Raw genomic sequence first — 103,415 nt, 5'->3', positions numbered from 1 at the left:
CCCATGTGTACTTCATAAATTGCCAGAAGTAAAATGCTTTGAGTATTTAGAAGGAATATTACTTGATTGGTGAATTTATTTTTTTCCCCTCCGGCCTTTAGGTTTCATGAGGATAAAAATTGGTAAAACAATATATAATATTGGTCTGGCCTTATAAAGAAATTTCTTTCAGATATTGTAGTTTCAATGTATTAAATGCATCTTTTCCTACATAATGTTAATGGAGAAAAATTCCAAAAAGAAATGTTCTTTTGGAGTATTGAATGATAGTCTATATCTGCATACAATGTCAGTTAAGAAAATTTCTTTGAAAATCTGTAGTCTTATTGCACTGAATGCAAATGTGCACTTAATAACAAAATACTTTTAGTTTAAACAGTTTACTAAATTTTGCAAAATGATAGACATGAAGTTTGAATATGTACAGGGTAAGTTTCATAAGAAACTATTCTTGGCTATCGTTGCCGGTGCCTTTAAAGCAACTTTGCAGATTCTGATACCTTTCGGTATGCATTTACTGAGACAAATCATCAAAAATGACAATTCAAGTTGGAAAAAACACGATGAAAAAAAAGCCCCTCGAAATCGTAGTTCAAACGATTCACTCAATTTCCCCCAACGCTTGTGGGGAAAGTGGTTTCAACAGTCATAACGCATGCGCAGTGAGTAGGTTCGCTGAGCTTGAAACAGTATGCATGCCAGGTTGTGAACAGTAGTCTAATCCTGGTTGTGTACTCGTTGAGCAGCCTCTGCCAGAGAGAAAGCTCAATGTCTGGTTTATTGACACCTATATGTCTGTCTGCCTGTCTGCTAAAGACAATATGCAAAACACAATCTTGATCACATACAATATGAGGCTACAGCCTACACCTCATAAACAAAATAAATTGATTTATGACTCTTGCACCCGAGTCCCGTCTCTGCCACATTATGTAATTAGGCAGGTGTGATACTTGTACACATGACATGTGTTTATGTCTGTAGGTTGCAAACACACTACATCCATTTTTCTCGGATGACTGGATCTGACGGAAACTGGTGCTAACTCTTGTCAGTTTCAAGTCCTGCTTTGTACTTGGACGAATGACAGTTTTCAGCCACGCGGTAGTTCACCATCTCTACTGAGATGATTTTTGATTGGATCGAACGCAAATTCAGAGAACATGTATTTACAAAACCCAACATCTCCTTATACATTCTTTATGGATAACAACTTCTAGCATATATGATTTTGTTTGACAGCAGTATAAGAAGTTGTTATCCATAAAGAATTTGACTTTCTTGTTACTCGCCATACTTCTAAAATGCCCACCAAACAGATCACCTTTCTGTACACACAATGAGCCCTCAGCGTATCAGCATTTGAACCAGCCAATCGGAAGCCGTCGTTACACTTGAGTGCACACCCACCGCTATGACTGGGTTCGGTCTCCCGAGGACTTTGTTTCGAGGGAAGCAAGCTCCAGTACAAAATACTGCACTTTTGAATCGCGATTGTACGTTTATAACTTTGTTTATTTGTTTTGTCGTTGTCGCCGTCGTCATCTTCATGGCAATTCATCTGAGCTAAACAAGTCACATATCTACAGCACTTTGCGCCAGTATTTCACTGTACATTTTTCAATACAATGCACTTTAAAAATTCAAAAGGCAATCACTGCATGCTAAGTAATATTGATTAGCATTGTCTGAGATATAGATTTGGTCTTGATGTACTGCGTGCCAAAAGTTTAGACCCACTAGTATAAATGTAGCCACTTACTTTTGTCAACTGTTTTGAACTAGAATTTGTAGAGTATTCCATACTGTCCAAATGTACTGTTTGCACATGAACTGATGTATTGTTAAACACATGCATAATGTGGAAATTTTCAGAGACCTTTGAAGGTCCTGAGGTGGAATAGGCCTTCAGCAACCCATGCTTGCCATAAAAGGCGACTATGCTTGTCGCAAGAGGAGACTTACGTTATCAGGTGGTCAGGCAAGCTGACTTGGTTGACTCATGTCATCGATTCCCAATTACGCAGATCGATGCTCATGCTGTTGGTCACTGGATTGTCTGGTCCAGACTTGATTATTTACAGACCACCGCCATATAGCTGGGATATTGCTGAATGCAGCGTAAAACTAAAGCCACTAACTGTTGGACTCAAGAGTTCAGGCTATGCAACTCGGTGGAAATTGACGAATTCTTAACAAAACTTTACACCAAAACGCAAATATTCACATGCACGATATTTGCACATGCTTTCCTTCAAGTTGATGCACGATCCTAGTGTAATTCATCTGCATAAGGTTTGCAGATGGTCCCCAGAAGTTAGTGGAGAAATTCATGTTCGATGTAACCATATTCATATATAACAAAGTGAGTCCAAACTTTTGATGGGTAACTTACAGCTCCGAAATCGCACCCTGCACTAATGCCTGTGGGCTGAAATGAGGGCATGGTCATAATTCAGTGGTCAGGGTCAGAGATAATAGGCTTGGATCACGGGCCAGCATATGAAATAACATATGAAATAACACAGATTAATATGCAGGCGTCTTCTTTTCCGCTTAACAGTTAATGCCAAACTGAAAGCAAATCTCTATACGCCACAAGATTTGAGACTGCATGTAATATATTCATGGAAAAATAAGGAATCACATGAAACGATAAGTGTTCCCCTATTTTTCAGGTTTCTTCACAAGCTTTGGGTTGCACTACTTGTAACTAAACCTAGAAAAAAACATAAGAGGAACACTTGTCTTTTTATGTGATCCATTATTTTCCCTCAGTATACATGTAACTTACCAAAATGACTAAAACGGTTTTTGACATGCTCAGTATTGCATTATACATTTAAACTATTAGAAATTCATGTCTTCGGGGTACTTGAGGGTAGAGACCCTCAAAGCATATATATATATATATATGGAGAAGGATTTATCTATAAGGTAGCTTTCTTAATCTCTAGTCTGTTAAATTGTTCTCACGTGTCTTAGCCCAGCCTATTGGATTAATTTCAGATAAGGGACTGTAATGATCATGACTGTATTCAAATAGTTTGGGCTTCACTGAATATTGGCTAACTGGACAACTACTTTGCACATTAATACTGGATAAAAAAGTACATATCATTATATAACAATGTCCTTGTAATTTACACATACACAGTTCAAGGCTAAAGCAAATGTAGAGATTGGCAGGTTTCTTGAACTTGCTTAAATTACATTTGAAATGCATTTCATATTAGCAACTGGCGTAAATCGTTATATTTCTAGCCAACCGGTTTTAATAATCTTAAATCCGATATCATAAACGAAAGTGACCCTAAAGTCAGATTTTTTAGATAATGTCAGTCAGAATGTCTCATTTACATTTTTCCTTTGCAACAACTCTCACACGTAAATGTGAACCAGACATGCTACATGTATATAAGACAAGTGAAGGTCTACCCGGGGTAGAATAGGCCTTCAGCAACCCATGCTTGCCATAAAAGGCGACTAGGCTTGTCGTAAGAGGCGACTAACGGGATCAGGTGGTCAAGCTCGCTGACTTGGTTGTCAGCATATCATCAGGTCCTAATTACGCAGATCGATGCTGATGTTGTTGATCAATTGATTGTCTGGTCCAGACTTGATTATTTACAGACCTCCGCCTTAAAGCTGGAATATTACTGAGTGCGGCGTAAAACTAAACTCACTCACATGCAATATAAGGCTCAACAAAGAAATACCGTTTTGCTAATGGAGTGAGTGAATGAGTTTCTATATACGCTGCTTTTAGCAATGATCCAGCAATATCATAGCAGGAGACACCATAAACAGACTTCACACATTGCACCCATGTGGGGAATTGAACCTTGGCTTCGGTCTTCGGCTTGAAGAGCGAACACTTAAACCACAAGGAAAAGTTTTAGAAAAAGTTGAACGTTGCTCAACGTAATAAACATGAAGTTGTAAGCCATAAAATTGTATGTTTTACTTTTAACTTCACAACTTCTGGAATGCCCACTAAACAAGTATTTAGAAGTTGGTGAATAAATAAGACGAGTATATAAACTTCCTTTTTCTTGTATAACACGTTTCTGGGCTACCTTTTGCCCCACCCGAAGAAGGGGCAAGACGTAGCTCAGAAACAATGTTTTATACAATAAAGTATATATCCAAACGTTGTGTTAGACAGTTGCCATCCAAATACTCCTCATACATCTCTATATGTTGAATAAAGGGAAGCCGCCCTAAACTGTCCACTTACCAAAGGTCGTAAGGAGCTCATGGACGACTTGTGTTCCAGAACCACAAACTAGGTCAGAGGAACGTGTCACATGTATTTGATATCCAACTTAACACCTCCGATAGGGTCCAACATAAAGCAGAGTTGAATAATCAGATTTGTTTCTAGCAACAACAGTTTTGCATAACGTACTTCATAACCATTTACCAGGAAAGGTTAAAATGACACGACTGCTTTTCGGTCACTAAAACCATTTTCCAACCAACTAGTTCCATTATGTTTATAATGATTAGTCCCAATTGCTCTTTACTGATCGTTATAAATAGCCGAGACTTATGAGCCACGATCAGTCGGTGGTTCTGTGCGTTAGACACTTGTAAAAGTCAATCTGGCAACAGTCATCTCCTGTCCTATGTCTTGGTGACTTCAGCAAGTATATGTTTCCACATCGTCTACTGACTGACTGAAGTAGAGAGGTGAGGCTAGCCATGGTTCCTCGTCTTTGTGAGTTAAATGTGTTACAGGGTAGCCATGTGGTTGAAGCATTTGCTTGTCAGTCTGAAGACCCGGGGTTTATTCTCCACAAAAGAACAATGTGTGAAGTTCTTTTCTGCTGTCCCCAGGAGGACTTCAGTTGGACCTTTGTTCCTATGTGTTTTGTGGGGTATGGACTGTAGGATCCATGACTGACCATCGCAACAATAAGTCAACTGCTTCTCCTGCTCTAGGCAGCTGTGTGTCCACTGTTAGGTTCTAGTTATCTAGTAATGTCAAATAAGCCAAATGCCGGTGTCTCTCATAATGCCCAAGTGTCTGTCAATGTTCGGCTTCTGTTCTGTTAATGCCAACACAGTGGAAACTGTTTTTCAAATTTCCAAATTCTATAATCTACAAGGAAATGTTTGCAAGAGAGGGTCATTATTAATCACCATTTTTCAATTTCTTTGTTTGTTGGTAAACATTGCATTCAGCAATTTTCAACTATATGATGGTATGTAAATAATTAAGTCTGGACAAGGCAATCCAGTGATTAACATCATGAGGATTTATTTACCTACATATTGGGGATTCAGTGATATTGACCACTCTATGCTGTAATGCCTCTTACCAGAAGCATGGGTTCGCGAAGAGCAGTTCCGAGTCATGGCCCTTATTCTCGAAACGGTCGTGGCCCTAAGAGTTCTTAACTTTGATCGTACCCAGTGTATTAAGAATGAGTCCGTATGGCTACGAACGTTTTGAGAATAGCTAGCAGATCTTTACAGGTTTTGGAACATGTGAGGTTACTTGAACCCTTCTATGTGCATCTTCTCGACAGTTGCAATCTAGTTTGAGGACCGAATGCTTGACATGGTGTTTATCAGGGGCTAGTCTTGTGTCATTTTAGGGAAGGATGGGCCTGAGGCCGCGAGGAAAGGGTCACAATGAAACATGACAGGGTTTGAAAAAAATAAGACAAACATATCATCGCCTGAAAAATAGAACTTCAGAACAACAATATTCTCAAAACCACGAGGGGATGTCAAAATGGAGTAAACTAACTATAATCATCAATGTCCAGTGTTTGTAATGTTTCCATTTATTGTGAAGAGATCGGTAGAAAGGCCATATCCAAAGTTTCACATGTGGGTAATGTGCCTCACGAGATATGAGTCATTACAACACAGTGGGGTATAACATTTGTAAAATAATTGCAGAAAATGAAACTGACATGTCATTTGATACCTCTTTGATAATGGTATGTCCTCATAAAATATCATATGAAATATGTTCAGAATAGTCTTGGATGAATTCCCGTCATAACCAATGATTTGGATTGCTTGATTTAGATTTTGGCAGGGGCTCTTTATCTGAAGACACACCCATTTTGATCTTTCAAAAACATTTTGTCTAGATACTCAAGCTGGCACTGTTTCCAATATATTGGGAGCTGACACTCGTGTGACCAATCTGTATTTAGCTTAAACCCTTAGCATCATGTATGGATAGTGAAAACATCAGAATTAGTTATGTCCTTATGATGAAGTCATCTGGAAGGTGTGGGTAGTGTCTCCAAAACAAGCTCTGTCAGTAAACATGAATGGCTGAGTCACTTTAACAAGCAATTGTAGTTCCAAATTGTTTTTTAATTCAATATCTAAGACTCTCCAGCGGACTTCTCCCAATCTGAAACACGAAAAGTGTTTCTTGCATATTTTGTTCCTGTCTCCAGCGGACTTCTCCCAATCTGAAACACGAAAAGTGTTTCTTGCATATTTTGTTCCTGTCTCCAGCGGACTTCTCCCAATCTGAAACACGAAAAGTGTTTCTTGCATTTTTTGTTCCTGTCTCCAGAGGACGTCTCCCAGTCTGAAAAACGAAAAATGTTTCTTGCATATTTTGTTCCTGAAAGTTCCTGAATTTTGTGATGAATTTATTGCAGATTTTGCATTTTGGGGGAGTACCAAAATAAAAGTCAAACAACATGGGGATCATGAAACTGAAACATAGCAAAACCAGTTTGTTTGAGGTTCACAGATAATATGTAGAATAAACGTAAAACAGCCATAGTAATATCATTGTCCTCCGTATTTCATCCAGTTCTTTGGAAATATGCACATGTATGTGTTGTAGCAAAAAGGCTCGGAAAATAACCAAGGGTGTGTTAAAGCTCTGGAAGTAAATAAGAAATTGACGCAAATCACATGGAATACATTTACAGGAACAGGTGCATAATGGACAATATGACTGATAAAGAGTGTTATCTACTGGTTTATTTGCTTGTATGGTTTTTCTGAAATAGAAATTGACATGCACTTCATATTTCTCTTCACACTATTCACACATGTAAATCTACTTTAATGTGTTTCTGGTTTTGCGAGTTTCATGAAAAATGGCTGAGGCTGGTTGGTAAAACTGTTATGTATTTAATGTTTTTACCAAAATTTCTGCATAGACTAGAGATGACACCATTGCATGTAAATATGTTTGTGTGAATAATACATCATGCAGAACATGTGTTATCTTCTAAGTATGGATTAACTTGTCAATATGAATTATATTCTCAGGATGGGTTATCTTGTCAATTTAGGTTATCTTGTCAGGATGGGTTATCTTGCCAGTTTAAATTATCTTGTAAGGATGGGTTGTCTTGTTAAAATGGGTTATCTTGTCAGTATGGGTTATCTTGTAAGAATGAGTTATATTGTCATTCTAGACAATATCGGCTCGACATGGGTTATCTTGACAGCATGGGTTACCAACGTGTCTTGAAATGTCAGTGGAGGTTATCATACCAGTGTGGGTTACGTCAACATAGTTTATCCTGTGTGACAAAATGTTAATGAGGGTCATCATTGTCAGAATGGGTTATCTTGTCAGCATGGGTTATCTTGTCAGTATGAATTATAATTTCGGCATTGGTTATCTTGTCAGAATGGTTTTTATGGTCAGAATAGGTTGCATTGTCAGGATGGGTTATCTTGTCAGTTTAGGTTATCTTGTCAATATGGGTTGTCTTGTCAGGATGGGTATCTTGCCAGTTTAAGTTATCTTGTCAATATGGTTTGTCTTGTCACAATGGGTTGCCTTGTAAGGATGGGTTATCTTGTCAGTTTAGGCTGTCTTGTCAGTATGGGTTACCATGTCAGCATGGGTTATCTTGGCAGCATGGTTTACCTTGTCAATTTATCTTAAAATGTCAGATGGAGGTTATCATGCCAGTGCGTAACAATGTCGACATGGATTATCTTGTCAGTGTGTGATAAAACATCAATGTGTGACAAAACGTCATCACGAGGGACTATGTACCAGCGTGCGTTATCTTGTTAGTGAGGTTACTATGTTAACGTGTTCACGGACTACTTAGGAAATAAAGTTCGCTCTACCCCTATGTGTTTTGTAATAAAGTATAGTTTTGCCCTGAACTATTATAATATCAATGCAATAATAGATTAAGGCAAAACTATACTTTATCACAAAACACACTGGCGTAGAGCAAACATTACATCTTTTGATTCTTTATAAGGATAATTTCGATTAATCTAAGGTAGAAAACAAACGACGGTGTCGGTGACCTGAATTAAGAATCCTCGCACGGGGCCGCTGACGCGCTGCTCCTTTCACGTGTCAGCCCCCTACGGTAAGACGAACGTTACCAGACAAACCAGATGATAAACAGTTTGATGACGGTTTATGTTCGGGTTAAATACCTTCTCCAAAATATTTTAATTACCTCTCTGAATAATATAAACCATCTGGGTCAATATGAAAGTCGATTTTCTACTACCAACGTAAGTTTATATCAATACGTACAGATGAAGCTGACAAGTCAAGCGACATTCCACGATTGCATTGTGGGAATGTAAGCATGCTTAACGTTACCGTGTCGCTGGAAAATTGTGAGTCGAACTATAAGACGTTTTATCCGTCGGAAAACTCAACGTAATGTTTCCACCAGTGATGCTAGCTGAGTGACCTAAATGAAAAACCAAAAAACCGGGATGCTTAGTGCAGGAGGCTGTACGAGGCGATGGCAACTGACATGCACCGCGACGTCAATTTGATTGTGACGTAATGCAAAAGGCAGACTAGAATGGTGAAGTGACGCCAAGGCATTATGACGCGATGCGAAAAAGAGCATATTATCGTCTGATAAATAACTGTTGGCGCCTTTGATCTTTCACCCAAGCATATTAAAATAAGCAATATAGAGGATACTAAACGACCTCCCGTGTAATACCATTTTTAACGAGCAAGCGAAATAAAAATGGTATTTCACTAAAGCGAGTTTAGTTTTCTGTTTATTACTCTCGAACATAAATTGAGAGAAACCGCGGCGAAATTGCCTACAGTGTGAGGACTCTCAGCTTTCCGCGAGTCAAACAAGGTCTAGTAACACTGCGACAGCAGCATTAGTATTGTGACGTCACATCTTGGAACCGTTTTGACGTCATACATCTAGCGGTATTACACTAGTGTAATGTTGCGATATAAATATTACATAGAGGATATTTTGTTAAACATATCAGCTTCGTCAGACCACGAGATGAAATATACATCTTATTTGACAACATTAACAAAATATTCTATTTATTATATTTTCAGCATTGTTTGTAAATGATCGAGACATCGAGTAAGTCTGCAAAAGTGATATTCTACTCAGTGAAATAACATTTTATTCTACTTAGTGAAAATATCATTTTTATTTCTTCAGTATTTACAGTATTTCACTATTAAACATGTAATAAACTGCAGTATCTCCAACGGGCGAATAATAAGTAAACATTATGGGTTCTATACTCGACATAACCTAAACCTTTAGTGTTAGTGACTAGATCTAGTGGCGAGAGTTTAACAAGGTTCTTCGGTGGCAAGGTACATATTTCATCAGCAGTCAGGTGGCTCTGTTACTGCCACTTATTAATTAAGTATTCCCCACTTTTCTCTGGAGACGCTGATGGTAACAGAGATGGAAATGATCTAATGATGTCGCCATGGTGATTTGACCAGATCTTGTGGTTGCTGTGTAAAACCAGGGAGACTATATGTAGAGTTGTAGATTATCCCTGGTAAAACTGAGACCAGGAAAGACACATTTTTAAATTGATAGTTTATTTCAGAAACCCTGTTACAGAAAATAGACTCTCACTAAAGGCGGCATGTCTCTTATAAATGAGAGGATAAGTGTCAGATCTTTGTTTTTCACGTATAACTACACACACAGCCACACCCACATTCACACACAGCCATATAACTGCACACATGAAGATAATGGTTAGTCAGATAATTGATTATAACTTCCTCCGAACAGTTTATGGTGTAGTAATAAAAGGTTTCAACCCGTAAAAAGTTATTCAAATATTGGATGATACATCATCCATTTTCAATGCAAGAATTCCTCTTACAGCTCCTACTTTCAGTAGACCCATGAACGTCCCGGCTATAACTGGTCTTCAACCCAGCCCATGCTTGTCGTAAGAGGCGACTAACGGGATCGGGTGGTCAGACTCGATGACTAGGTTGACACATGTGATCAGTTCCCATTTGCGCAGATCGATGCTCATGCTGTCATTCACTGGATTGTCTGGTCCAGACTCGAATATTTACCGACCGCAGCCTCAAAGCTGGATATTGCGAGTTCGGCATAAAACTAAACTCACTCACTCACTCACTCAAGGAAAGACAATGTGACACAGATTACTGCTGTCAAAATTTATATTACTTTCAGTGCATGCAGTTTAGTTATTAGCTAACCTAGTCACAGAGGCTTAGTGGTTAAAGTGTTCACTCTTCATGTCAAAATCCTAGGTTTGATTCCACACATGGGTAAATGTTTGAATTCCATTTCTGGTGACATTTTGTTCATTTAAAGCCACTGATATGAAGCTAAATGTTTGGTTATAAAGGTTAATAGCGTGATTACAATGGCTGATGGTGTTCTTGCTGTCAACCACTTGTTTGCCTGAGACCGTTAGCTGACATCATTTATCAGGAAGCTATTCATACTGTGTCATAAAACCGCGTGTTAGTTGGCTGACTGGTTGGTTTGTTGTTTAACATCACACTCAGCAATACCCTAGAGCTCTATATAAATGAGTGTTGACCAAACAATCCACTGATCAACAGCATGAGCATTGACCTACACAAATGGGATACAAAGCTATGTTCAACCAAATGAAGAAGTATGATCTAGTGTGCATAATAGCCACTGGCCCGCTACCTCGTGACTAGTAAAAATCCAGTCGGGCCAGTAAGTCTCCATAGTAAATGGCTAGTTAAATTTCAGGGGGTCATTCTGTAAATATATCACTTTCTCTGACTTGTTAAGTAATACACTTTCAATTGAATTCATTTGAGCAGACATGTGGGTTTTTTTCGTATTTCTTTTTCTATGGTATTTTGCCATTGTGCTTAGTATCTACACTCAAATTTCGGGCTAGTGAATTGTACTGTAGGCTTGGAACTCTGGGCAAGTGAACAAGTGTATTTGTTAACCCAAAGCACTTACAATCCAGGTAGTGCCTGAGAAGGTGGTATAATTAAGGTAATCATTGTTCTCCTCAGAGACTGTGTTAGCATGAGGGGAGAAAATTGTCTGATTGTCATTCATTATTAACACAATCCTCACTGTTGGGCAAGAACATTTGTCTCTGGAGAGATTATACACCTGCAGCGTTGGCTTTCATCAATGCAGTTTACTGGTGAAACGACCTGATTGCTTTGCTTGATGAACTCTGCTGCACTTCGCCTGATGGAACTCGTAGATATGGAGAGGAGACTTTATGGATGTTAACTTCAGTTTTTAGAATAACACAATATTTTAATGTATATGCTTACTCCTTTTTAATATGCTCCAGAACATATTCTTCTTAATAAAATAAAGAACCTGACATCCTCAAATTCTCTCCATTACATGTACACTTATAAATGTTCATGAACGTCTACCTGGATATGTGATTTTCAAGTAATTGTTTCGATATCATTTTATATAATTATTATAATTTATTTAATTCTATTTTATTCAGTATTTTTATTTTATCTATAGTATGAAGATTTTAAAATCAGTTGTAACTAAACTTAAATATCAATGTTGTTGACTTAAGTGATAATGTTTGAGGAAATACTTTCCAGAATTCTGAAACACAATGAAAAATAGATTGGATGGATTGTTTTGTAAACACATTTTATCCGTCATCAATTCCTATCAGATTCAGCCAATCGGCTGAAACAAGCTGTGTACAGAATGAATATTTTTTTAATAAAATGAGATTAAACGGGGTGTTTTTATGGAATGCCCAGAGTGTATTTTCCGATAATATCTAACTGTTTGCATGCTAGGCTTCAGCTGACGTTAATCTTTTATCCCCGACCAAACTCGCATTGCATGCAGGTGGCAGCGTCAACTTGACTTCAAAGAGCATCCATCAACAGTAGGTGCAGTGGCTTTGGATCAAGAAAACAAGGAACATGTCACAAGTCATTACAGCGGTGAGTTTTCCACGATATTGTGTATACGATCACTGACTCCATCGCAAATTACAAGTGATGAGACACGAGTAAATACAGACATAATTATTCGTGTCTGAGTTCTTAAATCTGTATCCGTTTTTATAAATAATATTCTTGAAGTTTTGCAATAACCCAGTCTGGTGTTTGTCTGGTAATATGACCTCCTGAACTGCACACCTGGGAACTAATTGCAGGCAGCATAGAGTTGTCTGACTAAGCTGATATCACATGAAGTTCAGTTTCCATGTATGAAATAATGTATGACTAAGTGTGATATAAATATGGAAATTAAAGGACTATTCATAACTTATGGCTTTGAGGGTGGGTGATAATAATTTTAAGGGAGGGTAGGGGTAGGGGAGGATGCACTCATTTTGTTTTGGGGTCTGTTCTGGGGAGGTTGTGTGTGTGTGGGGGGGTGGGTGGGGGTGGTTGGAAGTGTCATTAATTTTGTGCACACTGACTAGTTTATGATTCATGAAAAGAAGTTTCTTATCCATACAGTTCGTCAATGTTTCACTGTCTAAGACTAAATATCATCTATGTCAACTTCTTTTTTGTATACACAACCTTTCTGGGTTTTCCCTGACTGGCTGCTTTGTCAGGTGCCCAGAGATGCTGTTTTGAGACACTTTCACATAACTATCAATGATACATTAAGGTTCTCATGAAGCATATAGAATTTGTCCCAGAAAAGCCCACAAACATTGTGTGTGTACTAAAGATAAAGTTGACATTCATGATATTTTGTTTTGCCCTTGAATACCAACTTGTATATGCCTCTCAAGAACCTCATTGTTTCACTGGTTGGTACGTGAATGTCTCCAAATTGTAAGGCACATGAGAAGACAGTAGATAAGTGTGATGAAGCCTGTCCTTGTGCTCTGAATTTTGACAGCCATTGATGCAGTTGCTAAGCACCAGGGACCTGTGTGGTGTAGGTGGCATCTGCACTAGGTGTACCTAGTGATGCCTAGTTTGACAAGAGTGAGAGGGGTTGTTGACTGCAGCAATGATAACTCACCATTATGCAATTTCTGTTTCATTGACATGTTGAAGGGCTTCCAAAGGAAGTCATTGACAGATTTATTCCAGTGCTATATACTAACACATGACATATTTGTGATTACACTTTCTTAGTAAAGTACAGATTTTAGTACTCCCATCCAGGATTTGAACCCACACTTTCAGAATCAGGCACCTAACTGTCAGCACACAAAGTCAGTTGTGTAACACACTCAGCCATTGTTAGGTCCACATTTGTGTTGAAATGCATACATGTAGAGTTGTCTCCCTTTAGCGTCAGGACAAGATTAATCGCCTGGTGTTCAGCAACAACAATCTTGAGGAGGTCCGTGGCGCCATCAACAGTGTGCTGGACATCTTCACCAAGATTCTGACTCAGCCCTTCCAACATGGCAACTACTTCGGCTACAAGGAGGTCTTGGACAAGTTGCTCAAAGTGGTCAGTAACACTATACTTACTACCAACAATGCTTGTAACTTTTCCTACCGCAGACATTCCTCCTGTGTTACAGTATACCAGGTATGAATGCTACGACAGTAAAAGTTATGACATTTTAGACTAAAATGAGTGTTGTGAACCAGTGCCCTGGATACCAGAAAGGGTTGACTTTTAACATGATGAGAAAGAACTTTTGTCTTTAACAGTAAATGATTTGGATTTAACATGAAATGGATTTTCATAATGGTCAAATTCTTGGTTGGTTGATTATAATGCCATACTCAGCAGTATTTGACTGAATACCGTACTTAATTTCAACCCAGGTCAAGAGAAATACTGTACATATTTAGGTCCACCAGGATGAGGTAAATTATGTACATTGAAATGCACCTTGCATGTAATTGGGGTACATTGAAAATAGTAGAAGAGCCCTGAGCTGATGAGAATATGTCATTTATCTGGTAGGTAGGAGAAACTGTACATATTTACTCCCAGGACAAGGTACTTGTTTTCCCTTAGGACAAGGTTATTACTGTACATATTAACCTCAAGGACAAAGTAAATACTGTACATGTACACCCCCATGACAAGGTATATTCTGTAGATATTTACACCCAGGACAAGGTAAAAACTGTGTATATTTAACCCTAGGACAAGGTCAACACTGTACATATTTACCTCCAGGACAAAGTAAATGCTGTACATGTTTACCCTAGTCAAGGTAAATATTGTACATGTTTACCCCTAGGACAAGGTAAATGCTGTACATATTTACCCCTGGGACATTGTAAATGTTCTACATGTAAACCCCACAGCAAGGTAAATACTTTACATATTCACCCCCAGGACAAAGTGAATACTGTACATGTTTACCCTCAGGATATAGGAATGCTGTATGGCTACCCCCAGGACAAGGTAAATAATGTATGTTTACCCCCAAGATACTGTAAATACTCTATGTTTAGGACAAGGTAAATACTGTACATGTTTACCCCCAGTACAAGGTAAATACTGTACATGTTTACCGCCAAAACATTGTAAATGCTGTATGTCTACCCCCAGAACAAGGTAAATACTCTATGTTTACCCCTCAAGACACTGTAAATACTTTAAGTTTAGGACAAGGTAAGTACTGTACATGTTTACCTCCAGTACAAGGTAAATAATGTATGTTTATCCCTAATACAAGGTAAATATTGTATGTCTATCCCCAGAACAAGGTAAATACTGTATGTTTACCCCTCAAGACACTGTAAATACTGTATGTTTACCCCCAAGACACTGTAAATACTGTATGTTTACCCCAGGACAAGAATGTGTGGCGGGACATCAGATCGAAGTACCTCTTGGATCAGTACCACGACTACAATGGCGGAGAGTTCACAGAGTCTGAGAATGCTGACCCTGCCAAGCTGCTCCTAGACGTCCTCAGCATCCTGTCCAAGGCTGAACAGTCCGTCAGTACCAAGTTACAGGTACATCACCCTATCGTCAGGATCTTAACTTGTATATTTAATTTGTATATTTAATGTGAATATATAACTCTTTCACAGAAGATTTGATGAAATTTTCAGCTTAATATCGCACACGAGAATACAGAGTGAGGGTGCACACTTCATTTTCACGATAGGTTTAGTATAGGAGGAAACACGCCTCCGAGGCTTTGGTAGACCCCGATGGTTTTGCATTGTCTACCAAACCCGAGGAGAAGTGTTTCCTCTAACATATATACCGTCAATGATGGGTAATTACAATGTAGATGATCATTTAATGAAGCTACATAACAACAACTGAAGTGAGCGTAAAATCAGTTTAATGACAGTAACTATAAGTAGATAATTTAACCCCTCCGTCTTTGCTGGAGCAGTGGCAGTGTGGTAGAGTGTCTGCCTACAGATGAGAGAAATGTGGTTCCAGTCCTGTATAGGAAAACATTTGTATTGTGAGATTGATTGTGAATGATATTTTTCATTTGATTTCAAACACTCATGTATCATTTGAATGTTGATGTTCATGTAAAGTTAGGAAATGTAAAACCTGGGAAGAGGTCTTTCGAGTGAAAAGTAAACCCTGGGAAGTGGTCTTTCGAGTGAAAAGTAAAACCTGGGAAGAGGTCTTTCAAGTGAAAAGTAAAACCTGTCCCTCCAACACAAAAACCTCAAATGCAGTTATTCTGTGAAAACAAGAGATGATCTAATATATAGTGAGAAGCACATGTTAGGTTTATATATGATAATAAAGTCTCAGGTCAAAAGCCCCCAGCCCCTGCTCCCGATCTGCCAATGCTCCCGTTCCTGAACCATCAGACAGACATTCAAGAAATCACTGTTCACAGTGTGTGTGGCAAAAACTGTTATCACTGTGTAGGTATTCAAACATAAATGTTATGCTTGTTTAACCAATCAAGTGCCGTTTTTAATGTGATTACTTTGCTTTTTTTCAGGATTATGAAGATACTTTCAGGAAAATGAAGGATGAAAAACGCACCCTTGAAAGTGAGCAGAGAGCTTTGTTAATATAACACTCTGTAATATTCAGCTGTGTAAAATGGTTTGTAGATATGAGAGTGTTAAAGAGTGAATATGGTTTTACACAGCTTTCAGCAATATTCCAGCAATATCTCTGCTTCACACGTAGTAACATTTTGAGAAATCGACCTTGGATCTTCAGATTCTCAGCTATCCCACACCCCTTAGAGTATTAAGAACTAAATGATTATTGTTGACATAATTGTAAATTATGTTGCGTAGATAGATACTCATGCTATTTATCATTTGATTTTCTGATCCTGACTTGATTATTTATAAGTTCCCAGTGGTCCATTTTTGGAATCAATTCACCTATTATTTTTCTCATATTTCTGTGAATCATATTGACTCTAGTAATGAACCACGTCTCTGGTGCAGGTCAGCTGTCTGTGTCGGAGGGGAAGTATATGGACGAGGTGCAGAGTCACAGCATTGAACATATTGAACTGAAGACGATACAGGGCAAGGTGGCATACATGGAGAATCTCATTTCAGAGAAGAATGACAAGATTTCAGAGTTGGTCAAACTTAACTTATCCACTTTATCTGATTTGTGTTAAAGACAAGTTTTTCACTAACATTTGCATAAATCACATCTTTTAAAAGCATTAAGTGACCCTTGACTTCTATCATGTTTAGGAGTATAATTTGCTTTTTTCTATATAAAAAAAGAAAGAAAGTGACTATGCTTGTCGTAAGAGGTGACTGACATGATTGCGTGGTCAGGCTCGCTGACTTCATAGACACATGTTATCAGGTTCTGCATGATCACTGGATTGTCTGGTTCACATCTGATTATTTACAGACCAATGCCATATAGCTGGAATATTGCCGAGTGCAGTGTAAAACTGAACTCACTCACTTACTCACCCTTAAACAAATCCTCAGCTAGTTTACTTGATTCCAAGTAATGGTCATACTCAGTGTTTGGATTGGATGTGTCATCATTTCAGATTGGATGTGTCATCATTTCAGATTGGATGTGTCATCATTTCAGATTGGATGTGTCATCATTTCAGATTGGATGTGTCATCATTTCAGATTGAATGTGCCACCTGTTCATATTGAATGCTTGGTCACATGTTCAGAATGAATGTTTCACCTGTGCAGATTGAATGTTTCACCTGTACAGATTAAATGTTCCACCTGTACCGACTGCTTGGTAAGACATATGTTACCTGTTCAGATCATACAAGAGGTATGTGTTCACTTCTCCATATCAAATCTCATACATGTTCACTAAGGTAATGTTCAGTTTGGATGTCCACCTGTTCAGGCTGTATGTTTGAGTATTTGTACCTGTCAAAACTGGATATTTACAGTTCAGACAGAATGTTTACTTGTTTCAGGTTGCAGCGCTACAATACTATTGAACTCTGGGAGAGAGAGAAAAAGAAAGTCCTTCAGGAAAGCAATGACAAGTGAGTATAACCTCAGAAGAATGAACACAAACATATCTCATGTAAATGATGCTTAAATGTCATTATATAAACACTAGTAGGGGCGGGGGTATAGCTTGGTGGGTAAAGTGTTCGCTCATAACGCTGAAGACTCATGTTTGATTCCTCAAAAGGGTACATTGTGTGAAGCTGATTTGTTGTGTCGTCTGCCATGAATATTGCTAGAATATTGTTAAAAGCAGTTTCAAACTAAAGACACACTCTCTCACCTTTGAGGACCAATGTCCTATAGCAGATGGCATATTGGTTTGTGCTGTGTTAAACAGCAAACAGATTTTCACGTGGCTCTCTGTATACAGGCAGAAAGAAGAATTAATTCAGAGATTTGTTAAGGCCTAATTATATTAACTATCTTTTATTCCATATTTTACAAATTTTGACTCAGCAGGCATAGTATGTTTTATATATTTCCTTTAATCTATTTTATTCTTACTTACACAGTCAACTATGTTTACATCAAATATGTTTAAAATTAACTGACTGATGTAACAAATTGTTTGCTGGGTCGTAGCCTTTTTTTACCTTTTTTTGTCCAAAAGCAATATTATAAGGAACTGATATGTGCAGTCTCTTTGAGTTCATTGTCACTGAAGGCTAGTATATATTTCTCTACTTCATCAAGACCAGTGAAGGTCCAGCCACAGGCAAACTGTGGCAGATAGGGTAGTGCAACAGAGAGAAAATGACCAGTCTTCTCTGGTATATATATATAGAGAGACTGGTAATTATTATGTCTGTCATGCTTCCCTATTTGAACTACACTATTTTCTCAGTATTGGTCTTCAGTAACCCATCATGTTGTAAAATGGATAAATGGGATCAGGTGGTCAAGTTCACTGACTTGGTTGACACATGTCATCTCACCCCACTGGCAAAGGTCATGATGTTAATCACGTGATTGTCTGGCACTGACTTGATTATTTAAAGACCACCGTCTTATAGGTGGAACATTACTGAGTGTGGTGTTAACAACTATTTTATCAAGAAACTGAAAAACATTTACTGTCATGCATGTCAAGATGTCATGTACTAAGATTATATGGTGGCATGGAAGCACAGAGAATTTTGAGATTCCGATGAAGCAAACCTCTAGTTTGTGTCTGTAAGTTTCGTTGATTTGTTGATTAACAGTCCACTCAGCAATATAGATCATTAACTGACGATCCACTCACCAATATTCCATCTATATGGTGGCTGTAAATAACCGAGTCTAGACCAGACAGTGATCAACATTATGAGCATCAATCTACGCAACTGGGACACAGTGACATGTATCAACCAAAGTCAGCAAGCTGTGTCTTTGAGAATGTGAGATTGTTTCAGCAGATAATCTCCTTCTGTCCCAGGCTCTTGCAGGCTTATGAAGAGTTAGAGGAACTGAAGAGAGTGAACACTTCACAGACTAAGAAGTTGCAGGTGATCACTCATCTTGGCACTTTATTGTGATGACTTTGTTTTTGTTCATTAATTTATGCTTGACCCAGTCAACTTAAGTGCTGCTATCCGCTGTGCAGAGTTGTGTCCCTTTGGCACTGCAGAATACTAAGATCAAGGTTTCGAATCCCTGCTCACCCAATCATGTTTCTGAAACAAGAAGCCGCAGATAGTGACTCAGCAGAAACAGGGCAGTCATCTAACGTCCTGCTATCTGCCGTGCAGTTGCCTCCTTTTGATACACCAGACTATTGGCTCATGGGTTTCTGAATCATGAAGCTATAGGTCTTGAAACAGCAGGAACTGGGCACTGTTTGTTCATGCTTTTGCTTTTCTTACTAATTCTTAGGGGCCTGGGTTATCATAGTTCTTGTTGGTATGTGCTATTTTATATAAGGGCGGTCGGGGGTAGCTTAGTGTGTGAAGCATCTGCCTGGTGACTGGAACATCTCGGCTTTGATCCCCAGCCGAGTCATACCAAAAGACAATAAAATATAGTACTTGTTCTTTCCTGCCTGGTGTTCAACATGAATGGATATGATAAGAGCCGGTCGGCACAGAGTCTGTATAATGTGTCTGTGTAGGGTATTCATGCTTAACTGTGTCATGGTATCTCAGTGAGCTGGCACTATAAAACCAGCTTAATTCTGGCCTAGTACAAGCAGCCACACATACACAAACATGCACATTGTCATATGAGGGAAATTTTCTTAAGTACAACGATCACATCTCTTAGCGGTTAAAGCGGTTGCTTGCCACGCCCAAGGCCATGAATCGATTCCCGAAATGGGTACAATGTGTGAAGCCCTTTCTGGAATCCCCGGCTGTGATATTGCTGGAATCTTGCTCGATGCAGCATAGAACCCAATACACTCACTACTTTTTTATGAAACAGTTTCACAAGTAAAAATATTTCAAGTGTTTGAGGGTGAGGAAGACTTTGGGGGAGACAGAATACAGGACATCAACTCCATTCAGCAGCCATTTTGGCTTGTTTTTAAGCCAACTTCAAACATTGGCGTGTCCATTTTTTTTGCATAGGAGTATTTTTTAGTATTGTGATTTTATGCTACTTTAAATGCTATTTTTCAGGCCCTTGAAGAACAAAATCGTGTGATGAAGTTGAAACAGGAACTAAAAACACCAACTGGTGTTGCTGCAAGTAGGTTTTTGTCTCAAATTGCGTTGTTGATTGTACTGGGGATTTTCTTTTCAATTTTAACCATGTCAGTATAATTTGATTTTCATAAAGTAGCCACAGTTTTGGGGGTAAACATCTTTTTTCTGCTGTCAAGCAAGACTGAATAGTTTGAGCAGAGTTAAGATGAGTTTAAGGTGAAGTATTAACAGTGACAGCTTGCAAGCATGATAACACATGATGGAGAACCCCTACACTTAATATTGTAGCGGACCTGTATAGCTGATTACTCCTGGTTTGTCTGCTCTTTGAAATAAACCTATATAGAAGACTCCAGGGGCCTGCCTAGAATTATTAGAAGCCAAGTTAGATAACTCCTCTACTTTGAAACCATGATGAACACAAAAGAAACTCACAATTACCTTGATGTAAATTTTGGGACTAGGTTTTGTCAGATCATCCATTGTCGCCCTCAAGCATGGCTGTAGTGACCTAAAAGCAGACAGATATAATCAACATATACATGAAATATCTAAGTGTTCATGTAATCATTACACCAAAGACATTATTCCTTACTTTTTTACATGCTGGAATTTTCAAAATTTAAGAAAAAAATGTGCATTTGCAATTGCTGCTTTTATGAAATGAAAATATGCTTTACCCATATTGAAGTACCATATTGTCATTGAGTTGTCAATCCCCCCGTCAATCAATCGTTGGATGTGCCTGCATATCTATGACGTCACAAATATGTATGTATTAATACGTGACATCACAAGCTCAGTGATCTGATCATTCATTCACTGCGTTACGTCATTTAGTTCCCAGAGAGCTTTTATGTGAAAGAGCGTATTGTTGTCAACGAATCTTAGCTTACATTTGAAAAATAACAAAATATTGACGAGTATGTTCATAAAATTTCAATTAACCCTTTGAACAACAAATACACTTTAATGTTCGCGTGACATTGTGCACCTAGATTCCAATTCCGTCCTGTCGCTAAAACTGACAGTATTGTCTGGAAACTGTTGTTCGTGTATTCTCAAGCCTATGTATTTCCATCTTTGCTTTGTAATCTACTCTATCTGTCATAACCAGGCATGAAATTTCTTGGAGCAAAGCTCATGACAGTAGTCACAGTACAGTAACCATGGCCGTCAATAGCTGGACACAATCACCGACCCTTGACTCCATGTTTGTTTGCACTCTGAAAGCAGTCCATGAATCAAGGCTATCCTCGAATTTAGGTTATGGTTCCGTATATAAACTGAACATGTAACAGTTAGGGATCATAAAAATATTGGGGGCATATTTGGTAAGGTACTTAACACAAATATCACTCCATATACCCATTGTGCCTAAATTAATTTGTTTGGTATTGTTGCCATCTCCATATCTTTTTAGAAATATCAAGAGAGACAACCCTATATTTCTGTGAGTTAGCAATGCAATGTCTTTAATGTAGCTGACAGGATGATCTGTATGCCTGATACCAACACTGCCTTTTAATCTCCTCTTGTCATTCAGCATAATAAATAGTAGTGGACTAGTTCTGGGTTTGTAATTATTTGTGTTTTAAACTAGTCGTGTGTTATCATCTTCTGTCTAAGGCCAGGCTCTGGAGGATGTAAAGAGGAAGAACTACATGCTGGAGAAAGTGAGTATATCTTCCCTGCATGATCAGACCAGCCACAGTGCTCACATCACAGTAGGACAATGTGTAACCCCCACTACAGAGACATTGAGTAACCCCACTGCTGAGACATTGTGTAACAACACTACTGAGACATTCTATAACCCCACTACTGAGACATTCTGTGACTCCAATATGGAGGCATTCTGTAACACCCCACTACTGAGTCATTCTGTAAACCCCACTACTGAAACAATATGTAACCCCCACTACTGAAACATTCTGTAACCCCCACTACTGAGACATTGTGTAACCCCCACTACTGAGACATTCTGTAACCCCTACTACTGAGACATTATTTAACCCCCACTACTGAGACATTCTGTAACCCCACTATTGAGACATTCTGTAACCTCCACTACTGAGACCTTCTGTAACCCCCACAACAGAGACATTGTGTAACCCCACCCCCCCACCCCCCCACTACTCAGACATTCTATAACCCCCACTACTCAGACATTCTGTAACCCCTACTACTGAGACATTATTTAACCCCCACTACTGAGACATTGTGTAACCCCTACTACTGAGACATTATTCAACCCCCACTACTGAGACATTGTGTAACCCCTACTACTGAGACATTATTTAACCCCCACTACTGAGACATTGTGTAACCCCACTATTGAGACATTCTGTAACCCCCACTACTCAGACATTCTGTAACCCCTACTACTGAGACATTATTCAACCCCCACTACTGAGACATTGTGTAACCCCTACTACTGAGACATTATTTAACCCCCACTACTGAGACATTGTGTAACCCCACTATTGAGACATTCTGTAACCCCCACTACTGAGACATTCTGTAACCCCCACTACTGAGACATTCTGTAACCCCTACTACTGAGACATTATTTAACCCCCACTACTGAGACATTCTATAACCCCACTACTGAGACATTCTGTAACCTCCACTACTAAGACCTTCTGTAACCTCCACAACAGAGACATTGTGTAACCCACCCCCCACCCCCCCACTACTCAGACATTCTATAACCCCACTACTGAGACCTTCTGTAACCCCCACTACTGAGACATTCTGTAACCCCACTATTGAGACATTCTGTAAGCCCCACTATTGAGACATTCTATACTCCCACTACTGAGACATCCTGTAACTCCCACTATTGGAACAATCCGTAACCCACTATTGGGATATTCGTTAACCCCACTATTAACACATTCTGTAACTCCCACTGTTGGGACATTCTCTAACCCCCTTTTTGAGACATTCTGTAACCCTACTATAGAGATATTCCATAACTGCACTATTAGGATGTTCTGTAACTCCCACTATAGGGACATTTTGTAAACCCTATATTTGAGACATTCTATAACCCCACTACTGGGACATTCTAAAACCTTAATATTGGGACATTCTGTAACCCCACTTATTTTATATTCTTCAATATCAGGATATTCTATAATCCTACTATTGGGACATTCTGTAACCCACTACGGGGACATTCTCTAATCCCCTTATTGACACATTCTGTAACCCCACAGTTGAGACATTCTGTAACCCCACTAGTAGGACATTCTGTAACCCCCACTATAGAGACATTCTGTAACCCCACTAGTAGGACATTCTGTAACCCCACTAGTAGGACATTCTGTAACCCCACTAGTAGGACATTCTGTAACCCCACTAGTAGGACATTCTGTAACCCCCACTATTGAGACATTCTGTAACCCCACTATTGGGACATTCTGTAACCCCACTAGTAGGACATTCTGTAACCCCACTAGTGGGACATTCTGTAACCCCACTATTGGGACATTCTGTAACCCCACTATTGGGACATTCTGTAACCCCAATAGTAGGACATTCTGTAACCCCAATAGTAGGACATTCTGTAACCGCCACTATTGAGACATTCTGTAACCCCACTATTGGAACATTCTGTAACCCCACTACTGGCACATTCTGTAACCCCCACTATAGAGACATTCTGTAAGCCCACAACTGGCACATTCTCTCACCCTACTATAGAGATATTCCGTAACCTTACTATTAAGACAGTCTGTAAGCCCACAATTGAGACATTCTACAACCCTACTATAGAGATATTCCCTGACCCCTCGATTGAGACATTCTGTAACCCGTATATTAGGGTATTCTGTATCCCCAACTATTGAAACATTGCTTAACACTACTATTAGGACATTATGGAACCCTGTTATTTGGCCATTCTGTAACCTTACTATTGGGACATTCTCTGGCCCTACTGTTTTGTGACAGTATGCAACCCCATAATTGGGACATTCTGTAACCCCATTGTTTTATGACAGTATGCAACCCCATAATTGGGACATTCTGTAACCCCACTGTTTTATGACAGTATGCAACCCCATAATTGGGACATTCTGTAACCCCACTGTTTTATGACAGTATCCAACCCCATAATGGGGACATTCTAGAAACCCCATAAGTGGGACATTCTGTAACCCCACCACTGGATCATTCTGTAACCCTACTGTTTTATGACAGTATGCAACCCCAATACCGGGACATTCTGTAACCCCACTACTGGGACATTCTGTAACCCCACTACTGGGACATTCTATAATCCTAATATTGGGACATTCTGTAACCCCACCACTGGGACATTCTATAATCCTAATATTGGGACATTCTGTAACCCCACTACTGGGACATTCTATAATCCTAATATTGGGACATTCTGTAACCCCACTACTGGGACATTCTATAATCCTAATATTGGGACATTCTATAACCCCACTACTGGGACATTCTATAATCCTAATATTGGGACATTCTGTAACCCCACTACTGGGACATTCTATAATCCTAATATTGGGACATTCTGTAACCCCTATATTGGGACATTCTGTAACCCACTACTCGGACATTCTATAATCCTAATATTGGGACATTCTATAACCCCACTACTGGGACATTCTATAATCCTAATATTGGGACATTCTGTAACCCCACTACTTGGACATTCTTTAATCCTAATATTGGGACATTCTGTAACCCCTATATTGGGACATTCTGTAACCCCTATATTGGGACATTCTGTAACCCCACTACCGGGACATTCTATAATCCTAATATTGGGACATTCTATAACCCCACTACTGGGACATTCTATAATCCTAATATTGGGACATTCTATAACCCCACTACTGGGACATTCTATAATCCTAATATTGGGACATTCTGTAACCCCTATATTGGGACATTCTGTAACCCCTATATTGGGACATTCTGTAACCCCACTACCGGGACATTCTATAATCCTAATATTGGGACATTCTATAACCCCACTACTGGGACATTCTATAATCCTAATATTGGGACATTCTATAACCCCACTACTGGGACATTCTATAATCCTAATATTGGGACATTCTATAACCCCACTACTGGGACATTCTATAATCCTAATACTGGGACATTCTGTAACCCCACTACTTGGACATTCTATAATCCTAATATTGGGACATTCTGTAACCCCTATATTGGGACATTCTGTAACCCACTACTGGGACATTCTATAATCCTAATATTGGGACATTCTGTAACCCCACTACTGGGACATTCTATAATCCTAATTTTGGGACATTCTATAACCCCACTACTGGGACATTCTATAATCCTAATATTGGTACATTCTGTAACCCCTATATTGGGACATTCTGTAACCCCACTTATTTTATATTCTGTAACCCCTATGTTAGGACATTCTGTAACAAAATAATTGGTACATTCTGTAACCCCACTGTTTTATGACTATATGCAACCCCATAAATGGGACATTCTGTAACCCTACTATTGGGATATTCTATGGGGTGTTATGTGTGATGTTCTGCCTACAGGTTGTGATGTTAAGAGTGATGTTCTGCCAATGGGTTGTGATGTTAAGAGTGATGTTCTGCCAATGGGTTGTGGTGATAAGTGTGATGTTTTGCCTACAGGCTGTGATGTTAAAAGTGATGTTCTGCCTACAGGTTGTGATGTTAAGAGTGATGTTCTGCCTACAGGTTGTGATGTTAAGAGTGATGTTCAGCCAGTGGGTTGTGATGTTAAGAGTGATGTTCTGCCTACAGGTTGTGATGTTAAGGGTGATGTTCTACCAATGGGTTGTGGTGATAAGTGTGATGTTTTGCTGACAAGTTGTGATGTTAAGAGTGATGTTCTACCAATGGCTTGTGGTGATAAGTGATGTTTTGCCTACAAGTTGTGATGTTAAGTGTGATGTTCTGCCTACAGGATGTGATGTTCTTGGAGGAACAGCTCAACAGCCTACAAAAGACCTACATAGGAGTACTTGGAGGAATCAGAACAGACCTGCAGTATGTACCAATCTCAATTCACCCTCAAACGTGTTTGTATGTTGCACTGAGTTCAGGGTATGAAACTCCCAAAAATTTCAGCCAGTCCACAATGCAGGTTAGATGTAAAACTTGCCAGCCCTGACCAAAACGTACCTGCCCACAAAAACTGCTAATTTACTTAGTATGATTAAATCAAGTTTGTGAAAGAGTAACAATTTCAATTTTAACCTGATCGTACACATTGAGCAGGTGAATTTGAGAATCTGGCAGTCTGTGGCAGGAAGGCAGGTATTCCAAATGCTGCTGTGTTGCAGAATATTAATTGCAACAATCGTTACAGGCCAGCACTCAAACATAAAAAAACTTTTTACTGAAGAAACAGAAGCTCCTGTCCACTGATAGTCTGTTCATTGTTTCAGCATCGTTGGGGAGAAATATCGAGACCCTGAGACTAATGAGCTAAGTGATGAGGATATCGACAGAATGGATGCTAGAATAACATTTATCTACAACAAAGTCAGGAATGCTGAACTGGAGCAGAGCAAGGACCAACTACTGCCTCACTATCTGTATGTGCCTCAGGTAGGAAGTCCGGGTGATGGAATTTGAACTATTAATTGCTTTAACCCTTTTATCTCCCCTTGGAAATTATGCATTTCATTTTTATCTAAAAAGGCCAGACCAATTTTGTTTCTTGTTTTGCAGATCTGCCTGTCATATTTATTCAATAATAAGAAAAAAAATATGAATTATCCCTTAAGACGTGACTGAAATTGATAATCGAAACTAAATTGAGGTGAACAGTTTCCACACTGTTTAGTCACTGGTATTGCTGATATAACTAAATTTGCAGCTATGACTGACAGTATACATCCTCATTTCGTCATGTTATGGGTCGGGAAAGCCACATTTCTGAAACAGAGACCCTCAACTGATGTGGCTCTTATGGCAATAGTTACGGTTGCATGAACATTGAATGTGGCTCACCCAGCTATGCTGTGAAAACATGGCTAGTGTCTCAAACCTGTTACCATATTTAATAAAACAAGACATATTTCCTCATAATTTTATTCAGATTACAAGAGGTTTTGTTTCTATAATTAACACAACATTATATACCAATAGGTATATTATATATAATAATAACACATGATGATAAGCACATAAGAAGTGTACAAAAGGTCAGTTATTCAAAATGTAATGCAATTTCCATTACAGAATGTATAAACGATATAACCTACTGATCAGAAAGGTTTGTCAGTATCCTAGCACTGACACACCGCTTCCACCCTAGGCCTACCCCATCCCTCACCCTCACCCTCACCCTCACCCTCACCCTCACCCTCACCCTCACCCTCACCCTCACCCTCACCCTCACCCTCACCCTCTCACACACCAGCAGACACACACTCTCTACCATACATATTGCTCTAACCAATACACCCAGTATTTGAACCTCTTAAACAGACATCATGTGTATGTCTAAAAAGGCACGGACGTTAATAGCAGTGCTCAAGCATGGGCATCACTTCACCATATGTTCCTAATTATTATTATTATTATTATTTTACAGATTAGAATGAAAATGCAGCAGAGAGGGTTCGGGTGATCCTGGCACAGTCAGGCTGGTCAAGCTCATCATCAGCTCAGGGCCCTCGCCCCCTCTACACGCAGCCCAGACAGCGAATGGGACTTCTCCCAGGAAACACTGCCTAGTCGAACCCACCAAGAACTTTCCGGAGAATATGGAGGCTCCCCAACACTGCAGCCTTCTGCATTATCCAGATTGTCAGAAGGGCTGTGGTCCCGGTGGAGAACCCGGGCACTCTCCTCATCTGCGCCAAGAGATCAGGAGGTACCAAACCAAGGGCACCGAGAACAATGGAGAGCCTGACGACAGTGTACTTGGGATGCAAGCGAGACATTTCAAAGGCGAGGTCCACATATTTATCATGCTTTTCCTGAATCTTGCCAATCACGTTGCTGTCAAAAGGGACAGAAAATTCAATGATATAAATAATTTCATTGGCTTTATCAAAAAGGACAAGATCAGGTTTGTTGGCTGGAATTCGTCTCAGGCTGTATATTGGCCTATTCCAGAGAAGTTTAAAAGCATCATTTTCCAGGACGCCCTGGACATGTTCAGGGTCATACCATGGATGGACCTCGGAGTCAAAGCCACAGGCATGGCGGAGACGATAATAAAAGCAGCGAGCCATGCCATCATGTCTTTTAAGATATGCTGTTTGTGCCAAGGAAGGGCATCCACTGACAAGGTGTTGGACAGTCTCTGTAAATTGATTATTATTTTTTACAAATTAGAATGAAAATGCAGCAGAGAGGGTTCGGGTGATCCTGGCACAGTCAGGCTGGTCAAGCTCATCATCAGCTCAGGGCCCTCGCCCCCTCTACACGCAGCCCAGACAGCGAATGGGACTTCTCCCAGGAAACACTGCCTAGTCGAACCCACCAAGAACTTTCTGGAGAATATGGAGGCTCCCCAACACTGCAGCCTCCTGCATTACCCAGATTGTCAGAAGGGCTGTGCTCCCAGTGGAGAACCCGGGCACTCTCCTCATCTGCGCCAAGAGATCAGGAGGTACCAAACCAAGGGCACCGAGAACAATGGGGAGCCTGACGACAGTGTACTTGGGATGCAAGCGAGACATTTCAAAGGCGAGGTCCGCATATTTATCATGCTTTTCCTGAATCTTGCCAATCACATTGCTGTCAAAAGGGACAGAAAATTCAATGATATAAATAATTTCATTGGCTTTATCAAAAAGGACAAGATCAGGTTTGTTGGCTGGAATTCGTCTCAGGCTGTATATTGGCCTATTCCAGAGAAGTTTAAAAGCATCATTTTCCAGGACGCCCTGGACATGTTCAGGGTCAAACCATGGATGGACCTCGGAGTCAAAGCCACAGGCATGGCGGAGACGATAATAAAAGCAGCAAGCCATGCCATCATGTCTTTTAAGATATGCAGTTTGTGCCAAGGAAGGGCATCCACTGACAAGGTGTTGGACAGTCTCTGTAAATTCATTGCAAAGACGACATTTCATATTGATATTTTCTTTAAGAATAACATTCTGGCGATTGTGTGTGGGAAGTGACTGGTCCTGAGCAGCAAAAAGGAAGCCCTCAGTTTCACATTTGAGACCAGCCGACTTCATCCAGGCGAAGGAGTCGGTTGGATTGCTGTTCTGTTCCACACACTGCATGTAAACACGATGCAATGGCTTCTCCGAAAGCTTCTCCACAAAGGACCGACTCTGGGCAGACTTGGTGAAAGACTTCACCTGGTTTACTCCCATCACTGTACCGTCCAGCAGTACATCGCCATCAACAAAATCAACGTCAAATTTCAAATTGTGTCCAACAACCTTGGCACGCTTAAAGTAGCTGTGGAATTCCTTGCTTTCATCATGAATCTTGACGTGCATCACCAGAGGATCATCTGACAAATAAATATGTGCAAAAGTACACAATAAAATTCTGTCATGAAGAGCTTCCACATTAATCAAACCCCGTCCTCCTGAATTGATTGGCATATATAAACGATTAAGAGAGGAACGAGGGTGGTGTGCTCTGTTATCAGACATGATCCTTCTGGTCAGGCGGTCAAGACTCTGGATGTCTTGTTTTGTCCAATCAACTACTCCAAAGGAATAGGAGAGGACTTATTATTATTATTATTATTTTTACAGATTGAGATAGAAATGCAGCAGAGAGGGTTTGGGTGATCCTGGCACAGTCAGGCTGGTCAAGCTCATCATCAGCTCAGGGCCCTCGCCCCCTCTACACGCAGCCCAGACAGCGAATGGGACTTCTCCCGGGAAACACTGCCTAGTCGAACCCACCAAGAACTTTCCAGAGAATATGGAGGCTCCCCAACACTGCAGCCTCCTGCATTACCCAGATTGTCAGAAGGGCTGTGCTCCCGGTGGAGAACCCGGGCACTCTCCTCATCTGCGCCAAGAGATCAGGAGGTACCAAACCAAGGGCACCGAGAACAATGGGGAGCCTGACGACAGTGTACTTGGGATGCAAGCGAGACATTTCAAAGGCGAGGTCCGCATATTTATCATGCTTTTCCTGAATCTTGCCAATCACATTGTTGTCAAAAGGGACAGCAAATTCAATGATATAAATAATTTCATTGGCTTTATCAAAAAGGACAAGATCAGGTTTGTTGGCTGGAATTCGTCTCAGGCTGTATATTGGCCTATTCCAGAGAAGTTTAAAAGCATCATTTTCCAGGACGCCCTGGACATGTTCAGGGTCGTAACCATGGATGGACCTCGGAGTCAAAGCCACAGGCATGGCGGAGACGATAATAAAAGCAGCGAGCCATGCCATCATGTCTTTTAAGATATGCTGTTTGTGCCAAGGAAGGGCATCCACTGACAAGGTGTTGGACAGTCTCTGTAAATTGATTATTATTTTTTACAGATTAGAATGAAAATGCAGCAGAGAGGGTTCGGATGATCCTGGCACAGTCAGGCTGGTCAAGCTCATCATCAGCTCAGGGCCCTCGCCCCCTCTACACGCAGCCCAGACAGCGAATGGGACTTCTCCCAGGAAACACTGCCTAGTCGAACCCACCAAGAACTTTCCGGAGAATATGGAGGCTCCCCAACACTGCAGCCTTCTGCATTACCCAGATTGTCAGAAGGGCTGTGGTCCCGGTGGAGAACCCGGGCACTCTCCTCATCTGCGCCAAGAGATCAGGAGGTACCAAACCAAGGGCACCGAGAACAATGTGGAGCCTGACGACAGTGTACTTGGGATGCAAGCGAGACATTTCAAAGGCGAGGTCCGCATATTTATCATGCTTTTCCTGAATCTTGCCAATCACATTGTTGTCAAAAGGGACAGAAAATTCAATGATATAAATAATTTCATTGGCTTTATCAAAAAGGACAAGATCAGGTTTGTTGGCTGGAATTCGTCTCAGGCTGTATATTGGCCTATTCCAGAGAAGTTTAAAAGCATCATTTTCCAGGACGCCCTGGACATGTTCAGGGTCATACCATGGATGGACCTCGGAGTCAAAGCCACAGGCATGGCGGAGACGATAATAAAAGCAGCGAGCCATGCCATCATGTCTTTTGAGATATGCAGTTTGTGCCAAGGAAGGGCATCCACTGACAAGGTGTTGGACAGTCTCTGTAAATTCATTGCAAAGACGACATTTCATATTGATATTTTCTTTAAGAATAACATTCTGGCGATTGCGTGTGGGAAGTGACTGGTCCTGAGCAGCAAAAAGGAAGCCCTCAGTTTCACATTTGAGACCAGCCGACTTCATCCAGGCGAAGGAGTCAGTTGGATTGCTGTTCTGTTCCACACACTGCATGTAAACACGATGCAATGGCTTCTCTGAAAGCTTCTCCACAAAGGACCGACTCTGGGCAGACTTGGTGAAAGACTACACCTGGTTTACTCCCATCACTGTACCGTCCAGCAGTACATCGCCATCAACAAAATCAACGTCAAATTTCAAATTGTGTCCAACAACCTTGGCACGCTTAAAGTAGCTGTGGAATTCCTTGCTTTCATCATGAATCTTGACGTGCATCACCAGAGGATCATCTGACAAATAAATATGTGCAAAAGTACACAATAAAATTCTGTCATGAAGAGCTTCCACATTAATCAAACCCCGTCCTCCTGAATTGATTGGCATATATAAACGATTAAGAGAGGAACGAGGGTGGTGTGCTCTGTTATCAGACATGATCCTTCTGGTCTGGCGGTCAAGACTCTGGATGTCTTGTTTTGTCCAATCAACTACTCCAAAGGAGCAGGAGAGGACTGGCACAGCAAAAGTATTGGTGGCTTTGACTTTGTTTCGAGCATTTAGCTCTGAACTCCAGATTTTCTTTAAACGAGATTTATACTCGGCCCGAAGTTTATCTTGAATCAGGGCATTCTGGAGCTTGTCTCGAACTTGCATTCCAAGATAGGTGTAGGCCTGATCTTCAACAAGATGCTCAATAACTCCTCCCCCTTGTAACTTGACCGATCCATCATTAGTTACCTTGCCACGTTTCAAATGAAGAGTATTCGAGTCCAAATGTCATGCCAATATCATTAGAGAAGGACTCGACAAGGAGAACCTGTTCTTTCAAATTGGTCTCTCCTTTGGCAAGGAGCTCGATATCATCCATATAGAGGAGATGAGTGAGAGGTGTTGGGGATCTGTGCTGAGGAGGTCCGGGATGGTACCCTTCCTCCCCGTTGAGCAGGAAACTCAAAGGATTTAGAGACAGACAAAAAAGCAATGGACTGAAGGAGTCCCCCTGAATTATTATTATTAATTATTATTATTAGGGAAAATAATATTAAATATTATTATTCCTAATTATCTCACTACAAGGAATCCAGTGTGACAGTTATATTACAGAACCATTAAAATACATGCTAAAGCAGTGTCAATGTTGTAATAATCTATTTACCCAATACCAACCATTTATGCATGCACTGAATATATGACACACCTAACCCTGGTCAATCACAACATTTACATATTTTACACATGCTGGGAGTCATGTGACAACAATGGCCAGATTTACACACCTGTGAAGTACATGGAAATGCAGAGTTGAGTGTCTGCTTATTTTAACACTCCATTAATTGTATGTAAATGTGACAGCCAGCTGATGCATAGATTTCAGATGTTGTCCATATTGAGGACACATATATTTTCTAACATTAGTAACTTTGGGAAATACAGTCATTTTGTGGGGTGCACGAAGTCTCTTGCATGTGTTATAGGCAAAAAATTGACTCAGTGTCAGTTAAAGTGGGGCAAACAAAAAATTGACTTAGTGTCAGTTAAAGTGGGGCAAACAAAAAATTGACTCAGTGTCAGTTAAAGTGGGGACACTATTTTACCAGTTACTGTAATCCATTAATTAATTAACCTATTGGAAATGTTGCTTTCCCAGCAATAGTCATTTTCAAATTGTAGCTTTCCCGGCAAAAGTCATTTTTAATATGTGGCTTTCTCAGCCTCTCACCATTGGTCAAACTGCGTACATCAAAACCTGTTGCACGTGATATTGTCAGTGTTAGCTGACCTGATTTTAATCACAAGCTGTGGGTGGGATATTCATAAAGAGCACTCCAAGGGACATAACTCTATGGAGTTTACTTGAAATATAGTTTGTTCAGTAGAGAGCATGTAAGTTGATTTTATGCAACATTGCATTGATTCATTCGAACATTTTTAATTCAATATTGTATTCTAAGTACTTAATGCTTTCTTTGGTAAATTACGTTCCCTAAGAAGTGATGGTATTATTGAGACAAATGCATTGTTTATATTTAGAGAAGAGTAGTGCGACATGGTGACTTTAAAAAGTAACCGTCCAAAGTTAAGTATCAAGTGTTTAATTTTGAAAAATGTGTGGTTATGTGGAAAATGATCCCACTGACTCATGTTTTGCGCCTATGTCTCCAGGAAATAAAGCTGAAGAAGATCAGGAGGATCTCTTTACACGCCACAACGTGAGTTTAAACACTTCAAGTGTTAGTTTCCATAGCATTGATGCTGATCCATGTACAAAGTAACTGCGTGCATACATATTACAATGGTACATGAAGGTATACATAACTTCCATGAATTTAGTTTGGTATTAAATTGTCCAGTGGTTAAAGCGTTCGCTTGTCATGCTGAAGACCCAGGTTCAATTCCCAATATGGGTACGATGTGTGGAGTCCATTTCTGGTGTCGCCTGCCATGATATTGCTTCAATATTACTATTTCGTTTCATTTACTACCTATACAAATGTTTTTATAATGTACACAATTCTCTTTTGCTTGAAGACAGAAGCATTCCAAAAATGGCATTTAATCATTGTCTCCCACTTACAAGGGTGAAGTACCATGTAAGTTCAGTTAAAGGTCACATGCAACGTAAAACACAACTTTGCAAATTCTGGTACCTTTCGGTGTGCACTTACCAGAACAAATCATAAAAAATGCCAATTCAACCTATAAAATTGAAAAAAAAACGCGATGAAAAAAAGCCCGCGAAATCGGAGTTCAAACATTTCACAAAATTCCCCCCAGCGCTGGGGGGAAAACTGGTTTCAATAGCTGTGCTGCGCTGCGTCCATAACACATGCGCAGTGAATAGGTTCGCGGAGCTTGAAACAGTATGCATGCCCAGCGTCTGAGGTCGTGAGCAGTAGTCTAATCTTGGTTGTGTACAAAAACAAGTAAATAATCTACTCGTTACGTAAAACAACTTGTTGATTGTGGTAAGCAGTCCCTGTCACAGAGAAAGCTCAGTGTCTGGTTTATTCACACCTATATGTCTGTCTGCCTGTCTGCTAAAGACAACATGCAATACACAGCTTCAATCATTGACCATGTGCAATTTGAACTTAACACCTATCAGGCTATATGACATAAAGAAAATAAGTTGATTTATGACTCGTGCAACCGAGTCCCGTGTATGCCACATTATGTAATTAGGCACGTGTGATACACATAACATGTTTTTATGTCTGTGAGTTGCAAACAAACTACATTCATTTTTTTCCGGATGACTGGATCAGTAGTATAGGGAATGACAGTCCGAAAACACTTTTCAAAAACCCCTCTAAAAAGCCTCATTTACTAAATGAGGCTTTGGTGGGACCATTAGCTCTTACTACTATTACCCCTACTACAAAGCTACGCCATCACGTTTACCGTGACTTGGCAGGCGGTAACACTGTGCCGTACGGTACGATCAATAATTCTTCTCTTACAAACCCCCTACCCGGCCCACCCCTCAAGTAGTACAAGTTAGGTTCGTCGGCTTTTATATCCACTTTATCTATGTTGTAAGTTTTGACTGACCATATAGGATCGGTGGCTCGCTTACGGCTATCACCCTCGTGTTCCCCCGGCTGGTACAGATACCTCACTAGGGCCCTATCCGGTATCTGTTTCTCCTTCCCACGCAATGGAGCGGCCGACTCTGCAACTATTGATTTTAGTTTGATAGCGTCTGCCGGTTTCTTACCGGTGAGACGGGTGACTTCATGGTTGATTGCCGACACCACCTCGGGTAACCTCGTGACCCATTCGGTCGATCGTTTTCCAGGGGTGGTCATCTCCCTAGCATACTGATGGCCGAACAAGCGCTCAGCCAAAGTCCTATTAAATCTCTCAACTATAGCTTGGCTGCGATGGGCTCCAGCCGTGCCACGCCTGACCTTCGTATCGTGTTTGGCTAGCAGTTGTGACACGGCACCCATGAACTCCCGTCCGGGGTCAACTTGCAGCTCTGTTGGCCACGTCAGCGGACTGCGTTTGTATATACGTTCGAATCCTCTGGCTACCTGGGCCGAATCTTTCGTGGTCAAGGGTTCGGCTTCCTTGTAACGACTGGCTACGTCCACTACGGTTAAGGCATACTTGTACCTCTTATCGTGCGGTAGGAACAGTAGGTCTGCCTGGTGAATGCTATTAGGTATGTTAATACCGAACCTCCTTCTAGGCACGTAGCGTGGTGCCGGTAAATAGATCTGCCACAGGGCTTGTTTTTCAAGCCACGCTTTGGCTTCCTCCGGGGGTACTCGCGTTAGTTTAGCTAGCTTATCTACTGCGCTAGCTCCTTTCCAGTACCCACGCGGGCTGTAGTAAATAGACTCAAATTTTTTCATGTCCATACGCGTATGTGTTTATCCCATCAATAGCTATCCAACGTTTCGTATCCATAGGCGATAGGGACGTCTTGTTTATAGTCAGTCCGTATATCTTGTGCCCATCACTTCTAAGTGTGTTCATTTTATGTCTAAAGGTACGGGTCTTGAACAGGGCTTCCTTGAATCTGGCGTGTTTGATGTGTTGTTTCACCACATACTTCTTAACCCCCTTTGCCTTCCGGATCTCGCTATTGTCGGCTTTCAGTATGGAGTACATCTTTGGCCTCAAACCTATGTACTCGGCTATGGGCGTGCCAGCACACTCGTCCTTCATCTTACCTAGGACCTTTTTATTTACCGTGCTGTGCATGGCATGGGTCTTAGGGTAGTCGCTGGTGTCGTATAAATCGATGTGTTTTTTCATGTCCTCGTACACGTCCTCGGTTCGAATCTCCATCAGCAGGGAATCCGTGTCAGTGTACAGCACTTCACACCTGTCGCCGTACTGTTTCTTGAGCTCGTTGTAGTAAAAGTCGTACATCAGGTGTTTGGATAAATCGAGGATGCTCATCCCCACGTAAACAGGTCGGTTGAATTTTATGTGGCTTTTCTTCATGTGTAGGGCAGCCAGGTCGTCTGTGAATATCTTGCTACGGTTGAATGCCGGACTGGCTATCAATTTCCTGAGCTTGTCTTCCTCACTAGATCTAACCAGCTTCACGGTCACGCGTTTCCTCAGGTTCTCCATAGTCTTACCAAACACCGAGTTGTTCATGAGCTTGTAGAGATTTTTCTCGAAATCACTGGTGGCTTTTTTTCGTAGGTCTGTGTTCATTCTGATGTAGGGCTCCATCCATGGGCTCTGGTCGAACATGAGCACCCTGTGTATTTTGGCCAGCCTCATACCCAACGACAGGTACAGCTGTAGGTTGCGATAGTGAACGATGTACTTGGTCTTATTCATTAAGTTAGGCACGAGTTTTTCAACGTCTGTCACACGACCACCTGACAAGTTATGTTGGTACTCAGACATCCAGTCTGGGTTAACCCTCATACGTTCGGGTGCAAGGGGATAGCTGTTGTGCGATGTGTGTAATGCCTTGGGATACTCTAAGTCAACCTCGAGGATATAACCTTTGTTCGAATCTGGTGCAATGCTCATAACATCAACGTGGGGTACCCATTCGAATCCCCCTGTAGGTAGATACTGGCTCATGGCCCAGCCGTACAGGTTATTTGCGTCGAGGTAGAGAATGTGATTGGTTGGTTTATTAGGATCGTAACCTTTCACGTATTGATTATTTGCTTTCGCGTATCGTTTGGATGCCATGGAAATCCCACCTCGCAAGCCTTTCTCAATGAATAGGTGCATGTCGTAATCTGTGAGCAATTCTAAATTAACTCCGGTCTTTTTAAGCAAGGCGTCCCACGACAGACCTGGGCTGGTGTAATACCATGCGGGGTCGAGTTTATACTGCTTGAAACATGTCCGCCGAAACGTCTCGAACACGTCGGCTAACAGCAGTACGTCTGTCCTCAAGTACAGGTCGTGATAATCGCCCAGGTTCTTACAACCCAGTTTATTCCATACGTTAATCGCGTGCGAGTAATCGTCTCGTGAGACGGACGCCTCATTCAGCTTGCTATAAAAGCAGCCGATAGGAGGTAGTCTGGTCTCGGTGAACTTGACCCAACTATCCATGTACTCATATGGGTACACACCCTTCCTCATAAGCAGGGGCCTAGTCTCGACGTCTGTGTATCGATCGGTGATAGGGAAGGTATTGTTAGCCTTGACCAGACTGTCGAGTGACGACAGGAGGAATTGAAACGAGTCAATGAACCTAAGTCCGTTTAAGCTGAAGGAGATGTATCTCTCCATGTTGTTGGGGATGCACGATATATTACCATCGATTTTCGCGATGGCCTGCATGATCAAGTGTGAGTCGTACCCTCTCAAGTTGTGAAAGACAACGGGGATGTTTATTGTCTTAGGGTTGATTTTAAGCTTGAGGTTGCACGCGTTGTGAGCGGCGCCTCTATACTTACCAGTTATGTGGCAGTGATCTCTCACCGAATCACCGTTAAGTGGTGAGTCGCACACGTGACAGTTAGTGCTACTAGCGTGAGCTAGCCTGTCGGCTCGGGTCATACGCATGGGAGCGATTCTATATAATGTATTCCTAATAATTTTTTCTTCCTCCTGCAAACACTTTAGAAACCTTTCAGCCGCGTCAGGGCCCCTATACACTACCGGAGCTTTCGTTTCCCCGTCACAACGGACGACAATGTATCCAAACGAACAGGCTTTATGCTCTTGTGTCTTGTGGGTGAAGCTACCCCCACTAGGGGGTGTGGGGGAATCCCCACCCACAACTAAGGCTTCGAAGTCGGCGTATATGATATAAGGCACAGACATTTGATTCTTGTGGTTACTGAATTTTAGGATATTGTCACCTTCCTTAGGCATGTCGACTCGTATCGCCGTCTGCCCCACACCTTGACAATCATCCCGGTGGGATTCTAATAAATCAGCTCGGGTGAAGCCATGTAGGCATCGTATACAAAAGTGTTTTTCCCCATCGTGTTTCGACTGGTCGTGCAACAACCGGCTGAGATTTTTTATCCATGTGTAGTGATACGTTTCACCTCGCTTGATCATGAATAAATTAATAACTTGGCGATCCTTCACCGGGCTGACCCTGTGTACTATTGTTGTGATACCTTCGTGTCCAAAGACATTTATAGCCAGATTATTCTGTTTTTCTACTTTAGTGATCTGGGATATTGGGGTGGGTTCATCTATACCATCCCAGTTGAGCCCATCGTCCTGTGGATAATTAGAAGGCCTGTTCGGATTAGTGGCAGCTGGAAATAAGGCTGACCTGATAGCTAACCTCAGGCAATCGTTTCCTCTATTCTTAACGTTTACTATGGCTTGTTTGTTCTTATAGTAGGGAGACAAGGCTAGGTATGACCCGCCTCTGAACGGCACGTAGTTAGCTATATCTAGATAGACGTTATCGATTTTATCTACAGCCCACCCGGACCCCATGTGCGTGTAGCGTTCTAGGTATTCTCGTATCTGCTGAAAACTATTATCGATTGATGCGTCAATGGTCTCTGTATGTGTGACGACCTCTTGTTTGCCTCGGAAGTAAGGTTGAACATACTCAGTGACCCCTGTGGTGCCCTCCTTATCGAGCGACATTTTCACCGTGATCTGAAACTTGATACTTCCTAGGTTATTTAGTTCCTGGTTGACCTTATCAGCTATCAGAGGCTTGATATCTGTAATGTCTATGTTTCTATCGACGAGCATGCGCCAACCTCTCAAATAGTTGCCTACAGCGCGCTCAGTGCGAACGAACTGTAGGTCAATAGCTCTATTCTGTCGTAATAATTCTAAAAGCTGTGGTTTTCTCATACGGGAATACCCGCCTAAACCCAAATCGTGTGCCTCGGCTTTCAGTTGTTTTACAGTGGGACGTGCTACGGGGGTATGTGATAACAATGCGGTTAACCCGGCTCTCCCCAGGTTTGAATAACCCGTGTGTCCAAGCTGTTTTGCTTGAGCTTTTAATTGTTTTACCGTAGGAGGGGCTTCTAAACCTAGTAATCTCAACAATGCTGGCTTCCGCATTCTAGAATACCCGATAACACCTCTCTGTTTTGCGACCCTCTTGAGCTCGCGCACAGTAGCCATAGTGTTTACACCTAAGAGAATCAATGTCTAATTGGTTCACAGTAAGGGGAGGTAACTCTTAAGTGGCTATCTTGAGCAGTCGCCTACGTTCTTTTATGTAGCCTTTTTTATTCTCGTAGATGAGTTGATGTCTGACTACGTTCGCTCCGTGAGCTTTACATAAACAGTAGTGTCCTTTAACCCCGATACCACACACAGAACACGTGTAGTTAGGACTTCCCATATGGAAACAACAGAACCCCTGATTCCTGCATTTCCTACCACAGGCCTCGGTCTTCCCCATAAGTATATATTCGCATCGGTATGGAGCGGGTCTCATGTTTACTTATATAGGTATTTTAGTTTAATTGCTTTGCAACCAACGCAGTAGCTGCTATACCCAACACTATGAAGCCCAGTTCACGATTCATTTGTCCCTTGGATGGTGTGTAGTACTGAGCGAGTGTGGGTTTATTGAGCGGTTCCAATTGTTTACCAGTTAGTAGATAGTATTCTTTCATTGCTTCATCAACATCGTTGAATGTTTGAACGGCATGGTTTTCACGCTGTAGTTGTTCGTTAATAAAATCGATCCTCTGGAGACGTTTTTTAGCGTACTCGGCCTGTGCTCTTTGTAATTTCTCAGTAGCGAGATCGTGCCGCTTCCTTTCTTCCTGTATTTCAGCCGCGTGATCATCTCGTAGTTTCGAGAAGAGGAAATTACTCCCGGAAAATGCCAGGGCATTCACTAACGCCCCACCAACCATCATAGCTATCGTGGCCATCCCTATATTTATTTCATTATATTATCAGGTATGATCCCTTGTTTTACTAGGATGTCTTTTGTGGCCATCGCCATACCAAGGTTCATTATGAGCATACCCATATCCTGCAGGTTGAAATCTAGCTTGATAGTTGGTTGTTTAATCACCATTTTAGTCAACCGAGCGTACCCTACGGCTAGACTAGCGACCACTGTGGCGTGGTATGCGTCGTTGACGAACGTTTTCCCCTCAGACATTATGTATATGATATAAAATATTAAAATTATAACATGATATGCGGGTCTACCATGGGGGATACCCCCATACCCCCACTGTTGTGGGTGGGGGGCTCACTGTTGGGTGGTGGCTCACTGTGGGAGGGTACCCCCACGTATAACCACGAGATAGCCAAGGCAGCAGTTACACCTACAGCCAACAACAGTCGGGTTGGGTTGGTCACTTTATGTTGGTTACACCACCGTTTTTTACCGGCAGCTACTCTCTTAGGATTCTTCTGTCTGGTTACTGTTGAAGTGGTCTCCACTGTTGGGGGTGGGGTCTCCTCCATCACTGTTGGGGGTACCTCCACTGGGGTCTCCTCCTGTGCAGCATCCATCTATACTATTATTATTATTCTTTCTCTCAAATTGACAATGCTTTGCTGTGATAATCGCCGCCGTCACTGGAGCCAACAACATACCATATTTGTGGTACAGCCCGCAGCTGATAGAGCTCACGGCGTGTTCGATAAAAGGGTCTTTCTCGAGGTCCTCCCACAGGTAAAGTCGGCGCTCTGGTGGAATGGGAAGGAAATGTGACACAATACCGGTGTATATCTGGGTCATAGCCGATCCTATTGTTTTTGTCATTTCTGCTCCGAGCCGGGACTCGTATCTAGCGTACAGCTTATCGATTTCTTCGGCTGACATTTTGTTAATTTTATCCGGGGTGTAGTCTCCAAAGTAATGTTTGGCTTTGCCGCCAACAGCCAACGCCACCAGTTTCTCTCGCTTGGGGGAATCCCCAGTTGGGGAACCCTCCACAGACAATTGTTCGAGCAATTCCTCACACTCCATCTTATAATATAACAAGTAAGATTTAGTTTTAACTATATAATACCCGATACAAACAAAACACAGAGAAATGAAGGTTAAGTTGCACACGACAAATACTTCAAATATCATAGCTATGCTTAGCTTTGCTTAGCTTTTGCTTAGCTTTGCTTAGCTTTTGCTTAGCTTTGCTTAGCATACTATATATGCTACTGGTTGGTCGGTCTTTAGAACGAGCTTAGCGTGTTTAGTTTCAGCGAGCTGTTTCTTCACCCGTTCCCGTTCTAATTTACTCATCACATCGTTCTCTCTCAAACACTCCTCAAACGAATCCCTGTCCTTGCAGTGAAATAAGGCCACCCATCGCGTCTGCTCCCTGAGGTCTTTCAACACCGAGTTGAACTTCTGCGTTAGCACCCAGACGCTGTGATTTGCATGCCGGCCGGAGAAGGCCAGGTACGATAGCATGTCTCTCTTTTTTGTTATCTCGCGATTAGCGCTGCAGTCGTCCAGTATGAACAGCGTCGGTTCCCCTTTAAATTTCTCGTGAAGAGCTTTCAACCAGTCCTGCAGGCGTGTTCCAGGGTCGATTTTGTGTACGTCCGGGTCCGTCATTACCCAAGGTCGCGCGTACGTTTTATTCATGCTCAGAGTAGGGCATATGATAACGATGTTATCGAACACATCCTTGTAGTAACCCTCCAACATATCCAAGACGAAAACGGTCTTCCCACAGCCAGTCTGCCCACATATGATAGCGCAGTGTGGGTCAGTGGGTAACCCCAGGGGGTCTCCCCCACTAGTAGATGGCTTGCACGAATCTCCCATTGTCTATATTAAGTTGCGCGTCCATAATAACGTACAGATATAATTTCAACTTACCAGCGGTTTGAGCCTTCTTAGTAATCTGGATGGTTATCCCTTCGCTGCCGTTATCTATACGGCGCCCGCTACCGTGCAGTTTATCATCATCCGTGGATCGCATGTCCAACCATAGGGCGTACTTGGTGGTCAGATATTCACCGATCTGCACGGAGCCGAGGTCCAGGTCCTTTGTTATGTAATCCCCCACTGGTAGCTTTTTTATCTCATCCCACTGCTGGTGTGGTCTCATACCATGACTGAACAGCTGGTTGGGCACGCCCTCGATGGTCACTTCCACCTTTTCAATCTCGGGGTTGAAAAACTTCTCGCTGTCCCTCCGGAATGGATCGTAATCCTCCACGGGGACGACCAGGATACCTTTCATCGATCGCGCCGGCACGTTCAGGTTGATATTCCACACAGTGTCGCTCTTATCTCGCACGACTGATCTATGCCTCAGTACGCGATCGTACAGTATAGCCATCTTCCCAGAGTACTGGCTTCGAACCTGCCTGGCCAGCTCCGGGCTAGTGACCATGTCGAACTCCAGAGAGATGTTGTCTATGGCATAACTGGCCTCATCACCGTTCGGCGTACGCACTACTTTGCTATAGTCGTTAAACGTGAGCTCGTATTCAAGCCTATCACCCAGCGCGGCCTGGTAAAACGGCGCGTGTCCCGTGAGCAACTCGAAGTCGAGCGGCACGCAGAATCGATTCCCGTATGCTAGAGCGATAGCCTTTTCACCGTCCGATAGCTTGTCTTGCTGGTCTGTCGTGAAGACGTATCCTATGCGCGCCCGGGTTGATTTGCTGATACCCTGGTACACATCATTGACTCGTTCTCTCTCGCTTTTCCAGAGATCCTTGTAGCAGTGAAACACGTCGCTGTCGTCGATGCTCAGCACCTCGTTACCGCTGATCTTGACGGTCGTTTTCTTGATGATAGCTCGACCCACGTTCCGCACTAGCTCGCGTTTGTCGTTGTCGGAGGTCAACGTGATATTGAACGCCAGTCGAACAGTGCCTGGTACAATGAGGTCATTCTCACCAAGGTTTGGAAATCTAACCAGCAGAGTTTGGTTCTGGTCTATCTTGCTGGGATTGTTGGTGATGGTCACCGACTGTCGCACGGCTCTGGCACCTAATGGCTCTCTCAATTTTCTGAAAGGATCTAATTTTCTACCGTACATTGTTATATAAATAAAATATTTTTTTAATATAAAACAATGGACGAAGACATACCTATGGATGAGATACCGGGCGCTAGTGCCCAGGCATCCGATGTGCAGGAGACCTCATTTACTAGTTCACCATTGAGCCAACAACTTTTAGAAACAACGGTAAATGATTATTACGAAGGATTAAAAAGTGATAAAAACTACGTTGAACCAAAGGGTCGAGACTACAATAATTTTTTTATTGATAAAAAGGGTGTTCTACGTCTTAAGTCTGCCCCAAAGGTTGACCTCTTTAACAAGATCAATAAAAAACCACTGGCCTTGTCAACTCTAGCCAGCCGCAATGGTGTTGAATTTATCTATGAACATCTAAACATGCCTGATTACGGTGGTGCAATACCTAAGGCCGTTAAAGAAGATCTGCAAGCTACCAGATCCCACCTCACCACTAGAGATGAAATGACACCACAGCGTGCTACAGAAGCCTCGGACAGCATAGAAAAACTGTTGAGCACCTACTGGGACAAACCGTTACCGGGGTTTGACTTTCCGGTAAGGGAACTGTACGGCTTAGACGAAGCCGTGAAACGCGTGCGTGGAGAACTCGTGAACAACATGGGGAAACTGAACGAAATCGACGAGCACATCGCTAGGGAAAAAACCAAACTCAACGAAACTGAAAACGATGATATGAAGCGTCGTATCAATGAACGAATACGTGATTTAGAAGACGAGAGACGTACACGATTGGAAGCCGCTTCCTCGAATCGTGAACAGCTTCGATCCCAGATCAGTCGTATTCGGGAAACAATCGATAGAATACTGAACGAGGATACAACTTTAGCCAACAGGATTCGGATATTGTTCCGGGAGCAAGGGATCACCATCGCCAGCATTCTGACTGCATTGGGTTTCATCATATCAACCCTGGTGGTGTCATTGGTGGGGGGTGCCCCCACACCCCCAAGTGCCGGCGGGGGAACTCCAAGTGGTGGTGGTGGTGTTAAAGACTGGATTAAAAAACTCGGGGAAGGCCTAGCTAAACTGGCTGGTAAAGCCGCCGAAGCCCTTCCCGGCATCCTGGGTAGCATCGTCTCGTGGTTGTTGAGCGCTCTGTCTAAAACTGCCATGTGGCTCAGTCAAAACCTGTGGGCAGCCATCGTCGCCGTGGCTGGTCTGGTGTACGTAGCGGCTAAGAAATCTTTAACCAAATAAGTCCCAAAGTTACCCCACCAACCACTAAGGCTGTTTTATTATCAATATGCTGCTGATAGGAGGCCTGCATATGAGGGGCCACCTCCTGTGGTGTTGGTTGAACTTTAGACTCCGGAGGTGGCGCCACTATACCCTTTTCACGTGGTGGGATGTGTGGGATATAGGGGGTGTTAATATCGGGGTTGATACCCAACTTTTGATCCTTCGTGGCTATGACTATTTCGTTGTTATAACCCACCACTTTTTTTATTCTCAGTTGCATATCACTCGGAGACATGTACAGCCCCACGCCGAACACGTAGTTGACTTTCGATCTGGCGTATTCTAACACGTTTTGGTAACGGTCGATAGCCCTCGGGAGATCAACTGGAGAATTGATAGCATCATCAACGTTGGAAACGAATTGTGTCTGAGCGTCGTAAGCAGTTCCCTTACCGAGGATGTTAGAACGCGTCATCGACTGCGCACCCAACAGCGCCCACATGTACGTTCGAATCGAGTCGTTCAAGCGTATTGTACCAGCACGAGTGAATCCTTTCGATGTTTTTGGGATCATTTTAGTCCAGGCTGTGGCTGCATCAGGACTAGTTTGCTTTATACAGCTGACATGGATCTTTTCATTCGTTGTGGGGCCTGTAAATGTATGCCGGTTTGGGTTGTATGAACCATCTTTAGAACCGGCATAATATTTTCCGGACCTGTAGAAGTACACGAGAACTATACCGAGACCATGGTTCACACCAGGAAGGCGAAAGTCTTTATTCGTTGGAATCTCAAACTCCCCACAAACACGTTCATAAGCGCGTCTATCATAGGGGTTATTCGTCATACTCCACGCTTTATCTTGGGGAAGAGGAGCACTTATTTCCTTCAATATTCGTCTCGTTTGATAATAAATATGAAACAAAACAACCGCCTTACTCAGTTCGTCTATACCGTAGTCTGGTGTCACACCCGACCCTGTCGTCGGACACCACACAGCAAAGTTGAGTTGGTTCTGCCAAAACTGCATTGGGTTTTGATTCCAGTTTACCACCGCCTGCGCGTTATTAACGGACACGACATACTTTTCAAAGATATCAATAAAGGTTGTTTTAAACCCAGTACCATCTGCATTCACCACGATTTTCAAGTGTGCTAAATCCATATTATAATTTATAATTCATATATTATAATATGTACATAACACTTCCAGGAATAACGAGCGGTGAGGCCGTTCAGCTGACGCACGCGATCGATAACACGTCAGGTCAACTTGAAGTCGCACTCTGCGATATCACCTACCTACCGCAATGGACTAACATTAATATCAGCAACAATAAGCTGTTCGTCAGTGGAACTCGCAGCCAGATAACTGACGGCTACTACAGCGTGTGCTCTCTAAACGACGAGGTCTTCAAACCCCTGGGAGCCGAACTCAAGATGAACGACTCAAACGGTACAGTGGTGTTAATCAACAATGGAATAAACCCTTTGAGGCTCGGCCGACCATTAGCGAGGATACTCGGTATGTCTCCTGACGAGATAAAACCAACAACAACCGTCACAGGCACGAAGTTACCCGACCTAGTACCGTACCGAGAGCTATACATTCATCTCAGTCAGGTGAGCACAACGTATAACATTCAAGGAGGTCACCCTTCCACTATATTGAGAGCAGTGCCGGTGAAAACTGAGAAATTCAATGACGGTAGAACCGAGTCATTTTCACCACGGCAGTATAAGAGATTAACCCAAGGCAACATACCTGAGCTGACAATATCGGTGTTAGATATAAATCATAATCCTGTAAATATAGGATACCTCAGCTTAACGCTTCACGTAACATGACCAGCGCACAAGGGCCCGGAGTGAAAAAATGCGTCAATATCGGGATCTCCGACCTCGGAGACACACGCGGTTTCGACGCTCCCGGAGTAGATGGTAAATCGTATGCCTTGCAACTGAAAAACAACATTTACAAACGCGTTGAAGTCTCCTCCGGTGGAGCCCTAAGTGATATGATAGATACCACAGGAGCAACAGCCAACACTAAGTACGCCCTCGTCAACACCGGTGATGACAACTGGAGAATATACCCATCATTCGGAGGTAAACTGTTCGACTTAGACGATGTTGAGAGCACTACCGTCGTCAAAAACAAACCATATATGCTCGTCTTCACCGAAGATGACAAGTGGGTGTTGTTACCCGATAACAAATGGTTTCTCAATATTAGACTCGTCTCCCCTTACGTGTTCACGGATAACAAAGACAACCACCTAAACAAAGTCGTGAACAATGGAACCCTGCTCGTGGCTTACGTCCCAACTCAGAGACGTAGTATAGTCGTCAGCCCAGTCAACACTATAGCAGCCCACATGCTATCGAGTAAACCGGCCATGCAAAACGTGAAATTGCAGTTGGTGTCTGAATTCGAAGGCGTGGTCAAGATACTAGAGAGTCTACCGGCAAACTCAACACTGTTCATCAAAGTCTACCTAGGGGAACCATCGGTGAATGATGTCGAGATCGTGAAGGGGATCAAACTCGGGTGGGTGAAACGACACCAGTATCAAGTTTGCAACGTTTACGTGCGGGTGGGTGTCGACTCCAAGACCAGTCTGCAGGGGGTCAACGTGATCGTAGAAAACAAGATATCACTAATCAATATCTTCCTGCCTGACAACATACACTTCATGGGTATTAAGTTAACCCCTGAATTATTATCAGAAAACCAGTTGGAAATTATATCATAATAGTATAATAATGACTAGTCATCATCCCAACACTACACTTAACGACCTGGGAGATACAGAGGGATTCGATCAGCCTGGTGAGGAAGGTGAATTATACATCCTGCACTTCAAAGACAACGTGTACAAACGGGTGCTGTTATCAGATTTTAAAGAACCCAAATGGCTGGTCAACTTAACACCAGCCTCACCTTATATCACAATAGGTGAAAATGGGGTGATCTCTAAGATTAAGAACAACGGTAGTTGGGTCGGGGATTTCATTCCGGAGAGGTCATTAATCATGATGGCTGCTGGTCCCGGGAAAAATAGGTTAAGGACTATAGTAACAAATAAATTACCATTTCGCAATAATATATATAACATACATCTTGATATATCCCCCCCTTTCACACTCATCATAGAAGTCTTCTTTTTCTATTTAGGTAATGAAAACACCTCAAAAGAACAACAAATTTTACCCGGGGTGTCAATACACTGGTTTGATGAACACACAGGTAAATATTGTCGTATTGTTATACAACAGGATACCCACGGGGCCCCTATAAACCGCTTAATAAGCCTCAGTGGGGTTTTTATTACAACAGGAAAGTCTATTAACCTCTCACCTATTACCCTGATTGATGGTCTAGATCTTGTAGGCTTCAAATACATTGAAAGATTTTTAACTGAACCCCAATTAAAATATCTTTCAAAATATATATTATAGGATGGGTCTATACCCAGTCGTAGAGGAAGTAGCGAAGACGCTGGAAACCGTAGATGGGTTCCGCTTGAGGCAGTTATGTGATGTAAAACGTCAACTAGAACAAGACCGTGACACGCGGAAAGCACTATGTAAAAAATATAATAGAGCTTTCAATATCGTGGATGGGGCTGACACTACCCTTATGGCAACCAGTATGGGACTAGGGGCGGCAGGCGTTGGATTGTTAACCACCATCGTGGCTGCACCTATAGTGCTAGGTATTGAAATAACGGCTGGGGTGACAGGGTTGGTAGGGTTGGCTCTTAAGTTAGTATCACGCAGACTTAATCGTAAGGCATTGAAACACGACGAGATCAGGGTTCTGGCCGAAGCAAAGCTGAACACAGTGTGTGAGCGAATTTCCACGGCACTCTCTGACAGTAAGATCTCAGAAGAGGAGTTTAGTTCAATCCTCTCTGAACTCAAAAAATATAACGGAATGAAACAAGATATTCGATCCAAGTCTCGTAAGTCTGCTATCAGCGAGGACGAGAAAAAAAAGTACATAGCACAGGGAATACAAAAAGCCCAGCAAGCCTTTATTATGAACACCAAAGAGATCGTAGGCGGTTCACGTTAAACTGTTTCATCGATATAAACATAACATAGCCGTAAGCGAGCCACCGATCCTATATGGTCAGTCAAAACTTACAACAAATTATTGATCGTACCGTACGGCACAGTGTTACCGCCTGCCAAGTCACGGTAAACGTGATGGCGTGGCTTTGTAGTAGGGGCAATAATATCAAGAGCTAAGGGTCCCACCAAAGCCTCATTTAGTAAATGAGGCTTTTTAGAGGGGGTTTTGAAAAGTGTTTTCGGACTGTCATTCCCTATACTACTGGATCTGACGGAAACTTGTGCAAACTCTTGTCAGTTTCAAGTCCTGCTTTGTACTTGGATGAGATTCCAGCCACGCAGTAGTTTACCATCTCTACTGACATGATTTTTATTGGAACGAGCGCAAATTCAGAGAACATGTATTTTCTAAACCCAACATCCCTATATACATTCTTCATGGATAACGACTTCTTTTCGTGTATATGATTTTGTTTGACAACAGTATATGAATCCATACTGAAACGATGCATCAAGTACACAGAAAGAAGTTGCTATCCATAAAGAATCTTACTTCCTTGTGACTGGCTTTACTTCTAAAATGCCCATCAACCAGATCATCTTTCTGTACACACAATGAACCCTCAGCATATCAGCAAATAAAACAGCCAATCGGAAGCCGTCGTTACACTTGAGTGCATATCCACCCGCTATGACTGGGTTCGGTCTCCCGAGGGCTTCGTTTCGGGGGAAGTAAGCCCAAGTACAAAATATTGCACTTTTGAATCGCGATTGTATAATTATAATTGTGTTTATTTGTTTTTTTAAAAGCAGCAATGTATATTATATGTCATGAATAAGTGATAAATGTGTTTTAATTATGTTTGATTTTTTGGTTGCATGTGACCTTTAAGTTTCCATACTTTCAGAAGAAACATTTACCCATCCGTGCAAGAGATAGTTAATATATAATTGTCCATGGTAAATTAATTTAATGATAAAAACAATAACAAATATTTATCAATTTAGACTTTTGAACCTACAGGTTCACTTGCTAAGAACTTCTGCAGTATGCCTCACCTTTGGTTTGTTTGTTTGTTACATTTATGGTGTTCCCCACCGCTGAGATATTGGTAAAAGCATTACACTCACTCACTCTTTCATTCTGCAGTAACATTTTGTCTTTGAAACTGATAAGACGCTACCCACATAACAACATGCACACACAGCAGTTTGAAATCTTGGAAACTTTCAATATATTTCAGATTATATTTTAATCACAAAAAGGACTGAAAAATGAAAAATCAACAAAAAAATTTAAAAAGCAGCTGCATTTGTACAGGGATGAAATGTATAATTTGTATGATGAAATGCAGGGTGGAAGAGTAGCTTAGTGGTTAAATTGTTCGCTCACAAAGTCTCACAACCCAGGTTCGATTCCCCACATAGGTACGATGTCTGAAGCCCATTTCTGATGTCCCCTGCCGTGATACTGCTAAAACTCACTCACTCACTCACTCACTCACTCACTCACTCACTCACTCACTCACTCACTGTATTGAAATGTAAACAATTTTACCTGTAAGCTGTACCGACCTGTAATTTACCACTATGGCTAGCGCCTAAGTTTCTATGAGATGATGATATTTCAGCCCTCGTGAGGTCGAACAACAGCCTGAGCCAACCCCAAACACAACCAGGGGCAGGAGACGAGGGTTCTTCTCCACTGCCAATTCCAAGATTGATGAAAATCCAACCCCCAAAGCAGCTCTTCCGCCCCTTAAGTGTAAACAGACAATGGGTAACACCTGTATATTGTATTTCCTCTAATAAGCGCTCTGGTGCTATTCTTTGAACATGGTTCCTGCTGGGGTCTTAGAGTTAGAGACACCTGGTGTTGTATAATTCCATCAGGGTGTTGCAGACGCTACCACAACTGACATACAACGCAATTATATTTTTGTAGTTCAGTATGCTTTTCACTGAGAAGAGTACCTTCATCAAAAATTTTGGCTAAAAATATATATATGTACAGATGGATATATTTCTACACACATTGTGTTGGGAATTGGTTGATATCTCACAACAGATGGTTGGTTCAATTCCAGGCAATCGTAAAAAAATTTGGTTAGACTAATTTTTTAGATTTTCCTCTGCCAGTTGTTATTGCAGATAAGTATGAAAAAACGTGTGGTTCTCTGTTGTTTTCTTTAGAAACTCTGCAAATTGTATTTCTAATCTAAAAATGATGTAACCTGCTACTTTAAAGTGATGCTTAATACATCATGAACATAAATTTCCCACCTTCTCCCAAAAATATCAGGTATTACTTTTTAATGAATAAAGGGAGTTTTCTTAGAATTACAAATGCTTTCAATGTCCTAGTTATCTTCCATTGTAAAGTATTTCACACTCTACTACAGAGGTTCCCAAATTGTGTGTGTTCATTTATGAGTAAATGTGATCGTTTGATCACTGCCACCAATCTTCGATTATTTCAATTATTGAGAACGCCACTAGCACGCTCCCTTTTCTCACACCATCCGTAGTCATAAAGCTGGAATATTGCTCACATGGACTACTTTCACATTTTCACAACTGATATACAGAAAATAAAGAAACAATTTTCATATTTGCAGATCTTTACATCTCCTGTGAATTTTATTTCTAAGCAGTGCTCTCAAAAATTCACATATCAATTGTTTCAGGGCCCTTATTCTCAAAATGTTCATAGCCAGACTATTCTTAGCTTTGATCGTGGCCATTGTGTTAAGAATGGGCTTAACAAGTTCAAGGCTACACACGTTTTGAGAATAGCTAACCTATCCGATATCTGTTTTGTTTGTTTATTAATCTTGCTAGTGAATCTTTTACTTTGCAGACAATCCAACTCTGCTTGATCCGACCGGCATGTTTGTGGACTGGGCTGCATGCAAGAAACACTTCCCTCACATGACCAGAGAATTTGTGAGTACATCACCTTTACAACAAGAGATGGGTCATTTAAGGGGACCAGAGATCAGGTCTCTAGGCTAGTCATTTGAGTGGACCAGAGATCAGATCTCTAGGCTAGTCATTTGAGTGGACCAGAGATCAGATCCCTAGGTTAGTCATTTGAGTCGACCAGAGATCTCTGGACCTGTCATTTGAGTCCAGAGACCTTAAACTGGTCATCTGAGGGGACCAAAGATCTCTAGGTTGGTCATTTGAGTGGACCAAACGTCTCTAGACTGATCACTTGAGTGGACCAGAGATCTCAAGACTGGCCAGATCAATGGACCAAGGATCTCTGGACTGATCATTTGAGTAGACCAGACATCTTTTGACTTGTCTTCAATGAGTGTAGTAACTTAATGACAGCTCAGAAATTGGATGTCTATTGACTAAGGCCTAGATTTTCAAAGCTCTATTAGTGCTAAGTTAGTCAGAAGTTATGTATGGCACTTATGACTATCTTAGTGCTCAGTAAGATTAGAAAATCTAGGCTCTGATCACTGAACTGACAATATTTTCCACATCATGATCTGAAGTGTGTTGTCAGATACTTGTCATTGTATGACAATGCTTTTCATACGACATGTTATATTTCTGATCCCATATGTCAGTAAGGTACAAATTTTGATATTTTTGGGGTTGAGTCTCATCTGCGATTCAAACCCACACTCATGTGGTCAGCCCTCTAACCCACTCAGCCACCACAAATATAGAAGTCTGATTACTGGCAGTCTTGCTCTAACACTTGTAAATTAATTAGGCAATTAATTATTCTAGGAGAGAGGTGATTCAAATTCCTGAGTGGATTCAGGTAAAAATTGTGCTTGAATATGCATATAACTAGAAAACTGTAATCCCATATATAACATGTATTACATTGTCCACTGAGACAATATGTATTTATATGTTGCGTATGCAATACTCATCATGTTGTTCGCTTTTCATGTCAAAGGCCTTGGTTCGATTCCCAAGATGGGGGCATTGTGTGAAGTCCATTTCTGGTGTCCTCCACCGTGATATTGCTGGACGTAAAATCGATCTCACTCACTCACTGACTGTTTCATCTGACTAATGTGAACTATGTCATGTGGTTGGCCACGTGGTTGAAGAATCAGCATGTTCTTGCCAAATACCAGGGTTTGATTCCCAATACTGGCACAATGTGTGAAGCTCATTCTTGGTTGCAGTACTGCTAAAAGCAGCATATTTTACTAACTCGTTCACATGTAAAGGACATTTGACGGTACTGTTTTGTTCCAGCTTGATGAGCAATGGGAGCGGTTCAAAGAGTATGACAATAATGGTGACAGATCACTCGACTTTTCCGAGGTAAGATGAGCAGAACAAAAACTAATATAAAATAACAAACTCAAAAGAACCAGTGATTTTAGTTTTGTACTTCCATAGTTGGTTATGCCCATTTCAATGTCTAGTGTACCCGTGAAGGTCCCGGGGTAAAATATGCCTTCAGCAACCCATGCTTGCCATAAAAGATGACTATGCTTGTCATAAGAGGGCAACTAACGGGATTGGGTGGTCAGGCTCGCTGACTTGGTTGACACGTGTCATTGGTTCCCAATTGCACAGATCCATGTTCATGTTGTTGATCACTGGATTGTCTGGTTCAGGTTCGATTATTTACAGACCACCGCCATATGGCTGGAATATGCTGGAGTGCGGTTTAAAACTAAACTCACTCACTCACTCATGTCTAGTGGTTAAAGCATCTGTTTTTGGTTCACTGAAAGCCCTTGGATGCAGTGGTCAAAGACCCGGGTTCAATTTCCCACATGGATACAGTTTGTGAGGCCCATTTCTTGTGCCTCTGTTACTGTAATGCTGCTTAAAGCAGTGTAAAACCATGCTCACTCTCACCCTCTTGTACCCATTTCAAAATGGATGGGTGTAGAATTGATCTTCAGTAATCAGTCCTTTTCTCCTACCTACGTAAATCTGGATTCTCCTAACCCATACTAAATCTTCACACAGATATTGTTTCTATCATGTTAATTCCAACCTTATTCTGAGTGTACTAAGTGCTTTATCAAATGGAGAGGATTGTACATGGAGAATAAATGACAAGAAACAGAGTCAACAATACTCACCTACCTGGAGGAAGACAATATGTGTGTTTTTTTCAGGTTGTTGGAGCCCTGAAGGCCCTTGGGATGCAGTTTACTGCTAGTCAAGCTCAGGTGAGATGTATGTTAGGGCTGCAGCATAGACGTTCAGAAATAATTTTACAAGCCACTTACCACAGATCAAGTGCCTTTAAGAAAGTAACATGTCCTGACTAATTTTACATTTGCCCTGATTTTTATGACATAATCATGATGATGTAATTATGAAAGAATAAATCAACATGGCATTTGATGTTAATGTTTAGTGAACTATTTATAGAGACGTGATAAACAGCAAAGAAAGATAACTCTACTTTATTATCATTGTGAAAATTAATAGCTACATTTTGAGGAGATATGAAATGAAATCCAAGTTTCTTTGCAGTTTAAAACCATAAGCCCAAATTATCTAGTAGCCCATGGACAAGTTTGAAACCATTGTTTGATTGCTAGAAATTTAAACTGACTTGTCAAAGGTGTCAGGCGTTGGGATTTCTGAACCCCTGCAATGATTCATCCAGACCTTGATTCGATTAAATTTTCAATATTGGACCCTCGATTTGATCATTTTCAGTTTGATTCTCACACAAGTAAACAAAACCCAGAGGTGGATACAGCTGTTTTACAAAGAAGGTGTGCAGGCTGTTGATAAAAGATGGGTGCACAATTCAATTTCCCAAGAGTTTCGATGATCATTTAACAAAATTTCATGACAAACAACCCCTGCACCACATATTTCCTGAAAAGGTGCGGATAGCTTTACATAAGTAATATTGCAGAGTTCAGTTATCAGTAATATTTGTATAAATTACACATTGTGATGAGTAGGATAAATTACTAAAAATCTCATGGAGATGCTTGATTGAAAATTTGTTGCGTTGCAACAGGAAGGTATGCAGACATATCTCTTGTCTAAGCTATAATTCATTGATATCAATGTTAGACAAGGATAAGATTATTTGTGTCAAGCAACTTGCACCAATATTTATCATATTAAATTGTCTCTGATATGTGATAGGAAAGTGACCATTTCTACATAAACCATAGAATTACATGCACACGATCTAATGGCTTCTCAGAAAGCCTCTCCACCAATCAGAAAGCCTCTCCTCAAAGGAGAAAGCCTGTCCACCAATCAGAAAGCCTCTCCACCAATCAGAAAGCCTCTCCACCATACTGCCATTATATATATTTTACATTTGTACTGTGCCAATATGCAACTACTCAAAGGCGCTTTGTTTTTTGTTCGATCATTGGATGTCCATCCCAATGGCACATTGTATTTTCAATTTCAACACCCTGGTGATCATACTGCCTACTAGGCGCACCGAGTTAACATGGCTTTCATATCCTTACAAGGTACCCATTCACTGCTGGGTGGACTGGGACACTGTATCCGCAACTAGGTGTTTGCTTGTATTCATGTGCCACTGTCTGGTCATGTACCACCGATGGCTGTGGTAGGTACTGCAATGATCACGATAAACAGTTTGAGTCTAAATACATTTATTTACTCGTTATCATGGTTACATGACTGTTTCAGGAGGCGATGAGGGAAGTTGATGTCAACAAGTCCGAGACTCTTGACTTCTATGAGTATCTACTGGTGGCCGACAAGATTGCCAGACAATCAGGTATGTAGGCTGAAGTTGCAGGTTGGCTTCTCCTCACAAACTCAGTTAACTGTATATTAATGGTCGATCAGGATCAGTCTCAATTGGATTAAATCTTATACTCAGATGGCCTCTGAATGATAAATTTACAAACCGTCCCCAAACCCTGAGTGAGCTTTGATTGCCTATTCTAAATGAAGACCTGAAAGGGTGTATACCCTGAGTAAACCTTTGACAGGCAAACCTGAATAAAGACCTGAAACATCCTTTGTATGTCCTGAGTAAACCTTGGACTGCCAAGTCTGAGTAAAGATTGAAATATCCTTTGTATTTATGAGTAAACCTTTCACTGCCAAGTTTGAGTAATGACCTGAAATATCCTTTGTATGTCACAACTAAACATTGGACTGCCAAGTTTGAGTAATGACCTGAAATATCCTTTGTATTTATGAGTAAACCTTTCACTGCCAAGTTTGAGTAATGACCTGAAATATCCTAGGTATGTCATTTAGTGAACCTTTTATTATTTCCATAAAGAACAGTTTGTTTTAGTTCATTTTTGAACCATGAAAATCTGTGTTTGAATTGCTCTTCTGTAACCCATGCTTGTTGTAAGAGGTGACTAATGGGAATGGGTGGTCAGGCTCACTGACTTGGTTAACACATATCATCGTATCCTTGTTGTGTAGAACAATACTCATGCTGTTGATCACATGATTGTCATCTCCATGCTGCTTAGTGTGGCAATCAATCAATCAAAGAATTCTCACAAGAGAAATTATATATATTGTTCCCACCTTTACTCCTGAAAGAGTAGTTATTCAGTTCATTTCAGTGTAAATAAAAGTCCAAAATCAGAATTTGGGAATTATGCTTTTCAATATCGGTTTCTGTAAGTGAGTTGATTTGAATCCATTGTTTTCACTGTAACAGCAAAATGTTGAATAACAAGTAGTGTTGCTATGATGTTCCTGTGCACATTTGGATATCAGCTTCCTGTTGCATCTGTGGATGCTGTGAATGATTGGTAATTAGTAACTCAAGAATAAGTTTTTTTACAATGATGATATTTTCTGAAAAATGAGAATCTTTTTAGGAATGTGAAGATATGTTTTTGTTACATTTTGCTGTGAAATAGGTGATGCTATGAACTGTCACTCACTCACCTGAAGATGGGGTGGTTTGGTAGCCCAGTAGTTAAAGTGTTCGCTCATCATGCTTAAGGCACAGGTTCGATTCCCCACTTGAAGCCCAATCCTGGTGTTCTTGCCTTCATATGGCTGGACTAGTGGCTGCTAAAAGCGGTGTAACACTAAACTCACTCACTCACCCTGGAGATACACAAGATTCTTCTCTTTCTCATCATTAGAGCATATACTACATAGAATATTACTGACATTTTAATAATATTTATGTCTATTTCTGTAAAATCCAACGCAAGTTAGCAGAATTTGTTTTATTTTGATGGCTTATTTATTATTTTATTTTCTGCAGGTAAATCATCTCTCTTCAAGTCATCAGTAGTGAAAACACACAACAACGTTGTGGCCAAAACTTGTGTTCTACAATAATCAGAATATCCTGTATTCAACATGTGATTGATATATTGAATGCAAAGGACAGTGAGAGGCATGTGTAATACTGTATGTTAACAAACAACAGTGTCATATTAGAGACGTTATGTGCTGAAATATAGCACACGACAATGTTACTTTGTAGGACAGGCAAAAGCCCCTTGGACAAAAGCTTTTTTGTCAGGCAATCGTTACTTTGTAGGACCGGCAAAAGTCCCTTGGACGAAAGTTTTTTTGTCAGGCAATCTTTACTTTATACAAGTGAATTAATGTGCTCAATGCTACATTGTCCCTTGAGTGATATGGTGTGCCGATTGTTTGCACAAGATTATGTTATATGCGGATATGTTATATGCAGAAGACTAAGCAATACATGTGATAGGTTTTGTGCTGAATGTTTGCATAAGACAATATGATACCAGTGATATGACATGTTGAATGTTAGTACAAGGCAATTCAATAGAAGTTATATATGCTGAATGTTTGCACAAGACAATCTGATACACGTGGTGTTCAGTCATATACAATATGGTGAATGTTTGTAAAAGACAAATCAATACAAGTGATATGATATGCTGAATGTTTGTACAAGACAATGTAGCACGTTTGCACAAGACTAAGCAATACAAGCGATATACAATGAATGTACAAGACAATGCAATATAAGTCATATGACATGGTGAATGTTTTACAAGAGAATGTGATATAATTCTCAAATGTACAAGTCTGTGTGATATGAACAACATGTTTTTCATGGAACCTTTATATTAATAAATCAAAAGTGAAAAATACTTGGTTTAGTTATCAAACATCACATTACCTAACCATCTGGTTTGTTTACAAGCTTTAGAGTCAGTGACCTTTAAAGGTCTGGGATACAATAGGCCCTCAGCAACCCATGCTTGCCATAAAATGTGACTATGCTGGAATATTGTTTTCGCTCCTTTGATATCAAATCATTTGCTCATTCAATAAAAATGGTATTACATAGAAGGTTTGATACGAGGGCTGGTCAAAAAGTTCTAAGCCTACATAACTTCTACACTGGTGACACCAACTAATCGTAAGAGAGTTATTGGGCTTCATCAGCATTTCCAGTCATTTTACTTTAATAGATCAACTGGTTCGAAAGCAAAAGGTCCTTGAAGTCTACTGGTGTATACATACCTGCTTCAACGTTAGAGATGGAACAACATGCTGTTGTAAAGTTTTTGACACTGGAAGGCATTCAGCCATCAGGAGTGCATGCACATATGTTGAAGGTGTATGGGTATGACTGTCATTCATACTCCACAGCTAAGAGATGGACTGCTATATTCAAGTCTGGCAGGACACGTCTTGATGATGACCCACGGTGTGGAAGGCATTTAATGAAGAAACAGTAGAAGCTGTGAAGAAATGGATTCTTGCAGACGTGTGACTATTGGTGAAGTTGCATGAGAAACGGGTCTAAGCCATGGATCCATTCATCCGTTTTTATTCCCATATGATCATGGAGCAAAGTATCTGCCTGCCGGGTCCTGAAGTTTCTCAGTGCTGATTTGAAGAAAAGGAGAAGTGATATTTCAAAGAAAAATTTTGAAATGATGGAGCATGATTTTGAAAATATTAAAAGTACATTAGTAACAGAGGGTGAAAAATGGAGTCAAAACATCAATCCATGGAGTGGCACCATCCCACTTCTCCACCACCCAAGAAGTTCAAGTCTTCATGGTCTTTTACGACACAAATTGTATTTATTACATTTCACTGCGTTATTACAACTGGCGTTGTAACACAAAAGACAAACAACTAGTCTAAAATTGTAATAACGCTATAAAATGTAATACACTGCTGCAAAGTGGAATAATATGCCACAGTCTATTACATATTACCATGTTTTTACAATTTGCATCATAACAGACCTCCTTCACATACGAGAATACCTGTAAGCAGCATTTAATAATAAACAACCAACACAACAATCCCTTTCAGAACATTTGCTGTTTATTAGACAAACCGATGCATAGTATCTGAAACAGGTCTGGAGAAACTGGAACCAACACTGAACCAAAACAATTCACTCTTTTGCTCACAACTTTATCTTTAAGATGACTTCAAGCCTTTCATGTATCTTTACTCCACAACGTGTTAAAATTACCCCATAGGAAAGAGTGCATATTTTGTCTGCCACATGGTCAAATAGCTGTCATGAGAATTACATTTTTATACACACTCTCCACAAGTAGAAAGACAATGAACACAACATGCAGACACTACTGAGTATTACAAACAACCCAGAGTGAGCAAATTCAGTTTAATGCCGTTTTGAAGAAATACTTCAGCAATATCACCTGGACACAGAAATGGGCTTCATACATACCAATGTGGGAATCAAACCTGGTCTTTAGCATGATCAGCAAACACTTTAACCACTTGGCTACCCATCAGTCCCAAACAACCCGAGATCAAATGACACATCTGAATTAATGGCATACCTGAGAATGCCTAAGGCTAAATAGAAAAAGTGGAATGTTTCTCTGACATAGGCGCTTCACTTTTATTTGTTCGCATAACATTTTATTATTGCCATTTAGAAAAAAAATAAATTTGACTTTGCCACGTCGTGATCATCCATTTGTCCACTACAAGAATGAGTGTCTGTAAGAACGAGTGTGACTGAATCTACACACTCATTAACACATGCTAAACTACCCAAACTGTATTTCTGTGAGAGAAAAAAATAAAAATGTGTTCCTCCCTCATCACTTTTTTCCTATCAAAAATTTAAAAGAAAGTCCTACGTCTGTGTCACTTTTGAAAAATAATGTGCCTGAGAAACATTTAATTATTTTATGCAGCCACACTGTTGTTTATAAATACACCAATATACAATGATATAGTATAAATACTGGGAATTATATAAATATATATATACTCTAGTCCTTATAATCACACCATTCCACAAGACAAAATGTTTATCTCATGTTATAAAGTAATATAAACTTTAGTTGAAGGTAACAGTGAAACCTTATTTAAAAATTATATTTTTCACCAAAATAAAATACATATGTACTTTAAAAATAAAATACATCTGTATTTTATTGAGGCACCATTATCATTCAGCAAGTATCAGATACGAGACATACACATATAGTAAATGTTTATGTTGTATAGTATGAAATAACAAAATATATGAGTCAAGAATGAATTGGCACATAAAAATTGCCTAAGTTCAAGACTGACATTCAGCATTGTTCCTGGCTAAAATAAACATTTTATTGTGCATTTTGTACTTTGAACAATTTCAAATTGAGTATCATCAAGAGAAGTAGAGATTTTTCGGCCATTTCGTTGAAACTTACATACCACCCAGTTCCACAAGGAACAAGACCTGTTTGCTTTGTTTGTTTAATGCCGCACTCAGCAACATTCCAGCTATATGATGGCGGTTCGTAAATAATCAAGCCTGGACCAGATGATCCAGTGAACAATAGCACGAGCATCGATCTGCGCATTTGGGAACCGATGACACATGTCAACCAAGTCAGTGAGTCTGACCATCCGATCCCTTTAGTCGCCTCTTACGACGAGTATAGTATACACAACTGGACAAGGGGTGAGTGAGTTTAGTTTTAAGCCACACTCAGCAATGGACCAGACAAACCAGTGATCAACAGCATGAGCATCAATGTACACAACTGGACAAGGACCAAGACATCAACACATGATTGTGATTGTAGAAGGTGAGAAAACTATCATCATACTATTACAATAAGACTATACCCCTACTCCATATTGATGACCCGTGAAGATCCAGGTTAGAAAAGGCCTTAAAAGTCGACGGTGCTTGTCGTCAGAGATGAATGGGATCGGGTGGTCAGACTCGCTGACTGGGCTGACACATGTCATCGGTTCCCAACTGCGCAGATCGATGCTCAGGCTGTTGATCACCGGACTGTCATGTCCAGACTCGATTATTTACAGAATGCCGCCATATAGCTGGGATATTGCTGAGTGCAATGTTAAAATACACACAATCAATCCCGCACTCAGAACACTACTAAGGGTTACCTTGGCCTACAATGCCAGTGGCCTAGAGGACACATTTAGGGATTTCAAGGGTCTTACATAAACATGAGCAGCCTGTAAAGTATTGACACTGTGTAGAGTTGTCCTGTTTTAGAGGATGTAATAATATTGAATGAGACTAAATCTTCATATGTCTTGTTGAGAATCTGGTACAATGAATATTGTAGTGTCCTTATGGACATGATAAATGGAGGATACTAAACGACCTTCCGTGTATTAACATTTTTATTAAACGTGTTAATGATTTGGCATCAAACAAGCGAAAGCAAGTGTGACAGTAAATCTTTCACAAGTTTAATAAAAATGGTATTTCACAGAAGCGAGTGTAGTATTCTGTTTATTACTCTCCAACTGCTGCTACACTGCCTACAGTGTGAGAACTGTCAACTTTCCATGAGTCAAGCAAGGTCTAACACCACTACAACAGAGTTATTCACATGGTGACGTCATACCTGTCATGATAACGTCATACGTTTAGCGGTATTACACTAGTGTAATATTGCTGTAAAAACATTACACTGCAGTATCTTCCACAGGAGAGTAAAAACTATTGTTTTTCTCTTCTATACATCAGTGTGTAATGTGTCGTGTAAATCCTGATTAATGCAGTAATACTATCCTTGCATGAGAAACTAACCTTCCGATAATGTCAATACTGAAATATTTTCAACATTAATACTGATGATGAACATATTAACAATCCTCAGTGTCAACAATCCATGAAACAGTGCTTCCAAATATACAAGAATACTTGTCCTATATAAGGACACTGTTGCAATACATACAGAATGGTGAGTGAGTGAGTGAGTTTTATGCCACTCCAGCGATATCAAGGTGGGGGGACACCAGAAATAAGCTTCACACATTGTACCCATGTGTGGAATCAAACCAGGGCTTTTGGTGTGATGAGCAAACACTTGAACCACCAGGTTTCCCCATTGCCCCTGAGTTCCATGAAGTTCATTCACGTTTTCAGTAAAATATTTGTCAAACACCACACACATTTTACAGCTGTTTCACGTATAATACAGTCAAATTAACATGATGTCATGCATGTTGAAACCATCCATGTTTAGTCTTGCAGCAGAATTTTGAGATAATTTAAGAGTATTATAATCAGTCGGAGTAGAATTGCCACAACAATGGCCATTAATAGGTGCAACAAAAAAGTTGCCATTTTGGTTATATTGATAATCACACTGAAAAAAATTCAAACAAATTGCGTGTCATCCTCTGATGGGAACAAAATTGTCAAGTTTAGTTCTTCAGTGGCTCAGTTGCTTCCTAGGAGATGATGTTAGCAGTGTGAGGAGTTGATATAATTTACATTGTGATCCCAGGGCAAAACCAAAAAACCAAAGTCACAATTCACAACACTACAAAGACTAAGAAATATATGAAATGCCTTGAACCTGACATCTTACAAAGATCTGGATTACAATCCACTTATTGTGTCCTCCAGATTCAACATTCACACAAAATGACAGCACCAACTAATATGTCGGCTTATGACAAGCACCTGTCCACATGCTGTGGCTCTTCAATCACAGCACGAAGAGAATGCATCTCATTTGTTCATTTGTGAAATAACAGTCTTGACACCTTCCCGAGCTGATCCGAGTCCATCTTTCCATTTCTGTGGGATTGTCTTCCCCTTGGTTGCAGCTGCAGCTCCAAGCAAGGCTCCCAGGGCAGCTCCTCGGTGACAGTTCTCACCTGAAACATCCAGTGAAGACACTGACTCCACATGCAGTGCTCATCTGAACCTGAACCATCAATCTCATCTAAAACATACACTTCTCACCTGAAACATGCACACTTTTAGCCTGAAGCATTCACACTTCTCACTTGAAACATGCACACTTTTAGCCTGAAGCATTCACACTTCTCACTTGAAACATGCACACTTTTAGCCTGAAGCATTCACACTTCTCACTTGAAACATGCACACTTTTAGCCTGAAGCATTCACACTTCTCACCTGACGCATGTACAGTGCTCACCAAAAGTATCAATAATTCTCACCTGAAACATTCACATTTCTCACCTCAAACATTCACACTGCTCACCTGAAACATTCACACATCTCACCTGAAACATGCACACTTCTAAACTGAAACACATACTTTACTAATCATATTCACATGTATACAGTTTCACAACCAACTACACCAATAGGGTCTCTACAAGGACCAAATGCGACCACTGATGCTATCCTACCCACTGCTAGTTTGCCTACCTACCTCCAACATTAGCGTTAGCAAGAACTCCACCCTCAAAGTCATCACTGAACTCCACAGCCAGGTAGAGGAGTGAGCTGATCGCGCCCTCTATGTAGCAGGCCAGTCCCAGGTTGGCGACGGCAGACTGGTACACACGGAGACGCTCATCGGACCCTTCAGGAGATCTGAAGAATGAAACATCTGCACATTAGCAAAGGGCACAGACGCTGGTTGAATTGTTTCAGCACTTCCTGCAATTTCACCTGCAATATTTGTAGTTAAACAACACTTGAGCAGTATTTGAGTTATACGACTGTGAACCTTCTAAAACAGACTTTTCAGAAGTCAGCAAGTCTGATCACCCGATCTTGTTGGTCACTTCATATGACAAACATGGCCAAATATTACCCAGATCACTTGAATCATCCTGCACCAATCTAGTACAGTTGAGATGGCATACACTAGGGGACCTCGTCAGTTCTGTGCTGTCATGTAGACCAAAATTTCAATGTCAGCTATCACTATTAAAATTTCCACTATTGAAAAATGAATGACAGGCCCCCCTAAGTAATTGAAGGAATTACAGCAAATTTGAAGGAATTGCATCTCAAATGTAAACAAACGCAGCCCACTCGCGAAACAATTGCAGCGATATCGGTAATTTAGCGGTAATAACTGAAATACATCGGCCCTATCGGAAGCAATGTCGGTAATACTGGAAACACGATCGGCCATCTTCGGAGAGTTTTCGGTCGCGAGCGGAAACTCACGCAGCAAAACATGGCGTCGTTGGAGGAAGCACCCGTCTCGGTGAGATTTGTTATTAGTTTCTACTATTACATTTTTATACTTATCCATCTTTGACCACCCGTGTTGAATGCGTTTAGGTATGAGGTGTTGTCGGGGCAATAGCTTATGTTTTTAGGAAAAGATAGTCACTCTAGGAGAGCGTCACAAGTCATGCCCCTGTAGTTTGTTTACATCTGAACATCGAAGTCGTGCCGATGATTACGAACGTGCGCCAGATATAACATCATTATTTTTTTTGTAAAATGTGTTTAAATTTGTCAATTGCACTTCGTAGTAAGAAAAATTATGAGCTCATAAACGTCTTCATGGCGCACGTTCATGATGTTCGTAATCATCGGCACGACTTCGATGTTCAGATGTAAACAATCTCCAGGGGCATGACTTGTGACACTCTTCTGCAGTGACAATCTTTTCCTAAAAACATAAGCTATTGCCCTGACAACACTTCATACCTAAACGCATTCAACACGGGTGGTCAATGATGGATAAGTATGAAAATGTAATAGTAGGAACTAAAAACAAATCTCACCGAGACAGGTGCTTTTTCCAACGACGCCATGTTTTGCTGCGTGAGTTTCCGCTCGCGACCGAAAAATCTCCGAAGATGGCCGATCGTGTTTCCAGTATTACCGACATTGCTTCCGATAGGGCCGATGTATTTCTGTTATTACCGCTAAATTACCGATATCGCTGCAATTGTTTCGCGAGTGGGCTGCGTTTGTTTACATTTGAGATGCAATTCCTTCAAATTTGCTGTAATTCCTTCAATTACTTAGGGGGGCCTGATTGAGGAAGTTGCATAATTCATGGCTGACCACTCGATCCAGTTAATTGCCTCTTATGAGCTGTCTTAAGTATGGCTTGCTGAAGACTAAATTCTAAGATGAAAATTTCACTGAACCAGACAAACGTAGTAGTGTCTTAGAACAGGAGGAAATGGTATAAACAAAGCCTATCCAAAACCTACCCATGAGCCCGTTCAAGCATCCTGAGAACCATGTCCCTCTTGGATGGGCCACCCAGCTCCGAGTGGCTAAGCAGCTTTACTGCCTCGGTCTTCAGATCATGTCCATTGAGGACTGCATGCAGCAGACGGGCATACATGTCTATGTATGGCACAAGGGCAGTCTCGGGGTGGGTCAGCTTGATGAAGTCTACCGCAGACTTTGCACACTCATTCTCTGTCCTGTGGGCGCTCCTCAGCACCCAAGGAATTGCTGGAACTAACGCACCAATCACCACCAGCTGATGATCTGATGATCCCTTCGTTTTCTGTTTGTATCTGAGATTCAAGAACAATGTGATGTACTAAACAAATCAGTCTTTAATACAGATAGGATGATAATTGCAGTTTACAACATTGTACATTCACATTGTACATGCTTCTCCCAAAAATCATCAGCCATTGATTATGAACAGTCCCTTATCATATCATAAACAGAATTGCTACCTCACTCTCACTCAGGATATACCAACACTCAAGCACTATTATAAAATTATTGTAATAGTTGAATGTTCATGTAACTTTGGGGATATAAACATTTTCTACCTTTGTTCTGCATATTCAATGAGATCCTCAGCTGTTTGAGGTGGACTTGACAAGGAGGACCAGTCCTTGAAGAAAGATCTATGGAAGGACTCAGCATATGTGTCGCCATGAGTCCCAGGTGTGGTCATGAACTTGACGTACGCCTCCAACACCTTGCTGCGCACATCTCGGTCATCTCTAACAAGATCATGATCAACCTTCTCAAACGTCCTCATCATCTCAAGTGCCATGACTGCGTTCAATGTGCTGTCTCCAGCTTTCATACCTACAAAGAGTTAAGATATGCAGTGCACTACTGTCATCATGATCTAACAGGGAACACTAATTTCAGTGTGCTTTAAACATGGGTCATGGAACACATTTACACAAATATAAACAGGAAGTGGACGGGACAGAAAAAAACAGTTTGCAATACTCATATCAGGCAGTTCATAATTACGTAGTTCAGTATATGTATGTTTTAGAGTGAGTGAGTGTGTTTAGTTTTATGCCACTCAGCAACGCTCTAACTGGCAGCGGTACGCAAATAATCAAATCTGCTACTGACAATCCACTGATCAACAACATCATGAGCATCAATCTACTTAACTGGGATACCACCCGGATCTGCATGTTTTAGTAGTTACACAATGATGGTTCTATTACATCCCTCTTCTAAGGTTTATTTATTGGAAGGAAGCCTCCCGGCACCCAGTAAGAACAGTGAGGGTCAAGCCGAGACATTCTTTAATGTGCCACCCAGTTCGCAAGCCCTAGACCCGTCGCTTTAAAGGTAGCTGTAATAATTGGCAACAACTTGACGGAGTGGGTCTGTCGTGAATTCTCTGAAGTGGATATAGGAGTACCGCAATGCATTCTCGGGTTTCGAAGCGATAATTGACTAACGTATCATGAGGCCCATAATACCTAACCTATTGCATAGGCTGGCGGATTTCCCTCACTGATGACACAACCCAGGGCTGATTAAATATCAAGTCCATGAGGATGTCCACCCTGACGTGTCTGAACAACCGCTTCTTGATCAATCTCCATATGTCGATAATGAGAGACAGTGAGTGGGTAATACCGTGTCCTGAGGGGCGATCATCAATTGTTCTCTACCTAGTCTGTCTTTCAAGTAATGCAAGTTGGGTTCGCCATCTTTGATATCCACTCAGTTGATGCTGTATGTTTTCATACACCATATACGGGTCTGTGGCACAACTTTTCCCTTCTTCAGGTTCACTGGTATGATACTGATACCTTACCACAACCTGGTCCAGTATTTTTTCTCTTTGCCATGACATGATGGTGCAGCCTATTCAGGGGTCATGGAATTCATGTGAACGGCTTCGGCAAATCTTTTATCAAGTAGTTGAGTGACCTTGCTGTTGATTCTGCTGACCCAATCGTTTTTCGGGGTTGACCATCTCTCTGGCATACTGAAACACTCGGTTCACGAATTCCCTGGAAATATGTTCGTACATTGGTGTCACAATTTGACAGCATGGTCGACATTATGGAAAATCTGCCAGTGAATTCAATGCTCATCATCGTCATGCAACATCGAAATCAAGCAAGGGATCAAACTCCAGTAGATCAAACAACAATACCACGTTTACGTGCAGGTGAACGGGAATGCCTACACCAGTGTGCAGGTATCACTCACTAAAATGTTCTTACCCAACAACATCCACCTCATGGGCTTGAAGTGCATGGCTGAGACATTACCCGAAAACCAATTGGAAACTATTTAGTAATCAACTACATATAATCTACTTATGAGTAGGACCATGGGTGATGTGTCAAACCCAAATCAAACCGCCACCATCACATTTTCTGATCTCAGCGACACGCGAGGATTTGATCAAGCTGGTACTGAAAACACCTTATACGTATTGCACTTACAAAACAAAACGTACACAGGACGAGAAGTCACCATCGAATGGAACTGTAATATTAATCTGGTCCTGACATATACTTTTCTCATCATGCTCAAAACCGTGGATGGTTTTTGTTTGTCAGTTGGAACGAGAACGTCAACTGCAACTGGAATTACACAAGAAATACCATAGGGCAACGAATGTGATTGACAGGGTTGACACCGCCATCATCATCGCCGGCATCGTGTGGCAGGTGTTAAGTTTGTTGTCCACAATCATGGCTGCCCCCGTCTTTCAGGAGATGGAAATACCTCCCCCCCCCCGGGTATTGAGACTGGCAGGAATTGCACTTAAATTCACTTCACACCAAGACTTGAAAAGCTGCTGACCTTGGTGAAGACACGAAAAAAAAGCTGATCGAACAAGGCCAACAACAAATCATTCAAGCCTACCTGACCAAGAACAAAGATCTCCTAAAAAGATCATCTTAAAATGCTTTGTAGATATCATTAAATATTAGCCATGTATCGCATAAATTCATTTTTTGGACTCAATATTAAAGCGTGGGGCATAGACCAACAACGATTCATGTCACTCGTTTGATTCAACAGAAAATATTCAGAGTCTGCGTGAACCCAACAACAGCCGATGTCACCTCACGATCGGGCGGCGTCATGCCCAAGTCATGTGGTTTCTGGCAAATATTTAAGAGAGAGTTGTCATTCATTCATAGCCTGGATGTGATAGCTTTTGGACCTTTAAGTGTTGTTTTTGTACATAATATGTTGGATATTAGTGAACCAGGGAATGAAGATAAGCAACCACTCTTGTGTAATCATCAAGAATTTCATCAAAGAATGATAACATATACTGATGAACTTGAACAGGAGAGTTCCGATGGAAAAACATTGACAGAAACAAGCAAAATTCACTCATTTAAATTCACTCCTTCTTATGACTCCCAAGGAGTCCTAAGCCCTCATGACCCAAGACCTTCACGAATATTTAGAAAAAAAATTATTGACCTCGAATGAAGTCAGATGCCCGAAGGAGTCCGAGGAAGATCAATTTACAAGCCTTCCAGGAAGCACATATGCAGATACAGAAAGTATGTGCGTGGGTGTAAGAGAGAAAAACGGGAAGCGGTGTTGCTCAAGTTGCTGGCTCCAAAGTTTGTATCTACAGGGAGTGAGGCAGACAACTAGAAAGCACTCACTCATCGTTTTGAAGCAAACTAAACATTCATACATTTGGAAAAACTATTTCATAACACAAACACATCTGGTGATACATTACATGATAGCAGGAAAAAAAATTTCAAAGGTTCCAAATCACAAAGAATCCTACAAAGAACATAAACAACAAAGCAACCAACCAATCAAAATCAAACCCACAATCCTAACATTCTAGTCTAATCAAGGAATACAACACAGCAACGTGCTGCACCTTACACTGATGGACCAAGTATTTTCCAACCTCAGTTGGAAGTAAAGGGTATATAATAGGGGTGACTAGGGGGGAAAATAATATTGCGATATTGATAGTTGTGACATACTTTAGTGATAGCGATAGTCTATTGTAACCTACTACGGCGATAGTGATCCTCTATCGTAATATACTTTTGTAACAGCGACAGTATACTGTAACATACTTTTGCGTTATCTATAGTCTATTGTCACATACTACTGCGATATCGATAGTCTATTGTCACACACTATTGCGATATCGATAGCCTATTGTAACACACTATTGCAATATCGATAGCCAATTGTAACATACTACTGCAATTGCGATAACCTATTGTAACATACTATTGCCATAGCAACAGTCTAATGTAACATACTACTAGCCTATTGTAACACACTACTGCGATAGCGATAGTTTAGTGTAACATACTATCGCTATCATATAGTAGGTTGCAATAGACTATCATAATACTGTTGTGACAGTATAACTTTTCTCCTTGAAATGTCTCATGTAAAGTTATTTGCCAAATGAACATACAGTTTATTTGCGATAAAAACAAGTTGAAAAAGTTTCAGTCTCTTTTCGTAACTGACAAAAACTTGAAGCCCAGATCAAGTAAACAGTGAAAACATAAACTTAGTGAAGTTGCAACTCTGCACCCAAACATCCTGTATTTTGCGCTGCACATTTACCAACGGAAGTCAATTTTACTACACTATCAATTACTAAACTAGTGTGTATCATCGATTAATTGCTATTGGAGTATCAATAATTGCAATGCATCCACAGTTTGATGCATGGTTACAGTCCTAATACATGTCTCACCTTGGTGATAGTGCGTAGTGTGGTTGTTGCCTGCCCAGTACTTTAGCTTGTCGTGAAGGATGACATCGCCTATCACAGCTCTGACCTTGTCACCCCCTCGGCCACTACCACCTGGTGGAGACAAGGGATACATGTTATTAAGAAACTGTATCAGTGTCATTGCCTGTTTATAGCTCAAACTAGTACCGTCCACCTGACCAAAGAGGGAGTGAGTGAGTTTAGTTTTAGCAATGTTCATGCAATATTACAGCTGGTGACACCAGCAATGGCTTCCTTATAATGCCAACAATTTAATCTGGGCTACCCAGCTGCCCTCTACGACCAAAGAGGTCATCTGCGGAATATCTCCAGTCCCAGCTATTTTAGTATTTATGTACAAATTCTACTTCTTTGGGGGGTGAATGTCATCCAGGATTTGATCCAAACCACTCAGAAAGAGGTGAAGAAATATATTTTGTAGGGGTCTTTGTTGCTGATGAAACTTATCTCTTGTCAAACTTGAAGCCTCATATATTTCCAATACAGCTTCATGGTGTCCAGTGGTTTATTACAGAGACCTGTCATTAGCCTTGTAAAAACACTGTCAGGATAACATGGTAACATCACACTTCGTATAACTTTGCTTGTGAAGCTGAATATGTGCCTTTTTCACTTCCGCTCAAGGGACTTAACTCCCATAACTGCATACCACTATCAATCATGGTAGTACTTCTTCATCTCAAATAGCATTGAATCACGCATGATGCACGGAAATTACTGATGTTTTGCGATTGAAAGTGATTGAAGTGCGGGCTCAGGGAACATAAACAAACCTCGAGGGTACATGAGCCCATGGACCCCTCATGACCAGGGAACAACTTTACAATGTCATATAAGTGAAACTCTTGACATCTCTGTGAAACCTTAACTCTCTTAGCATACTTTTATTTGATGTAAACAAACAAAAACAGTTGACATGGAAACATATGTAGGGTTTTTTCTTCGACTGGAGGTTGCTTTGATTACTTTTTTCCCGACTGCCTTCAGATTTTCTGACAACAAAAATCCATAAAAAAGAAACAAAATTGGTCTAGCCTAAACATAAATTGTAAAAATTCCACCAACAGGCTAGACCAATTATACCTTTAGTCGTTTGTTTACAATAAATTCATGTAGCCAGAGTTTCAAAAGTTTTCATTTTTGAACATGACATCAACTGGTTATAGGCAAAAAACTACCATGAACAAAGACATATATTAATATATTACCAATATTTGACAAAGACATGATACTAGAGGGATGCTTCTTGTTTGGAGCTTCATATTTTGTCAGCCATCCACCATATCCCCGCTTGATGTCCTGAGGATTATAGTACCAGTGGACGGGCATAGAGATGGCGTCACCTACAAACAACCCCCACAAAGCCTCCTCCTTTGCCCGCTTCAGCGCCGTGGACAGCTCTGGTTTAGACATTGCAGGTTTTCTGAGCAAGAGAACATACACCATTAATGCAACCATTAAGACAAATTTTGCGTAAAAACTCAGAAATATTGTTGAACATTCTGTTCCCCTACACTCTTACACTGATCTACGACAGCTGCAAACACACGGATCCAAAAATGGCAATAAACTGACAATGTGTAACAAGCAACGTAGGGTATCACTCAGTCCTTTCATTGGTTGATCTTAAAGGGATGTAGTAATCTAAAGTCACCAAATACCATGTTTCTTTGCTGTGAATTTCTAAGAGAGGGTCTATATATATAGGGAAGTAAGAAAAAAAATGGACATAAAATATGATAATGAATTTAACCACATTTAGCATGAACAACCTCTGACATACTCTTTCCTTCATTCTTCTCTGGTCCACAAACTCCTCCCACCTGAATGACCTTAGTATTAATAGACTCTCCAGTTGTTAAATACATTTTGGAAAGAGGCTAAACAAAAGGCAGTGTGGTAAGGGGTGGTGTAAGTGGTGTAGTCAGTGTAATGACAAAGTCCCACTGACACCTTGAGTTGTGAACGTTTCCATGCAAGTATATCAGAACATGTTCAGTATGACTAGAAGAGGCAGATACGACACCCCTACAAAGTAATTCACGATGAATATCCTACTCGGCTTTGGACTTGGGTTGTGTGTCAGCTTGTTGTGGATGCTGCTCCCGATGACGATGTACAGATAAGGTGTGTAGAGCTCTGTCTGATGGCGAGTCAACCTTGGGAACCCTACTAAGCACTAGGAAGGCTACGACGGACGTTGCCCCTAAACACAAACACTTACGGTGATGGAGAAGTCTCTGCAAGAAATGAATGAAAATATTCAGAGATCTGAGAAAATGAAATACTTTGCTGTACATATAAATAATATGCTGTACAACAATATTGCTCCAACATACTTCTGGCAATGTGAGTAAGTGGGTTTAACAATATCACAGCAATATCAAGGAGGAGGACACTTGAGAATGGGTTTTATACATTGTATCCATAGAGAACTGAACCCAGACTCTCACTGTGATGAGCGAATGTCTCAACCACTTGCTTACCCAACCTCCTCCACACCCCAATCATCCAACAAAAGCCAGAATTAGAAAACTGACATTAGGAAGGAATGGAATGTTTACTGCGAGAAATGTGAGTCTGGCAGCATATATGATTCAGATATCATACCCACTTTATCATAGAACAAACTTCTCAGTAACAAATTGGCATGATTGTACAATCTGTAATCTAAGATATTGTAGGAAATATATAAATTCTTCAGCATCGCAACAGAGTAGTGGATCTCCTATGAAAGACTTCTGCCTGTATTAATCTTAAAGGGGCACTGATGCGGAGCAATTTCTGTGGACTGGTGGTTTCTTTTGTTTATGTTTTTCTCCCATGAGTACTCGGATGATATCCCAGAATTCTTGACTGGTTCGTGATCTCTGCTGTGCCACCCATATGCGCAGTTGATAGTTTATGTGTAGACTGATCAACAAAGATGAAGTCATTTTACTTTGTTATTATGAAAACAAATCAAACACCTTGAAGTTTACTCATCTGCCAGTGATATTAAAAAAAACATTAGGACTGAGAAATAACGAAGTCAGTGTAGGTCCTTATATTTTGTCTTTTAAACCTAATTAGTTCCTTGTCACAATTGTATGCATTTTGAAAGTTATTAAAAAAAACACACAGTCTGCTTATACTTACAGTGAATTTCTAACATGATTTTAATATCTAAACATTGCATAGATTGCCAACGTGAATCATATTTCACACACACACCCTATCCCTATTTGCGACCTAGTGCATGTTTTCTGTAATACAGATTCTGCTGAATGCTACAAGAAATAAATTAAAACAAAATGCAAATATTAAATTTTAAGACAGACGAAAGCTATAGCGACAATGTCAGGTTATTACCTCGTTCAGGAATGTATCCATCAATATCCACGTAAAAGAATGATATTCCATTCATCTGCAGCTGGTAAATAATCCTGCTCTATGTCCTGTGTCTTTCAACAGTCTAATATGAGAAAACGTGGCACATTGTTTGAGAAATTTTCACACTTGTGTATACATAATCTCACTGGTCACACAGGACAGCACACCTGGCAACTAACTGTATGAATTGTCCGCCATCAGTTAGCCAATAATGAACAACAATCAATCAATCAAGGCAGTGGCGCTTAATTCTTTGTAGGATGTTGTGTTTACACTTATACTTTACAACAGGGTGCATTCAGTATAGACTACGTAAATCTACACTCATAAACACTGCCTTCTTGACAAATCTGCTTTGGAAGTAATTAATCAATCAGTGTGTTATCGGTTAATCCTTTGATCGATATGTGTTTTTGTAACTCAGCTGATAAACCATCTTGCATCACTTACATACACATATTATATAACATGCAATACATTTGCCACTACAGACCTTAATTTATAACGTTGAGTATTTATTCCAGACAGGAGAAATGCCAAATGGGATCCTATGTCGAGTAATTTTAGTGGTGTTACCACTATTTATACCCCTTATAAATTCATTAACTGTCCATCAAGTGAATGATGACAAATAACACTTGTAGGTTTACACCATCAAACGCGAGTTACAGCAAGGAAGATGTAATCTCTGTGTCGCATGCAGCCTGAAAACACTTTGGGGCCGAAACTGTTGTGAGAATACCAACGGAACTTCGTTGTTACATAAGAAATGCAAATTGGTATTTGCTGTGTACTTGGGTAAATGGGTATAGTCAGGTTTTTTTACACAAGAAAACTTTCAGATTTCTCTACCAATGGCAAAGTTGTTGTTGTTAGTTTACGAATGCAGGTAAATCAACAGTGCATTTTTTATTATCATAGATAATAAACCAGGGTTGTAGCTACAAAAATTCACGTATGATGTTTGCTATGACAGCTGGGCCAACCCTCAAAACTATCTAAATATAAAGCTTTGCAATCTTCCGGACTTATATGAAACAATTAAATGGCTTCCTATGTGTACATGGACATCATATTTTCACCTGACATGATTAAATATAAAGGTAAAAAACACAGAAATAGGATCAAATTGGATCAGTCACTATACTATCCAGGCATCAGAAAAAAAAGTACACTGCTGGGATATTTTGTTACAATCAGTTTGCTGCTGACCAGTTTGCTGCTTGGTTTCGTAATTAGGCTGTTTTTGAGAAACATTATTCGCTCCGCATCAGTGCCCGTTTAAGATTTTATGTGAAAAGCTCAAATGATTTTGAATACTGCTTACCTTTCCTAATGTCAAAATAGCACCGTCGACATCTTTTGTCGCGACTCTGGAAATCAATAATGCATTTGGCGAACTGAAACATAAATTTAACAAATGCTTTCAATACTCCGAAGGTGAAAAACAAAATAGGACAATTATTACCAGTGCGTACACAGAAAGTATTGTACACCTTCCCGTACGATGACTGATTGCCGTGTGACTGATGACATTCACCTGGTGTTATTATTGATGTTATACAACTGTCAAAACCCTCCGCATCACGAGACACGGGATATGCGGGAGGATAACCGTGAAGGAATGTTTGTTACGGAAAGACAGAACATTCAAACCCAGCCCACTAACCTATTTCTTGACCCTTGCTGAATAAAGCTGCGAATCATATTTTATGTAAGTTTTACATAACACCGTAAACAAACTGCACGTGTTGCTCTCCATGAAAAGGAGGAGTGAAAATCTGTCTCATTGAGGGAGCATATATTATCGACAAACAAAAAGAGCATGAAATTAAACATGGCATCCTTGTTGTTCTTTTATTTAGATTCTCACTTGTCAGCAAATGTATTTTCTACACGGAAGGAATCAAGTAAAACACAATTACACGTCATTAAACCTTTTACACTAACTGAGGCATAACTAAACAAATTAATACGGGCACCAGTTGCTTGCGCATGCGCACATAAAGCCGAACACAAGGAAGACAACAATTCCAGACGAAATTGTGGTTCGACATTGCATTTGAAACAGTATTAGACTTGCTACTTGTGAAATGGCAGGAAACTTCTGGCAGAGCTCTCACTAGTAAGTATTTGAAGACTGTTCGGAATCGATTTGTGTGTCAACGATGTAAATTTACCAGTCTGTCAAATGACACCTAAACCGATGGAGCGATGTGGAGCTGAGAATGAGCCCAGCGTTATATGATATCTGTAAACTGCACATGTCCCTGTTTGCCCTTAAGGGGAGTAGTGGGGAGTAGTGCACTTTACCGGGCGCACTTTTTCCGATTTTTTTCCGGAGGGATATACTAGCACCAAATGTAAGCCAACCCCAACCTTTACTCACTAACCCTAATTATCTAGGAGGGGGGTTCCCAAGGGCTAAGGATCTAGAAGGGGGTGCCGAGAGATCTGAGAATCTAAAAAGGGGGTGCCCGAGGGCTAAGGATACATCAGCGCGCTCATTAGCAAGCACACAGCAGTCCCGGGTAGCGCGCCAGGTAAACTGCACTCTAGCTGAGTAGTGCACTTTCCCGGGTGCACTTTTTTCCGATTTTAATTGGATGGATATACTCGCACCAAGGGTAAGCCAACCCTAACCTTTATTCACTAACCCTAAGGATCTGGAAGAGGGTGCCCAAGGGCTTAGGATCTAGAAGTGCTGTGCCCAAGGGCTAAGGATACTGTGCGCTCATTAGCAAGCGCTCAGCAGTCCCCGTGTAGTGTGCCCGGTAAACTGCACTCTAGCCGTAATAAATATGTCGCCTTTCAATCTATCCATGATTGCTAACTGAGAAAGGTAAGTCAAACAATTTCTTCGCGGTCTTACACACCACTGGCTGGTGTTCTTAAAAGGGCACTGATGTGGAGAGCTCAATGTTTCTCTCAACGGTCTAACCCGTGAAGGTCCCAGGGTAGAATAGGCCTTCAGCAACCCATGCTTGCCATAAATGTGACTGGAATGATCACTGGATTGTCTGGTCCAGACTTGATTATTTACAGACTGCTGGAGGGTGGATGTCCATCACATGCCATTGTTTGAAAATATCCCTGGTGTTCCTTGTTTGATTGTAATAAAGTATCCCATCAGTGTAGGTTTTTTTTTCTAGTACCTGATAGCGAGTGTAAAAACAACATCCTTCCTTCAAAGAATTTACTGCCAATATGTTGATTGATTACTCATTACTGGCTAACTAAGTCAGTGTTCACAAATGGTGTTTCAAAGTAACAGGACGTTGGGTCCTGTAAGTTTCAGATGTCTGTCTGACCCATTGAAAATTCACAGGACCCACATAATAAAATTGAACACACTTTTCAGATTTAACCTTGTGATATATTCAGTCAGACACTGGGGCCAGAAAGTTGGGGACTTCTGTTTGACCATTGGCAGGATTTGTCAGAGAGTCAGACATTATTCGTGAACACTGTAAATTACTTAGACATTCAATTATAGAGGTGTGACAATACAGAAAATTCACGATACGATATGTATCACGATATCTGTGAACGGTATGATTCGATTCGATTCATGTCATGATGTGCTATCTTGAGTTATTTTCTTTAGAAACATATCTTTTGATATCTAGTAACAGTGTAAATTTTGACATAACCATCAAGTTCTAATGAAAATTGACAATTCCAGTGTTCATGAATGGTGTTTCATAGTAACAGGACATCGGGTCCTGTAAGTTTCAGATGTCTGTCTGACCCAATGAAAATTCACAGGACCCACAGAGTAAAAATTAAACGCACATTTCAGATTTAACAAATCTTGTAATTGGCATTGAACTTATTAACAAACGTAAAATTCATAAACAGCAAACAAGTGTGGCATATCACCCATGGCAACTTCAGGGAAAGTCATTGTGAAACATACAGTCAGACACTGGGGCCAGTGGGTTGTGACCTTTCACCGGACCGTTGAGGAATCTGCCGGATTTGTCAGAGGGTCAGACATTGTTCGTGAACACTGCAATTCTAAGGTCAGTGATGGGAAAAAAAGTATCAATATATTTATCGCCCAATAAAGTATCATGATTATCGATGCCACGATATATCATCACAACCCTGTTCAGTTAGTTGCCAGGAGTGCTATATCTTGGGTTATCAATGAGACCATACAGTGAAAAGAATCTGAAACGATGTATCACTCTTTCGCAATTTAGACTGTTGTAAGACACATGACATAGAGCAGGATTATTTACCAGCTGCAGATGAATGGCATATCATTCTTTTATGTGAATATTGATGGATACATCCATAAACAAGGTAATAGTCTGACAGTGACATTATCACTATAAGCATAACTTTAGTCTGTTTTAAATTTAGTATTTGCATTATGTTTCAATTTATTTTTTGTAGGATTCAGCAGAATGTATATGACAGATAACATACACTAGGTTGAACGTAGGGAGTGTTTGAAATATGATTCACACTGGCAATATATGCACCAGTGCCCCTTTAAGTCAGCATGTAAAATGTGTTTCACACAGAACTTTACAAAATGTCTAATAGTTTTGCAATTTAACAAATTGAAAAGGCTGTTCATTTATGAAATGTAACTTACACCAAATATGTGAAAACTGTAAACTGAAACTGTTTTACTATACTAAATTTACACCCCCTGATCCATATGAAGTGTTAATCAATGCTTGTGTTAGATGCAGTCTGTTCTCTACAAACCTAATTATTTGCTTAAAGGATTCAAGTAAAGGATTTTATGGGATACTTTAGGTACTTCGCAGGGTTCACATCCAAGTTGGCTTCACTGTGAATGAATGTTTGTGTGTGGACTGAGTGTATGTTTGGTTTTGCAGTCAGCAATGGCTGCTGGACAAGCAGGACTTGATGAGGGAGAGACAGCAGGATCTCAAAGTCGTCACTGAAGAAGAGTACCAGAAAATACTTATTTTCTTCTCAAACTGTATGTATTGGTATCTTATTGTGTATTCAGTGTCTTATCTTACCTCACACATAAATGTTGTACATTGCAATGTACCCCAATGCAACTCATTTGGTGGTAGTACTTCTTAAACTTTTTCAATAACATTGAATCACGCAAGATGCACGGAGATGACCGATATTTTGCGAATGCACATTGATGGAAGGGAGATAGCTTTCTTGTGTCGTCTGCAAAACCTAGCAATGGCCACAAATACATTTACCTCGCATTCCAATAAAAACATTTTGACAAAATGTTCAAATAATCCCTCTGAATATTGAAAAGGGGAATTACATCGCACCAATTTTACTACAACAATATCTGCTGGAAAAATGCAAAATGCAAGAATTGAATCGTTTGATGCACACAGGTTAGCAGAAGTGTACAATCCAATACAATCCAATATGTGTTTCTAATAGTTCCAAATTAACATTGAGGAGTTCAGTAAGATAAATACTTTGTTCACTGGTCGAGGGTAACCCATGCCCCCCACCATCCCTTGTGACCAGTGAACAACTTATAATGTTTAGTCCAGAATAGAAGTTTTTGCCGACCTCTTGCTTGCTGTAAGCACTGGATGAATTTTGTCTCAGTAGTCTTACTTTAGGGTGTAGTGAATAGCCATGGCTTTCACAAATACAGTGTAAAGATCATTCATTAACCATGGTAACAATCCTGTGTTTTTATTAGGAGCATCATGGATGACACTTTATGGGATTTATATCACAGATATTCACAATATATGGTTTTCAAAAGTGATATAATAATGTTATCCTCCTTGTATTTTATTGTCACGAAATACTAACAAACAAAATTCTTTTTAATTTTTTTCTTAAATTGGACGGTTTATCTTGTTCTGCCAGCTTCATGTTTCATATGCATGACATTGTTGGCCATTTTGAAAGCCATATAGAAATATAGATGATGTTGTCTAATATTTGTATCTTGTCTTTCAGTCATGCAAGCTCTTGGAGAACAGTTAAAACTGAGACAGCAGGTGATTGCAACAGCTACAATATATTTCAAGAGATTCTATGCCAGGTTTGTAAAATACATTTTGTATGTCACTTGGAGATCTTTTAAACCATTACAACCGCCTCCAGTATGTAGTGGTGAGAGCGGAAGGTCACAGGGTTAATCCCTGACTTTGTCATATCAATAGACGTTAGAATATGGTACTTGCTGGTCTCTGCCTGGCACTCACTATTAAAGGGTACAACAAGGACTGGTTAGCTCGGAGTCCATAAAATGTGTCTGAGCTGGGTATTCATGCTTAACTGCAGCATGGCATCTCAGTGAGCTTCAGTCTGGGCTAGTACAAGCAGCCACACATACACATTCAGTGGAACAGTGGTACGTGCTAGCTCTCAGTATTTGCAAAAGGCATAAAGTTAAGTGTGTATGTTCAGACACAATAGACCAATATGATGAAAGGTATCAAAATGCACATAATATGTGCTGCTCTTATGAATGAGACCATAGTAATAGAACATGTTATACAGGAGGTGAACTGAATAATGGCTATATAGTTGAGATTGACACAATGCTTTCATATTACAATAGTTTGTCGCATAGCATGGCAGATTAAGTGTATATCCTCCGCAGTGCGTTTTGCGGGGAGTATTAAAATTAAAATGCACCCCGTCCATGCGTCCGTCCATGCACTTTTATCTTTTCCGGAGCACAACTCGAAAACCATTCAATATTTCTTCACCAAACGTGACACATAGATAGGTCTAGTGGTGTACTGATGCCTTTTGATAGTTTTGGAATTCTGAATAAAATGTTTTTGGCATTTCCATGGCAACAATATGACTTAGACTGAATTGGAGGTAATGTGGGGGATATTTTTGACTGTGTCTTCTTGTTATCATGGCAATGGTATGTTTTGTGTTGTAGGAACTCTTTGAAGTCTATAGACCCATGGCTGATGGCGCCAACATGTGTCTTCCTGGCTGCCAAAGTAGAGGTACGTAATTGTAACAGTAGGGATGTCACATTTCTTAAATTTCGTGAATCAATATGTATCATGATACCCATGCTACGATTCAGTGCAGATCTACTAAACCTATATTTACTGCAATATTGCATAAATTTAATTACATTTTAAGCATTAATATATTTTATATTTTATAATTGTCTAAAGAAAGATCGACATTTTTTATTCTCAGAGATTATAAAGTTTCAATTTCCCATCCTTGTGCATGGAAAATAATCATAAAAAAATGTGATACAGTTGCAAAATGTAAACAATACCTAAACATATATATATTGATATTTCAAGACTAAATATTGACGCAGTTTTGAATATATCAGTAATTATACTAAAAAAAAGTATCGATGCTTCTATGTATCATGGCATCCCTATGAAACACACTAGAAGTTGGAATTTGATCTACAAGGACAAACTGGTTCTTATTAGGTTTATTTCTTAAAGCTGTCGGGGATGGTTTAGTCGGAATCTGGAATTCTTGGTGCCAGCACTGCGATATGTTTAAAGTAATAACATGTCAAATTTTAAATGCCGCTCTCTCTAAGGAAGCATTTTTTTGGAACACATTCTCAATTAGCAGTGTTAGACAAGAGGGTTGAGACGTTTAGATGAGTGGATGCAATAGATTGTGTCAGTGTTCACTGCCGTCAATCAGTCAGAGCAGCTGGGGTAATTTTACATGTGTTCGGATTTCAGGAATCTGGTGTCATATCTAACAGCCGACTGATTAGTACATGTCAGAATATTGGTAAGTTTTTCTTCATGTAATGTATAGACATTTTTTGAAAATGTGTGTTTTGTTTTTTATGATATTTGGCAAAATGGCCCTCCCAAATTAAATTAAAGTTGTTTTGGATGTTTCTGCATAAATAATCAAACACATTGTAAGGGTTTAAATCTCATTCTGTTCATCTGGAGAGGAACTTTAGCACAAAAACAAATCTTTTCTGATTCTGATCATGGCTTGCATTTTGTTTTATGTGTGTGTTTATTTTCTGCTTTTGTCGACAAATGCTTGTTAATATGTGTCTGTGTGTGGAAGGGTTTTGTGTACTGTGTATGTAAAGTGGTACTTCAAGAATCATTAACATGCCCTACGGTGGTCTAGCGGTTGATGCATTGGCTAGTTTGGGTTCAGTTTCCTCCATGGGTACAATTTGTGACTGTCATGCCCATGACAGGTGTACCCTATCTGTGATATTGCTGGAATATGTTACATGCGATGTAAAGCCCCTCTCACTTCTGTTGCAGTGAAGAGTAAGTTCTCCTATGCATACAACCAGGAATACCCCTACAGGATACAGAACGTCCTGGAATGTGAGTTCTACCTGCTGGAAATGATGGTATGTTGCTAACTATACTTCTCCAGGTGTTTTGCATCCACCATCAGTTGTTGGTGTTTTTCGTTGTTTAACACAACACTCTGTAATAGTCTGCACACTGAACATAAGTATTACCAATGATATTTCACAAAATATGTAAAATGATACTTATCATGCACATTATCAAAACATATCATGACCATTGATGACTCGGGGGCAATGGGGTAGCCTAGTGGTAAAAGCGTTCACTGTCATGTAGAAGACTCGGGTTCAATTTCCAACATGGATACAGTGTGTGAAGCCCATTTCTGGTGTCCCCTACCATCATATTGCTAAGATTTTTCTAAAAGTGGCATAAAGTCCAACTCACTTTTGTTTTTGAGTTTCCATATCAGATCATCATATGTACCTACAGTAAGGTATGAACCTTTAAAAGGAACTAAAAGGAATCACTTATTTTGGTTTATCATGAACACTGATCGTTTGAACGAAAAATATATGAGTGACAGCTTCCAAATATAGTCTGTTCAGTGAAGCATGTTTATTATCAGTTGTTATAGGTGTTAAATGAAAGACATGTAAAAAGGAATCACTTACACACTGGACAATGTTTAACCATTATGCCTTGTAGATTGACATATTCAGTCAAGTCTTGGTAATCCGACATTGTTCGCTGCGCAGAAAAGTATTGTTGGATTAATGAGGATGCCTGATTATCAAATTCTGAATACAGCTCGCGTTCATGGTTAAAAACAGAACAATTACGATTAACATTAAGTGTCTGTGTACGTGTGTAATTTGTTTTAGAAACCATCCTCCTAAACCACAATCAATTATTGACTTTAGATCACACCTTCTACTGCTAACTGATACATACATCAAAATATTTGTGTGGGCGAAAATTACTAATTACTAAGTGATTATGACAGTCGGTTGTTAATAGGTGCTGTTGGAGTCGGAACATGGAACTGTCGTTTTAATGAGACTAATTTATGTTTATTCAGTTTGTTGCCAAAAAGAGCGTTGAATGAAGCCAATTTTCATATAAATTGAGGTCGGATTAACATGTTTTTTAACAGTTGTTATAGGTGTTAAATGAAAGACACATGTAAAAAGGAATCACTTACACACTGGACAATGTTTAACCATTATGCCTTGTAGATTGACATATTCAGTCAAGTCTTGGTAATCCGACATTGTTCGCTGCGCAGAAAAGTATTGTTGGATTAATGAGGATGCCTGATTATCAAATTCTGAATACAGCTCGCGTTCATGGTTAAAAACAGAACAATTATGATTAACATTAAGTGTCTGTGTACGTGTGTAATTTGTTTTAGAAACCAACCTCCTAAACCACAATCAATTATTGACTTTAGATCACACCTTCTACCGCCAACTGATACATACATCAAAATATTTGTGTGGGCGAAAATTACTAATTACTAAGTGATTATGACAGTCGGTTGTTAATAGGTGCTGTTGGAGTCGGAACATGGAACTGTCGTTTTAATGAGACTAATTTATGTTTATTCAGTTTGTTGCCAAAAAGAGCGTTGGATGAAGCCAATTTTCATATAAATTGAGGTCGGATTAACATGTTTTTTAACAGTTGTTATAGGTGTTAAATGAAAGACACATGTAAAAAGGAATCACTTACACACTGGACAATGTTTAACCATTATGCCTTGTAGATTGACATATTCAGTCAAGTCTTGGTAATCCGACATTGTTCGCTGCGCAGAAAAGTATTGTTGGATTAATGAGGATGCCTGATTATCAAATTCTGAATACAGCTCGCGTTCATGGTTAAAAACAGAACAATTATGATTAACATTAAGTGTCTGTGTACGTGTGTAATTTGTTTTAGAAACCAACCTCCTAAACCACAATCAATTATTGACTTTAGATCACACCTTCTACCGCCAACTGATACATACATCAAAATATTTGTGTGGGCGAAAATTACTAATTACTAAGTGATTATGACAGTCGGTTGTTAATAGGTGCTGTTGGAGTCGGAACATGGAACTGTCGTTTTAATGAGACTAATTTATGTTTATTCAGTTTGTTGCCAAAAAGAGCGTTGGATGAAGCCAATTTTCATATAAATTGAGGTCGGATTAACATGTTTTTTAACAGTTGTTATAGGTGTTAAATGAAAGACACATGTAAAAAGGAATCACTTACACACTGGACAATGTTTAACCATTATGCCTTGTAGATTGACATATTCAGTCAAGTCTTGGTAATCCGACATTGTTCGCTGCGCAGAAAAGTATTGTTGGATTAACGGGGATGCCTGATTATCAAATTCTGAATACAGCTCGCGTTCATGGTTAAAAACAGAACAATTATGATTAACATTAAGTGTCTGTGTACGTGTGTAATTTGTTTTAGAAACCATCCTCCTAAACCACAATCAATTATTGACTTTAGATCACACCTTCTACTGCTAACTGATACATACATCAAAATATTTGTGTGGGCGAAAATTACTAATTACTAAGTGATTATGACAGTCGGTTGTTAATAGGTGCTGTTGGAGTCGGAACATGGAACTGTCGTTTTAATGAGACTAATTTATGTTTATTCAGTTTGTTGCCAAAAAGAGCGTTGGATGAAGCCAATTTTCATATAAATTGAGGTCGGATTAACAAGAATTGACTGAAATGAGTTGATTATTTCAGGATTGCTGTCTCATCTTGTACCATGCATATCGTCCACTCATGCAGTACTGTGGGGATTTGGGATCCGAGAGTGACCTCCTGCCACTTGCATGGTGAGAAAAGTGGGACAATTTACAGAGAAAATGTTGTAATGCCCACAGTGTTTCCTGAAGAAGGAGACCCGTGAAGGTCAGAGGTAGAATGGGCCTTCAGCAACCCATACGTGCTATAATAGGCGACTATGATTGTCATATGATGCGACTAACAGAATCTGGTGGTCAGGCTCGCTGACTTGGTTGGCATATGTCATTGGTTCCCAATGGCCCAGATCGATGTTCATGTTGTTAATCACTGGATTGTCTGGTCCAGCTACCCAAATAGCTGGAATATTGCTGAGTGCAGCATAAAGCTAAAATCCCTCTCTCTCCCCTTAAGAAGGAATAATGCTGAGTACAGCATTAAATGACAGAAAACAAACAAACCATATGTGAACTTTAATTATGATTGTATTCTTGTTTCTATGTTTTGTGTCTTTTATTCTTAGGAGAATTGTCAACGACAGTCTTCGTACAGATGTACCCCTGATATTCCCTCCATACATCATCGCATTAGGTATGTTTGCAGTTGACTATACGTTTGTTGTTACTGCCGACTTGGTTGTGGTGCAGGGTGCTACAGATTTGTACCCAGGGTTCTTTTTGTATAATAATGCATTACTATTTCTGAATGGAACTACAGAAATGTATCCATGCTGACATTAACCTGAAGAAATCTTAGCTGAAACTAGACTACAGAATGTTATCTGAAATTTAAGCATACAGAATGTAATCTGAAATTTAAGCATACAGAATGTAATCTGAAATTTAAGCATACAGAATGTTATCTGAAATTTAAGCATACAGAATGTTATCTGAAATTTAAGCATACAGAATGTTATCTGAAATTTAAGCATAGAAATGTACTCTTGGTGAAGTTTGAATACAGCAATGTACCCTTGTTGAGACTAGACTACAAAATGTGGCCTTGCTATGCGTGGTATAGCACCATTAAACAGTGCATGATACAGCCTCCTGGTTCATTTGCAATGCTGACCTTTCTTTCTTCAGAAGTTATGGTCAGCAAACTGCAGTTTTCACCCATTTTTAATGTGATATAAACAATAATATTTATCATATTACAAATGATGAACATCATATGTCAAGATTTAAATGTGTTATGAAACAAATTGCAATCACTCAGCCATTAAAACCCACACTAACATTTCATGCTAGCTATCTTTATTCCAATATACCAACCACTAATACATAGAGTATATTATATGAGTGCCCCTGTCATACTAAGTGTATGACACGAGTGCCTATGTGTTGATATTCAGCCAAGAGAGAGCGAGGGATATACCGATATTTAGGCTCAAGTATCGTAAACATAGTAAGCTCTGGGCACAAATGTAATATTCTGTTTATTGCCGAAATCGTTAAATTGAGAAAAGAATAAACCCAAATCTTCTTTCAAACATGGGCTGGCCACCCATCATTGCTGCATATAGAACGCAGCGTCAACGTTGAAAATGTAACGCAACAGAAGAACCATGATGTCATGGCATTGTTCACGTTACCATGGCAAAGAGATAGTTTGTCTACGGCATTGTATGGAAAATATGAACCCCCGATGTGTGCCCTCATGGGTAATACATGAAGGAAATAGTCATTACCATGTATTTGCTGTTTCAGCCTGTTTGCACATGGCATGTGTCATCAAGCAGAAGGATATTAAGCAGTGGTTTGCTGAGCTCTCTGTAGACATGGACAAGGTAGGACATTGATCGTCTGGTTTCTTTCATGGATGGGAAATATTAATTAAACAAATCTCAGATTACAACTTGCCTACACTGTCTTATTTCTAATTTGGTGTCATCACACCCTAAGTACATAAATTTCTGTTTCCACGGTTGCTGTATAATTTAAAAAATAATATTAATATTAAGTTCCACATGCATACTGCTTTTGACTGTGATGATAGAAAACACATATCATATAATTTCTGCTAGATGCTGAGCCTACTATATATGTCTCTGAATGATGATGGGTCATATGCTTTGTCCCAAAATGGGAGCTAGAGCTGTATACATGGTATAAGACAGTGGGTCTAATCTTATACAGTGTAAGAAATAAGGCCTGTCCGACTGCCAGAGATGGGTCAGATTTCTGGTGGACTGTAAATTTACAGCTTATCAGCCCGATGGTCTGGTAAAAGTTTCTAAACATTTGAAAAAATTCAACATACTTTGGTGTCTGGTCTGGTTAAATCCACTTGGGGCTGGTAACATTTTGAAGTTACCTGCCCTGATGTCTGGATGGGGTTTTGGCTTATTTCATACACTGCCTTATAACCTTACCATTTTTTCACATTTTTTGTTCCAGCATGGCTCTTGAAGGCACTTACTTTTGAATCCTAGAAAGAGCTCTACCTTTGTTATAATTTACCAGCAAGATAATTTGCCCGATGTTTCGGTGTTATGTTACAGATCCTGGAGGTGACCCGTCAGATTCTAGCCTTATATGAAATGTGGAAGAAGTATGATGAAAAGAAGGAAATTCCAGCAGTTCTGGCTAAAATGCCAAAACCAAAGTTAAACCCTTCCAGGTAATATTCATTGTCTCAAAGAAGAAGCCACACTGATTAGAAAATATGATTAAATCTAAATATAATCTGGCATACTTATTGAAGTATCAAGTGAGAAATCATTTGTGGCAGACTAAGTTGTTTGTGTTGTCTTTCTTTCTTTTTTTTGTTGCATGTTACCATGGTTACAGTTAAGTGTAAACAGATTCTCTTTTCTTTGTGTAGTCAATGTGAAATATTTTTTATATTTTTTTTTGTTAACTGTATTAATTTTTTTGCTTTTCACAAGTCAGTGAGTAGATGTCCTAGATGACAGGACATAGAATTACCTGCCCTTGTTTGTTTCTCTCCATGAATCTGGGGTTACCTGCCCTTGCTTGTTTCTGTTCAGGAATCTCTGGTTACCTGTCCTTGTTTGTTTCTGTAGAGGAATCTTGGGTTACCTGTCCTTGTTTGTTTCTGTCCAGGAATCTGGGGTTACCTGTCTTTGTTTGTTTCTGCCCAGGAATATGGGGTTACGTGTCCTTGTTTGTTTCTGTCCAGGAACCTGGGGGTTACCTGTCCTTGTTTGATTTTGTCCAGGAATCTGGGGTTACGTGCCCCTGCTTGTTTCTGACCAGGGATCTGGGGTTACCTGTCCTTGTTTGATTTTGTCTAGGAATCTGGGGTTACCTGCCCTTGCTTGTTTCTGTCCAGGGTTACCTGTCCTTGTTTGTTTCTGTCCAGGAATCTGGGGTTACCTGTACTTGTTTGATTTTGTTCAGGAATCTGGGGTTACTGTCCTTGCTTGTTTCTGTCCAAGGTTACCTGTCCTTGTTTGTTTCTGTCCAGGAATCTGGGGTTACCTGTCCTTGTTTGTTTCTGTCCAGGAAAGCAATGGGATATTGAGATTCTGGTCCTGGCTCACTTGTTCATATTCATAGTCATCCTGTATAGGGTGCACACAGACTTAAAAACCCTGAAATACTGACATTCTACGTTGAAGTTTGCCGGAAATTTGTTAGAGCCTTGAGGAGGTCCTAGTGGTCAGTGATTTTAGTAGTAAACATTTTCCCTATATTTAGCAAAATTTGTCAAGTTATGATTTCACAGGAAATTATTACATAATAGAAATACCTTGTTAATTATGATGGTCAAATATTTTGCCAACCTTGTGTGTGTTTAACTTCTAATGTGTCGCTGTTGTTCCTTTAAATTGTTGATTGGACCAAGGCATTAGATCTTTCGGCTGATAATATGTGTGAACACTAAAATGTCTGTAACGTTGCTAAGTAGGGCAACACATCTTCAGAAGGCAGCCAGCCATGTGCTCTTCTTATTTTACTAACACCATTGTGTAGTTGTGTGGTCTCCTTTAAGATAGTGTTACTTGTTTCACATCATTATTGTCGGTACTTTATTGATGTGCATATTAGTTGTGTTCTGATAAATTGAAACAATCAAAGACTGATTGCAGTGACCAAATGACCAAGCAGTCGATGACATTATCTCATAATCGAACACAAACGATTTTGAGACAGGTGGTTTAGTCTTTGAAATACTTGATGACAGATCTTCAAAGTTGTCTGGGCCTGAAAACGTATTTATTTTAACTATTTTCCAATACTAGTGTGCATGCTATGTTCCTGCAAAATATGTTCCTGTAAATACTGATGGCTACTATTGACTATGCTGCATATTGTCAGTAAGATAACTGATTTATGACTTATGAAAAGAGAACAAATCTGCAGAAATTGTGTAAACACAATGATTAGTGCATTGACACCTGTAAAATACTTTTGATATAATCATAGTGCTCACTGTTTTGCCTTAGAAAATCTTGTTATAGCTAGGCCTAAAACTGTCCCACAGAATGGTTGTATTCCCACTGATGACTAAAGAACATCGTCAGTCCAAACCCACAAAACTGCACTGTTTCTTTAGGATGCTTATGCAGGATAGGTTTTATCCATAATTCAAATGTTTTTTGCAAGTTCTGTGCAAGCCTTCTACAGATTCTTTTGATGTACAGTTCACATTACAATTAGGCGTTCTAACAGATAGGTTAACAGACAATAATACTTGAGACAGCTCCAAAATGCTCCATGTTTGATCCCTCTCTCAAGGACAGCTTGAGAGACACCTAAAGTACTGGTAGTTCATATCAGTAATCCCTGGAGATGGCAGGTCCTGGTTTTGCTATGGACAACATGTCTGTCGACAGTGTTCAAAATAACCACCAGCCAGGTAACCCGATGATTTGTAAATCTTCCTGGGCTAGTGAAAATAGAATCATGGTAGCCTGGTTTGCTAGTGTAAATTTTCAGTCTGTGAAAAATTCTCTTCATGGCCTTTTTCGTTAAAAATTTTAAATGTTAAAAAACGATTTTTTGTTTTGTTTTTCAAGCCAAAAATTCTGACCTTTTTGAAACTACTTACGAAGGTGAACCTTACCTGTTTCTAAGACATGTTGTGATAAGACGTTTTAAGAAATACACACCAATCAGAATAGCTGACGTATCCTTCCATCATTTGCAAATGGTGCCATGGTGTCATTTCCATCCTTATTGACTGACAAGAGTGTTTAACTGGACTGTCACTGTTCAAATAGTTATAAACCTGAAATTTGTGCTGAATCATCTGGTCCTGACAGTTTGTAAAGTTGATGTTTTAACTTTGAACTTCATGAAAGAAATAATAAATAACTACTTACGCGAGTTTTGTATCGTTATTTAGTTAGGTGAGTAAATTTTCATTCGGGCTAGTAACTTTAATGACTTTCTAGGCCAGTAAGTTAATGATCCTGAAAACGTACTTCATACACTGCTGCCTGCCTAAGACAAGCAGACCACTTCATGGAAATTTGTTGACAGGCTTAATAATACCATTAAAACTAACGTTTACTCACCTATTGAACAGAAATAATGCTGGAATATTTCCAAGTGCAGCATTAAGCAACAAGCAAGTAAAAATGAAATCTGTTGGTTTAAGCAAAACGTATCAGCTTCTCAGTAAATGTGATGAGATACAGCATTGTGCTGTAGTGTAACTAAAGACACATTAATGTTCTCACATAGGTGTAGTGTTACTATAGCAACATGATTGTTCTCAAGGAGATGTAGTTTTCAGGTAGGAATAGTGTTACCATGGTAACATGATTGTTGTCAGGGAGATATAGTGTAACCATGGGTTCCCAGGGAAGTGTAGTGTTACCCAGATAGTGGCTATACCAGAGAATCCTTGAATGTTGTTTCAGTGTCCTGCCAGACTTCTGCCTATTAGAGTAGGCTGTTGTCGCAAGACAGGAGCTTAGCGTAGCCTGGCTTCTCTCTGCCTGTCTATCTGCCTGGCTGTCAGTGATGCATGCCACACCTATCTCTCTCTTTGCTACAGTAGCAGCTGACTGGTCGTATTTTCACTTGGCAGACCTCCCTCTGAGGCCTCAGGGGCACAGGAAGGGGCAGGGACACAGGCAACACAAGCAGGGCAAAACGCACAGCAACAGCACCAGCAGGTTCAGTGATGGAGGCAGAACAAGATTAAGTTTAAGATCATTCAGTGAAGGCTGTTAGAACATCTAACAGCAGTTCAGTCGCAGATGGATAGACTTTTGCAAGAGGACCTGTGGTGGACAAAGAGGCAAGATGGCTGTCCAGTCTGTGTTGAATCCAGGTTGATAGGGCCTATTTGACCATGATCAGACAGATGTGCGGGAGGAACTTAGGCTGACAAATCTGAAAGTGTATTTGCCTGCTGAGACTACTTTGTGAGTTTCACTTCCAGGGGCAGAAAAGGAGGAACACTGTGTGAAAACCTGAAGAATGACTTTCAGGAATCAATCTGATCTTGTGACGGAGGTTCCTAAAGAATGGGTTTATTAATTAATCTGATCGTGTGACAGAGGTTCTAAAGAATGCCTTCAGGAATTATTCTGATCATATGACAGGTTTCTAAAGAATCCCTTCAGGAATTCCTCTGACCATGTGCTAGAGTTTTCTAAAGAATGCCTTCAGGAATCCCTTTGATCATGTAATGGAGGTTCCTGAAGAAGACCTTCGGGAATTACTGTCGAACCCTGTTTGTGAAACGAAACTTACATTCATTAATTGTACTCGCTTAACCGGACCCAGATGGCGAATTTTCAAACCATTCCCATAGATTTCCATTGAAGAATAATCCAGTTATCCGGATGGAAAGATATGTATATGTGTATGTGTCCCGTCAGTACCGTTTACTGCACGACTAAGTGATTTCATTCTTAATCTATTGGAAGGCACTAGGTGTGAGTTGATTAATCAGCCAGCAAAACACAAGTGACGCGTGTCACTGGGGTTGTTCATTAGGATTTGGCAGGTGTGAGAACATCTCATCAGTAACGAAAACACATGTTAAGTAGGATTAAGGGAAACTACACTGTAATTGTACTGTATATAACACTTATAAATCAACCCCTGCTATCTGTCGTGATGCAAGCTGAAAATACTCTTCCACATGATCGAAGTCATGTGATCCCATCTGGAAGCTTACTTTCTGCAGACAGAATAAGTTCTACACAATGTCACAGGTTTTTAGGGCATTTAAAATTGAAAAAAAGAATTATGCAATTGGCTAAATAGAAACTTTAAGCACCACACACTATGCGATTACATCCCAGACAACCTGATAAATGGCAACCTGCGTTCCGCCTTCCATGTATTATCGGGACACTTATATATTATGATGATTCACTGTTATTACTATTGACTGTTGATTTATTGATAAACGTACATGAAATTTTTTTGCTTTCACTTAATTTTCATGTTTTGCTTGCTTGATCCAGTTAACCGGACGTCTCGCTATCAGGATGATTTTCGAGTGAAACCAAAACGTCCGGATAAACAGGGTTCGACTGTATTGTGATCTTGTGACAGAGGTTTCTAAAGGATCCCTTCAGGAATTCCTGTGATCATGTGGCAGAGGTTGCTTAAGAATGCCTTCAGGAATTCCTCTGATCGTATGACATAGGTTCCTAAAGAATGCCTTCAGGAATTCCTCTGATGATGTGACAGAGGTTCCTAATGGATAGGTTCAGGAATTCATCCAATCACTGACGGAGGTTCTTACTGGATAGCTTCAGGAATTCCTCTGATCATGAATCGCAGAATCTGAAAGAGACCACTTTTCCTGCAGTAGTTCAGCATTTATGTAAGAGAGATCTACAGGGTAGTCACACTTGGTCAATACATGTCATCATAACCCAGTTGTTTTAACCCATGGTCTTGATATCAATCACTGGATTGTCTGGTCCAGACCTAAGTATTTGCAAATAGGTGTTTGGCTGAAATAATGCTTATTTGCAGAAAATCACTGGTTACAATGACCTGACATAAAAAGGTCTGATTGTTATCAACCACTGACAGTGAAAAGCTGAATTATGTGTAAAGAATATTTTTTATTGTGTCAATAAATATATACATGTCTTCAGAGATTTGTACATACATTTTCAAAACAAATTTTTTGCTCATGTGTGCAAAAACACAAATGCAAGTGAACCTTATGTGCTCTTTGTTGTTTATCCATGAGATGGACTTCATAAATGAGGAAGTGTTTGTTGAAATTTTACAGAACACTTGGAGTCATAAATGCATGTCAGACTCAGTATTTTGTCTGTCGCCAGAATACAAGTTTAGAAAATCTCTCGTTATTGTTATCATTGGATATAAATTGGGTACAAAAGTAACACCAGTCACGTGTGAAGAATATTTGCATGTAATTTTCAGTATTAAATGCAAGAATCACAAACAGGATCAGGTAGACAAATTGAGTGAAGACATTTCATTGGATATCAGACCCAGATTTCTCGAAAAAATTTAAGTTTTTTATCAAATCTCAAAATGAGTTTCACAATATAGCTGAAATTTTAACTCAACTGCGTTTTTTAAATATAAAAACCCAAACAACTTAAGTAATCTATCCACCAAACTCAAATGTTTCCTATAGTTTGAGTTTTGTGCTGATTTCAGTTCATTCTTTGAAAAGCATTTTCTCAGATTTGAGAAAAATCTCAGACTTAAGTTTGTTTTGAGAAATCGGGGCCAGGACTGATGACATTGTTAAGTTTTCTCAAGGTAAAGTGGTTGACAAGAACAGTTTCTGCTAGTGTTGATGGGTAAAGTGTCGATCTTTGCTGAGGAGTGATGAAGACTCTCCAAGGAAGGTCATCTGTGATCTGTGTAGTATTGTATCAATGCTTGACTGTTGTTATGTTTACCTTGAAATGACAGGCAACAATTTGGACAGACACTCCTGCTTCCAAAAGTCTAACAGCCTGGTTTCTTTTTTCTTTTCTTTTTTTTTTTTCGTGTGTCTGTGTGTCTGTGTCTGTGTGTGCGCACGCGTGCGTGCGTGTATGTAAAACAAGTGATTTCTGGAGGTGTAAAAGCAATAAATATATAAAAGTCTAAATTATGTCATTGTTTATGATAATGAGCATTTTTTAGATAAATTCAACAAAAAGAAATGGAAGTTTGTAAACAGTGTCCATTTTTCAGGTATGAAAGAAATATGCCTGTCAGCATTGTTTTCAGAAATCTGAAAATATAACACTAAAATGTGATGATTTAAACGAAATATGAGCATATCACTGGGAGATAAATACATACCAAAATCTAACTCCCTTTGCCAAGTATGCTTGATTTTAGGATTTAAGAGCATATTGAAAACAAAGGTAAAAGTTGACAGTATTGTAAGAAATAGGACACAGAACAAAACAAATACCAAATTCTGTTTCATTTGGAACAAATATGGTTGCATTAAAAAGTTGTAAACAATTGGTTAGATGCCATGCTCTTGGAACCAATATTATGGTATTATTGGAAGTATTTAAAGTGAATTTTCAGTTTGATTTCAGAATAAATATTTATTTTGTGAAGTTAAAGGAACATACTAGCGAGAACAGAACTTTTCTAATGGGTAAAGGCATTCTAAAAGTCACCTTCTGTGATTACTTTTTAACTAAAGTTCCGCCTATTACGGAAACACCCGACACTTGCTGAGCAGAGAGCACAAGACATGGCGTCGCATGTGCCTGTTGCTGATGGACTGTCCTTTGATTTGGACCTTCTAACTTAGTGAGTGAGTGAGTTTATTTTTTTCACCGCACTCAACAATATTCCAGCTTAATGGCGGTGGTCTGTAAATATTCGAGTCTGGACCAGACAATCCAGAGATCAACAACATGAGCATCAATCTGCGCAATTGGGAACCGATGACATGTGTCAACCAAGTCAGCGAACCTGACCACCCTATCCCGTTAGTCGCCTCCTACGACAAGCATGGTCGCCTGTTATGGCAAGCATGGGTTGCTGAAGGCCTTTCCACCCCGGGACCTTCACGGGTAACCTTCTAGCTTATGAAGCAGTAGAAGATGTTCCTGGCGTTATTTCTGAAAATGATGTTCGACCGTATCAGCACGATGAGATTTTACATCTTACAAAACAAACTTATTTACTTCCAGTGAAGATGAATAAGAAGAATCAAGCGAATTTGAGTCAAATCATTTAGAAAATAGACCAGGTATCAGGTGTATAGTTTGTCAAAATGTGATGCAGAGCCAACTCGAACACCCACCCCAGTAATGTGTGAAACGGGCGAGTCTGGGATTGAAAACAAATGATTATACTTAAGACGACGGAAAAAAGATACTGTCTGCTACAAACATTACACATACGCAACGAATAATTTTGTTGTCCCCAGATTAGTGTACCTCTCTATATTCTCGATGTCCAATGGTAGAAAAGCTTCCATTTAATTTTGAAGAAATCATTAGCAAAGGCTTATCCAGAATTTCATAAGTTGTTAATGTGGTTAACGAGATATTTGTCATCACAACACATTGGGGTATAATATTTCTTTAAACATAGCAGAAAGTGAAAAACAACCTGTTATTTGGTACCTCTTGGATAGTGGCATGCGCTCAGATAATGTGATATAAAATATGTTCAGTATAGTGTGGATGACTTCACGTCATAATCACCATTCAAAGATTTGGATTGCTTGATTTATATTTAGATGAGGCTGTGTACACACATTTTAATCTTTCAAAAACATTTTGTCCGGCCATTCAAGTTGGCACTGTTAACAATATATTGAGAACTCTCACCTGTGTGACCATTCAGTATTTCTTTTGAACCCTTGCTATCATGCACGAATAAGTGAAAACATTAGAATAAGTTATATCCATTTGCGTACATCATCTGAAAGTGGAGTGGGTAGTGACTCCAAAACAAGCTCTGTCAGAAAACATCATGGGTGGAGTCACTTTAACAAGCAATTGTAGTTTCAAATTGAATTTTTAGGCACTCTAATAACTACGTTTGATTCTAGACGACTTAAGCTTATCCCAAACACACAAAATGATCGGAAGATCTCTGCAATCGGTCCGTTAAGGTCCGGGGTAGAATAGGCCTTCAGCAATCCATGCTTGTCACAAAATCGACTATGCTTGTCATCTGGTTGACATGTCATCGATTCCCAACTGCGCAGATCAATGCTCATGCTGTTGATCACTGGATTGTCGGGTCCAAGCTCGTTTACGTACAGACCGCCTCCATATAGCTGAAATTTCCTCAGTGCGGCCTAAAACTAATCTCACTCATTCACTCATCCTGCAGTCAATGACCAGTCACAATTTTCATACCCTGCTTGTTAGTTTCACTCAACATTTGAGTGAGTGAGTGAGTTTGGTTTTAAGCCGCTTTTAGCAATATTCCAGCGATATCACGGCGCGGGACACCAGACATGAAGTTGCTCAAATCTTTTGCTTTTAACGATAAATGGAACTGGCTGAAGGGTGTCCGTGTTTGTAAACTGCTGACTGAATTATGGCCATAAAGTATTGATGTCAGGTCATACACATGTACATAAAAGTATACAGTCGTTCTGATGTTATTGCATTTATGGCAGGTAAAGAAAAATGAGTAGTATCCTCGAATTGATGTCCACAGGTGCAATCTGGCGTGTCGAATACACGGTGTCTAAACTTGTTAGTGTTTGAACCGCTGCAGCCGAGTCTGAGGCGACAGTGAATAATTTGGCAGAGTCTAGGACTATGATTTAAGTTGGTTAGCCTCATAATATCACTCTGACTGGCGAAAGCAATGGAACCAATACGTTTGTTCTGCTACAAATTTCTAACATTTTGTTTTCCGCTAGAGCCAGTATTATTGTATTGTTGCCTTCAAATGTTGAGGGGGGCGGTGGGGTAGCCTAGTGGTTAAAGCGTTTGCTCGTCACGCCGAAGACCCGGGTTCGATTCCCCACATGGGTACAATGTATGAGGCCCATTTTCTGGTGTCCCCCGCCTGGAATATTGCTAAAAGCGGCGTAAAACCAAACTCACTCACTCACTCACTCGAGCTAGGCTGCAATTCATTGGTCCCTTTTGAGCCAAACGGACTATAGTCTAGGCCTCTCTATCAGATGATTGGAAGAGCTTCACTTTGAACAAACAGCCTACACATTGTTGAATGAGAGAAAAAAGAGAGAAAAGTGGCAAGCCAAATTCTACTTTTTGGGTTGGATCATGAAAAACGTCCATTTCATCACATATCAATAAAAGGTATAACACATACTGCAAAATTCTTCATTTGCAGACACTCAGCAAAACGTGAACAACAGGACCAATCAATTTTCAATTTCATCAATAAGACTTCCCTGATACTATCATATCTGATTTAGAATATATTTAAACGAATAACATGAATATCAAATTATACCAAAAATAGAAAAGCAGCTGTTGAGCAGACAAAAAGTAATCCGTCTTGTCAGGTGGACTGTGAAAACAGTTGAGGCGTGTTGCCATGGTTACTAACAACAGAAATGAAGACGTTAGTGTCCAACAGTGGAGCATGTGATCCACAGCAAAAGAGTAAATTGATAACTGAATTACAAAATATCGATTACAAAATGTTTTTAATATCATGGCCTGAATACCAGGGAAGGATTAAATAACTGTGGTACAGCTTCTGATTTTTTTCCTCCTATGCACGTAATTTTCTCAAGGTCAGGTGGATAACATCTCCTTAAAAGCTATCCGTCTCCGTACAAAAACCGTGACATGGGACGACGCGATCAAAACCAAGATGGTGATGGTGTCAGTCCTTTGGACACAAACCCGTGACCTCATGTTTGTATGACAGACGTTTTCTTTGTGGTACCTCAATGTCTGTATCCTCCTGATACTCTTTAGAACCCAACCCGTGAAGGTCAGGGGTAGAATAGGTCTTCAGCAACCCATGCTTACCATAAAAGGAGACTATGCTTGTCGAAAGAGGCGTCTAACGGGATCGGGTGGTCAGGCTCGCTGACTTGGTTGACACATGTCATCGGTTCCCAATAGCACAGATCGATTCTCATGCTGTTCATCACTGGATTGTCTGGTCCAGATTTAATTATTTACAAACCGACGCCATATAGCTGGAATGCTGAGTAAGACGTAAAACTAAATTGAAGTCTAAGTAAACTTATCCTCAGTACTTTTCGTTACACTCCTCTACTGAGTGGTGGAGTGTAACGAAATACACTGAGACTATGTTTACTTAGACTGAACTAAATTCACTCACTTTACCACCCAACTGGTGAAGGCACAATCGTAGCTCGTGGTCTTCACACTTGAGAATTGAAGAAGCTGTCGTCCATAAATCTTGCTTTTCTTTAAAATATGCAAATCGCAAAATCCAACCACCATTTTCTTAGACGGTTAAATTAACATACGGAAACAAATGTCAAATCAGGAGACAAGTGTTGTATATTTCACTCAGTGGGGCTTCACCATAATTGTCACGTGGCATAGTGGGTACGGATATGACCAATCGTGATGCACTTCCGTTGCACGAAGTTTTCATGCGCCTTATTTGGATTCAATGGGTGGAAGCAGACGGCACTTAACCAAATTCAACGGTGCATACTATATTCATTCCCACAAGGTGCTTCAATACTATTTCCGGCCTTGACATATTTTGTCAACTGTGGAGAACGTTAGAAACCAACAAGGTAAGTGCGGTAATGCACCATTAAACAATGTGTTTGTTTGTTTTAAACATATTTTATTCGTGAGAAAAGGATTGGGTACAAGTTATACAACTTAGAACACCTTCTCCGTAGTATTTACATAATATTATTTACATTCATTATACAAGACGGACAGACAAGAACAGAAAAATGAGTATGATTGGGGCAATTGCAATGATTAAGAAACTCATTTTGATTGACAAATATATGTTTGAACAATTTTAAATATGTTTTGATTGGCATGATCAGTCAGATCTGCATTGCCACGTAGCAGTAGCTCAGAGTTTATAGTAACATTGGTAACACTGCGTAAATTAGCCATCATGGTAGATCTCTGTTGAGGATATAGCTGACAGTCAAAAAGGTAATGATAAGAATTTTCACAAACATATCCACAAGAACATTTTGGGTTATCTATTATACCAGTACGGAATAGATCGTAATTCAGTTGACTACGCATGTAACGAAGTTTTGTAAGGGTGTTATTAGTGATTCTCGGTCCAAAATCGAAGCATTTGGGAGCTGTGTTTTGTGTTAAAACAATATTTGATTTAACAGAATTCAGTGACACGCTTTTTCTAACTTCAACTGGAAATTCATTCTAATTGTGGATGGAAAATACGAATTATACGAAAACCTTAATCGGGAGAAGGGAAGCGAGATATCGTCAGAGTTGCGAAGATTATAGCTACTTTTAGACGCCACCATCCCAGGAACAAGATCACTGAGGTAGGATGGTGCCATATTATGCTGTATTTTATAACAAAAGACAAAGTTTTCGCTTTCTCCTACGCTCTGCTAAAGATTCCCAACCAATTTCATAATACAGATGTTCATGATGAGTATATTTGGGTAATTCTGTTACAATTCTTGCTGCTTCTAATTGCAGTTGTTCTAATCTATTTGCCTGGTATTGAGCACACCCATTCCTCACACGCATATTCGAAATGTGCTTGTAGACATATACTATGAAAAGACGAAGAAAATATTTGAAAAGATGCACGGTGCCATGCATGTTTTGATATTTTATATGTACAAGAAGAGCCGTAGCCATTTAAAGTTCATCTGACTTCCTAGTTCTCTTGTCAGTTATTATATAACAAAATATATAAATAACTGCGTTCGAAACTAGGAAGTTATATTCCATTGACCAGCATCTCTTATTATCAGTAAATTACATAGCGTCCGGTTTTAGAAAATGCCAACGACATTCGGAAGAAGAAAACAAACTGACTGTTGAAGCTCCGTTTTGTCCAGGACCTCTTTTAATATAACACTAAGGTCATCGTAATCACTATGGTCACCATAGTGCAATGTTAACCTTAGGAGAGGTCGCCTCTTGGATCGTAGCTGACTTCCTGCATTTTGTTTTGCTGCTACGCACACGCTCCATTTCAGAAAGTGCTTATATGCAACGTATGTTTGGGATTACACTTTCTCAGTAAAGTACAGATTTATTCGGGCTTCGAAGGAACGCTTGCAGGCTATGGTAAATATTCGCCAGTACACAAAGTCAGTGAAGTGTCCCCTCGCGGCTTCCATACACATGGAAGTCTAGATGACGTACCCTCTGTATCTCTCTGACAAGTCGAAATTGACAGAGCTTCCACTGCATAATGGACACAGTCACAATGCATTTTAGAAAGGTGGGTGATTGTGAGGGTGGATCGCAGGGCGTTTTGTTTTGAGAACCATGTGCAAGAGGACTTGTATTGCTGAAAATAAAACTTCCTGGTAATCCTTTATATGTATGTATGGATATCAGTGTCGGCTTGTTGGATTAAAGGATTATATGTATGTATGGATATCAGTGTCGGCTTGTTGGACCCAGGATGTTTTATTTTCAGCAATACAAGCCCCAGTGCAAGCGGACAATGTCAGTTAGCGGTTTAGGGGCTGACGTTCACATCGTCATTTTGGCCGTGAAAATTAAGATACGGTATTATGTCATAATCGCGTACACTCTGCTGCAAGTGATAGCGTATGCCATATTTCATGTCCTGATAGATCAGGCATATTAACTTTGACAAAAGATTCCAATAGTTAATAAACATGGTGTTTTCGATAACCACATTTGACAATATGAAAGTCGTATTTCTACTTCCAAAAAAAGTTCAGTCTAGATTCACAAAGCACTAAAGTCATCGTAACTCACTAAGGTAACCTTAGTGCAATGATAAAGAATGCAAGTTAAGGTTGACCTGAGTAAGGGTTGGAGCACCAGATCAGCATGTCACGTGACATTCCATGGATGCACCCTGACAATGGTTGTTGCGACAGAATAAGTTGTCAGTGTTGTTATTGTAAAACGCCACTACCTTAACTCGATAAGCTTCTATAATCAGGGTGACTGCGAATATAATGTCCTTCTAAAGCAGTAGTAATGTCAAATGATTTTGAACCGTGTACACTTATTTATACAGTTTTAGTTTAACTAGACGGGGAGATGTTTTAAATACTTGGTTCGAAATACACATGAATAGAATCATATCTAGTAAACCGATTACACAACACCATGAAAGTCGCGTCATTTGAGACGAAAGCAATAGAAATGTAGAGGCTTACTGAATAGTTCTGTCGTGCTCTATTCAGATTGAGAACAGATTTGAGAAAGGTAATACCTCAGTCAGAAATCAGGGCTATACTCGCAAAACAGTCTAAGTAAACTTATCCTCAGTACTTTTCGTTGTACACTACTCAGTGGTGGAGTGTAACGAAATACACTGAGACTAAGTGATTTGAACAAAGCTTCACGTTATAACCAACGTGATCAGACTGAAAACCATAGCTTCACAAAGTGTACGACCCGCATGGCTGAGTCGTCAGTGCAAGCGACAGCTGTGTGCATAATTGAGGGGTATGAAGGAAAAGGTTCAATACAGCAAGATGCACAGGTTCATGTTTACAATGTTCATCCATCATTCGGAGATATTTTATCAAGGCAATCATGGGACGCTCCATTTAAAAAATAGTGCGCCTATCAGAGACACCTACTCAGAAAGAGAATACACTCGAGCATAACTTGCTGTCGGACTGTGTAGTCTCAAATGGATGGAACACTACGTGTCATGTATTATATCGTCAGGTTGGTCAATACAATACCGAGGTTTAAAGGTCACATGCAACCAAAAAATCAAACATAATTAAAACACATTTATCACTTATTCATGACATATAATATACATTTCTGCTTTTAAAAAAGCAAATAAACGCAATTATAAGCGTAAAATCGCGATTCAAAAGTGCAATATTTTGTACTTGGGCTTACTTCCCCCGAAACGAAGCCCTCGGGAGACCGAACCCAGTCACAGCTGGTGGATATGCACTCAAGTGTAACAACGGCTTCCGATTGGCTGTTTCATTTGCTTATATGCTGAGGGTTCATTGTGTGTACAGAAAGATGATCTTTTTGATTGGCATTTTAGAAGTATAGCCAGTCACAAGAAAGTAAGATTCTTTATGGATAACAACTTCTTTTTGTGTGCTTGTTGCGTCGTTTCAGTATGGATTCATATACTGTTGTCAAACAAAATCATATACACGAAAAGAAGTCGTTATCCATTAAGAACGTATATAGAGATGTTGGGTTTGGAAAATACATGTTCTCTGAATTTGTGCTCGATCCAATAAAAATCATGTCAGTAGAGATGGTAAACTACTGCGTGGCTGGAATCTGTCATTCGTCCAAGTACAAAGCAGGACTTAAAACTGACAAGAGTTTGCACCAGTTTCCTTCAGATCCAGTCATCCGAAAAAATGAATGTAGTTTGTTTGCAACCCACAGACATAAAAACATGTCATGTGTATCACACGTGCCTAATTACATAATGTGGCAGACACGGGACTCGGGTGCACGAGTCATAAATCAACTTATTTTCTTTATGTCGTATAGTCTGATAGGTGTTAAGTTCAAATTGCACGTGGTCAATGATTGAAGCTGTGTATTGCATGTTGTCTTTAGCAGACAGGCAGACAGACATATAGGTGTAAATAAACCAGACACTGAGCTTTCTCTGTGACAGTGACTGCTTACCACAATCAACAAGTTGTTTTACGTAACGAGTAGATTATTTACTTGTTTGTGTACACAACCAAGATTAGACTCCTGCTCATGACCTCAGACGCTGGGCATGCATGCTGTTTCAAGCTCCGCGAACCTATTCACTGCGCATGCGTCATGGACGCAGCGCAGCACAGCTGTTGAAACCAGTTTTCCCCCCAGCGCTGGGGGGAATTTAGTGAAACGTTTGAACTCCGATTTCGCGGGCTTTTTTTTCATCGCGTTTTTTTCAACTTTATAGGTTGAATTGGCATTTTTGATGATTTGTTTCGGTAAGTGCATACCGAAAGGTACCAGAATCTGCAAAGTTGTGTTTTACGTTGCATGTGACCTTTAAGGTAGCGAAAACTATATGGGGTGGGACGTGTTCCTGTGCTGTAACCCCGGGAAGGGTATTGCATTCACTCATTCACTTCCTCCCTCCCAGCTTAAACTCAGTAGATCAGGCATAACTTATCACCAGATGTGTTGTTCTCAATGTGTACACAGAAAAGGTTCTGAAAACTGTATGTTATCATTATTCACTTAGGTATTAACACCCTTTCAGTATTCAGTTTGAAAATATTTGAGCAGCCAGTATTTAGAATCACTGTCGATCATAAACTGTATGTTTTGGGTAAACACTCCTTATGAATACACGGTGCCATTTAGAAAGTGGTCAAATGCAACATATGTCATATTTGGGATTTCATTTTCTCAGTAAAGTACAAATTCTAATACCTTTTCTCTTGAGGAGGGTGTCTCTCTTAGGACTGTAGGTTTCTATCTTGAGGAGGGTGTCTCGCTTGGGGTTGTTGGTGTCTCTCTTGAGGAGGGTGTCTCTCTTGGGACTGTAGGTTTCTCTCTTGAGGAGGGTGTCTCTCTTGGGACTGTAGGTTTCTCTCTTGAGAAGGGTGTCTCTCTTGGGGCTGTAGGTTTCCCTCTTGAGGAGGGTGTCTCTCCTGGGGCTGTAGGTTTCTCTCCTGAAGAGGGTGTCTCTCTTGGGGGCTGTTGGTTTCTCTCTTGGGGCTGTAGGTTTCCCTCTTGAGGAGGGTGTCTCTCTTGGGGCTGTAGGTTTCTCTCTTGAGGAGGGTGTCTCGTGGGGTGTAGGTTTCTCTCTTGAGGAGGGTGTTTCACTTAGGGCTGTATGTTTCTGTCTTGAGGAGGGTGTTTCACTTGGGGCTGTATGTTTCTCTCTTGAGGAGGGTGTCTCACTTGGGCTGTAGGTTTCTTTCTTGAGGAGGGTGTCTCACTTGGGCTGTAGGTTTCTCTTGAGGAGGAGGAAGAGGCGGTAAGTGTCTCTCTTGAGGAGGGTTGCTACTTAGATGTGAGGAGCTACGTTTGGAGCGTACATCTGCTTCCAATGGCTCTGTAGAGTATCCTTTCCTGTAAACATCCTCGCACAGTCCAGACAGGTAGACACTCCATCCTGATCCAATACAAGTGTTCAGATTACAAGGGCTCAAGGTTTCTTTTATACGGGTCACGTTTCAAGTCAGCTTCCGCTCGTTTCAAGGCAGCTTTTGCTCGATTCACTACAGCTTGCATCTATATT

General features: G+C 40.2%; 3 protein-coding genes across 7 annotated transcripts; 2 read left to right on the top strand and 1 right to left on the bottom strand.

Moving 5' to 3' along the window:
* The first annotated feature begins 26,178 nt into the window (after nt 1-26,178).
* LOC137282684 (uncharacterized) lies at nt 26,179-57,038 on the top strand. The gene is made up of 9 exons (XM_067814471.1): nt 26,179-26,255; nt 26,657-26,819; nt 33,709-33,755; nt 50,342-50,490; nt 51,571-51,656; nt 52,944-53,012; nt 53,825-53,878; nt 55,347-55,437; nt 56,911-57,038. The coding sequence occupies exons 1-9, from the start codon at nt 26,179-26,181 to the stop codon at nt 56,985-56,987; spliced, it is 813 nt and encodes a 270-aa protein (XP_067670572.1). The 3' UTR covers nt 56,988-57,038.
* A 1,956-nt stretch (nt 57,039-58,994) lies between these two features.
* Nucleotides 58,995-74,932, bottom strand: LOC137281732 (uncharacterized). Of its 2 annotated transcripts, none has more exons than XM_067813312.1 (9): nt 74,876-74,932; nt 74,534-74,606; nt 71,893-72,074; nt 71,043-71,257; nt 69,796-69,906; nt 65,642-65,906; nt 65,060-65,374; nt 63,304-63,467; nt 58,995-62,777 (listed from the first exon to the last, which is right to left on the bottom strand). In XM_067813312.1, exons 1-9 carry the CDS (start codon nt 74,911-74,913, stop codon nt 62,629-62,631), a joined length of 1,512 nt encoding a protein of 503 aa, XP_067669413.1. In that variant the 5' UTR covers nt 74,914-74,932; the 3' UTR covers nt 58,995-62,628. The 2 variants fall into 2 exon arrangements, with proteins under 2 accessions (XP_067669413.1, XP_067669414.1); XM_067813313.1 differs by having other exon boundaries at nt 74,534-74,579; nt 74,876-74,931.
* A 261-nt stretch (nt 74,933-75,193) lies between these two features.
* On the top strand, nt 75,194-93,216 carry LOC137281731 (cyclin-C-like). Of its 4 annotated transcripts, XM_067813308.1 has the most exons (12): nt 75,194-75,331; nt 78,066-78,172; nt 79,147-79,231; nt 80,090-80,159; nt 80,880-80,931; nt 81,435-81,526; nt 84,193-84,284; nt 84,716-84,783; nt 85,902-85,981; nt 86,696-86,814; nt 90,199-90,286; nt 92,947-92,956. In XM_067813308.1, exons 1-12 carry the CDS (start codon nt 75,300-75,302, stop codon nt 92,947-92,949), a joined length of 888 nt encoding a protein of 295 aa, XP_067669409.1. In that variant the 5' UTR covers nt 75,194-75,299; the 3' UTR covers nt 92,950-92,956. The 4 variants fall into 4 exon arrangements, with proteins under 4 accessions (XP_067669409.1, XP_067669411.1, XP_067669408.1 ...); XM_067813310.1 differs by lacking the exon at nt 90,199-90,286 and having other exon boundaries at nt 91,592-93,216; XM_067813307.1 differs by lacking the exon at nt 92,947-92,956 and having other exon boundaries at nt 90,199-92,447.
* Nucleotides 93,217-103,415: the final 10,199 nt, after the last annotated feature.

The sequence above is a fragment of the Haliotis asinina genome, chromosome 4 (genome assembly GCF_037392515.1).
Source record: "Haliotis asinina isolate JCU_RB_2024 chromosome 4, JCU_Hal_asi_v2, whole genome shotgun sequence".
Classification (NCBI taxonomy): Eukaryota; Metazoa; Mollusca; class Gastropoda; order Lepetellida; family Haliotidae; genus Haliotis; species Haliotis asinina.
The sequence above is the reverse complement of the archived record's forward strand: the minus strand, read 5'-3'. Positions and strand labels throughout refer to the sequence as shown.

Bases quoted from the DNA above. Each gene is read 5' to 3' on its own strand.
- LOC137282684 (XM_067814471.1), top strand. From the start codon at position 26,179: ATGTTCTTGGAGGAACAGCTCAACAGCCTACAAAAGACCTACATAGGA. The intron at 33,756-50,341 runs GTGAGTTTAAAC...ATGATATTTCAG, and splicing joins ATCTCTTTACACGCCACAAC to CCCTCGTGAGGTCGAACAAC. The intron at 53,879-55,346 runs GTGAGATGTATG...TGACTGTTTCAG, and splicing joins TTACTGCTAGTCAAGCTCAG to GAGGCGATGAGGGAAGTTGA.
- LOC137281732 (XM_067813312.1), bottom strand. From the start codon at position 74,913: ATGATTCGCAGCTTTATTCAGCAAGGGTCAAGAAATAG. The intron at 72,075-74,533 runs GTAAGCAGTATT...CATTTCTTGCAG, and splicing joins CTATTTTGACATTAGGAAAG to AGACTTCTCCATCACCGTAA. The intron at 65,907-69,795 runs GTGAGACATGTA...AACTCTTTGTAG, and splicing joins CACTACGCACTATCACCAAG to GTATGAAAGCTGGAGACAGC.
- LOC137281731 (XM_067813307.1), top strand. From the start codon at position 75,300: ATGGCAGGAAACTTCTGGCAGAGCTCTCACTA. The intron at 84,784-85,901 runs GTATGTTTGCAG...TTGCTGTTTCAG, and splicing joins TCCATACATCATCGCATTAG to CCTGTTTGCACATGGCATGT. The intron at 85,982-86,695 runs GTAGGACATTGA...GTTATGTTACAG, and splicing joins TCTCTGTAGACATGGACAAG to ATCCTGGAGGTGACCCGTCA.